This window comes from Hippoglossus hippoglossus, chromosome 12, assembly GCF_009819705.1.
Source record: "Hippoglossus hippoglossus isolate fHipHip1 chromosome 12, fHipHip1.pri, whole genome shotgun sequence".
Classification (NCBI taxonomy): Eukaryota; Metazoa; Chordata; class Actinopteri; order Pleuronectiformes; family Pleuronectidae; genus Hippoglossus; species Hippoglossus hippoglossus.
Genome location: NC_047162.1, coordinates 3,299,033 through 3,442,817, shown reverse-complemented (window position 1 = coordinate 3,442,817; position 143,785 = coordinate 3,299,033). Strand labels below are relative to the sequence as shown.

General features: G+C 41.5%; 7 protein-coding genes across 16 annotated transcripts; 3 read left to right on the top strand and 4 right to left on the bottom strand.

Moving 5' to 3' along the window:
• Positions 1-155: 155 nt before the first annotated feature.
• mzt2b (mitotic spindle organizing protein 2B) lies at positions 156-5,715 on the bottom strand. 5 transcript variants are annotated; one of them, XM_034603232.1, is made up of 5 exons: positions 5,623-5,715; positions 5,223-5,411; positions 4,945-5,105; positions 2,225-2,362; positions 156-921 (listed from the first exon to the last, which is right to left on the bottom strand). In XM_034603232.1, the coding sequence occupies exons 2-5, from the start codon at positions 5,396-5,398 to the stop codon at positions 776-778; spliced, it is 621 nt and encodes a 206-aa protein (XP_034459123.1). In that variant the 5' UTR covers positions 5,399-5,411; positions 5,623-5,715; the 3' UTR covers positions 156-775. The 5 variants fall into 5 exon arrangements, with proteins under 5 accessions (XP_034459123.1, XP_034459122.1, XP_034459120.1 ...); XM_034603231.1 differs by having other exon boundaries at positions 5,223-5,432; positions 5,623-5,707; XM_034603229.1 differs by having other exon boundaries at positions 5,223-5,432; positions 5,518-5,645.
• Positions 5,716-6,281: 566 nt separating this feature from the next.
• On the top strand, positions 6,282-13,790 carry trim23 (tripartite motif containing 23). Its single transcript, XM_034603225.1, has 11 exons — positions 6,282-6,436; positions 7,178-7,340; positions 7,970-8,091; positions 8,167-8,445; positions 8,524-8,706; positions 8,789-9,004; positions 9,842-9,976; positions 10,097-10,226; positions 10,346-10,456; positions 11,861-11,985; positions 12,076-13,790. The coding sequence occupies exons 1-11, from the start codon at positions 6,338-6,340 to the stop codon at positions 12,253-12,255; spliced, it is 1,743 nt and encodes a 580-aa protein (XP_034459116.1). The 5' UTR covers positions 6,282-6,337; the 3' UTR covers positions 12,256-13,790.
• On the bottom strand, positions 12,967-18,969 carry ppwd1 (peptidylprolyl isomerase domain and WD repeat containing 1). The gene is made up of 11 exons (XM_034603224.1): positions 18,592-18,969; positions 18,365-18,467; positions 17,591-17,694; positions 17,279-17,399; positions 16,723-17,170; positions 16,453-16,643; positions 15,926-16,115; positions 15,656-15,837; positions 15,483-15,564; positions 15,205-15,387; positions 12,967-14,108 (listed from the first exon to the last, which is right to left on the bottom strand). The coding sequence occupies exons 1-11, from the start codon at positions 18,722-18,724 to the stop codon at positions 13,965-13,967; spliced, it is 1,881 nt and encodes a 626-aa protein (XP_034459115.1). The 5' UTR covers positions 18,725-18,969; the 3' UTR covers positions 12,967-13,964.
• Positions 18,970-19,208: 239 nt separating this feature from the next.
• cwc27 (CWC27 spliceosome associated cyclophilin) lies at positions 19,209-52,099 on the top strand. The gene is made up of 14 exons (XM_034603226.1): positions 19,209-19,426; positions 19,781-19,877; positions 20,158-20,270; positions 20,405-20,548; positions 20,679-20,777; positions 20,866-20,969; positions 21,086-21,155; positions 22,253-22,332; positions 22,416-22,452; positions 22,570-22,748; positions 37,575-37,678; positions 44,774-44,883; positions 44,991-45,097; positions 51,518-52,099. Exons 1-14 carry the CDS (start codon positions 19,385-19,387, stop codon positions 51,678-51,680), a joined length of 1,449 nt encoding a protein of 482 aa, XP_034459117.1. The 5' UTR covers positions 19,209-19,384; the 3' UTR covers positions 51,681-52,099.
• Positions 52,100-66,177: 14,078 nt separating this feature from the next.
• adamts6 (ADAM metallopeptidase with thrombospondin type 1 motif, 6) lies at positions 66,178-130,358 on the bottom strand. 5 transcript variants are annotated; one of them, XM_034603220.1, is made up of 25 exons: positions 128,681-130,358; positions 127,279-127,695; positions 126,786-127,174; positions 124,687-124,861; positions 123,815-124,038; positions 123,353-123,436; positions 121,153-121,298; positions 117,520-117,563; positions 114,053-114,158; positions 111,334-111,480; positions 104,488-104,629; positions 99,517-99,624; positions 95,964-96,109; positions 94,092-94,155; positions 89,821-89,923; positions 88,448-88,581; positions 84,657-84,780; positions 83,879-83,959; positions 81,374-81,537; positions 78,778-78,916; positions 76,622-76,751; positions 73,979-74,183; positions 73,718-73,894; positions 69,653-69,809; positions 66,178-68,013 (listed from the first exon to the last, which is right to left on the bottom strand). In XM_034603220.1, the coding sequence occupies exons 2-25, from the start codon at positions 127,376-127,378 to the stop codon at positions 67,904-67,906; spliced, it is 3,399 nt and encodes a 1,132-aa protein (XP_034459111.1). In that variant the 5' UTR covers positions 127,379-127,695; positions 128,681-130,358; the 3' UTR covers positions 66,178-67,903. The 5 variants fall into 5 exon arrangements, with proteins under 5 accessions (XP_034459111.1, XP_034459110.1, XP_034459114.1 ...); XM_034603219.1 differs by having other exon boundaries at positions 129,343-130,358; XM_034603223.1 differs by having other exon boundaries at positions 99,517-99,620; positions 104,488-104,567; positions 129,343-130,358.
• A 4,199-nt stretch (positions 130,359-134,557) lies between these two features.
• Positions 134,558-136,593, top strand: plac8.2 (placenta associated 8, tandem duplicate 2). The gene is made up of 5 exons (XM_034603234.1): positions 134,558-134,739; positions 134,954-135,059; positions 135,462-135,586; positions 135,959-136,067; positions 136,192-136,593. Exons 2-4 carry the CDS (start codon positions 134,975-134,977, stop codon positions 136,061-136,063), a joined length of 315 nt encoding a protein of 104 aa, XP_034459125.1. The 5' UTR covers positions 134,558-134,739; positions 134,954-134,974; the 3' UTR covers positions 136,064-136,067; positions 136,192-136,593.
• An 843-nt stretch (positions 136,594-137,436) lies between these two features.
• On the bottom strand, positions 137,437-143,214 carry cops4 (COP9 constitutive photomorphogenic homolog subunit 4 (Arabidopsis)). 2 transcript variants are annotated; one of them, XM_034603228.1, is made up of 10 exons: positions 143,033-143,214; positions 142,185-142,264; positions 141,922-142,073; positions 141,695-141,798; positions 141,451-141,604; positions 140,594-140,744; positions 140,333-140,503; positions 138,731-138,846; positions 138,459-138,543; positions 137,437-138,050 (listed from the first exon to the last, which is right to left on the bottom strand). In XM_034603228.1, the coding sequence occupies exons 1-10, from the start codon at positions 143,104-143,106 to the stop codon at positions 137,917-137,919; spliced, it is 1,221 nt and encodes a 406-aa protein (XP_034459119.1). In that variant the 5' UTR covers positions 143,107-143,214; the 3' UTR covers positions 137,437-137,916. The 2 variants fall into 2 exon arrangements, with proteins under 2 accessions (XP_034459119.1, XP_034459118.1); XM_034603227.1 differs by having other exon boundaries at positions 138,731-138,864; positions 143,033-143,190.
• Positions 143,215-143,785: the final 571 nt, after the last annotated feature.

Below are 143,785 nucleotides of genomic sequence, written 5' to 3'. Positions count from 1 at the left end.
AGTTATTATTCAAAGGTATTTTTCCTCAAAACTTGTCTGGAGTTGATCTTTAAGTGTGTAATAGTATCAGAATTAGAATCTGTTGAGTTATTGAGTTATTCAGGGGGAAAAGCAGGATTGGTGCATCTCTCACAAGTAATAATGTTTAAAAAAGAGACATTCAGAAGGTTTATCATTTATTGGATTTATCAAAGATTTATACTATTATAAAAAGCAGCACATTGAATAACAACATTATGATTTTTCTTTAGGCCTGTTGAATGTTAGAAGGTGACAAAAGGCTTGACTCCCTTACAGTAGCAACAGCTAGAACAATAATGAGTAGGAGACACTCAAGACTTTCTTATTTCTTATTATGTTAGAATTTTAAAGGATGGGTTTACCCAAAATGTTCCATATTTTCTCACTTAACACTATTATCGAGTCGTGCATTTAACATTTTTGAAAGTTTTCAGATATCTCTGGCTCTTCACAGACCTCACTGTGATGAGTTTTCATTGGAACTAGGTTGAACCAGAAAAAAAAAAATGGCACACTGAGATTTCTGGATTAACCAGAGTAATCTGGTGATTATTTCTGAAAATAAAAATGTTTTAATTTCTTAAATTTCTAACAATTCTGTACAGCTCCATTGAATTAAGGCAGAGGCAAATAAACCAGCTTTTTGTGGTAAGGGTAAACCAACCCTTTAAACAGGTTACACAGTAAAAAATAAAGATAAGTTAAACACAAAGAAAAGTATATATTTACAAATGATGTCACATTGACCTGAGTCTCATGTGGAATTTATCTGAGAGGAGGAACTGCTGCTGCCGGAGCTCTTGGTCTTCTGCCCTCTGGTGGCGCTGGGCTGCCGCTGCACTCTCTGGCTGGAGCCCTCTCTGCTCTTCTCGCTGTGGCTCGCTCCAGCTTTACTGCGCACTGCTGACAGGAAGAAAACATATGATGAGATGAAAGATCAGAAGGAGGTGGAGTTATTCTGACTGCAGCCTTATGTTTATTCCAAGCAACATGGCACGTTCAAAAATGTAAAGGACGATGACGAGGAAAACAGATGAGAAAATATGCATTTCACATACGACGTCAGAGAAAATGGTTACAGATTCTTTACCTTCTCTTAACTGCAGCTGAGATATTACTGCACATGTACACTGCACACCTGAACGTAGCATGAACCATGAAGTGACTAGAAAGTGCTTTTCGAAATTATGAACTGTGATGGATGAGTCTGAGGAGAGTTAACGTGGGTCTGTATATATCTTCATTCAATATGTAATGTCAAGAAGGCTTAGTAAAAACTACTACTATTTTAATACAGTAAATACCAAACAGCAACAACCAGACTAAATGGGAAGGCTTTAAGATTTTTTTACAATTTCATATCTGGGGTAAATAATTTTTTTTTCAAAATTCTTGTTCAGTTCAGTAAAGACACAATCACAAAACGTTAGATGATTTGTCTCGAGTGAAATCTCTCATTTCCTTCATCTTCTTCTAGTTTTCCTGTGTGCACCGGCCAACAGAGATAGATTTTTGCTTTTTCTTCTTCAAGCCCCATTATTTATCTTCTTCACTCACACAGACAGACAACTCCACCTCAGTCTGAAAGGACACTTGGCTGCCAAAGAAACATTTAGCAGCCAAGTGTGTCAAAATGTGCTAAAGTCCAAAGAAATTGGAGCACAAAAAGTGCAACTGTCCAACTACTTTTCTGAAATATAAATTCTCCCCAGGAGATTGTTAAATCCAATATATGGTCAAAGTCCAGCTTTCACTGAAAATCAGGCAGTTGAATTATATTTTCCTCAATTATTGTGAAATACGCAGTGAATTAAATTTTTTCTGTTCTGTTCAACATTCATGCAGAGAGACAAATTTTTGAATTTCTAAATCAATAAAGAGTCCCAGAAATAAAAGTTTCTGAAAAGAATCGCATTTGAACCATTAACTGGTATTGGAGGATTTCTTTTCAACTTCCTAGCCACTTTTAAAACAAAAAAATAATGAAATGTGCTAAAATGTTCAGGTTCTGTCAATTCACACACTCGTGCATGTACACACACATGCATACACACATGTTCCACTCTGCATAGTCATGAAATGGGGAAAGCAGTCAAAACACAGAATGAAGTGTCGGCACAAACCCCGACATTTATAATAAGAAAGGAAAAAGGGCAAGCAAGCAGACAGATGGAGGTGAGGGACACAGTGCAGCAGAGGGGACCTTGAGAGTGAGGAGAGCTAGAGTCTTGGGGGCCGTAGACCACAATCTTAGTGTTGACCCTTGTGGCTCTGAGGCCAGACGCTGAGGGGGGAGCGGCAAGAGGCTTAGGGCTCTTTCCAGAGACCAAAGTGTCCTCTTCTTCAGGAAACAAGAGGGACAGAAAGAAAAGGAAAAAAACAGAATTCATGGGGGATAAAAAGGAAATTAGAAAGCAAAGTGATGCGCACACAGTGGTGATCAGCTTATCAGACCTTTTAGTGTATAACCTTGGTCTTCAGTTCACCGCCATTCAAGTGCAAAAGCTCATTATGGGGTGAAGTGAAGAGGGAATTTAGTTAGTGGGGGGGATTAGGCGACGCAGAGTGAAGGACGAGAACCTCTGCTACAGTACGTACAGTGCTTCAGTGGAGGAATGTGAGCGTTTCACATGCTTGAAGAGGGACGGGAGAAGCAGAGAGCGCAGGGAGAATACAAAAGTAAAGTGAAAGGTAAACTTCGTCAGAAAAACAAAACACATTAAAACATTCTGAAAGCTGGGCCCTTTATGTTGCTTTAAAAGGGATCCACACCCGCTGCAGCACATATCCAGTGGTGTTTCAGCCAGTTTGTAGCCTGGTCAGATATGAAATGACAATGGACTGAGAGATTCCAGTTGCTATAGTTTGTATTACGTCAACCGTTATCTGGAACTAAGGCCTTGTTCAGACCTGGTATTAACATCTGTCCTGAGAGATCCAATCACAAACCACAGCGTTAAAGGTTCAGTGTGCAGAACTTAGTGACATCTAGTGGTGAAGTTGCATGTCGCAGCTGTATACGCCTCACCTCACCCTCCCCTTCCTAACATGAAAGAGAACCTGTGGCAGCCTTCAGTTGTCATAAAAACTCAAAAGGTATTTAGTTTGTCCAGTTTGGGCTACTGTAAAAAACATGGCGGCCTCTGTAGAGGGGACCCGGCCCTGATGTACATATAAAGTATTTAAATATAAAGGGCTCATTCTAGGGTGAAGAAAACAACAATTCGTACAAATTAGATAATTACACCCAGGTGAAAACATGACTAGGATTATTTTACTTCCCCGCTCTATATGCGAGTAATAATCTATGAAATCTGTGTTTGCAAAGACCAAATGATAGTTTGAGTTGTTGCAAATGTGTCCCATGTCACAGTGTTTGTATGTGTCTGTGTGTGCAGGGGTGGGGGGGGGGGGGGGCAAGAGAGAGACTCAGAGACAGAGAGGAGTCAGTCCGGGCTGAGTAAATCTCATGCAGCAGTGTAAAGAAAGATTTTACCAAATTAAGAGAAGTGTAAATCACTTTGTGGTGTTTAGTGTTGATATTGTGAACAAGGATACATTTGCTTTCACACCGTGTAAAGAATGTGGCCACATGCATCCCAGACCACCTCTGACTGTGGTCTGAGTGATCGGATCGGAGCACTGACCTTAACCCTGACCACAGCACAGACATTAATACCAGGTCTGAACGGGGTCTAAGATGACATCAATTGATTATTCTATTATTTAATGGGGTGTTCAAGTGCAGTGCATAAACAGTGAGGGTTTAGCCTGGAGCTTCAGAGGCTTGGCCTAGATATGTATGAGTTCTTCAACCAAATGAATGCAAAGGTCCAATTTCCACCATCTCGAGTGCAAGGAAACAATAACATTGAGTTGCAGTTAACAACAGCCATGATGAATTCTGTTCCGTATGGAAGAGTATGAACAATACCAGGCTCCTAGAACTCTAACAGGTTAAAGAGAAAGCAGCCGCCAATAAAGCTTTTAATTAAACCTGTAAAATGGAGCCTCTTGTCTGGGAGAGGGTGTAAATGAGACCTTCAGAGGGAAGGTCTGAAGGTCTCAGTTTGGCTGTGCACCACAACTTATTCACTCATTTGCTCTATAAAAAGTAGTGAACTGATCCAACACCACACTCATAATCATCATTATTTTAGATCTTCATTGGCATTTAACATCTATAAAATGCACTTCAATCAATATTGAGTTATTTTGGACAAAGCCTTTTGAATGTGATGGCGTAGTTTGAACAAAATGGAAAGAATAGGAAACCCTCACATTACTCTGACTGGGAATGTGTTGTTCACACATTAACTTATCACCAGGATGATGGCAGCCCTGCACTCACAGCCTTTCAGCGGTGTTGAATTTTAGCTTTGTAATCAGATATACATCCTACATAATTAGCTGAATTGATTGTGTTGGGACCCAATACTTTAAATGATCTATACATTAATTAGTAATTAAGTCATTGATTTGATATAAGTGCCAATTGTGGTGCGTTAACAGCTTTTCTAACTCGTTGTGATGTCATGTCAGCAGAGCTCTAATCAGGATGAGGCCATATCTGTTTTTGTATTGAGTTTAATGAAAAATAACATCCCCAATCCTTTATCACTATAAATCATGTTTTGTTTCTTTACAAGTGGACGTTTATCAGTAGCTAAGATATTTTTCTGTAATCCCAAAAAGTAGTGTTTCAGCAACCGCCCCCTTTTTACGAGTAGATCTATGACTTAAATGTTCTGATATTGACGCACAGCCCTGGATCAGGACTCTGCAGTTTCCAGCATGAGATGCTTCAACCTGAGCAGAAACCTCATCCGCCACAATACGGACAAAGACCTTCTGGCTTTCTACCTGCGATGCAGCCAGTTAATTGCCACTGCTCCCACCGCTCCCTGCTGTCCAGACACTCACCTCTGGGCTCTGTGGGGGCTGTGGTAATGGTGGTGTGGGAGGCAGCTGAAGTGGACTCTCCGCCGCAGCTGTCGGCCACTCTCTGACCCGCACACATGGCCTTCAGAGTCTGGAAGACCGCTTGAGGAGCCACGTTCATTTTCAACAGTTCCACTATGATCCTGAGAGGACGGGAAGAGGAGCATGAGAAACAGACAGACAGCCTTTTCCCTTCTGTGTATTCCTCCACACACACACACACCACAGTCAGCTTTCCTCGTGGGTACCAGTGCGCTTACTTGAACACCTCTTGGTCGATAGTGAGTCCTGCAGCCTGGGTCAGTTCATACAGCTCCGCTTCCTCAACGCTGAGCACCTTCTTCTTCTTGATGGCATATTTCTGCACGTTGGAGGTGACCACCAGGGCGGGGGAGTCCGGGGCGGAGGGCAGAGTCTGCTGCGGTTGTTGAGACATCAGTGGTGGATGCCTGAGAGCAGAGGACGTGTGGCTGTCCACCGGGTACAGTGAAACACAGGTTTAACGTTGAACACAGTGAGCTGGGCGCCCAGAATGAAAACATGGCAGAGATATATCTCATCCTCCTCAGCGAGTATCATCAATCACACGAGAAAAGACCGGAAACACATTTTAAAAACACAGGGAAAGTTATTTTTAAGTGAAAATGTATAAATACCCACTGAGAGACGTGCGATGAGCTTCCTCTCTGCTGCTGTCTTCTTGATCAGAACAGGGGTGGACGCGCGAAAAATACGTCATAACCATGACCAACCGCGCTGCATTATGGGACTTGTAGTTCGTAATGGTGGTGGGGGGTTCAATGAAGTTGACGTTTTTATTTTTTTAACTCTTTAATTTATCTCTATGGTAACCACAGACTGTGATGGTTACTTATCAAATTAATTTGCTGTTGTTTTCTAAATATTGAATATACAAGCCCTTTAATTTAAAACATAATCAGCACTTTAGACATGTTTTGATTATTCATTGCTCCCTTATTTCTATGACAATTGATTATAAATAATTTAAGCAGATGAATTGACACATTTATTAAATGTTCCTCTTATGTTTATTATGTGTCTGAATACAGGAAGTCAGGTTATTTTAGTATATTTACGTTTTGCTTCTTGTTAGCGTCGACACGACTAGTTTGCATTGCGCATGCGTAATAGAATAAGATAATAGCCCAAATCGCTATTATTTCACTTATAAAACCATCGATATCATACCAAGATACAATAAAATGTCACATACAGTAAATTAAATTGTATTTTTGCGGAATAAACTGAGTGAAATAACGGTATTGTACGGTGATGGGGCTTAAAGAACGACACCGGAAGTCTTTGCGGGATTGTGCTCTTGGCCCTGCTCAGTCCTTTGCGCTGTCGTCCAAGAATGGCCGCTGCCGCAGCAGGAATAAACAAGCAGGGCGCTGTGGCGACGATGGAGCCCTGCACCCGACACGGGAGGGCAGCGCATGGAAGCACGGTCAAGGTTGTAACTCCTTCACTAACGCTCACATCTAGATGGAGGCATGTGGTGGCCATGTTGTTTTATCGTTTAGACTCGAGGGGTCGACGGCAGGCTGCCTTCGTGGCTGCTGGTTTTGGGTGAAGGCTGCTGCGTTGGCGTTGGTGGCGTCGGATACAAAACACTCATCCTCCGTCGATCAGAGCTGTGTTAGTGAACATGTATGACCAGAAGAGCTCTGCGGGTTTCACCACGAGCTGATGTGCGTGCAGTGTCAACCACAGGGCTGCTGTTTAAGGCTGCTAACACAGGTTCATCTGCACTGACTGTGCCTCACCGCAGCTCCTCAGTAACGTGATCGGTTTGAAAAGTCGCTGCTCGGTGTGCGTGCAAGTTACAACCTGCTTCTCTCTGAATAGTCACATGCGATTCTTTTAAAGATCACAGCAGGAGGGTGGCGGGTCGAGGTGACTGCGAAGGTCTCAGACCTGCTGTGATCACATTGATGTCAGTGAATTATCTCACCGTGATCCATCTTTATACAACTCACTGTAGACGAACTGAAGATATTCACCAATCAGCCATCAACCTCAGTGGCTGTCTGTTAATCTCAATGGGTCATTGTAAGGGTTGTGAAATCGGTGCCAGCTATTAAAACACTCCACCCCTCTAATGTCAGAACTGGTTCTAGAGCAGTAGCTGATACAGACACACACGCAGAGGGCTTCTCTGGAATTTAACAATATTGTATGTCTTCATTCCCAGGTGCTGGAGTGTGGCGTGTGTGAGGACGTCTTCTCTCTGCAGGGGGACAAGGTCCCTCGTCTTTTGCTCTGTGGACACACAGTGTGCCACGATTGTCTTACCCGGCTGCCCCTTCATGGCAGAGCGGTCCGCTGCCCCTTCGACAGACAGGTCACGGAGCTGGGTGAGAAAGAGGATCTCCTGTTCCTATAGTAACATGAAAACATATTCATGTCCTGTCTGAAATGCATGCATGCATGACCTTCATACACCTGTCATGTTGAACAGGGTTTAAATATTGAAAAGTTATTATAAATTAGACAGCATTACAGTGATGACATTGACACACCAGACACTGAGCAATACAGGCACAATGCAATGTAAAATGCTTATACATGGAAGTAGAATCTGAGATTGTTTTTCTATCTGGAGAAAGTTCTGAGGATTTTTTTTTGCATCTCTCCATGACTCATCTTCCTATGGAATCTAGCCAGATCCAGAGATCTGCAGGTTTCACATCATTACAGAGTGGGAAGTGCACCATGAACATCTGGCAAAGTTGATTAAAAGGTGTCTAGAGGATCCAAGTTGGATGACAATAATATCTGAGGGTTAAAGCCAGTTCCAAACCATAATAAGGTTTAATGAGACAATTTTGTAAAGGGGTTTATTCAGTTCTTGTTCATGTTTTAATAGATGTGTTATTGCACTGGATTCACACCGGACAAAAGAGCAACTCTGCACAGAGGAAAAGTGCTACATTTCAATTTTTTCCCCCCAATGTCAGTGTTTTAATCTCTTACATCTGTTTAGGGGACTCTGGAGTTTGGGGGCTGAAGAAGAACTTTGCTCTGCTCGAACTCTTGGAGCGGCTCCAGAATGGAGCGTCCAACCAGTCTGGGATGGCGGAGGATGCTCTGAAAGGCATGGGAGAGGTAAGGAAACAGTACTACAGGTGCTGAAAGCTTTGTATATGACACCTTTCATTCACAATTCTTCTTTTCATCTAGTGCATAATACGGTGTGATGAGGACGAGAGCCACACGGCCTCGATGTACTGCACCGTGTGCGCCACCCACCTGTGTGCTGAGTGCTCACAACTCACCCACTCCACCCGCACCCTGGCCAAACACCGCCGGGTGCCGCTGGCGGACAAGCCTCATGAGAAGACCTTGTGCCTACAGCATCAGGTCCACGCCATCGAGTTTGTCTGCCTGGAGGAGCCCTGTCAGACTGGGCCTCTCATGTGCTGTGTGTGTAAGGAGTACGGCAAGCACCAGGGACATAAGGTAGTTAAAAACATGCTCAAAACTAATATTAGATATCCTCACCCGAAGAGACATCCTCATCCCCAGCTTTCCTTTCAGCATGCCGTTCTTGAGAGTGAAGCTAATCAGATCCGTGCATCCATTTTGGACATGGCCCACTGCATCCGCACCTTCACAGACGAGGTGTCCGAGTACTCGAGGAAGCTGGTGGGCATCGTGCAGCTAATAGAAGGTGGCGAGCAGATAGTAGAGGATGGAATTGGCATGGCACACACTGAACATGTAAGACAGAGAGCGGCCTTCTCAAATATGAGCGATTTAGCTTCTTTCCGGTATTTATGTAATTCTCTGCATTTTCCATCAGGTCCCCGGCACAGCAGAAAGTGCACGCTCCTGCGTGCGAGCTTACTTCGCAGACCTCCACGAGACTCTGTGTCGGCAGGAGGAGATGGCGCTGAGCGTGGTGGACGCTCACGTCAGGGAGAGGCTGATCTGGCTGAGGCAGCAGCAGGAGGACATGACCATCCTGCTGTCTCAGGTGTCCACCGCCTGCCTCCACTGTGAGAAAACTCTTCAGCAGGTAGGAAGCACAACAAACTTTTTGTCAGGGCAAGAATTAAGTCTACAGTCTCGGGTTGATGTACAGTAGTGATGCACGAGTCGACCCAGAGACCATGGATTGACCTGCAATACTAGGCTGTGATTACTCCACCTCTTTCTCTCGCTCTCTCCCTCTCAGTCTCTTTTATACACACACATATGCACTAGAGAGTGCAGGTTAAGAATCTACATTTCTGAAATATAAATCATCTATACTTTTCTCTGACTATTACTTAGAATTGGCCAGGGCTCTGGTCAATGGCTGAAATCACTCACTACTCACTGTATGGTGAGGTTGCCATTTTATAGCGCTGTCCTAATGTTTAGTAAGAATTTTATTCCCTATATAGTGGATTCATTGTTTCCCACAATGCATCTGCGCTCATGCTGAATGAAAGAAAACGGCCAACAGGAGACGTCTGAGTAAAAAGCATCAGATGTGACACAATAAGAGGAAGTGGCATCTCCTGTTGTGTTCTCACATCGGCTCTCGGACATTTGGGTTCACACATACAGCCTCTCAGGAGTTCAGTGCATGTCTGAAAGCAGCTATACAGTGTTCATAATATAGTTTACCTACAAGTTTTTTCCTTTACATGTCATGCATAGTATTTGTTTATACATCCCTGCCAACTGTTTTTGGTCATAAAGAAGAGGCTGTCACTAATGACACGGTGGACTTTTTCATCGAAAAGTTGTAAACAGGGATAGAGGGTTGGGTTAGCTTTCATCAGGTGCAGGTAATAAAAAACCTTGACCCCTTCACTCCCTCAGTTCACCTTTAGTCCTGATGTTTGCTCTTTCTTTTCTGTTGCAGGACGACTGCAGAGTTGTGCTGTCAAAGCAGGAGATCAACTGTTTGCTGGAGACACTACAGAAGCAGCAGCACCAGTTCACTGAGCTGGCAGATCACATTCAGCTGGATGCTGGCATCCCTGTCACCTTCACTAAGGTGCATGCCGTCCCCCACTCGAAATCATCCCTGTCCCCATCGATCAGCCAAGAAATCATGTTCAATGTGAGGGGCTTGAATTTGTTCCACTATGTAACAACCTATTCCAAATGTTTCTAGGACAACCGGGTCCACATTGGTCCAAAGATGGAGATCCGTGTTGTGACGCTGGGGCTCGATGGAGCAGGAAAAACCACCATCCTCTTCAAGCTGAAACAAGATGAGTTCATGCAACCCATCCCAACTATCGGTAAGTACATTTGCAGTGTAATGAATATGTATCCGTTCACTTATTTAGAAATGTTGTGTTATTTTTCAGTCGAATCTCCTCAGCATTGTCTAAATCTCTTTATTTCACCCTAATTTAAGGTTTCAATGTAGAGACAGTTGAATATAAGAACTTGAAGTTCACCATCTGGGATGTGGGAGGAAAACACAAGCTCAGACCCCTCTGGAAACACTACTATCTCAACACTCAAGGTACTGGATGCACTTTACGTTCTTTAAACATAAAGTCATATATTGTCTAAATGTTACACAACAAATGTAATATATTCTGCAGCATTGAGAACATGGAAAACAAAGATCCCTGTTGATAGTTGACTCGAGACACATTTTGCTGGAATAAAAATCCACCCTGGCAAAGTGCACTTGATTAAACAGTTTTTGAGCTCAACACGTGTAGTTTTTTATGAACTTCATATATGTCTTTCTTTTCAGTAAGAAAAAATGACCCTTGTGACAGGAAGACACTGTAAATTAGGTCTTGTCTTGGAGCAAAGGCACGAAGTAGGACTGAGCTTACTTAGTCAGCACAGAAATAAAGCAGTGTCGCCGTTTATACAGCGAAATGGAATGCAGCACATGAGTTTTACAGCAAGATTAAAAAATGCAGTTAGAGGATGTACTACCTGGCACATTTCAGTGAGTGATGTCAACATGTCTATTGAGTTGTAGACAGATGGTGCTGCAGCTTCAAACTTCACATTCACAGTGAATTTGAAAATGCACCACCTCAAGCTGTTTTCTATTATACTATGTCTCTGACTGTTATTGTTTGTGATGCTCAAAGATCCCTTTTTCGAGAACTGGGTTCTTTATCAACATTCTTGGTGTCTGTCTCTGTGCTGGCCCTGTTCAGACCTTGTATAGAATCTGTCTCTGATCCCATCACAAGCGAACAGCTCCGAGTTCATCAGTTCACACCAGGCATTAGAATGTGTCTCCTGTGATCAGATGTCACAGGCATGGCATAGAGAGCAGGGGTAAAGTTGTGGTGATGGCAACAAATAATTCAGTGTATGTGGAAAACTGAGAGGTGTAAAAATACTTTACTTCATTTTGAAACGTACAGGTCAGGGGTAAGTCAGCTGAGTAGGCGGTTCCTCACATGTAGCCCAGAACACATTTGCGTTAAAAGAATGTGGCCACATGATCGAATCTCAAAACGTGTCTTCAATGTGTCTTTGGTGTGTTTGACAGCTGAACTTAGCACTGTCCACTTTAGATTGGATCAATGGATACCAGGTCTGAACAGGGTCAGTGCCAATGTTAATGGAGGGGAATTAAGTAGATATTTGAGATATTGCAGAAGATAAGGAACTAATAACTTTGACCTGCTGGTGGCACTAGAGGCAAGGGGAAGTCAGTAAGGTTTTTTTTCTGGGTATCATGAATATTCTTGCACATCACAGCAATCCAAGTCATTAAGATATTTCCGGCAGAACCAATGTGGTGAACTGAGCCACACATACATACTTACGAGTGGCTAAAGATCTTATTTTGGTATATTTTTTAATGTACAAATGGTTTCTACCACTGGATGGTGGTTTAAAAATGTGGTAGCTAATGATGAACCCTAACTTTATGTATGCGCTTGTGCAGCGGTGGTGTTTGTGATCGACAGCTGCCACAGAGACAGACTGATGGAGGCCCACAGCGAGCTCGCCAAACTACTGACAGAGAAGGAGCTGAGGGACGCCTTGTTGCTCATCTTTGCAAACAAGCAGGTAATGGACTTCAGACTCACCACCCCCCCCCATGTGAATGTATCCTTTCTTCTGAGTTGATCCTCAGTTTTTATGATGTTTGTGTTAAAGGATGTTCCCGGCGCTGTCTCAGTGGAGGAGATGACGGAGCTGCTGAGCCTACACAAGCTGTGCTGTGGGAGGAGCTGGCACATCCAGGGCTGCGACGCCCGCAGCGGGATGGGCCTCCACGAGGGTTTGGATTGGCTCTCCAGGCAGCTGGTTGCTGCTGGTGTCCTGGACGTAGCCTAACTGTCAGTCCCCTGCCTCTCCTTACTGACTCTCCCCTAAACGGCCAAACCCCAGCCCCCGAGCTCTCTCCATCAGTTGTATCACGACCTCCGAGCATTAACTTTTAAGACGACACCGTGGCTTTAAGCCTTCTCTCATCATCTTTCCCTCTTTGTTCACCGCTGTGAGCAAAGACAACAAAGATGTTAATACTCTCTTGAGGCTCATTTAATGGGAACACAGAAACTATAAGCTATCTGAAAGCCTGTCCAACCTACATGCACCAGCCTGAGAAATAAACCCAACGGGACAAAAACCTGAGTTAGTACGACAACCTCTTATCCTGCTTCAGTTCTAAGGCAGCTTAGGCACACAGTCTAACACATTGTTACTTTCGCTTTTCTTCGTTCTAACCCTTTTATCGATAGCTAGTTGACTTAGGTCCAGTCAAATGTTAGAAATGCTCCATATCCTGACAGAGTGGAATGTATCTCTGTTCTCTATGTCACATGTTACTCATCATGGCCATCACAGTGCAACAGCAATCTCAACAAAATGCAGAGTCGTCCTTATTATAGTGACAGTATTGATTACTCCTGGGAAATAACAGCACCTCCCCTTTTAGTTAAATCCAGTGTATTTGCAGGTAAGTGAGATGGGACAGAAACGTTCACCAAGGTCATATTGAGCCCAGAGGATCTGCAGCGGCTTCGAAATGACGATCTAATGTTCCGATTTTAGCCGAGCTCTCACTTCACCTCGTCATCTAATGTAAGCAATAGCTGTCAATGTTTCTTGGGTCTTTCAGTTGCGTGTGCAAATTAATCTTTTAAGTGTTTGAACCTATTTAAATGCCACAGCTGGTCTTGAAATGGCGCACCAGTAAGAGTTTTGGTTTGAATGTAGTGTTTACTGTTGCAAGAACAAACTGTTTACTGAACTTATGTTACTTTCGGGGTGGTGGGGGGGGGGGGCCGTGTGAGAAAACCCGTTTTTATGCACCGACTCTGCCTGTTTTGTGGAGGGTCTTGCGCGCAGGATTTGACAGATGCACTTGTCCGCTGCCTCACTGGTTTTCATTTGGAAGCAAATGAAGTCTCTGCTGTTTCTTAGTCGACTCGAGTATTAAACTCGCAGCAAACCAACACGTCTTGTGAAAATATTCCTATTTAAACATCTCACGAGTCCTGATCATGTGTCTGGAGTGCTTAACAAGATGGTACACCCTTTATCTGAAGCCTTCAGGAATGTAATGTGAAACATTAAAACCTAACACTGACACTTGTCTTATTATTGAGGAACCATCATTTGAGTTTTTCATTTAATCTTTATTCATTGCTATGTAATGTTTACTACTTGTACCTATGTATAAAAATACAAATAAAAAAAAAAATGCACGTGTGAAAAGCCTTTCCACATAGTTTGTGAAAACATTTTCATTTGTTTTTGAACTGTAGAAGCACAATGCGCATTAAAACCTTTGTTACCAGTGGACTTAATGATGGCTTTTGTAAATTATTCATAATGTTCTGCTGTAAAATAAACTACTTAACCTTATTTTTCTGGCTGGCAGCTTTTTTCTATCTTTGGCACTGGAATCTGCTTCGTTGTGCAGAAAGGAGACTGGTGACCGACCTCTAAAACATAACATCCTGACTACAATCGCACTGAACGTCTTTAATTAGTCAATCTGGTAAAAAAAAAACATGTACACAAATATGGACGTACAATCACTTGATGGTTATGTTGATGATGCTGATGTCTTCGTATGGTTTGTCGGTCTTGGGGTTAACTTTCACATTGGAGATCCTCTGGACGGCCTCCATGCCTTTTGTACATCTCCCAAACACAGTGTGCTTGTTGTCGAGCCAAGGCTGCGGAACAGAAAACATTTTTTTTTTTTTTTAAATCAGCAGGTATGGAGTCATTGCTGGATTCATCTAGGTGTCAGTTAAAGCTGTATTCAGACAGAGCAGGAGATTGAAGCACAAAATGTGGCAGCTGCGGTGAGCCATGGAAGCAGGGGCACAGCTCGAGACTTCATCCTGGATACATTTATGTTCCAACTTGTGAAAATAAATGTATCAAGGAAGACAAGTTCAATGGATTTTTAAACCTAGTTTATGGAGAAAATGAATGATTAATGACAGTCAGCATTAAGAATGCTCACCGGTTACACCCCTATACACTTGGTCCTGGAGACCTGTTCAGGGTATACCCCACCTCTCAGCCCTAAGATTGGCTCCAGGCCCCCTGCGACCCCCAGATAAGAGGGAGGGTGGATGGTTGAATGGTTCTGTTGCCCATTCATACAACACCCAAGCCGAACAAGATGTCAGTTTGGGATTCTAATTCATTTCTTAATCTTGCTCACACATTGGAGAACACTGGTTCCCAACATTTTGGTCCTGAACTCCACTGGGGCCTGCCAAAGCTTCATGAGGCCCTCTTAAGTTTAAGGGGTGTGAATAAAAAAAAAAAAGATCTTTAACATTTGAGATCTATTTTTAAGTGGGTTAAGTGTTTTGCTGGGTATTAATACAGCAAACAACTGGCATGAAAGAATGGTTGGGTCTATTGCTCATTTCTTACAACATTTTTACAAACTGGTCTGACAATGTTCTGTTTACCCCTGTATTCAGTCTTTATGCTAAGCTAAGCTAACTATCTCCTGGATGTAATGGAATATTTAATGGACAAACATCATCCAACTCCCAGCAAGAAAGCTAATAAGCATGTATCCCAAAATGTGGAACTTCTCCTTTAAAAGATCAACATATTACAGTGCTCTTAAAATAAGAATAAAACACTGGTACATATTAAACTTTAGGTTCTTATGCCACAGTGTTTGATCCAGATGGGAAATGACCTGGTCTTCTTATTTAAACATGTGGCTGACAGCCTGTATAACATCCAGCACATTATGTAAGAGCACGTTGGATGATCTATTGTGAACTACTAACAACTTACAGTGGGTACGACAGTGATGAAAAACTGGGCGCCGTTGGTGCCGGGGCCTCCATTTGCCATACTAAGCGTGTACGGGCGGTCGTGCCTCAGCGTCCCGTGGAACTCGTCCTCAAACTCTCCTCCCCAGATGCTCTCTCCTCCCATGCCTGTGCCTGTGGGGTCTCCTGTCTGAATCATAAAGCCCTGTGCACAAGAGAGACAAAGATTAAGACACAGCAGACAATGCAGAGATTGATATCGGGGTGTGTTTTGCCTGATGAACAGATAAGAAGACATGCCTTGATCACTCTGTGGAATATGTGACCGTTAAAGTAGCTATTCCTGCTGTGAACACAGAAGTTCTCCACTGTTTTTGGGCATCTACAAACAAAAGAGCAAAGTTCTGTTAATAACTGGTACAATGTAAAGATAATTTCCAAATAAAACCATCATGTGCGAGCTGAAAACCTACTCTACTGGGAAGAGCTTGATGTGGATGTCTCCCATGGTGGTGTGGATGATGGCACTGTCAGACACTCTCTTGGGGCCCTCGGCCTGAGTCGCAGCCATAACCTCTTCCTTGGAAGGTTTCTCGTTAAAGATGTCTCGGTCTGAGTCGGCGCCCTTTGTATCCTCCGGTTCTCTTTTGGAGAACTTGAGAAAAAAAGATGCCTTAACATAAATACTAAACAGAAAACCAATAAAGCTTTATGATCTTGAAGTGAATGTCATGTTATCTCACCATGTAAAAGCGGTTCTTCTTGAAGGCTGTGCAGAATATGGTGGGGTCAGGCGTTAAGTTATCTAAGGCAGGATTATCAGACGCCTTCATCTCCACAGTGGGGGCCACCTGCGAGGCCTTTGCGACGCCCTGAAACAAACTCAGCTGGACCACACGAATGTTCTCCAGCTTCCCGAGGATCCGCACACATCTGGGGAACAAGATTCATGAGACTTTACTTCACATTTGACATCCACCAGGTACTTTACAACAAGGTGGTGGAAAAGACAAAGACTGAATTTATTCAACTGTGGTAAAACTCTACTGATAATATACAAAATGCTGACACATCAGAGTATTTCTACTGAACCTACTTTTTTACTCTTAAATCAACACTTTTTACTTTTAAAATCAAATGCCACACATTTAATGAGAATGGCTAATGCTTAGAACATCAACTACCAACTAGATGATGCTATATATCAGAATCTGGAAGGTGAAACAACTTTATGGGGAACGGGGATGCTTTTCATTCTATTACTTCCTACCTGTTGGTTTCCACATTGATGACCTTGATGCCCAGCATGGTCCCGTAGAGCACAAAGTGGCCAGTCTCATCAAAGATGATATTTGTCAACCGGATACCATCCACTTTCTCCAGCTCTCTCTCCGAAGCCATTCGTCGCCCAAACTCCATGTCAGGCAGCTGCTGCCTCATCTGTTGCAACTCTGTGAACATCTAACATACGAAGCATGTGTGATGAACGTGTGAATTCACATCAGTAAAGATTCAAGCTGAAACGTGTGTTAGAGCTCACCGTTAATGATTCATCAAACACCCTCGTCAGTTTTCCTGTCAGAAAACGGAAGATCCGGACTTTCCTGTCAGAGGCAATTGTGGCCATTTTCCTTCCATCAGAAGAAAACGCAAGGCTGGTGGGATAGGTTTTGTGTTTTGCAAATTCATACAAATCTGTGTCTGTTTTGAATTCCCAGTCCACATGTTTGGGGAACTTGAAATCACTTGGAAGGCCGGTCCAGTACTCCAGCATCCCCGCTTTGTCTGCAGAAACGATGACTCTAAATTTGGGATTTAGGCGCATTTGGGACAGCGGCGAGGAATGCATTTTGTCGAAGACATGGAGGCAATCGCTGCCTCCCCGTCCGTCATACACAAAGATCTTCCCTGTGGTTTTTTCCGAGCAGGCCACTGTGGAAATGGCATCTCCGGGATTATAGATCCACTCACACTGACCTGGATGAAAGCTTCCAAGACGAGAGAAAAATCATGTATTAATAAGAAAGAGTTACCACTGTGCCTTCATGTGAACTCATAACACCTGAATTACACTTGTATTTCTAATTTAGACTCACCCCAACTTCAGCATATTGATCATGTCAAAATTGACAACATCAAATACTTTCATGGCCTGATCATCACCGACAGAACAGAAAAGAGCCCCCTCAGAACTGACTGCAATGCACTCCAGGAAACCTGCGGAAAATGTGACGATAATACCACTGCTCATTAGGGCCGGACCATATGACTTCAAAATAAATACCACCATTTCCCCCCCCCCCACTTTTACCTCAATTACAATTAATTCACAAATTATATCACGTCTTTCCTTTTAGCCCATCACCATGTAGATCGTTATAAAAGAGACAGATCCATTCAGTTCATACCGAGATGACTCCGGAAATGTTTGACAAACTCTATTCCCTCGTCCTCTCTCTTCTTCCAGAACTTGACATGGCCGTCCTGGCTGGCTGTGATGATGAAGTCTGTCCTGAAAAGAGAGAGATTAAGAGGGAGTCCTTGTAAATCTCTTTGAGAAAAATGTGTAATTATGGGCTTTATAAATAAAAAAGTGTCTTGACCGCCTTCCTGTATATGTTACTGTGACAATATGGCTACTAACTGATGTATTGAATTTGTCTCTCTGGGCTGTGAATGAGTTTGAGGTGGACTGATTATACAATATAATAATAATAATAATAATAATAATAATAATAAATGATAGTTTTACACCACAGAAAAGTCTGTTCTTGTCAATTTTCCATGTGAGGCAAACAAGCCTGTTGTTTTTATGAGACAATGTATTGGGAACAGGAAATCCGTTTATAATAACAAGAACATAAACACTATTGCATGTAAGCCAGTGATGTGCCCCTCCATGTGTAGATAGTTAATCGCCCAGAGAGAGTCACAGCTACATATAATGGGTAGATCCAGAATATTATGGATGTTATAACATTATGGAAGAGTGTTCCTGCATATTGAACTGATCACTTTTACTTCTGGTGGCTTAAGTACATTTGTTTGGAAGAAAATAACATTTTAAATACAGGGTCTTGACGTGTGAGTACTTTTGGACTGTTGCTTTTACATTTTGAATGAGTAAAGGATCTGAACACTTCTACCACCACAGAGCTAAAGTTGACTGAAGAGTGACTTACTTGGAGCAAACTATGTGCGAGATAACGTCTCTGTGCATGTAGCTCCTCTCATACATGGCAGCGGAAGGCAGGTTGGCCAGGTAGACGCGCTCATATTCCAAAACTGAAAACAAAAAACAAAGATATCCCACAATAGCCGGGGGCTCTGGTTAGCATTCATTAGCTTCGATTAGCGGGAGTCTGATAAGAACGCAAAGTAACCAGATAATAAACCACCACAAACAAACCTTTTCTTTTCTTGGACTTTGTGGCTTCGTTGGGCAGCGGCCCGACCCATTCTTCCTCTTCTCCATTTCCTTCTGCATCCGGACTTTCATCTGCTTTTCGTTTTAAATCCACATTGTTTTCTGACTCCGCCATCGCTTCAGATCGTCAGCGCGGTCCTATCACAGTTACGGTACTTCCGTCCGGACGTACTTCTGAATTCTGTCTTATTGTTGTGAATACCCTCCCTTAATTTCTTCACACAGGTCATTACAGCCCAAAAAATATTTTCACCATTTTACCTTTGGTCATAATGGATTTTAAAAGAAAGTTTGCATCAGAGTTCAGCGGACTGATATGCAGCGGAACACAACTACTTGGCTGTTTCCTAGGGTTTGTTATCGTCGAACACATGGGTCAAACCAACAGTCAATTATAGGGGAGTACGCGATATAGTTTGGGACTTACCTGTTATTAGCACGTTTAAATATCGATTCTCATGTAACAAAATAATTGGATAAAACTAAAACTATATTTAGTTTGTTTTTATGTTTAGATTGTGATTGTTTTAAAGAAACAAAAACGACAAATGTTTGTCATTGTTTTCCTTCCGAGTCCCCCGTTTTCTCAGGAATAAACAATACGCTCACTTCGGTAGCCAACATGGCTGTGGACAGAAAAGTATGAAGTGTGACACTTGTAAACCAAACTAATCCAACAACATTAGCTACCGTGTCATATGTTCAGTGTCTGTGAGAAGCAGCAGAGAACCCACCATTTTCTGGCATCAACGGGAAACGCAGCCGAAGAGACAGAATGAGCAACATTTACATTCAAGAGCCTCCAACGAGCGGGAAGGTGAGCGAGGCTTTTTCATTTTGACTGCAATAGCTGTCTTTAGTGTGTGTTTTTTAAGAAAGGCCTTCAGTAAATATACTTTAACTCTACAGCTCGTTACGCTCAGGACGTCTGGGTTTTTTTTTTTTAAATGTAGCGACGGCCTGCAGTCCTGAAAGCTGGAATTGTAATAAAATCACTGGAACCCTCATTGCATTCACTACAACCAACGTTACTTGTGTCTGATGGGATGTTCGGGTTGTACAGCAGTTGATTTGCCTTGCAGACCACGTGTAGATTCGAAAAATCTAGTCAGGATTTCCTCCTGAATTCACCCACCGACTTCTCTCTCCCTGTGATTTCTTTTTTCCTCAGGTCCTGTTGAAGACCTCAGCGGGTGATATCGACATTGAGCTGTGGTCCAAGGAGGCTCCTAAAGCATGCAGGAACTTTGTGCAACTGTGCATGGAAGGTACAAATGAACTAATGTGTAAATCACTGCCAGACAAATGACTCGCATTTATTTTCTAACATACTGTAAAGCTACAGCAAAATCATTCACCCGGTAAAACCTGCCCTCCCAGTTTGGAGAGGCCAGATTTTATACTAAACATTACTGCACGCATGTCAAGAGTTTTTGCTCTCCAGATTTGTTACATTTCACATTTTCTTTTCAGGAAACTCTTCGGGTATTATGAGGAAACTTTGCAAAAATCGCATGCCTGGAAAATGATAAGCTCTCTGTCCACTAGGTTACTATGATGGAACAATATTCCATAGAGTGGTGCCTGACTTCATCGTTCAAGGTGGAGATCCGACTGGATCAGGGACAGGTGGAGCGTCCATCTATGGTCGGCCATTCAGGGTCAGACTGCTTCTCTACTTCATGTTCTATTTATTATTCTCTATAATAATGTGCAAATCACTCTTAGCACATATTAACTTGCTAATCCTGATGATCAATCACACATCAACCTGTGTCCTTTTTTAAACTTTCAGGATGAATTTCACTCCAGATTGCGCTTCATTCGAAGAGGTCTGGTTGCCATGGCGAATGCCGGGCCTCATGATAATGGCAGTCAGTTCTTCTTCACCTTGGGACGTGCAGATGAGCTCAACAATAAGCATACCATATTTGGCAAGGTAAATCTCAAGAACTAAAGTGATTCACTTAAATGTTTCTGTCCTGAGCAAAATGTAATGCATTTTCAACAGCTTGGTCAGATTCTTGTAAATTATTGATCATCGTTTGTTTTCCCAATTCCAACCACAGGTCACCGGAGACACAGTTTATAATTTGCTCAGATTAACAGAAGTTGAATGTAACCATGATGAAAGACCTCTAAATCCCCATAAAATAAGAACTGCTGAGGTATTTTCTTCTTATTAACTTGCTAACTTCTTACTTTTGAATCTCCGTGTGTGAAACACTGACACACAAAATCGTTTGTCTTTTCCAGGTGCTTCATTCTCCTTTTGACGACATTATACCTCGTGAAACTAAAAAAGGAAAAAAGGAAAAAGACAAAGAGGAGGCAAAGAAGTCACAGTCGAAAGCCACAAAGTGAGTGCTGAGATTTCATCTGTCTTTCGGTCTCTAACAAAATCTTTATGCTGCGGCTGCTTGAACAACAGGCGACAATGCATTATTCTGTTCAAAGAGTATTGTGATGTTTGTAGGAACTTCAGTCTGTTATCCTTTGGAGAGGAAGCTGAAGAGGAAGAGGAGATGGTGAATCAAGTCAGCCAGGTACTGAATTACTAAACTTGTCTGTGTCAGACAATAAATCGTTATCTTCCTCTGCAATTGACATTTATGACAGTTACAACTACAGGGAATGTCTGAGTAATATCATTACTGAGTAAACACTCTGAACATAGTCATTGCTTTGGAAATACCAGTTTTCATCAGTTACTCTAGAAACTGTAACATCTGGGAGCAGCCACACATTTGACAAAAATATTTTTGGACTAGACACATTAAAATCTTATTTAAATTGATTGAATTGTTGTTGGTGCAGAACTTAGGCTGTAAACTCTGCACAATCAAGCACGTAGGTTTTATCCAGTTATTGTAAAGTGTAGTTAATAGTTTGACCTTGGTTTAATAACTCAAAATGGTAACAATGTGAAAAATAGATGAATGGTGATTTAGAAAATCTCCCCAAGGCGAAAATAATCTTTTTAATATAATAGAAACGATCGAAAAGTGTTTGTGTTCATTCCCACTAAGTCATTGGAGATCCTGATTGGTTCATCTCAGTTATTGGCCAATGATGGTGTTGATCTGGTGATAGTGAGATGTGTCAATATCTTGCACAAGACGAATGATTATGTGTCAACCCCATTAGATGAGTCTAGCTGGGAATTGTATTTTATTGTATGATCCATATAAGTAAATAAAATGTCAATCAGACAAGACAAGCCTACTACTTAGACAAACGTAAGGCAAAGGCCACATTGTGTTATCTCTGCTACTCACTAATGGGAATTACAGGTGCTGAAAATAACCCCACCCATTATGAAACCACATTTAAATCCAGAAGATACTGATGTTTATTTCTATCAGCACCAAACTGCCCAAACTCATAGTTATCAGTCCTCTAAATATGGAGTTAAAATGTCAAAAACACGCTCTATCTCACAATGTTAGAGAAAGTGAAATCCACCCCTTTCATTTGTATCCATGCTGAAGTTTATGGGTTCTTTCTTGGCCTGTTTCATATACATCCACCAATTTACATAGTAATGAAACAGCTTTTTTAGGATTTGATGTTGCATTGAAATTCTTTTTTTTCATTCCAAATGTGTAAAAACAAAATCACTTGCTCACCATTGTTTCATCAGACATTAAAGGGAAAAAGCAAAAGCAGCCACGACCTTCTGAAAGATGATCCAAGGCTGAGCTCTGTTCCAGCAGTTGATAAGTATGCACAATCACTAATTAAGTAATAGGTATGTTAGCCTTAATTTGTCCCTAAAACATTACTTTATATTCCTTCTTTTAAAGGAAGAAAAAGAAAGAGACATCTGGAGATACTCCTGAGGTAAGTCAGACAATGCTATTAATGTTAATATCCCTTTAATTTGAAAATGTTAAAATGTCTGGTTTGCCCCACCAGTGTCACTTAAATTTCATTGGGCCTTTTCACGTGTTCTCGCAGACAGATGACGACGAGGCTGAGGATGATGTTGAAGGCGACATGGATGCAGATGAAGAATACGACTCAGATAGGAAAGAGAAGATGAGAGAGCTGGTCAGTAAAAAGCTGAAGAAAGAAAAAGGCACGGAGAAAACAACAGAGCCCAGTGAGGAGGAGCGCGGGAAAAAGACCAGTCGCAGGTAATGACCGCATGATTCTTTACTGTGCTCGAACTCTTAGTCTGAGTCTCTCTGTTACAGGTTTTGACTTCACAAAGAAATATAAACTATGTAAAACAGATGGGATGTTTATTAAATCGTCTATCTGGCCACTGCACTGGCCACACAGCGTCAGCATTGTCATGACGTTGCTCTTGTACTTGTAATGCAGCATAACAACCTGACAGGGGCAGTGTTGAACTGTGTAAATCAGAAGTGAAGAAAAGCACATTGAGAATCTCTCTGCTCTTACATTACAACAATACCCTGAAAATAAGTTCAGAAGAAGAATGTTTTTATGACCAGCAGAGTTTGTGTAATAGATCTACATCAGATGTATTTTGCCTGACCAACAGTCCAAAACCCAAATATGTTCATATATGATGAGAAAAAGCAACCGATTTGAACTGGAACCAGACGGTGTTTGGCATTATCTGCCTGAAAATGTTGAAGAATTAACCCTTTCCAAAGTAGTTGATTTTCCCCTAAATGGTCAATTTTCTCAGCCAATCGTCTCAGCTCCCCACTGAGTACATTTAATAGAGTTCAGATACACTAGAACACATCTAGAAGAGAGGAGAATGATTTGTATAATGTTCAGACAGCAGTAGGGATGAGACACACCAAAAACAATCATTAACGTGTATTAATTACTGCCTCTCTGTGCAGCAAATCCTCCCAGAACAGCCATGTTTTGTCTGCTGGTTTCTTTGATAAGGTCGCGGTTGGATTGATGTGCTTTCTACCATTTTAAAGGGAAAAAAAAGGTCTGATTCAGAGCGCGTGTATCACCTCTAATCTAGTTTGCTGTTCATTAACAGTCACATTGGAGAAGTGTTCGGATTCTATCGAATTAAAAAAACCTCTGATAAATTTGTTGACACAAGTTGGTTGTGTTGATACACACACATTAAAAACTAGAAACCCTGCTCTGCAGATATATGCCTCCGTCAACCAGTGTAGTTTCTGTCTACATAATTTTGATTTGCAGATTCATATAAGGTCACCGTGACCTTTGATCACTGTAATCTGATCAGCTGATCTGAGTTTAGTGACAACTGATCAAAAATTGAAGTAAATCCCTCCAGGTGGTCTTGAGATATCACATTCAAGAGGCCACTGGGACCTTGCCCTTTGACCCTTGACCACCAAAATATTATCAATTAATCCGCGAGTCCAAGTAAACAGGAGTGCCAAATTTGAAAGAATTCCTGATCTAAACAACAACCCCCAGTGGCAGCCATGTTGTGTGATTTAGTTAAGTAGATGTCCGTTAAACTACTTAACTAGACACTGTTTCCTTGATCTACGTAACTAGCCAACCTACAGAACAACTTAATTCGCCAGAGGATACTGGTCAGTGCTCACCAACCTTCAACTGAGAAGACCACAGTCTCATTTGTTAAGATAACAACCCTCAGTAACAGCTCCGACAATAGCTACGCGTTTGACAATCTTAAGTAAAACTTAATGAAGAAGGTGGAGCACTCTCTTTGTTACAAATCCGCTTCCTTTGCCAAAATGGACACTGGGGATGAGCGTGAGGACATATGTGAAACACCAGAGGCAGGTCAGGAGCTGTCTGAGGAAGAGTGCAACAGAGAGCTGGAGATGCCTCAGACCGAGGAAGAGTGCAGCAGAGAGCTGGAGATGCCTCAGACCGAGGAAGAGTACAGCAGAGAGCTGGAGATGCCTCAGACCGAGGAAGAGTGCAACAGAGAGCTGGAGCTGCCTCAGACCGAGGAAGAGTGCAGCAGAGAGCTGGAGATGCCTCAGACCGAGGAAGAGTACAGCAGAGAGCTGGAGATGCCTCAGACCGAGGAAGAGTGCAACAGAGAGCTGGAGCTGCCTCAGACCAGAGAAGAATGCAGCAGAGAGCTGGAGATGCCTCAGACCGAGGAAGAGTGCAACAGAGAGCTGGAGCTGCCTCAGACCAGAGAAGAATGCAGCAGAGAGCTGGAGCTGCCTCAGACCGAGGAAGAGTGCAGCAGTGACAAGGAGTTGGCTCAGTCTGAGGAAGAGAGGGGCATTGTCGTGGAGCTGGCTCAGATCAAGGAAGAGTGCAGCAATGAGGGGAAGCTGCCTCAAACTGAGGGAGGATGCAGCAGAGAGGTAGAGCAGTTGTAGATGATGAAAAACGTGAAGGTGGAGCACGAGACAGAGGAGAGTGAACACACATCGTCAAACAAGTAAACAAAGAACAAGCAGCAGCAGAAGGATATAGGAGACAAAGTCCTCACGGTTTCTACTGAAACCTTTCGATGTCAAGTCGACAATCCTCCTGAATCCACTGGCTGTCGCCGGCACAGATGCATAAAAAAGTGATTTATCAAACCTTAGTTTAAAAAAAGAAGAATTTAAACGTCCAATATGTAACTTCTCTTAGGGTTCTCTTATTCAAAACAATAACAAAGGACCTAGTTTGATGACATTGTGAAGCAGCGTGGGATCATGGGACATGACTCAGGTTTAAGTCATGTTCACTGATAAGTAATATATAAAGTTTTATTCTTTTTACGCAACAACCACTTGAATTTGTGAGGACCAGCAAAAAATTTCCTCACAATGTGCAACAGTGCAGTTTCCGTGTACATATTTCTACATACTGTTTTTCCAGATTTAAGGTAACTGTGACCTTTGACCACTGAAGTGTAATCACTTTACCTTAGTCCAAGTGATAACTGATCAAAAGTTGAAGAAATCCCTCCAAGCAGTCGTGAGATATCCTTCAAGAGGGCAAAAACCTGTTTTTGAGGTCACCATGACCTTGACCTTTGACCATCGAAATGTTATCAGTTCATCTTTGAGTCAAACTGAATTTTGTATACGGACATGCGGACAGACACACCTAAATCGTTAAAAATAACAGCTCATTACAGCTCATCTGTAGTTATTTGGCACATGTTCAACATATAAGAAAATATATTTCTGATGCATTATGCATAGATGGACTGAGAAACCGTTTATCAGATCGTTTTAATCCTTTAGTCTAAAAGAGGTCCCCATAGCAAGGACAACTAATCAATATTTTCTTTATTTAATTAACCAATTATTTGGGTCAAGCTCAACAAATATGGATCCTACATTTCCCATAGTGCAGCTCAGTTGCATATTTCAAGATGACAGCTTCCTTTAAAAACCATCAGCTCTAGCTCGTTATGCACGCTTTCTGTAAAAACAAATATAGGGCTAAAGCCCAAGCAGAGATAACCCCCATGACATCACTATGACATAATCAGGATTATTTTCTCAGACTCCACAAAGCTCCTCCAGAGCCACAGCAGACGTTAAACAACAGTTTTCACAGGCTAAACAGTGCTAAACTCAACTTCCATGTCAGGACAAGTCTTAAGCAGTTCTGTCGTGCAAATTGCAAGTTCACGCCAATCAGCAAAAGCCAATTAATGCATGTTTACATCCACCCTTATTTTATGAATACTAGTTATTTCATCAAGATAGACAGCTGGTGTAACTATTTTACCAGTGTATTTCAGTGTCATTAAACCATTGAGACGATGTAATCAAAAGAACGGCAGTAATATTTTGACAGTGTATAAAGTCGGAAATATGGCATTTCTGTTTATTTCATGTATTTATTAGAGGAAGATTACATCCTCCTCATCACTCCACTGATGGTGTTGCCTGCTGCTACGAATTTTAAATATCTTCAATGGAGCAGAGGCTTCAATAATTATCACGTGCTTTATGTACGTTAGGATTCAAGATCATTACCATTTGCACTTTGCAGTTTTTTTTTCCACCTGAACCAAGTTTACTTTATGCAATATTTTCTTATTTTTTTCTGAATTTCCTGCAATTCCACAACATTATTTTATGGGTAATTTGAAAACGTGCACATAACATTGCATTTCATTTAGCTGATGCATGTATCCAAAGCGACTTACAATAAGTGAATTGGAGGGCTGGGGTGTAAGGTTTAACCATGTCCTGTCCTAAGGGAGCAGAGGAGCAGAGTAGTGTGAGTGAACTTACTGTAGGTAGGTTGAAGACCAGTCGACCTGCTGCATTCTGGATGAGCTGCAGAGGTCGGATGGCACTAGCAGGTAGACCTGCCAGGAGGGAGTTGCAGTAATCTAGGCGTGAGATGACAAGAGCCTGGACCAGAACCTGCGCCGCCTTCTGAGTGAGGAGGGGACGTGTTCTCCTGATGTTGTGCAGCGTGTATCTACACGAGCGGGTTGTTGCAGTAATGTTGGCAGTAAGGGAGAGTTGACTGTCGAGTGTCACACCCAGGTTCCTTCTGGCCTGGGTGGGAGCTACCAGAGAGTTTTCGATGGTGATAGTAAGGTCATGGGTGGGAGAGCCTTTCCCTGGAAGGAAGTGTAGTTGGGTCTTGTCAAGGTGGATGGAAACCCACCTACAATATTGTCACCCCCACCAATGTCTCCACCTCTGATTCTGTCCACTCACTTCCACACATGCACACTCGTATCTCAGTTGTGGCTCACTGGACCAACATCAGTGGACCTGCTATTTGAAACAAGAATGTTGGCACCCAACGCAAATTACTTACTGTGCTGAAGTAGAAGCAAACAGTGGCTCTTTCTGAGGCAGCAGTGTGAGAGAAATGAATGTGAGAGTGGAAGGTGACGGCGTGGGTGATGCAACATTAGTATGAAAATGACCCGAGCAGAACGGAGCTTGTCTTTCATCTCTCTTTGATGCTATGGGTTGGCCAGTTATCTCTGCTTCATATCCTCTTAACATGTAGCCCTCAACACACATCATCATACCCTTCTCTCATTAGTGCTAATGGGATAAGGAGCGGGCCCCCAGTCAGTGTGTGTGAATGTGTGTGTGTGTGTGTATGTGAGAGTGTGTCCTGACTGACAGCCAGCCCAATGCAGGCAGACTGTAGTATATCAAACACAAGCGCAGATTGTTTTGCTACAAGAACTGTAACCCAACACAGTGGTTTGTCTTGGCAGGGAATCAAAGAGCAGGCTGGTAGGTACAGTGTTAGTCCGGGACAAAGGGGGCATTGTTGCAGGGTGAGCTCTGCTCTCCCACTGTTGCTTTGGGCTTTCAGCTGCTCTGTGCACAAGGAGGAACACCAACTGGTAACTCGTCACCTGGGGGGGGAAAAGGATAGAGGATGTTAGAAGCATCCACTTTTCCCAGTTCTGTCACATTAACTTTGCTAATGCAGGACTTTTGTTGTTTGTTCATTCATTTAATTCCTCCCACACTCAGATGTGCAGCATGTAACGTGCATGTGTGAAGGACAGTTCTTTAGTCTGCAGCGTGCTCAGGCCTCATTCAGGGGGAAAAGTTACGATGCTGGCTGCATCTTTCTTTAAGTCAAGGCTGCGGAGACAACCTTGAAATTAGGAGTCTCCTTGAAACCAAAATAGTTATTACATCAGGTCTAAACTGTCTTATGTTGCTATCCAGCAGCCAGATGATATTCCACTGAAATATTCCATGATTGCAAAATGCTTGGACCTAATTACCTTCATGAGCAAGTTGCCAAATGATTGACCGAGAGGATTTTTAGACTTTAAATTTCAGTCACAACTCAATTAGAACAGATCCTGTTTGCAGCGAGTTTGTCTCAGCTCAGCTGTGATGTTTGATGTTGTTGGTAATTCTGGTTAAGCTTTTATGCTCACAGTTTGACTCTTCTTTTATGTTAGTACTGATCAAATCTGGTTTTGCTACGTTTGAAGTAGGCCTCTTTAGGGGGGGGGGTTCCTTTATAAGAGACAGTACTGAATGAAGTCCCAAAAGCAGCGTATGTGGTAGTCGCCACTTTTGTTAAACCCGACGGGGCATGACTGGGGAAGCAAAACGCTTCCATATGGCTGTGGGACACAGTGTGAGCTGCTTCTGCCAGCAGGGCCTGGCTCCCTCTGCTGTCTCCGGTAATCGCTTTTCACTTAGTGCAGACTGAAGATAATGACAGAACTGCACTTCCTGTGAGTTATATCACTTGTTATCACATACTTAGAAATGGTGTATACAGTATATGACAGTAGACTTTAATAGTACAGGTGGAACTTTTCTAAGAGAGGTATTAAAAATCAAGTTGCTGTCACGGTTATCATGCAAATTATGTCCCTTTACGGTACCTCATTGAATGAATAAGGTGTGTGTGTGTGTGTGTGTGTGTGTGACTGAGTGTGTGAGTGTGTGTGAGAGAGAGACAGAATAGGGCTGGGGGATATGTTACAGTATTAATAAGGATATTGAGTTACTTTTTCCACTCCATTAGTTACACCTAAACAATTAAATGATTAATGTATTCCAGTACAATATATTTGACACAAATTCTTAATTCACATAGGACGATGTAATAATTCAACTATATTTTTTTATTGAGGTTTTAGTCGATGGTGGTGGCATTGTACTGGACTGCATTACATTTAAATGTGTTTCAAGGTTCATATGTTTGTAATTGGGTTTGGCAAAATATGGACACACTAATTCAACATCATTGCAAAGTACAACTTAATGAAACAACAACATAATATAATATAGTTAATAAATATGCATCTGAAAGTGTCAGAACTGAACAATACTATAGATGTGAAGGTAAAGAGTTATGGATGAACTGTTTTGTTCACAGGTGTACATAATAAAGTGGCCACTGAACATATATCACTCTATTTGCTCATTTAGGAAATAATCCAAATGATCAAAGCAGTGAACTGCTGTATCTCCCACAGTTACTGATTACACAAGCTATAATGTCCAACTGTGCTTACTAATGATTGTTGTCATTGTGGACTAATCTGCTAATTATGCACGTCATTGGCCCAGAGCCTCTGTTGGCTTAATCAAATCGTTATTAATGTCCCATCATTTGTCGGCAGACATTCCAAAAAACAAATGCATTCAGTTTTCAGTGACAACAGCAGTGAAGTAGACAACGCTCAATCTGGAGAAGTTGCAAGCAGATCAGTTTTTGTAAAAAATGACAAACAATGAATTAATCATAAAAATATATTTGCTGCCTAATAATCTGTCAATCAACAAATAAATTGATTAGTCACTGCACTTCTTCATCTTTCATCTTCTATATTTGGTCTTTGTTCACTTTACAGGGCTTTATTCTATCCTTGTGGACAGTGCAACTCAAATGGGACGTCAGGCTCTAATTATTCGGACCAAGTGGCCGTTTCCGTGATGCCGGTGTCACCGTGTATTAATTGGCTGCACCTGTCTCTCGTCATCGGTCACAACCCAACGCGCTCTTAGACAAAGGTGACGAAGATCAAGAAAGCTTTCGCCGCCACTTTTGTGCAGAAAACTGCTTGAAATAATCCAGTTCTTGGCAGCAGGATTGTGTATGTTTTGGAACCTCCAGGTTTACACATCTCTGGCCCACTGTAGCATGTCTGCCCCATATGGGGCACTTGCTCGCTGGAATGAGTTTCAGACAGCAATGCATGTCTAGGATGTGGGAGTTTGAAAATGAATAAAAAAAACAGCCGAACACTTGGACTCCGATCAAAGTCAGCATTTGACAGTGTGAACGTTTTACTCTTTACTGCTCAAACAAGGGAAAATTATAAAAAATGTACAACTGAATGTAACTGCTGTGAAGAAGAGATACCTTCTATACTGTCCAAGATTGACTTCTATCTTACATCCTGACTAATTAAGAGAGGCTCTACTACATAATTGTGAGGCAGATGAACCAGCCTACCAGAGGAACCTTGGTCCACTGCGTGGGTAATGTGTTGGTCTAGATCACTCTGCAAAGTCATGCAAATTCCTGTGTTGAGGTTGGATTCCTCCACTCCAGCTCACAGTTCTCCTTGGCTTGTGACCAAGCCATGGAGTGCCCCCTGAGGGGAGCTCACCCAGCCATCTTGTTATTCTAGCACATTCATCCACATCACTTGCTCAGTCATTAGACTGGTTTGAGTCCACCATAGCGGGCAGAAGCTGCTGCCATCCTTGAAGTAATATGTGGTACATTTTACTTTCAAATACACACTTCCCTTGTTACAGTCATGCAGTGTCTATATTTTAACTGAAAATAGTTTGATTTAATCAGTTACTACATTTCTCAAAGTCACTCGAAGGCTGGAAAATCAGACTACAGAGAAATCCAAAAAAGGCGAGTACGCCTGTTTTGTGCATTTTGGAAAACGACAGAATCTTTGATGAACCATACAGTCATCACTGTACTATTTTTAAGGTTGTCGAATTCCTGTGTCAGCCTCAGACTCCTGCCAGACACTGGAGTATTAAATGCAAGGCTCTGAATCATGAGAGAGTTCTTGGTCTACTGCCAATCACTTCATATGCTTTCTTTATGAAAAGTTAATCATCCACAGCTCTCTGGGTTTCACTCGTTTTTTTTCGGGAATCAGTGACAGTAGCTGGCAGCCCCCAGGTAGTGCCGGGCCGCAGGGACTGGCAGGGAGTCGCAGAAAGGATTCATTTCAGTCTGTTTATCTGGCAGCTAATGATAACAGCCGAGTCGTTTCATGTTATTTTTTGAAATGATCAGCGGGCTGGATTCATAGATGGTGGAAGTGTCTTCTGGGTGGCTTTCAGAGAAAGGGGGCAGATTGTGAGTCCCAGGCAGAGGGTTCACTCCATGAAATCTTCTTACCTGTCATCCCTCAGATGTTGCTGGACTGGACTGGTTTGCAGTCTTAAATCATTTCTTTTGTGTTAAGGGCAGCTGTGGCTCATGGGTTAGAGCGGTCGTCCATGAAAGTCAGCAGTTCGATGCCAGTCTTCCCCATTCCGCATGCTGAAGTGTCCTTGGGCAAGATACTGAAACCCAAATTGCCTCTTCTCGTAGAGAAAGTGCTGCACATAGGTGCAGTGTGTGTGTGTGTGTGTGTGTGTGTGTGTGTGTGTGTGTGTGTGTGTGTGTGTGTGTGTGTGTGTGTGTGTGTGTGTGTGTGTGTGTGTGTGTGTGTGTGTGTGTGTGTGTGTGTGTGTGTGTGAGAAACTGCACTGTAAAGCGCTTTCAGTGGTCATCAAGACTAGAAAATATGTATAAAATATATAAATACAGACCGTTTACCATTTAAGACCATCCTACATTTTTATTAACCACTAGCTCGTCTCCATCTTGTCATTTTACCAGTTGCAGAATGAAAACTTGAAGTGTGTTAGAGAGTGAAAACCACAGTGATCATTTCTCAGAAAACATCTGTAGAACTGTCCAATCAAAATCAATCACTTATGTAAACAGGATGTCACTGTAGCTCAACATAACTGCCAAAGAAAACAGTTTTATAAGGGAAGTCTGTGCATTTAACAGACTTACTAACTGCTTATCCGTTATAAAAGTTTTTTCTATCTCCAGTTTTTCTATCCTTGTAGATGCATGTACTGTGTGGAGAAATATATGTTTTTTAGTATTTGTCTAGTTTAGAACGAGAAGTAATGGAAATGGTTAGTTTTTCTGCTGTTGGTTTAGTTGAGTCAAGTTACTCCTGGCAGTTCTTGTGTATAAATATTTATCAACAACAAATCTCTATGCAAGAATGAGTGTGTATGGTGCAATGTGCTTTGATTTATTAATGTGTACATGTCCACTAAGTACACACCTATGTTATATAGGCTTTAAGCTTGAATTTGGCCTGGATGAAGTGCAGAAGGGTCGTGTTCAAGATTGGTGAAACCCTGGTGCTGTATATTATTTTCTAATGTTAACCTCGCTCCTTGGTAGCATTAGTCAAGTTTTGCCATTTTTAAATTAACCATTCATCTGACATTAGTTTATTTTTTCTGAATAAAAAATTATACAACATATGAGACAATAACTAACAATAATTTCTCTCACCAGTTAATCCGGCAAATATTCATTTATCAATTGTTTGGTCTATTAAATGTTGGAAAATAGCTGACAGAGTGCCTGTTACAGTTCTCCAGAGCCAAAGGTGACGTCCATATATTGATTATTTTGTGTTAATTGATTCCAATCAGCAGTCTAGAAATCAAAGATGTAACATTTATAATCATTTTAAACAAGTAATCCGCAGCTCTGTCATTTCAGATGCTGGGGCTGGAAAATGGTTGGCCCAATTGATCATGAAATTACTTAAACAATTGAAGGATTATCACAATTAATTATTTAAGTTCTAAAGACAGGCCAACGCAGGAATATGAGGATAGTATAAATAGTACATTTTCAGTCTTTAAATTAGAGCCTGAGTTTATCTTATGACCGATACATCTTGTGTATCTTGTGTTGTTATTTAGAAACGGTGTCACCGTTTTAAAGTTTGTCCATCAGATAGTACTGGTTAATTTTTCAACTTTCAACCTTCTCAGTGCATATCTCTGCAAATCTTTAAAATAACCAAATTCTGAGCTTCTTTATAGAATATTATTTGTTAAAGGTAGGGTTGGTAGGTGGTTACTGAAACCCCAAATCCCAAATAGATAAAGTCATCTAAAAATAGATGGCCGTGGTGTCCGTGGCACTCGCAGGACTGTAATAAACACTACCAATCATCATTATTCAGTCCAAATGAAATGATTGGCTGACGTACTTATCGGTCACTAGCCGATTTTCCTGCCACTGTGCACCCTGCCCTTGCTCTTACTGCACACGAGCAGACTCTTCAAAAGTTGGAAAGACACCCACTACTGAAGCAGAGATGATTGTCAGAAGTTAGCGAGTGACCCACAAGCTGGCTTCTAGTAGCTGACAGGTAGTGTGCATTCATATATTTTGGGGGCGTAGCTTTGACGAGAGGGTTGATGGGAGGGACGTATCACTTGCATTTATTCAAAGTGTATCCTGCTTTTCCAGGATTACCAACCCTAGCTTTAATGTTAAAAAAGTGTGAATGTCATTTCACATTGACAATAATGTTGGTATTATCCTCAAAAATCACTGTCACTGCCTGAACAATTGGAATATATATACTCTGGATTTCAACTAAATGTGATTTATCCAGTTTGGTCAAAGTGTTTGGAAGCAAAATAATTTGCAGTGCTGTGATGTGAGGGTCCTGAGGAATTTTCTGAGCCCCAAGGTGTGTCCTAACAGGTGTTGTTGGGGCTTTTCCTGTCCTCTCTGGCCTCTTTCTCTTTATTGGCAGCGGGGTTGTGGAGCCGATTGTTTGGCCGTTGCCCTGGATACGTCTCTTGTTTTCTGAATGGCGGCATGTCAAGGCAGGCAGAAAATGATCACTCAGTCCAAAGCGTTCCTCTCTGCAGAATATACGTGTGTGTGTATAAAACCTCGCCTCTCAGTCCTGGAGAAGAGGCAGCTCTCTGTTCAAGTAAGAGCCTGGAGTCATACTTGACACAGAGTTAATTTAACACACAGGGCACACAGAAGTCATGCCCAGAAGCCTCCAAGGAGAAGATGAAACAATCAAAACGGTGTGTGTATGCAGTGTACTTTATATAAAGGGGATTGACAACTCAACAACTACAATAGCTTTAAAATTGCTTAGTATTTATTTCAAGTTTTTTCAGAAATTCAGACATGTCAGTTCAGGTCATTTTTGAGATCATAGTTTGTGAGCAGAAATCCAATATTATATAACCACTTACAGCCACCATTGTTTTTTGATAATGCAGTCAGGTTTGGGCCTGATAATTGGAGAGCAAATCTTAACCAGAAAGTTGCATTATACAGGATTTCCACTGTCATAAAAAGCCTAAAATTCAAAATTATGAATTCAATTCAATATCATGAATGTTAGGCCTTAAAGTCTTAGATATGTAAGATATATTATGTTCTAAGTAGGTCTTAATTATTTTACCATTCATTTAATGTCATTTTTTTTTAAAGAGAATTGATCACAGTACACTTGGTTGTGGGAATGAGTAAGGATACCTTCTCTCTCTGTCTGTAGTTCGTGTGATAATGTGGCATTTCGATGGTTATAGTCTAATCAGCTGCTTCACCTTACCTTCAATTATGGGGAAGTGTAAGTAATTTTGGGACTCAGATATTATCAAAATATTATTATATATTTCGTACTTGACATGGGTGTATAATGTTAAAAAGCCTTGAATTTACCTTGTTGAAACCCTGACAATGGGAAGTGTAGGATCCAGCATTTTTTAAGCTTGTACCATGTTAGGAGCTGAAAGTCAGGACATCTCTGCCTCTGCTGATTATTCTTTTATAATGTGACTCACGCCAAATGAATGAAGGTGCAATATACAACTTTTCTCTTAAAGAAATTAGTGTGTACACCCTTTGTTGATGCTGACAAACATGTCTAACTGGTGTTCTCCCAACTGGCTAAGATGTGTAGTATCCTACAGAACAAATTGTTCTTTATAGAGACACATTAAGTCCTTAAAAAGTTTAAGAGATGATGATGACGACATACTCCAAAGAGAGTTGAAGTGCCTTAGGATAACGTTACAGACTCACTGAGCTCCCACCTACAGCAGTATTTACACATTAAAAATAGAAGAGAAAGTGGCCATATGTAGTTAATATGGATGCCAATATTCTGTCTTGAATCAAGGTGTAACAAGTAAAGAAAAAAACCCTGCCAGGCTTCACCTCTTTATCCATGTGATACTGTGAATGACAGTTTGAAGTCTTTGAATTACTATGTTTTTCAGCCCACCTCAGGTTTGTCACATCTGCCTCACATTACCATACTGTATGTAAAAATATGTCTCAGAAAAGAGGAGGTTTGTTGTCATTGCTTCTAGACAGAGCTGAGCAGGAGACTTCCTCACACAGGCCAAGTCTGACCCTGCCAACCACTTTTGCTCTTGGCAGCTCAAGTCTGGATTCAGCTGCAACCTTTTTTTTTTTTCTTCAGGAAAGGAGAGGACTAACAACTGCATGTCTGACTGATTCCTCATGTGTATCTTCAGGAGCAGCGGGGAAGCTAACGAGCAGGAGACATGACATCAAGTCAGCCACAGCTGCTAATATTTGTAAAGGCACTTAGAGTTAAAATGTCACTCAGTTTGATGCCTCCATGCTTGGCCACAGACAACGTCAGATAACATGGGTGTTGGAAAGCTACAAACACGAGAAAGAAAGTTCCAGATAAAAAGAGAGAGATGGATATAAGTGAATGTCAGTCCAGAGGAGCAGATGTAAGAAACAAAGGCAGCCATTGTTTGGTCTGGAGACGCCTCGCATGTTTCTAGGCCAGGGGCCCAGACTGTGCAGCTTACCTGTGCTTTGTGGCTCCGTAAGAGAATGGGACAAAAACAGAGCTGTCAGGCAGTACAAAAATATTATCATTTCCTAACATAACAGATCTGCGCTGCAACTGGCAGTAGGCTCAATCATGTGAAAGGGAACAATAATCAGCATCGCTGGCCTCACTTCAGACTTGCATTTAGCCTTGAATGTGCTGGGCTTCGAGCCAAGAGATGCTACCTTGAATCAAGGAAGCGAAGATGTGCTTTGGCCTCCCCCTGTCATCTAGTTAAAGGTTTTATAAGGGTTTGTAAAGGTTATGGCGCCTGTAATACTTAATGTAGTGCCACTTTGGGAAAGGTATAAAGTTTTTCATTACTGCTGTCACTAACAGCACTTGACGGTTGTGTATTTCAAGTATCACGAGACATTTATGAAGTTAACTGCACACAATTAACTGCAATAACATCCCGAGGCTTCCAAAGGGTTGTGCTCTGCTTTATATTCAGTGTGCATGTGCTTTTGTACAAAGTCACTGGGACTAAAGAATCTGATGATCTGATCCGACCTGAAGACTTGATGTGAAACTCAAACAAGACTTTCAACTGTGTTTAGACCTAGGCAGCAATAATTCATGACTAATAAAATGAATTGAGTTGCAGTACTTTTTGTGTAGAGTGCACAGATTGGGACGGAAAACAAAGGAGCTTGATGTTGGACTTGACTCAGGACTTCACAGCCCAGATTTTGTACTTTCTTCTGACCTCAAAACCTCTGTAACGATTCCAAATGTTTTGTTTGCGAGAAATGTCTAAATAGAGTTGCACTTAGTAGAGCACATACCTCCTCCAAGTCACAGTCATAAAGCTGCACCAAATTCCACACACTCATAGATATCAGTTCCCTTAATTACTATGAGATATTCCCTGGGAAAATGGTGAGAATGTTGTGAAACACCCTATCTCACAATGTTACAAATAATTCCTGGATCCACTCCCTGATCCAGATCCACACCGAAATTAAACGGGTTCATCCCTGACCCATACCACATCCTTTGACCAAGTTTTGTGGAAATCCGTGTAGGTTTTAATCTAATCTTGCTTGTAAACAATCCAAGAAACCAACAAACAGACTGAGGTGAAACATGACTTCGTCTGGGGAGTTAATACATTTTAAACAAGTTTGAAAATTATTTTAAACATTGGAAAAGCATGAAATAAGGTCACGAGAGTAATTATATACAGTATATTACCACCACTGAGTGGCAACATTTTAATAGGTTAGAAATGTCTTCCGCTGTCAGTCATTTCCCTTGTTCTGAGTGAGCAGCGCTACATGGACGATTACTTGTCCCTAAACAAGAAACACATTGACATTTTTCTGACTTGAGTGTGCTCAACCTCAACATCCCTTCTAGCGCTTTCCAGGAGCCTGGAGGAGGTAACAATTATTTTGTTAAGGCTCCATCAAATTCATTAACATGCGTTTTAATGTACATTCTTCATTCTGACACTTACATGCCCACATAATTGGCCATGAGCATTAAATGTAGAGAATCTAAATGTTTCAGAACAATTCATGTTTTTTTTTGGAGATCAGAAACAATCAGGGTATTGTGTGTTTTTTTTAATCATGTATATGCATCTTTTACAGCAGGAGCCTGTTACAGGTGTAAGTCTTTATAACAGTAACAATGTAGATGTTGACCTTAAACCTGACTTCTCTGCTCACAGTGACGATTTACGTAAAGAGTCACGACAGTTGAAGAAGGATCTTCAAGCCATCAAGCAAAGGAAAGAGGAAAGTTTAAAACCGCCAGTCGAGGAAGTCAAGGATGGTATGTGAGCACGATTATTCCCCTGTTTTTACTAATTGATGTGTTTTACTGTTCCCCATTATACTGTGAATTTATCTGTGGTTTGATAATGCACTCGTATACACTTCTCCTAACACAACTAGATGTTTTTAGGATTTTCTTTGACTGCTATAAGTGTGAACCAAGTCTCTAAGAAGGTGGTCTGTGCTACATTCCCTGCTAATGGACACTAAGACAGGCAACCCCTTGATTTTGTCAATTAGTTGCAGACGTCTATTTTTCCCCCCCAAGCGTCTGCATTTTTGTGTTACAGCTCGCAGAAAATTGCGTGGGTGAAGAAATAGTTGAGTGTCCGCTGTAGTTGCACTTTAAACTGTTTGTGTGTTTGTGAGTTTACAGCCTTGGTGAGTGTCATTCCATAAAAATCTGCCCCCCCACCACTATCACCCCCCACAACACTGCAGTATGTCATGATGTCGTCAATCTTTGGATTTTTGCTGTTGCTGAAACACATTTTTTAAAATGACAAAAACCACTTAGGCACAGAGGTCAGCCTGAGGGGGGGGGGGGGGTGTGGGTGTGTGTGTGTGTGTGTGTGTGTGTGTGTGTGTGTGTGTGTGTGTGTGTGTGTGTGTGTGTGTGTGCAACAAACACAATAGTTTTCATGAGCGGAGTTCTGCAGGGACCAGCCAAACTATGGGATTACTACCAGCCAATATTTACTGGAGACCATGACGGGATTTTGTTGCTCAAACATTGTTTTTGTCTCCGTGAACACTGATGGTTTGATGTTTTTCAACACAGACACTGAGTCCGCTCATGGCTCGCTGCTGAATGGCTCAAGATTTTGGTGCTGCTTTTAGGTGAAAGAGCACAAAACAAAATCCTGAGATTAGCTAAGATTCTGTTGGTGTCTCTGACTCGACATGTTGCCCATAGTTATATCTGCACAGATTTAAAAGTTTCTACAAACAACTCAACCGATCGAGTTATAAACTCAAGTGTTGAGGTCGTAGCAGCACCACATAGTTACACCAAGTGGCAAATAGCCTAAGCCCCTCCATTATCTTACAAGGTATTTAGCCTCTGCCAGGGACCTTTGTTTTGGGCTTCAGTGGTAGCTTAGCCACAGGCAGGAGTTTCTTTTTAAGAGTTCCTCATTACATTTCGGTGTTGGAAGCAAAACTTAATTCCATTAGATGTAATTCTTAGATGTCATGGGCCAATGGCCACTGCAGGGGAGACGGATGTCTACTCAGTTGCCATAAATCTCGGATCCCAGCTCAGCCGCAGAAGAACACTGTGGTGAGGGCTCGTTTTATCTCGTCCCTCTGGTGAAGCTGCACAGACACATTAAGGATCACATTGACACTGACGTCCCTAAAAGCTTTACTCATTCTCCTGCTTCCGCTCTGACCGCTTTGTGAAGGTCAACCACTGATCATTTCACTCACATTCCTCTCCATCTGGTCAGTGTAGGTTTGAATTAAAAAGGTTAATTTTCATATTTCCATTTAGATATCAATGATTTACTTTCTAAAATGTCAGAAGATAGAATAGGATGACAATTTCTACTTTAGCCCGAGAGTTATTGAATTGTGTGACAGCAACAACCCAAACTAAAGGTTTTCAGCACTTGAGAAGCTGAAACTAGGGAGTGTGGGGATTTGTTCCTGGGAAAAATTATTTAATCAATTACCAAATTGTTGTCAACTGGTTTTCTTTCCAACCTTTTTTCTAGGTGAAAGAGAAAACTATAGTAGCATCTTAGATTTTCAAAAACATTTTTCTTAACATACTTTATTCTTATAACATACCATATTCCAGTCATTACACCAATCTGCTTCAAATGGTGTAAAACTTACACTGCTTAAAAGTTACAACCACAAACTCAGAATGAGATACTGAACCACTGTTACAGAAGCAAAAATGTGGTAGAAAGGTATTTTTTTGTCTAATCAGTTTTTTTGGTATAAACAATAGGGGATAAGGACTGAAGTTGCACCTCTTCTGTGGAAAACAGTGTAGCTCCACAAGTCTAAACCAGTACTGTGTCAACAGCTGTTGCTGTGATATGTGGATCCTAAAATGCTTTGGACAGATAGAATCAGGAGAGTTACAGCTTTCAAACAATGTATAATTTGTCAAGGTTGTGTGAAGACCGAGTCCGACCCAGACCAAAACACGCTGAAAGAAAGGCTACCGAGGACAAAGGTTCCCACGGTTGGGACAGTGCATTTAAAAAGGTTACATAAAGTTTATAACATAAGTATACAGTATATAAAGCATACATGTATAGTGAAAGATTGCAAGGTCTTTAGCCCATGGAGAAGCGTGTGATTTATTCCACATAAAAATCTTCTTACTTATTCTGTTTTATGTCACTCTATTACACAGGTCCATTTTATTTCACACGGGTTGCCCATCACTCAGGCTAAAGCACCACTAAAGCTAATGTGTGATCTTTTTCTCAGCTGTCTGAAGCCTTGACGCTGCTTTGTGCTTTCTTCACCTGTAACCACACCCAGCAGTGATGTCACAGGGTTCTGGGGTACACCTGTACATCACTGCAGCAAAGTGAGAGGTCAGGATTTTCAAAGAGTACTAGGATTCCCTTGTTATTGTGTTTTAATCCAGTTTATAGCTTAAACAATTAGTTGATTAAAGACCAAGGTCAAAGTCTGAGCCTGTGGGTCCCCCTTCAGACAGAACTTGAAAAGGTTGCCCCCCCACCCCACATCAGTTTTCTTGCCTAGTTTCTCATGCCTTAATTAAATGGTGATGATCTTTTTTGATCTCAACAATTGAGCAGAGGCAGCCTAATATTGCTGTTTGACATAACTTCAGACTGCACCTAAGACATAAAAAAAATATTTTTCTATTGCTTGTTTTAGTTTCTGACTCTGGGAAAGTAGGAAAAATTGTCAAATTCCCCAAAAGTACAATTTAAAAACTACAACTAAAATCTCCAAACTGTCTATTTAACTATATCACACACATTAATGCTATTGTACACAATCTCCTTCTGATAACTAATGTAATACCTAATGTAATAGTAGGCAGCACTCTGCAGTTTCCCACTTTGAAAACCTCTGAATTGGAGTAATTGTTCAAGCAAAAATGCAGAAGCCTTCTCTCGTCCCTGCTCCTTCAATCTGAGGATGAACGTCGAAATGTCAACTTGTGCTATGGAAACCATTGATTGGCAAATTAATTGGTAGTTGTGTTCTCAGCCTGTGGGTACATAAAATAAACATAGAAGAGAAAGTATAGAATCATGATTTTTCTCTGCAATGGTACAATCTTTCTATAGTTGCAATATTATATAATATTACATGTTATATGGTCGACATTCCTGCTTGAGGTCAGTCCATGTCCAATCCCCATCCTTGGATGCAGCCCTCCCCCCTCTCCATATGGCTGGTATGTGCATAACAGTCCTCTTGATTTTGGAGTGCAAGGCAAAGAGTCTCTTCAGAGTTTACCACTGGCTAGAGTACACATTTCATTTCTTTTTTCTTATAACCTTTTTGAATTCTTTTTTCAACCGTCATCACTTCACTTTTCATCACATAAATTACAGCATGTTCTAGTAGTCTGGGTTTCTCTTTCTTGGCATGGCTGCCGGGTACCACAGCCAAAAATAAGAGGGCCATTCTGAAACCACTGTCCATTCTATACCCAACCTAAATTATGTGGCGACAGTCTTTATCCCATTTAGATATTATACAGGTTCTGCTCTGAATGTTTTATTCCACTGGTGCCAGTCATGTTGTTGATCTAGAAGAAATGTTGTGGCAGAGTGGTATTTGAAATGCCAATTACCCCGTGATTAGGTTTAGCTTGTTATTTTGCAATTTCAATATAGCACTTGACAGTTTTTGACAAGTATAGCTATTTCTAATCGGCCACCTCTGAAATATGTCCATAAACGGTCTCCTTTGTTGCATAATTGAAGATGATTTAGTTGGTGTTGACGTGAAAGCACTACCTGACAACGTTTTTTTTATGTTTTTTTGATTGATGATCGCGGTACCGTGCTGCTTTGACTTTTCTGTAAAAGCCGTTGGTTGTTTAAGAGAGAAGGCGACCCTTTTATCCTACGCGAGAGGCTTTGGTCGTGCACAATAGCCGTGGGTTGCTACGACATCAGCAGCTTGATTTGTAGCTCTCTTGAACCCAGGTGACAGGAGAGGGGAGGAATGTAGTTAGAAAGGCCATCAAACCCAAAGATAGTAGTTAGTGACAACAGCTGGAGAGGGTGATGTGTGTTCGCCATGTAGGACCTCGGGGCATCATCAGTCAGCATCCAGCATGTCACAGGCTGCAGCGGAGCAACAGAGTGGGAGAGGGACGGAGGGAGATCACTTGTTGGTCTCATAAATCCCTGGAAAAAGATTTGCCCCACGAGCGGCAGAGCAGACTTCTGTGAGGACACCGAGGGAAGTGGGGAAAGTGTGGAACTCAGATTTCCAGGGCTGCGACTGCTAAGTATTTGGAGTATTCGCAGCCAAAAAGCCCAGAGAAATAAGAGTAATTACATGGTTTTCTGAAATGATAAACACCCCGTGGAACTGAGGCTCTTTGTTTTTTCAGTTACGTTTCTCCTGAGGTGAACTTACTTTTTCCTAAAATACTACTATTTCTACTCAGAAAGCCGTGAGACTTCTGGTAAATAACTTATTATGTAAGTAGAATTTCTCCAACCATGGAAAGGGCCATATATATCAATAAACTTCACATTTTATATTGACATTTTTTGTATTGATGAAAAAAAAAATGTATATATATATATATATATATATATATATATATATATATATATATATATATATATATATATATATATATATATATATATAAGGTGTTACAGAGGTAGCTTAAGAGGAGCCTTTTTTCCCACTTTGCTTTACTTTGGACAGATCCCCTTATTTACAATGTTTAGGCTAAGCTAACTGTCTCCTGGCTGTAGCTTTATATTTAGCACACAAATGTGAGAGCTTTATCTATCATCTCATCTAAAGCTCCAAAACAAATCAAATAAACAGGTTTCCCAAGATCTTGACCTCATCCTTTAATATCCTAGTGTCTGTACTTTTCTGAGCAGCCTAGTGAAAATAGACTTACAGTCTAGAGTCTAATGGTATTACTGATTTAAGTTCATATACTGTATTTGTCTCTAATAGGATTTGTTTAGTCTCTGGTTGGCGAGCCAGACTGTGTAAGCTGAGGTTAGTTTAGGTTTTTCCCTCCAAAAGATTTCTGTGTCTTATGCTTTGTTTTGTGTTGTATTTCGTAATTAGTAGATATTGTAAATCACTGCACTTTTCACAGCCAGGCTCGTGATAAGGGGTTAGGGCAATAATCATACATTGACTGCTCTTACTAAATAACAGTGTTTTCTCTGTTGCATCATTTATTTTGTGCAGCTGAATGTGTCAGAGAATCCAGTCAAGGGGTGGCCTAGTTCGGCCCGAGAGGTGACGCTGTCCCGGGGGGGGGGGGGGGGGGGGTGTTTTTTTTTTTTGTGTTTTTGTGTGAGTGTGTGACATCACATTTTGTTGTGGAAAGAAAGGGCTCCAGCAGACTATGCTCACCGTCTGCCACTCTGTGACTTCACTGCCCGAGTGTCTAAGCTGGGAGATTTACAGACGCACATTAACAGCATGAGACACCAATGTCAGCATGCTGATTGTCTCTCTGCTCAGCCATGATGAGACTTTTTCAGCCACTGCACAGGACGACAGTGCGGTGGGAAATGATTCCTAGCGCTGCCTCCAGTCCTGTGACTTTACTGACTCTGTGTGCATTTGATAAACCACACAGATCAAAGCAACAAAATAGTTTTAGATTGATTGTTTGGCTGAAGAGCTAATCTGTTACCGACTCGTTGTTGGAGCCCTACTTCCTACATCATAATTCTCAAACAAAAATCTTTTTTAAAGACATTCCTTGCACAATTGTGAAAATACCAATCCCCTTCTAATTTTTTCTCAAAGTAGCGTAGTGACTTTCGCTGAATCTTTTCTCAAACCAAGCGAACGAAGTGCACATATGCTCATGCGTCCTGTCTCGGTTGAGGATTAAAGGGGCCTTACCTTGCCCCCTTCCTGACCCCCGATCAGTTGCATAAGGTTTATGTATAAGGTAGCAGCAGTAACGTAGGTCATCTCTGAGTAAGTTAAAGTGAGAGGTTGGGGCATTAGTCCACTACATCTTACTAGGTTACTAGGTTGGGGCATTAGTCCACTACATCTTACTAGGTTACTAGGTTGGGGCATTAGTCCACTACATCTTACTAGGTTACTAGGTTGGGGCATTAGTCCACTACATCTTTGCGAATGTTGGCAGCAGTATGGGTCCATGCAGAGCGTGTCAATCGGAGATCAAGAGGACTTCCCTGTGTTGCCTCATCTTTTCACCTTTCTTATTATCATGTTTTGTCACTTTCACAGCTTGACAAGCTTCACTTCCTTCTGTCTTTTCTCTCTGATCATGTTTTGCCCATTTTTAGCAGCTCATCAGTCAAGAGTTGCACAACATGTGAGGCAGGGGTATTTCTATTTCCAAGAAGTTGTCAACATATTGCATCGGATAATCATCCTGATTCAGTATGTCTTTTTCTAACTATAGATATTATAGTTTCCAGGTCATTTAGGTTTAGGAAGGCTGCATTTCTGTGAGCACAAGATTTCCCCTTTTTAATTTAACAAAATTAAAAAATTGCACATCTAAAAAATATATGGTCAGTAAACTATGGCCGAACTCCCTGCTCCTCGGAAACCATAAATGTGATGAATGACATTATTGGCTTTTTAAATAGTTTTTTTTTAAAACACTGTGTGTATTTATGTATATATATTCCAAATTGTTTGTTAATCAAAAAGTAGATTATTTAGGCAGGACTGTTTGTTGTGGTTTGTCAGAAGGCAACCCCGATTACAAGCTCCCAGATTCTCTGACACAAAGAATCAGCCTGACAATATTCTTGAATGTGAAAAGTCAACAGTATGTGTAAACATAAATTATAAGGACTTGATTTGATATACCTGGCAGTTATGATGAGTTGAGATGAGTTTATCATAACCAGCCGCGATGTCTCCCCTGTCTGTCCAGCGGACACAAAGCCAAGCAGTGAGGCGGTGGCTGAGTACCTGGAGGGAAGAAAGAAGTACGATGATCTCAGGAAACAAAAACCGAAGAAGAGCTCAAACAGAGAGGCAGAGGTAAAAATAACTGAACTTGAAGTCATTTCAACAGACTGATCTGGGATCCTGCTATAGTTGATTTTGCACTGCGAGTTCGAACAGTGTCTGTTGTTTTTGCCCTGCAGACACTGGCCCTGCTCAATCGCTTCAAGACCAAGCTGTCGTCGGCCATCACCGAAGCTCCAGCGGACGTAGACGTGGAGGAGCTGGCAGAAGATGATGACAAAGGATGGTCAGTGAGCCTGATATCGTCTTTTTTCCTTTATTTCATCTATCACTCTTGAGTATGTTGGAACATAATTTGCCTGTTGACAAAGAAAGTGAGACGTGCACAACCCCGACCACAAATTTAAGGCCAGATCTTTCCTGGATGTCTGTCACAGAGAGTGATTAATACAGGAAGTCATTCATCCTCCTTTAGCATCTTAAATATCATTGTTGACACTAGAGCTGAAATATTAGTTTATTAGAGATATGTTGTTGAGAATGTGTCTAAGAAGTTTATTGCTCTACTCAATTTGAATCTTGGTCACAGTTTTATAAAAAGAGATAAATCTACGGGATAGACGCGAGATGTTGTATGTCATGTGTTTGCCAACAGGTTATCAGATGTTTTAGTATCCGTCTTAAAAATCTTCTATTGGTAGAGCCGTGTTTGGACCTGTTTCTGATCGTCACTCTGAGGAGGCAACACTGTATCATTTCTGCTCTAAACATTTTCTGATGATTGCTAATGTTTTGCGTGCCCAGGGCTTGTCGGGCTTTGTAGCTTAAGAAACAAGAAAAAACTAAGAAGAAACTGGTGTCAAAATGGTCACAAAAAAAGAGCCGCAATGTCAATTCATCTTTCAGTCAAATAATCATCTAATCATCAACTCCAATTGTCCAAAATGATTATTATTTGTTTGCTGTATTTCTTAAGTCCTTCAGCTTTACGTGAGTGCAAAACTAAATCACTGCATTAACCTGTTTGAGGTCAGCTGGCATTACTTAAGTACAAATTTACTGCCACAGCCCCAGACCTCCACAGCCCAGCCGAGTCAAAGGAGGAGGTCATGACTCTGAATTGAGATTATTTATTGTACAACAGCTGTGTTTGACATCAGATTTTGATGCTTACTAACGGGTCAGATTTATAGGCACCGTTGTCTGACACTACTTTCCTTTTCAAAGTTGAACACTTCTTACTTGTAATTATTGTAATTTCAGTGCAGGCACATTTTTGGGAGTAGTTTTATGATAAACATGCAGCAAAGAAATGCAGAAACCCCCTGGAGCAAAATACTGCATCACCAAAGAGAGCCGAATAAGATCGCTGTCGTGTAAGCAGCCTCGCTCAACTTTAAATCACTATTCACCGTAGCAAATATTGGTAGCAGAGTCCCGGGTGCTCCTGCAGAGTTCAAGAAGCAGTTTGGCAAACGCATTGTTTTATAGAGGATGAACGTCAAGCGCGACGAGTTGGCACAAAAAAAGCCTTTTTCATCAGCCTCTGCTGGTTTACAGTGTTATTCTATTGATGCACTGGATTGTAAGAGGTTGTGAAAGAAACCCTTTATTTTAATAGTCAGACCACCATAAATGAGACAGTAAACTGGTCACAAAACCTCCTTCTCTGCTGGGACCGATGAACCTGACCTTTTGTCAGATCGGGAGCTCGCACCAGGTTCGGATAAATGTGTGTGAAAGTTCAAGTTGTGTGTGTGTGTGTGTGTGTGTGTGTGTGTGTGTGTGTGTGTGTGTGTGTGTGTGTGTGTGTGTGTGTGTGTGTGTGTGTGTGTGTGTGTGTGTGTGTGTGTGTGTGTGTGTGTGTGTGTGTGTGTGTGTGTGTGTGTGTGTGTGTGTGTGTGTGTGTGTGTGATCAAGGTGGGATTTCACCCCGCAGCCACCAGATTGGCCATCAGGAAATCGGCCCTGACGCTGTGTTTTCCTCTCATATTCTGTTTTTCACCAAAGATCTCAAAGTCTAACTACACGGAGTGAGGGTTTGAAATGAATACCATGTGTTTGAATTTGAGCAAAGTGTCTGTGTGTGAGAGATGTAGAATAACAAAATCTGTAGTTGCTATTAGTCTCGAGAAGCCCCCTTGAAGTCTGTGTGTGGGGGCCCTAATGAATTTGAGAGAAGCCTTGGCTGACGTTTGGAGCCTCCCCTGGTCGTAGTCGCCTCAGTGTGCCCCCCACCACAACCACCACCAGCAGGTATGGTGAGAAGGGAGGGAGGGACAGGGGCAGTAGCATAGCTGTCCTAGAAAAACACCAGTGGGAAGTCTGTGCCACTTTAGGAGCACTGTGAGCAGAATGTGGGTTACAACAGATCAGACATTGGAAGTCAAGTCTGGGCCAGAGGAGGTAAACTATTCCATCTGTGTCTGTGTCTACAAATTTTGCAGCCCCCTCCACCTCCTCCCCTCGGTCTGGGCCATAACACACACACAACCTCATAGGGTTCACAGTCTCAATGCAAAGAGGCCGCCGCGGCTCTCACTATCCCTCCTGCAATCCTTAATCTCCATCACCTACTTGAGTGAAAAAGCCAGAAAAATAAACAGAGGAGCTTCTGTTGCCTTGCATCATGGCAGCACAGAGTGGTTTTGATAAGGCCTAAATCCTGGGTTTCCACATCACGTCTCCGAGCTGTATGGGGCTCAGAGGCTGTGCGGCCGGCGGACTGTCATCACTGAGACTGCTAGACAAATTATCAGAGGCGGCCCGCTCACGCAGCAGGAGTCCACAGGGTCTGCCAGAGTCTAGCCATGACATTCTAGATGAGCTGTCACAACTCCTGCCGATTTCAAATGAACACAGGAGAGAGTGCAGAGAGCGCACGCACACAAACATACTCAAAGTGTGCACTCAGCCAGAGACGGGAGCAGACATACCACATGCTGCACACAGTCGACGAGGCATCAAACCCGAAAGATCTTAAAATACACAATAGAGAAAATACAGTTTCTTGACTTAGGAGAGCCAGTTTCAAATGCATAGTCTAAGTTCTGCACACTCAGACAAATACAGCACAAGGTTGTGTCTTTTTTTCTGTCGCAGATAAGAAAGATGATTAACTTTAAAGAGAATTTTCAAAGGTTGCGACATGTAACAGTATGAGTAAACCCACTGGGACTCATGTACAGTACTTAAGTAAAGTTAGGAGGCTTTCAAAAATACTAGTTGTTATTAGTCAGTTAACTTCATATGAAGTGATGTGAACAGAAAAACCTTTATTAAATTAGTATGTGTTGCAACTGCCCCCTTTAATACAGGACCAGTTCTCCTCCTCAATAATCCCAGACTGACTTCAAGATGTAGAGATCTGGGCTCTTTACCTCAGATCAAACCAGGGCCACTTCTGTGTAGCTGCTTTGCACTGTACTCCAGATTATCTCCTGAAGTTCTCTAGAAGGGCTGTATATGAGAACGCAAATGTCTGAGTGAGAGCCTCCGGATATTCTCTGAAATGTTATATACGTAGAGCTTTTGGTGATAAGGGGTGGTGTCGACGTGCTGTAAGCAAAAACACGCTGCTCCACCCCTCACCTGAACGCTCCGGAGATTTCTGTGTCGTGAACATGACTGAGTGGAAAATCACCTTCTGAGTTGTTCATGAGTGAAAGTCAAACTCGGGAGAGAGTCCGTTGTTTGCAGAGTTTATGTCTGAAAACAATTTCTGACTAAGGCCTTGACTTAACGAGGCCTCAACGATACGAAAGTTGTTGTTTCATCTAAACTGGGTTGAAAAACTTTAAGCAAGACTCCTTGTTCTTCTTGTCTCTGAAAATAGTTCTTTATTACTTAATGACCCATCAATGGTCTGTCAATGACATCCTCAAGGGTCACTCTTCCCTCCAGAAGTCAGTATTCCACTAACTGACGAAGAGGAGAACAGATAAACAATTTAAGGGGTCCCGTGTATGAGTCACGTTGGGGACCCTTTTTCTCTCCCCATTTCCTCTTCCATTATCTTTCGAACAAGGCCCCAAAAATACTTGGAAGAACAACTTGACGCTGTATTCAAACAAGGTTAATTGTTGGGTTTACGCTAGAAAAGAACAAGTATGACATGTTTTCCGACCACATGGGGAATCAGATGTGTTTATGTGGGGTTAACGGCACACATTTTCAGACAGTCTTTGCCCTGACGACCTTCATAATGTTGCACTCGATTGTAGAAAGTGTAGAAAAATGACAGTAGTAGTTATGTCACGAACATAAAAGGAAAGCCAGAGAGAGAACTTCAGACCCTGGCTCCTCTCTCAACTCCGCACAGTGGGCCAATCGCTGTGGTCATGTGGTTTTGAATATTGGATTGTCAGTTTCATGAAGTTACAAAAATGGTCGTAAACCAGTGCATTAGACTAACTGACATTTTGGCAAGATGATGGTGCTAAACGAAAAAAAGTCAGGACATCACCAAAGCGATTACAATTCGCCCTGGCAGGGACTTGAATGTCTGAACCAGATTCTACGGTGACCCGTCAAATACAGATGTTTTATTCTCAACATGTTAAATGCCAACCTGAAGGTGGATTAAGAAGAAGAGCAAAATTAAAATGTTGACCCAATGATGGCGCTAGATGAAAGGTCAGGAATCAACAAAGTCATTAGGCATAATCCTCTGGGCAACATTAACTGTACAAATATTTATGGAATGACGTCCAGTGGTTGTTTAGGTATTTTGGTCTGGACCAAAGCAGCGTACGGAGCGACTGACTCTGCCATGCTGCTTTCATGGCCAAATATTTTCCCCGTCCACAACAATATCCATCACCTTTCACTCGTATCCAATAGTTGATCTTAGACCTGATCGTGGGAGATGTAATCTGTGACGTGGCTGTAAAAAAGGATTCCTAACAATTGATCAGTCACTCCTGCTTTGTTGTTTAGATTTACTGTGAGCATTCATGGAGCAGCTGAAGAGATCCTGTCAGTGGGAGAAACTGTGTTTTATCTGTGAAGTGTCTGACAGTGATATCTCCTGTGAGGAATGTCCTGATTCTTTAATCTCTCTTCGGGGGAACAGAAACTGACTTGGGAAATGAAAGACACATGACCGTCTGTTCTCTTGGGACTCGGGCTTTCACTCAACATTTTTTAACTGCTAAGATGTCTCAGGAGTCTGAGCCTAATACTGTGTTTCCCACTTTTGGTAAGAGGACCCATTCAGCTCCACTTTGCTGCAACTTGAACACCGCTATTAATAAGTCAGTCAATCAAAATCATGTTTTAACCATTTGGTCTGGCTACCCCAGTGTCTTTGAAATCCTACAAGGCTAAAAGTAGTTTTAGTGTACTGATTTATTTCATCATCATAGCCTTTTAGAAGTCATTAAAAGCTGCGCGTATTAATACTTCTTACTATAGATTTTACGACCATATGTTAAAGTTAAAGGGGTCGTAGTGATGAACATAACCTGCCTCTGCAGTTCCTCAGACCTCTACAGAGGGCTTAGCCTCCTTTAGCTCCTTGTTTAGGTTTTCTGGAGTCTCATCAGTCTTATCAGCTTTGTTGTCAGCAGGCAGGAAAAGCTCTGATAAACACTGTACTCCACATTCTCAGCACTAAACTAAACAGCACCAAGTATTCAGGCCAGGCATAAAAAAAATGACAATATGAAGATTAATTTCTTTTATTTCGCATTTCAAGATTTGAGTACAAATGTTGAGAATAACATTTCAAGATTAAATTCAGATTGTTTTATGAATATATCAAACTGCTAACGTTAGGGAATCTGACTGGCTGTACAAAATGCCTTGTGTAGATAAATTGGTGAAATTGTTCATCAGAATTGGTTTTGGTAACAAAGGAAGTCTTTCTGTTTTGGCCCATACAAATGTTGGAAGAGGTGGTCGCATTAATAAAAACTGAAATAGCTGCTAATGAACAAATGCAAATATATCAATGATTAACTTAGTGGTTAATGAACCCAGAGGAGTTGACTCTATTTTCAATATTTTGACTTTATTCACAACATTTAAAATGTATTCTCAAAAAGAAACCTTGCCCTGATTTCATTTTATTTTATTCTCAACCTTTAACTTTGTGGCCAAAATGAAAAAAAGTCTTCCTCATCTCATTTGTTGTCCTTATGCCTGGCCCCAATACTCATCCGTACTAAACAGCAGATGTGGCAAATGTTGTGATTAACCAGATCCGCAAAAGAACCCCTTGTTTCCCTCAGGAGTTGGTGGAGACCAAACCCAGAGCTGAAAGGAGGGTGAATATTGTACCTGTAACCATCAGATAGACACAAGCATTAAAATTAATTATGTGTTTGTTCACGTCTGTTGGATGTGTTTTCATCTCTTTTGAGTTTCGGATTAAATTATTATTTTACTGTTCATTTTTCTTTCTGTTCTTCCCCTTTTGGTTTCCATCTGCAGCTTCCACATTTTCATCTTCTTTGTCATGAACATGATAATGATAATCATTATTTGCTTCTGAAAATATATTACCAGCGATCAGAATTTTATAAATGGTTTCTCAAATCCAAGGTTTTCCCATTTGTCGAGAGTAATGATGAGGAAATCAAAGTGCTCGAAGCAAAAACAAGGGACTAGGTTCTAGGTAAAAGGTACCGAGCAGTGATTTAGTGGATCCTGTCCCGCAGTTCTTTGAACTCTCCCCCCCCCCCCTTCTCTTCGTCTGATTTAGGATGGCCCATGTTTTGCAGTTTGATGAGCAATCCAGAAAAGTCAAGGATGCCGCCATCCAGGACGAGGACACTTTTGAGATCCACGACCCACGCAACCCGGTCAATAAACGAAGGAGAGAGGAGAGCAAGAGGATCTTGAAGGAGAAGAAGGCCAAATGGTGAGGTCACGAGGTCGGAGGTCAGGTCCTGCCCAAGCTGCTCATACAGCACTCTGCTTGTCCGCTTGTCCACCACTTCAAACCTGGCTTTTGTTGAACAGTCTCCTGGCTCCAACATCTGGATTGAGGATACTGACCTGAGCGCATACCATCCCTGTAATCTGTGATGGAAAGGCTTTCTTCACCCGGAACAGCTGCACACAGACAAACGCTCAGTTACTCAACAGGATTAAGACTGTAGTCGCAGTAATGATTAAGGTCGCGACCTGATTTTGTCTAATGTTGTTTACGCCATTCTCCTTCTGTCTATGTCGTCTAAAGCTTAAATGTGAACGTTAGACTTTGTTAGAAAAATAAACAACATTTGTAAGCACCATGTAATGATCTGACTCTATTCAATTCAAATTTTCCCACTTTAGTCTTTATTGCCTTTGTGCATATATTTAAATACACAAAAATGGAAAAGAACAAACCTTAACAAAAAGAAGTACGGTGACATTTTAGAGCCAAAAAGATAAAAGAAGCACCTCATTTTACTTTAGAACATTAGATCAACCCCATCACACCAGAGTTATAACCAGCATCCATTGGGTTCCAGTTCCTCCTGATGCACTAAAACTACCCAACCAGTGTCTTGTGTTAGTCTGAATATTAACCACACATTGTTGACAATTGAGCCAGAAATGTAGCCCAATAAAATTATTAAATGAACCTCAAATTTTCCTAAAGATAAAAAAAATAATCTTTCTTCTATAGGGAGCTCATCAGTTAGGTGAAGTCAAAGTGTAAAATCTAAAATCCAATGACTCCGAAATAAAATGGCAGAAAGTAAATGCAGAGCACTATAGGCAGTTCTTTGGGAGGGATTTCATTTCAGACACAGACACGGTTTCATACGCTGAGATTCTTAATCTCTTACATTGATCTTTCCTATTGCGTTAAACACGTCTTGTCTCATACCGCGAGAAGCAGAGAGTTGCTGTGAGGTTTCAGGGTTTCAGTTTTTCTCAAGGTGAACCAGCAGCACCACTTTTGTTCCCTGTGAATTACATTTTGAAACAAAAACGGTACAAAAGTCTATTTAGAGATAAGTGGGTGTTTGTGCAACTACTTTGTGTTAATAAGTGAGCTTTAGAGATAATGGTAACAGGCCAACCTGTTTCCAGGCTTTAGGCTGAGTTGAACTAACCAGCTGCTGTATTTATATTCAACAAAGTTATGAGAGGTATCAATCTATCCAGCTAACTCTGCCTAAGATGCAAATAGGCACTTTTTCCTCCGTCACATTGAGATCAGATACAAACATGTTTACAGAAATGTTCTGTGAACTCAAGCACTATATCCATTCTCTGATATAGTTGAAAGGAATCTTTTTTACTGCACAGTAACTGAATAGAGATCAACCCCTAATAAATAACATTATTTTGATTCACAAAATCCAAATCATTATCCGGATCCACACCAAATTTCACCTGTTCATTGATATTAGCACTCTGCACATGCCTGATTGTTCTTCATAAAGATGTCTGGATTATTTCTTGAGAAATTCACAAAAAAGGAAGTGAAAAATAAAATCCTGGATCCCTAATCTGTACAGTAGTTTTTGTGTAATCCTACTGTCTAACAAAAAATGAAAAAATGACCTCCTTGGCAGAGGAATCTATTCCTTTCACTCTCGTCGTCACTGAAATCATCATGGCCTTCATTTCCTGCTGAAACACCAAAATATGACACATAACTGATATTCCAATCAAATATTCATCATGCATGGAACAAATAGGAAATAGTGGCTGCACTGTTGTTTCCCCAAACAAGCTATTTCATAGAATATTCTTTAATAAATGCCAGTTTAGTATCGAGTCTCTTGTGGCCCAGGCACCGTCTGACAATGCTTTCAGTCTGCATTGGACTTCTCATGGTTTAAGGGAGCAAATAGGCATTTGTTTTTTCCAAATAAAAAACGTCAAACCATTCCTCTAATTCACCAGAGATCCCCGCATCACTCGCCTGCTTGTTTTTGTCGACAGTATCTGCCACACTGTCGTCCTCATGTCACCACTGGAGCAGTCAGAGCTTAGAACTATTCAAACCAAAGACTCCACCTGCCTGTGGTGGTTTCTGGGGGTAAATGATCTGCCACTGCCATGTGTGAGACCAGGAGCTGTGTTTGGCCCGCACACTATTTTTTTACTGCACTTCTGGGATTATGCTTACATTTTCATTTGGAACAGGAAGGAGAGTTAATTTTACATTATGAGCCCGGCCTGGCTCGAGCTGCTGCAAATCTAAAACAGGTGATCGAACTGACTCGGTGCTGCTGGGTACAGGTCAGGGTGAATTGTGCCACCCACTGATGCATAACTGACAGAAGTACTGAAATGAAAAGGATGGGTTCACATTTCTTTACTTAATCTGCATCAAAATAATCCTCTCATGCCTGTTTGTGCTTGTCGCAGACTTTGGTCTGTTAAAGAACTTCACAAAACTCAAACAGTCTCTAAAACACCACCTGCATGTGTCTTTTTAAAAGCTGACCTGAAGAATGCATCTATATATTTACTATTCATATTTATCCATAATTTACACAATTTGCCTGAATTTATAATCTTCCTCAAGAAAACGTATGTTAGTCTGATCAACTTCAATTTAACTTAAAAAAATAAAGACCTTATAATGCAGACAGATGACTGGATATCATTACAATATTATTGCATGTGTTAAACACAATTTCACTGTATAATATGGATTCATCTAATGATTAGTTTCTTTCATTAATTGACAAATTACTGTATTGTATATTGGGAAAATAATTACAAATGGCAAAATATATATATGTATAATCTTTTACATGAGAAGTGATGTAAACAATTATCAAAGTAGTCAATTTGATGAATCAACTACACAATTCAGCTCAAATATAATATCTAGTTATTTAGTTTGATGCATAGAAAATCTCTATATGTTACATATAATCTCCTTGCGTGTTTAAAGTGTAAAATTTGAATTTGTGAAGAAACCTGTTGTCAGATAGGTTGTGTTTACCCTTGAAATGTGATGTATTAGTACCTCACAGTTATATTTTAGTACAGTACTTGAGTAAATGTACTGAGTTATATTCTACCACTGCACTTTCATTGCAGTTGTTGCAATAAAGAATAATTACAGCAAACAAAGTGTCATGTCACTAAATCTAAATCCTTTAATCTTCAAATATTCATTTTCATGAAGATGTAAAGAATTGCTTTGTCCACTCTGGGACCAGGGTGGTGTAATTCTCCTCCAGCACCAGCAGGAGATCGTTATAACGTTCCCCGGTGTCACTGTGCCCGGCTCGGAGCAGGAAATACCACTGTGTGCCGCTGGTCACGTGTCTGCCAGGGATGAGATGGGATGGTAATAGCATTATCATGCTATTCTTCAACCACCGGCTCCCTCTGCCCTTGTGGCTAAGAGCTAAATATAGACAGCTAATCCTCCCCATCTCATGGAAATTCAACTAACACCTCTTTTGTGACATGGATCATTTTCTCCTCTTGTCTTTCCTCTTGTGAAACCAGAAGTGACGCTACAGCACACGCTTTCAGCTTTTACCTCTTCCTTTTCACACTTCAGGTTTAAATGGTCCCTGGATTTATGTAAGTCATGTGTTGAAATAGGTGTGTGTAAGCACATGCCTGACCCCTGAACTGCGGCCAGGGCCATGAGTCCTCCCTCCACAGCTAATTCCCCCGGGTGTGATGGACGGAGTGTGCAGAAGAGCAGCGCTCGGTAACCTAGCGTGCGTTCATTGGCAGGATATTGATGAGTTCGTGGGATCAAAGAGAAGATGGTTTGGACAGTCACGGCAGATTTTCATGGTTAATGGCGGGTCATTCACACGTCCAAGGACAGAGCAAAGAGTTCATTTGGCTCTGCTGCAGGTGTTCTCAAAGCCCAACAGCTTTTTTCTCTGCTTCGGTTTGAAAGAGGAGGTCTGATTCCATCTTTAAACAACACGAGTACAGAGAAATAGTTATTCTTGAAAATACTGACCATCCTCTCTCTCGGCTGTTTTAATGTAAGTGATGGGAGGACGATTAGGACTGTTTGAATCTGGTTGATCATTAGTCACTTTTACAATTTCAGAAAATAAGCTGTGGCCAGCATTAACACAGACCAAACAAACAGCCCATTCCAAACAGGCAGGTTTCAAATGGCCACTGCACTAGTTTAATAAATGACACAATTACTCCTGATGCATTATGTCAGTTTTTTTTCTTTTTTCTAATCATTGCTTTTTTGTGAAATATCGGAGATTTCTTTCCACTTTTGGCCTCATCGGTGAAATGAAACCCTCTGAAAAGAAAGTTTACAGGGGAAATGTCTCTTTGGTGGAACTGCTAGAACTCATCTGAATCGTGACAAGGAGCTCAGGCTATAAACTGTTAATCTGTCACTGTGCATTGTGTTTTATAAGATTATCGTAAATGACAATTTGAATCTGAACAATAAAGCGAGTTTATTTTTTACTTCTGCCCACCTCTGCCTTGGAAGCCTGTTGGGAAGGGATCTCCTTATGACCTGTGTGGACAGAAGGAAGAATTATTCACTCATTGAACGTACACATGGGGATGTGGCTGCTGTTTTAAGACAGACTTGCTTTAACATAAGCTTCTGCTTTAATACGCTTTACTTGGATACATGATGTGCTAATGTCACTGATCATATTTCACAGCTACTTTATAAGATTTATTTTTCAAACAGGCCAAGTTTCTTCTCCCTGATCACACCGCTCCTTCCCTTTTTTTCCCCGCCACAGACGATGGTTTTCCAAAAGTGCTTCTCGTGATACATCAAGAGAAATCCTGCCTGGGCTCTTGTTGGAAAAGACTCAGATGATAAAGTATTACAATGCGGTTATTGTTCGGCAGTGCTGCTCATGTTGCTGTTAAGTTTGTGGATCTGAGTTTAAGACATACTTAGAGGGTGGGTGCATGTCAGGCAGTGGTGGAGGAAGTACTCAAACTTTTTACTTAAGTAAAATTACAAAAACAGACAAAATGTACTGAAGTAAACATAGAATATACCTCATGAACTTTTCTACTCGAGCAAAAGGAAGTATTTGTATACTTAAAGTACTTGTTGAATGTCGCCTTTTACCTAATGCAACGGTGAACTACATCATTATTGTAGTTATTTCTCTCAGCCTCTTCTGAATCCGATACAGATGTTTGCAGGGGGCGGGGTCTAGTGTCACCTGCCTACTCTGATTGGCTTGTCTCTTTATTGATTACTTTTAAAAATATAACAAAAAATGTGAACAGCATGTAACACAGGGCATTGTAAAAAAGTAGTAGAGATCCCAGATGTTTGCTGATATGTGTGTGTGTGTAGTGGAGTCAACGTAAAAGTACCCCAAAATAAAGTACAGATACATGAAAAATGTACTCTACTTAAGCAAAGTAACTGAGTAAATGTATTTAGTTACATCCCACCACTGACTTCAGGAGCCAGCGAGATGCCAGCCAGTGCTGTGTGATGCAGAAACTGTTGGGACATTGAAGATAATATATTCATTCCTGCACATCTTGCCAAACATGAGGTCCAAGCCAGGCCTGCCCATGAAGTTTCCAATACCACAGCAACTGGACGGGACTCATCAGGAATGAATAGTATTTCTCAGAAACGGAGTGAAACTAGTGTAAACAAGAAATTAAGCCCAGGACTACAACAAAGACCAAGGTTAAACTCAAACAAAACAAACCACAGGAATACAGCACTCTGCCCCAAACTGAAAGAATATTTAGCATTGAGTTACATGGAGGGTAGTTGTTATCGAACCCCCTGGCTGGACTTAATAAAACATTTCCATTTAAGGTCTTGGTGAATTTATTCCATATTGTGAGAGATTATTAGACAAAGAGGTACCATAAGTATAATATTGTGTTTTGGTGAGAGCCCACCAGTGGGTTGCTAGGAGAAACCATGATGTGGTTTGGCTTTAACGTGAATGTTGATTCCAACTAGTTACAGACTACAGCAGTGTTCATGTGGTCATGCTGATTAAAGTAATTATTGTTTCAGTTTGCAGTTGTCACAGGTAGAAATCTGATTATTACTTTTTGATCAGTGATGTTTTGTGTGTGGATGTTGGTCAGATGCACCATGATGGTTTTAGAATACAGCTCAAAGTACTACGGTGGCCAGAGATCTCAAAAACACGTGCAAACTCAGAAAACAACTTTATCAATTTGACAATAAATTTGCTCCAAAAAGTTACAACACATGCAAACACAGAATCGCGCTGCAAATTGCGGAAATGCCAACGGAAATGTTTCCAGGGGACCCCAAAAAGTGATGAACCTGGCTGTAGTCCAATGCTTTGTGAAGTTGTTGAAGACTTCTAATCCTTTTCATTACATCCCGGTGTTGTTTTCACTAAAGCACAGCCTCACAGAGTTGAGAGCATGGTGGCAGTATTATGGTCTTGTTTTTGTGTGCTGCATATTTTATATTTTAGCTCCTGTTCTAGTTCACAACAGGGAAAAGACAAGTCGTAGAAGTTGTTCCTGTCCAGTGTCAGCACAGTGAATTGTTAACCCATTCAGGATCCAACTCATGACAGTGGCCTTCGGAGAAACCCCCTAGTATTCCTGCTGCTGCTGCTGCTGCTGCTGTGAGGAAACCTTCCCATCTTACTCTCCTGAAAGATTCATTTAAATCTGTAAGTTACCCCAAGTTGATAGAAAATAATCACTGTCCCACATGTTTCCCCTTATCAAACTCTCAGATCCTCAAGACCCACATGGAACTTTTTCCAGCCTCCTTGTTTCCACTGCACCTTGGCTGAGCACACTCTACACCTGATAAACGCCGCAGTGCACTCTCTGACCCGCCTCGCAGTTTGTAAATCAACAGGACCCTCCGAATGCGTATCAATGAATTGTTGACGCTTGTGAGTGCAAAGGGCATGTAATCAGAGTCATTATTTTTTCCTGCTGGATCTGAGGTATGTAACCTCACAGCCCTGGGCAGAGAAGATAAAAGGGAGTCGTAGATGGAAAACAAGTGGCTCGCTATCTGCCATTGGCTACCCATAAACAAACAAACTTAGGTCACGTTTGTTTGTGACTCAGCTTTCCTCCATTATCACATTCACTCAACTTGGTTTTCCCCTCCACTTTGTGTCAGTATGAGTTGATGCAGCTCTTTACTTTGTTAGTTTGTCTGTTGAAGTAAAAGCCAGTTTGGGGGGGGGGGGGATGATGACACTTCTAACACGCGACGGATGCAAATATGCAAAAAAACAAACAAAAAGAAAACAAATGTCTCCCGTTAAAAAGCGGTGACACACACGTAGAAGACGCCAACGGAGATAGGTATGTTCAGAGGCAAGAAAAATGGTCGGTACAAGAAGAGACAGAGGTTACCAAAATAAAATAGGAAACACGGAATGAAATGATAATAACTAACTTAGGTAGTCAGGCGAAATGTAACAATAAGAGCCGTCGAAGGTGCCGCGAGGCTTTAAACATGATCACGTGATCTCTGCTGCGGAATGAATATGTCACTTCCTGACTCTATCTCCTACGCCTCCCTTTAGCTTATTGTCTTTGCCTTGTGTCATGTCACATGCACATTTACTTTCCTTTTCTTGATGAACTTTCTAAGAAGGTATATATATATATATATATAATATATTCCTATGTTTCTATGCATCTTCCAGATAGATAGGCAATGGAACACATAAGCCAAAGGCGGTTTATGAGATGGTGATATGTGGTGGTTTTGTGTTTCTTATATGAATTATTATATTAGAATTATATGAAGTGTCGGTGACCATGACGCAGAGCGAGGGCAGTTTTTATGGTAAATTCAATATGCATGCAAAGTCTTGATAAGGCACCCGCAATCATATTTGTTGTCCCTACAAATGTCAATTTATGAAATGACCTGCAGGCAGATCCTTTTGCCTCCGTAGACCCTTTTTCACTGTAAAAAGAGAGCAGAGACGTAACACTATTTAATAAACACACTATAAAACAGGATGACTAATTCCTTCATTGAACAGTTTGTTATGTCAGACCATAAGAACAGTTACAGGCTTCTAACAGAATAGATATCAAATAGGGTCAACGTCACGGGGGACCATCAAGGTCGCTGTCGATCCCTAAATGGGCTCTACCAGATGTCCTCCGTACGGCGAGAGTGAAGGACATGTGGGCTATGAAACAGTGACAGAAGTGGCATTTCAATGTAACTGAACAGAGCCGTGTAGCTTTCTGTGCTCTGACTACAGCCCCATTATCATTTGTCCTCATTAGCCTGCTGTCATTTATTAGTTGAAGGCAGTTGGAACAGAGGAGGCTAAATCACAGCGTAATTCATTCTTGATGGATTTCATAATGCTCTTGAGAGAGGATGTCCTTAAGTATGCTGTGCAAAGAATAGGCTGTTCAGTATCTACCCAAATGATGACACACACACACACACACACACACACACACACACACACACACACACACACACACACACACACACACACACACACACACACACACACACACACACACACACACAATATTATCCAGCCTTATACAACCATGCAAAAGCTCTTGGCTTTTCTCCATTGGCCTAAGTGATTGGCTATTGATTTGTTATACACTTAATCCACTTACCTGCTGCCTTTCCCGCTGGCAGAGGACGGCACAGAAACAAAGCGACGTCTCTTAAAGGTGACCCAGCTACCTGTTGAACCACAACACACTCGGGCCCTGAAGGGTCAATGCCTCGGTATGAACCTCCCCCTGCTAACACCGTATCTGGTGTCAAAGTCAAGATAGCTTTGCATCCGATCATTTTTCTGAAACCAACAATTTAATGTTGGTTGGTAGTTTAATTATATGAAAGCTGCATCTAACTGAATATGAATTAATAAAAGTGAAATTAAAGTGAAAGCGCGTGGAAATGAAAAGGCGGCGATAACAATTCCCATTTCTGCGAATCATCCCTAGTTCACCAGCATTTCTTCTGATTATCGCTTTGTATTTTTCGCTAAAGTACAAATCATTTACCATTTCTGGTTTCTACCAACCTCTAACAATTATTTCCCACAAGTCCCAGACGTTTTCTAGCAGAGAGCAATGACTCGACAAAAGTGGTGAGTCCATGAGCGAGTCGAGGTGTCGAGTTTGATGGATACCACGTAACAATGCCACACTTGTAAATCTTTGTGGGAGTTTTTTATTTACCAGATGTGAAGCAGTTCCACTAAAGCTTTCCCCTTTGAGACAAACTGGCCACTAGCTGCACCACCGTGTTTGCCAGTGACGCTTGGAAAACCCATCAAGAAACCCTGTCCTGTTAAAATGCATAAGGTATGTTTTGGTACGGCATCTGTTTGCACAATCCTGTGTTTGGTTCACGGTGGAGCTCTCGACGCTGGAGGAAAAACATCTTTGAACCAGGCCATGATGCACAGCTCAAGCATTTCTCATCACATCTTTGAAGGTGTGAAGGAAAAAACACATCCTCCCAGTGTGTGTGTGTGTGTGGTGGGGCAGCTCTTGCCCTCTCCTCTGCAGCCAGCACCCTTGTGGGCTTTGATCTTATCCACAGCAGTCCGGTCTGGGTGTCAGCTGTGGGAAAAGGCAGTGGGGCTTAACAGGCCGAAGCCCAGTAGATAGCAGGTGCTGGAGCCTTGACCTTCCCATCCCCAGGCCAGCATTCCTGCCTGTCAGACCCCCCCCCCCCCCCAAGTCCGTGCATGCACTGTCTCCAGCCACACCATCTGGAGCTGTTTGTCCTGCTGCACTGTGTTCAAATTGAAGAGCGTCCAAAACACTTCAAGCACTCATCGATGACACCGCAGTACCACGGCAGCTTTGATTAGGAGCGATAAACCCATAGAGAGCCCTGAGTTATGTTGTTCATTGCTAATCCTCACACCTCCCAGCCAGAGAATAAATGCACAACCAGGCGCTGGCTTTAAGTTTAGAGCTGTGGTATGTCCCCGGGACCACAGCCAAGGGCAATGCCACGGGGTGTCTGGGGTCTCCAACTCAAAAAGTGGAGACAGGTGAAGTCAGATGAAGAGACATTGTATATCAAGTTTTTGGGCTTGACTACATTTCATCAGCCTTTTCATGCATCATAATGATTGTTAGTAATAACTTGCAAATAGTGTGTTCTATCATGCAGGTTGTGGGGGGAGGGGGAGGAGGAGGGGGGTTTAACTACTAACAAGCTCACAGCCAGTAGTTTCCATTTGAAGTGAAGAATCTTGCAGACAAGGAGAAATCTGTTCCCCATCCTCTGCACACCTCTTATCATAAGCAGCCTGTGAGCTCCAAGGCTCAGTGGCCCAATGTACTGGGAAATCACCTTGTCACTTATTTGGTCGAATACACATGGTGCATGTCAGGGAGACTAATATTATCTCCTCGACATGTCAACATTCAGGAATCAGAGAGTCTAACTGTTCCGTCACATTTTCTCCATTTTGTTGTAAACAGTTGTGCTGGCAGTGCCTCACTGTGTAGTGTAGTCTGCAGGGCTGCTCTCAGCAACAATTTTCTTTTGCCAGTTTCAATTCCAATGGATTTCCAATAAATCACCACCATTCTGTTGATTCTCTGGCCGGGAAAAATAACTCGGAACAACATTTCCATTTTAAAGTTGGTGAGTTTTCAAATTTGAAACGCTGACCAAGAGTCATGATGACCTCTGAGCACCAGAGAGTCCAAAACTGAGGAATCTATTCAATCTCACTAACAGACCTTCCTCTGTTGGAGTAAAAACTGCTCCACAACATCATCAACATCGACAAACAAGGATGAGTAACCACACTGTCCCAATAGTAACCAAGCTTACCTAATGAGTTCACTAACTGACCATTGTTTCGTGCAAATGTTTCATGTGAAGCCACCTCAGGGTTTGTGAGGTCATCTACGAAATCCTCCAGCCTGAAGTTCTTTGTCTCTGCAGATTAGGACTAATATAATCTCAGAAACCTACAGATGGCCCGACACATGGGGAGAGAGCTTTATTTCCCCTCTTGAATAACGAACTAAACAAATTACCTGGGGACAATAAAGGAAGTAGAAAGAATCTCTGGAAATATTGTGACTGACTAGCTGTAGCCCAAATAACCCAATTTAGCAGTTAGTTGCCCCGTTCACCAACTCCACCAATGAGTGTAGTCACTATATCACCAAGATTTTGTAACCAGATATGCCACCCGATGAATTTCTGTGTACAACATTGGCACAGTTCCAGAATGAAATGACTTAAGTTATATCTGAAATTAGTCAGGGCGCAGCAGCGTGGACACAACCAACCTTTGCCAAATTTACATCCATCTGCAGCTGCTTTTATCTGGATCATAACATGGAAATACACATCACACGAGCATGGTGCCAGTTGCTGCAGCCAGAGGTGATGAATGCATCATCTTAATTGTCATTTGGCCCAAAATTCCCAGGAGCATTGCATTGTTTTTGCAGGAAAATTGCAATGCAATGAAACAGTGATTGAATATGTGCAGCTTGGTCCGTGCAGCTGCACTGGGGCGGTTCTAACCACCGCTGGAAAACCTCAACAGTTGCAGGAGGGTTAGAATAACCAGCCTGCAATGCTCTCACAATTTAATGATATTATTCAAATCGTAGAACCGGGCCTTTTCTGGTGTGACCAGATTCTAAGACTTACAGCGATACAGAAACAAAGATAAATACCATTAAAGCTGGGATGTGTTGTTTTGAGCGTTTTCCTTTAATTGCCTTATAATCTGGAGGTCTCATGGCCAAATGTGTGAACACAGTATCCTCTGGCGGTGTTAAGTTTCTCAAGAAAAAACTATTGTTTGTGTGTTTAATCTACAATGAGCTATCATCGACGAGTGGGCAAATGTTTCATGTGAGGCGGCCACATCGGGGCTGTCAGTCCATCTGCAGATACGGGATCCCTCGGCCTGAACTCCATCACCTTACTTTTTCCCCTCTCCTTGTCGCCCTCAGCTCTGCAGGTTAGGACTAATGTAATCACAGACCCCTGCAGACGGGCCAGCGCGGGAGACAGAAGCCGGGCCAGACGTACAGGTATTCTAAACTGGTTACATTAGACCAAACAGGCCATCTGTCTCCCTCTGTAATTGGACACTGTGGATTAGAAGGAGACGGCAGCGTTTCCCAGCCAAGTGGGCTAGTTACTGTTTATTTGGAATTAATTACCAAGGAGAGTGGAAACCTCACAGCTCCCTAAGAGTGAATCCAGACACTTGAGGCCGGGATGAGAGGAAGGAGAGCGCCATATCCAGCTCTATGGCAACAAAGCAGGGACAGTTCGGAAAGGTGTTTGACGCCGCTGACGTCTTGTCGTGTTTGAATCTCAGATGATGATGCAGCTGGTGTGTCGGAGATGAAGAAAGGCTTTTAGAGACTTCTCCAATTCGGTCACCCTAAACTAAGGCAGCGAATGAATGGGTTTCTTCAGCAGTGGTAACGGGTATCCTGGTGTGATGCCATTAGCTGCTCTCATGCTGTGGGTGCTTTCCAAGAGTTGAGTGAAAGGACAAGGGTATATATCTCTTAAAGCCTGTGAGAACCGAGCATCTACCCTGGCACCAACCCTTCTCATTTGATCCTCAGAGCGTATTGGGCTTTTTCCTCTCACAGAAATCACGGTGTACATCACCAGAAAAGTTGCACAGACATGTTTTGGTGTGTTTGGACAAGCAGGGAAATGAATGAATCCACTAACTCCGTCTCTTTAAAAGCTGCTCTTTTTATTGTATCTACTTAAAAAAAAAAAATGTTGGTGAAGGGCTGTATCACTGCATTTTTTTCACTATGCTAAGTTTCAGTTTGCATGCAGTGAAATAAATGTACAAGTGAGACAACGCAATAAATTAGCATATAATTTACATTTGAAAAAAAAATTAGTAACAGTGTACCAACATTAATACCGAATATAAAATATACGCAACTAATCACATGATGCTTTTCATTTCTGTTGCACTTTAGGTACAGGTAATAGCAATGTGACATTCAAACATCCAAGTTCACAGCAATGAGTACCAGTTTGATTGATTTCACTTCTCTTTTTCTGGAGGCTCCATATCCCACAGCCAGTAGATGAGTTAGTCCAAGCGATTTCAAAAATGCCTCTCAGCATCCACTGTCCTTTCCCACCTGCCTCACTCGAGGCTCGGCAACCACTGAAATCTGCTCGACGTCGTCATACTGAAAGTGGCCACAAAAAAGTAGCAGCAGCAAAAAAATTAGAAATTAGTTGTTAACAGCTTCGATGAGATCCTGGTCCAGTCCTACATTGTCTCTCAGATTTCTCAGACTCGCACTGTACCCCCACGACAAGTGTGTGATGGAGACGTTTTCATAGGTTGTTCCCTTTCATAACCCCTGCACCAGCAGAAATGTCACCTGGGTAAAGGGATCGGTTACAACTGGGTTGAGTGTCCATTTTGCTGGTAGCACAAACAACAATACGCGGTTAACAATGAAAAATTCCCAGTGTGAGGTATAAACAGATACAAACAAAACAATAACATGACCAGCATTTACCAACAGAGATATTGATAGGATATTATTTCATATTGTTTGGATCCAGCCTCACTTTTAAGCACACTGGAGAGGGTGGAATGGAAGCACCCACTTGATAGCACCAGAAGCCTGGGAAGGCCGTAACCCTCAGAGCAGAGCAGGAAGAAAAGAAGAGGTAAACACAGTACTCCATGGAATAAAAAAAAAAAAAAAGTAAAAAAAGGGTGGGGGGGGGGGGGGTGTGAAGCACCACTGAGTTGGCTGTTTTTGTCTTTTTTGCCGATGATGAGAGAAAAGGGAAAGACGATGAGGAGGTAACTTTATCTGGAGCGGGTGTCTGCAGCCTGGATACGTGGTCTGGCAACATCTCCGCAATTAATCTGATGGGTGAGTATATTTAGCACTGGCCCCTTTTTTAAAGGAATAGTCAGCTTATTTACTTTTTTGCAGAGTTAGATGAGAAGACCATTACCACTCTCGTGTGTGGACCCTGAAAGTAAAGCAGCAGCGACTTTAGCTGGAAGACTGGAAACATCGAGCCTGGCAGCACATAAAGACACAAAGAAGCTTCTGGCCTATCATCAGTCTGACGTTCTAATTTACACTACATGCTTGAACTGTACAGTTGATCTCTGACAAATCCACCCACACCAACAATGGGAGGGATCTGACTGCACATGTGGTTCTTGTTTTTTATCATGTCCAGGTAACCCAAGTACCTTCACGTATTCAAGGTGGGTAGTGAACATCTCTCTACTTCCATTTCTGGCAGGCTCGAGATGATCACACTTTCTGTCACTATCACTGGACATTGTACGTTTGAGCTGGGCTGTAAAGTCATGTTTGGTGTAACAGCCGCATGGGCTGCTGCAACTTCTGCGTTCATCACATGACGCACTGTGGCCTATTGCAGTTGTGAAATGGTGACTACGTTTTTTCGCAAATCCCCTGAAAGGTCTTTTGTTATTTTCAAAATTTGATCTGTTTGGTTTAAAAGAAGTCTTTTGGAGACATATAATTAAATAATTTTTTCGGCCAATTCATATGTGAGGAGCAGTAGCCAGCACACTGAACAAGCAAATGAACCTCAGTGAACTGAATCATGGAAGTCACCGACAGAATCGGCAGCTCATGACATCCACTCACCAGTGACACACAGTGCATGTTACTGCCTTGTTACTGACAGACATCGAAAGCCACATAAAAGCATATAATGTGATAACGCATTGTTGGCTGCTGAGCTATTAATAAACTGTATGTATAATAAACTTATACACGGTGCTGGTCTCGGATAGTTTTGCGCTAAATTTGCTTGAACTTGCGCTTCCTTCCCTTTCAGGCTACATTGCACAAAGGGGATATTTCTTAACCTTTAGACCGAGCCAGGCTTCACTTTTAGCGCACAGACATGAGAGTGGTATCGATCTTCTCCTCCAACTCAGGGCAAGAGGGCAAAAAAGCAAACATTTTCCAAACTATCCCTTTCACTCTTATCAGCGCTGAAACCGTGACAATCACATGACCAAACAAAACATCTGATCCAAAAACCCTCCAGCCTGAAGATATATAGGAAATAGTGACTGCACTGTGATCCCAGCAAACAAGCTGCTTCATAGCATGTGCTCCTTCAAAATGAATCCTTCAATAGTGAACTGAAAGCTCCTCAATGGGATGTTTAGTAAAGGCCAGTTTGGTAACAGTGTTTCATGCGGCCCAGGCACCGTCTGACAATATCTTCATACTACTGTGGACTGACACTGGGTGAACTTTGATTTGAGTAACTAAGGCACCCGACCGGGGAAATAAAAAGATGGAATAAAAGCTCACCTATAACCACTTGGTATTTTCTGGTCCAGGATAAACATTATATATAATATACAAATCCTTACACTATATAAGGGTTTAACATATCTTACAGTATGTAATATTTTCATTCCAGCACAGAGACATTGAAATTCAATCACATTACATTCCCTTCCATGACAGTAGGCTACTATCTGACAAAAACATGATCAGAGGACAATATCTCAGCTCTGTTTGGAATTGTACAATAAATATACAGTACACCGATGGGGTTTCTCTGTCGTATTTGAGCGGTAAATTGTAAATAATAGTATTTACACGAAAAAGTGCACCGAAGCCAAAAGTCTGCCTGCCAATAGCACCATCACAGTCGTCCCAAAGACACGAGTCTGACACTTTCAACTCCCGTCCCCCTCTTCTGGTGAGGGGTCCTCCCCCTCCGTCTGTCCGTGTCCGGGGTACATCCTGTGTGAGCGATGTGTCCAGCACTTTGGATTCATAGAAACAACAAACACGGAGGAAGACTAACAATGATATCAATAATTATTATTATAATAAAAATAACATCACCAACAAATAATCTTCTAAGTTCCACTTCACAGAAGTGAAAAAAAAAAAAAGTTTGTGTCAGCGTTATGAGCTGAGCAGTGGTTTGGATTCCACCATGATGGAGGGCAGGAGGGTCAGGTGTGGTAGACAGGGATGTCCTTACTTCTCTCCACCTCGTTCACCAGCAGCTCTCTTTGTCCATCTTCCACTGGTCCAGAGTTTTATTTTCCAGTCTGCCCTGTTTTCTTCTCCTCTCCCTTTCAGTGCTGTGTCCGCCTCCCTCCACCTTTGTTCCTGCCTTTCTCTCTGTCTACGCCTCGCTCTTGTGCTCCGAGGGTCAGTGTCCCTGGCAGGTCTTGCAGCACATCTGTCTGAAGTACGCTCGGCTGCAGAACTTGAACTTCAGCACCAGCGGGCAGTAGGCCACTTTGTTTACATCTTTGCATTCTGGGGAGAGAGAGTAAATGAGAAGTGGGTTAATTTATTGTTTTAAGATTTTAAGAGGTGAACTGCTTCTAGCCCCAGTTGTGCCTCCTATGTCATTGCACATTTATCTCTGACAGGTTGTGTTTTGTTGTGTTGTTTTGCATGTGGCTGTTGCAAATGGATGCACCCTCTAATTTAACTAGATGACGCTGATCTTGCGTTGGCACACCTCAGAAGATCTGGTGCTCTGGAGGTATTTCTAGAAATGAATGAATGTTAAAAACACCACAAAAGAAACAAAAAGGCAGAGGATGATATGGCAGAATATTACTTATTAGTTAACAATGAATTTAAACGTTTCAGTATTTCACAGCAAAAGTGTACATGGTGATGATTCCTCATTAAATAAACATGACCTGGAAGGGTTGGTTAAATAAAAATGATTAATTTATGCACCTAACTTTAAGTGTTGCTGCTGAACTGGACCGTAGCCAGTTTACTGCAGGTCTGACGTTGCTGACTGAAACTCCACAAAACACCATTTAAAGACCAAAACTGTCAGAACAAACACGTAGTTCAGAGGTTTGTAATGTCTCCTGACATCCTGCAATCGAAAACATTCGACGACTAAAACTGCCAACAGCTGCCAAGACCTGTTTTTAGAGGACACTGCATTAAAAGTCCAGCAGATACTCGTCTGTAGCATAAACTCATGTTTCTTTGTAACATTTTGTTTTTAAGTAAAACTTCACTGCACAACAGAGAATCAGGTGCTCAAGGTAATACACGAGAGGTACAAACTTGGTCTAACCTGCTACATCAGTGCTGGTGCATCTCCCTCAGGCCTTAACATAATAAAACTATACTTGGACGCGGAGGCTGAAGCTGAGACAGATCCTGGCCTCGTTCACAAACTGGGCTTCCTGCCATCCCCACCATGCACACTCAAATACACACACAAACTGCTCGCTGGATGCCGGACAGGCAGTGCTCTAAATGCCTTATCACGATCAGAGTGTCTTCCCTTATTAGGCTTTGGCCCCTGCCTCCACAGAGCCAAATGAAACGAGACATTGCCTCACTGCTGTCCGTAAAGGAACAATTAGCCTACAGCTAATCCCATTAGCCAGCCTGTAAACGCTGCTCACGTTTTCCATTCAGCCTAATCGAAAGGCCCTTCTTTATGCATCTGAATAGCCATCCATCATGTGTAAGTGTATATGGAGGGTTGAGCTGTTTCGCTTTGACCAGGAGCCAACCTCACTGGAAAGATTAATGTAGCTGGCAAAGTGTAGAAGAGTGTGTCATCCAAGTGTGTTTAGGTCATAGTAGAACAGTGAAGATGAAGATAGAGACAGTTTATAACCTTTCCAGTCGGGGCTTTGCACATATTGTACAATGGGTATTCACATAAACCATCTGCCTTCGCATTCGAAGGGAGCTGCAGGTTTAAACAGAGACCTGCGTCTGTTTGGTGACCACACACTTTCTTCTTGGCTGTGATGAAAAACTGCAAGCCGACAGCTCGTCACACAGACGCGTCGAGCCAGAGCTATTAGAATGTGATGGCAGGCTCACACATGTGCTTGCTGTACAGCACAGTGCACTGCAGCACAGTACAGTACAGCATAGTACAGTGCAGAACAGTACGTAATCTTACCGTCGCCATTGGCAATGGGGGTGGCATCACACTTGCTCTCACACTGCTGCATGGTGGTGGGCCGGAGTGACTCTGCGCACTCGTTCGATGGCTGCCCGGTGTACGACAGACACTGCACTGTCCTCATCTGCTGGCCCAGGCCGCACTGCGCCGAACACTGCAACAGAAAAACGCCAGAGTAAGACTCATTGCATATGCAGGAGAGAATTCGTCAGCAGAACGTAACAAGGTTAAGTGAGAACCATCTTTCCTCTGTGAGAACTGGGCAGAGTCGGAGCCCCCCTGCACCCAGACACACTTTCAGTCAGTCTGAGTGATCCCTGCACATAACACTTCACGACAATCAACCAATCATCAGCAAGTACACAGCTAGAGTCCCTTTCTTTTTCATAAAGAAATAGCTCCCCAACTCAGAGTAACCAGGTCAACAGCATCCTTACAAGTTTTCTCTGTGCACAAAAAGACACCCTTTTATGTCTGTGCGATATGAGTGGACCAGAATATTACCTCTTGTTTCTCCTTAGAGAAAGAGGAGCTTCTACCAACACGCATAGCAGACATTTTCTTTATTCTCGTAATATGTTTTGTCTTTAATGTGAATTCTCATTATGGTATCCCCAAACATTCTGGTTGTATTTCTTTTTCCTCCACCGACCCATCCAGTATCCATATCACTTCTACATTGAGGACTGCAGGGTACTGGAGTCAATCCCAGCTGACGGGCGAGAGGCTGGGTAAACCCTGGAAAGGTTGCCCTTCTTTTTCCACATGTATTTTAATTTGAAATCCAATTTTTGATTTGTACTTATTTGCTTTTGTATAATTTATTCATTATCCTTTGTTACAATTTTTAACAGATGCATGGACAGTCAACATTTCAAGGTCTTATGACACTGACTAGATTATTTGTTTATTGCTGGTGGATAATAAAGCGCTATGGTGTGGAGTCCCCATAATTTGTGGCCTTTCTGAATGTAAACAGGAAGTATAATGTTGCTATGGAATCACTGAGTTATGCTGTAGGCTGCAACTTAAATCCCCCAACCCCCTTTTCCCCTATATTTGGCAAATTGGCACCAATAAAAGTTTGGCGATTGAGTAGTAGTAGTAGTTCCAGTTTGTAATGCATCTATGGCTGTACAGAGAGATATCACTGGATGACTGAAGAGAATTTTGTGTGTTGATTCTTTGGCAAGTTCTGGAGTTATAGAACATATCTTTTCTATGATTTCAAAATAGATATGGCTGTTTATTTGAGGAATGATTTTCCCAGGTAATGTCAGTCACACTAACCCTAACCCTACACATAGGGTTAGCCACCCTAACCCTATGTGTATCATGTCTGTGTGATCAGATTGAGTTGTGACTCAATAATCAAAATATTGCATTAATACGGCATTCAAGGGTTCTAAAGAAGCTTCATCCCCTCCATGAGCAGCAACTGCTGAAACTACTGCTGTTGTTGCTGACCACGTAGGTGATCCATATCTGCCAAAGAAGCAAACAAATGGACAAAAAAGCACAAAAAGTGTGTGTGTGTGTGAGTGTGTGACACAGCTCAAAGGACGGTAAAGAACACACTGAAGTTGCAATGCTTAGCAATTGTTCTGGGCCTTTCTGTGTGGTGTTTGCATGAAGTTTGCAGCGTCCTCCCACAATCTAAAGACATGCAGGTTAGGTTTATTAGAGACCCTACATTGCCCACAGTGACTGTGAGGGTGAATGTTTGTATGTCTCTGTATCCTCGCTCCGCAGGTCTGTGGTGATCCTGGCTGCAGCTTTCTTTCTGAAACTGTAAAAGTGACCTGCAGTAATTGAGCTTAGACAAGTAAAAACCTGCTGCAGGACTCAGTCCACAGAACCCCGATGCTGCACCACCGCTGCTTCACAAAGAGCTTTTCATCTGTTTATACAAAGTTCTGTGAAGCTCGACTCGGCACGCAGAACCCTGAGCTGGAGAATCAGTTGTTGTTGCTGTGGTCGTGAACGCGCTGTGGTTGAGATCGACAACGTCACTGATGAGTCCCAGCCGCTGCTGCTTCAGAGCACTGATCGCCTGTTCTTTCAAAGTCTATTAATATTGAATATCTTGCATGTCCAAATCACATTAATTCAACACTGCACCTCGTTGGGCAGTGTCGCCCATCGGTTTCACCTTGTCAAGTGTGAAACCGACAAGGTGAACGCTTCTTGAGACATGTGTTCCACATACAAACAGAGTTTTCTGGAATTAGTAGATTAGATAGACTTAACACTTAATTGTGCTTGTTTTTAAATTGTCGTCCCTATATCATTTCCCCGTCTTTTCATGCTGCTATATTCTGTCAGGTGCTCCTTCAACATATCGTCCATGTTGGCTTGATTCCCTCAGAGGAGACTCCGTTTGATGGACTCATCTTGACAGCACAACTAAGAGAGAAAATGTTTTCTGAAAGCTGTTGTACTGAATCCAAAATGTGCACCTGCATGCCTTTTGTCTGACTCCTATCGATGTGCCAGTCGTCATAAAAACTTAAGATTGATTATATGGGTGGCCATTAAACTCTTTTGCAATGGAATAAAAAAAAAGAAACAAAGACAGACTATGAAAACAACTGCAGGAGGTGCCAGCACACATTTGGCAGAACAAAAGTCTCAAATAAAGTGGATCTCCTAATAATTAATCTACTTTGGGAGCACTGAGAAATAACACACCTGTCAGCCATCGCTATGTGTGTGCCCACGTTGGAGTGTGGGATGTGAACCCAACCATCAACAAACCGCCGCCTCCCGCTGACGAGAGAACTACCAGGCTTTCTGTCACCTTTGCTGATCCTCTCTGGCTGCCTCAGATCAGTGAGCCCGCATGTCATCCCTTCCCAATTAGAGAGTCTTTATTAGGGCCCGCTGCCAGCCATGACAGATGGTGTACGTCAATGGCGTGACTTAAGTGGGATTTGAACTGGTTTTGGCCTGAGAGACCAGGCTTTCTGTAACTGGCAACAACCTCCTCTTTCTGATGCTTCAGGGCCGTCCAGCGAGGGCGAAGCTTGTAATTACAGCCAAAAACAAAAAGAAGAAGAAGAAGAAGAAGAGGTGGATACAGGGGGAGAGGGTTTCACACACACACACACACACACATACACACACTCTCCACACACCTCTGCAGTGCATGAGAAAGTGCTGCGTAAGAGCAGACTCCAGCTGTTGCTCTACGAGGCGTTAGTGTTGGCTCGGCATGGCGAGGAGCCCGGTCTTTGATGGACCACGCTGAGGTTATCAGTCAGCTCGGCTTTGTTTATGACTGTTATTGGCACTGATTGAATTGTAAAAGTGTCTTATTGATGTTTGCGAACGCACATGTGGCCGTTATGAGGAGAAGCCAAGGGAGTGCTGCGACCCAGACTGCCTGACTCTTGACCTCTGACCTGAACAACACAGCGCTGACACCATGACATCTCTTCCACTGCAGTATTAGTCATCCGCCCCAACCGTCCTCTAAACATCAGAGCGCACTGTTTAAAAATTCCACTTTTACACTAAATTATTAACAAATTCTGCAAAATAACAAGCCATACTTTTTGTAGATACAACTTTTCCCTGACGCACGTTTTTCTGGCGTCCTCTTGCTAACATGAGTCAGCTGTGTTATAAAGTTCAACAGCTTTTGCTGAGCGCTCTAAGCCATGTCAGGGTGAACCCGAGAACGCTACTCCTCGGTCTTCCCCTAAATCGTGTTCCTGGAAGTGATAGAGAGGCCTGGTCCGAGGCAGAGATAAACTTCAAACAGCCAGGAGTATATTACTGCCACTGATCACACACTCCAGGCCTATTGGAGCACTTGGACTCCAACACACAAACACAGCCTCTATGCACACACACACGTCACAGGCCTGCTTACAACCCCCCCCCCAACCTCTCTGTGTCACCCTGGTGTAAATTATATTAACCATTGACTGACACATGGAATATATCTGTGCGTCTTTTAAACATTCAAGCTATCCTTTTAAAGGATTAACCAGCGTACGGTTGTTTGGGAAGATCACTAAAATCTGTTCTGTGACCTGAAGGAGGTTGCTGTCCTACCTGTCCCCATTCCCCAGGGATCCAGCGAGGAGGAGGACATCGTCCCAAACTGCAGCGGATTCGAACTGGAGGTTTGTTGTGGCTCGGGCAGTGGGCGGGCGGGAAGGTCTTTGTCAAATCGCTGCTCTTGCACAAGGCGATGCGGTGCTTATAGCCGGGCCCACATTTAGGTGTGCACTAAAGAGAGAGGAAGAGTTGTAAGAAGAAGAAGAGGGTCTACACAGCACAATGAGGCCAAAGGGTTTCAGAATATCGTCTTACCTCGGACCAATCCAGCGTGACCCACTTAGGAGGGCACGACTGGTTGTTGCAGGACTCTTGCTCGATGGGCCTGTGAGTCAGACAGTGGGTGTCCTCCAGCGTCTCCTCCTCGGCAGGCCCGATCTTCCTGATACACAGGACTGTCCTCGTCCTTATCCCGCCATCGCACGTCTTCCCACACTCCGACCAGTCGCCAATAAACCACCTGAAGGACGGAAACATGACGTCAAACAGACGAACCAAAGATAACAGCTCAGTCTTAAAACTGTAATAGGAGTTTTTCAGTGTTGTTATTCCAGTGTGTCACTGTTCACAACCCATGGTTACTTCATTGCAAGAAGGGTTTTGATCATTTAGGAAAAAGTGTAGAATCACATTTAATAACTCTTAAACTCGAGGCTAGATTTCCAAAAGGATATCAGTCCTCAGTACTTTTTGGTGCCAACTGAAATAGTATCAGTCCAGTATAAAAAAACGGGGGATGAATCTTCCGAAAATACATTTTTATACCTCTCAAAGTTAGAAACTGAAATTAAAATATTGGATCTGCACTAATAACAGTAACCAGGGCCCCAAATACCCAGATGACCCCTAAGGATCTACTTTATGTCGATTATATTGGACAAACTAAACACCTTTTGAGTTTTTATGACAACCAAAGGCTACCACAGGTTCTCTTTCATGTTTGGAAGGGGAGGTTGAGGTGAGGGGTATTCAGCTCAACATGCAACTTCACCACTAGATGTCACTAAATTCTACACGCTGAACCTTTAAGTTGAACACTTTTAAATGACTCTGATGAATGTTAACTCTTGTGACCTGGCAGACACGTCACCACCGTGTTGCTGACTACGCTCGAGTGTCACGTGTTGGGCCATGCCAGCCCGCTGAGCTTCTGACCTCCACAAAATTAGACCTGGTGTTGTTCAATCTCCCGTCCACATATTTCAGAATTAATATCATAAACCTGCCCAGACAACGGCCTTCCAAACACATGCAGCCTGTAAGATATTACATCATCTGGAAGAATGTATACAGAATTAACAACGTGTTCAAACATCTGTTTGCTTTCATTACTCCAGCCCATAAAACTCGGGCTATTCTAAAACAATCGTGTTTACATGGTCGGCTTTTGTCGGCCTTTCCTGGGGCTGCATAAGAGCGTCGGCCTCCCTGACAGGCACAAATGCCATGTGTGCAGTGTAACTCAACACACACGTGCACCTCCACAGTATTCAAGTATTAATCACAACAAATGAGATTGCACAAGTCTGCAACCACTGGATACAGATGTGGAAATATATAACATGTAGACTGCAGTGTGATTGGAGGAAAACTAATGACCACTTACACAGTGGATTTACGATACCATCAGTTGCTTTGGCCGACGCCCAGAAGAAAGACACCAACGCTCACTCTCATACACAAATAATCATTAGATAATCTGAAACTAATTAACGAGATGTATTGAATCACTCTCTCCCTCCAGACGTGATTGAAGTGAGTCTGGCCGCGCTTCCAGCTCCAGCGCGGGGTTTACGGACATTTGGCCACCGAACACGAGTTCATATTCCACCTGTATACGTGTATATTACCCCTCCAGGATCGGTAAAGACGCCAAAACAATCAAACACAGGTGGTCATTTTCAAGGCTCTTATTTTTGGCACGAGGCAAACACTGAAAATAGTTAACATATGCAGTTATAAATCACTGCCCTTTTATTTTATTATTTTCTCCCAAACACGTTTTTCCAACAGGGCTCATTGAAGTTGAATCAATATCAGCAATAACATTAATTTAAAGCTGCAAGACTCCATATTTGAATACGAACAATGGATCAAATGTCCATGTGTAATGTGACAGGTGTTCGCTGGGAGTGACAAACCAACAGAGCGTTATCACTCGACGCAGTATTCCTCAGTGGTACGTCGCATTTTAGCATCTCTTAGCTCTTTGTTTTGGTTTTACAGCCTCAGACTTCACTGTTTTGGTTTAGTCTCACTGCTGTCAGCAGCCTTTTGTATTCTTTCAAATACAAAAGTACACAACTAAGCAGGAGAGGAGGTCTTGGATCAAATTGATAACTGATTAATTCAATATAAAAAAAAACTGATGATTCAAGTCTTTCATAATGCCAACAATCCTCTGTTTCTCAAATCTAAGGAGTTTCCTGTTTTTAATGTAATTGTAACTTTAACAGATTTTGGACTTTACGCCACCAGCCGGACAAAACAAGCGATCTGAAGACTGTTTTTGTAAGCGGCTGTGGCTCAGGAGTTATGGCGGGTGGTCCACTAACCAGACGGTCGACGGTTTGATCCCCATCCTCCCCATTCCGCTTGCCGAAGTTGCTGAGCCCTAAATTACAGCTGATGGCTGTGCTGGCAGTGTGTGAGTGTTGCATGATAGAGAAAGTGCTGCACATAGATGCACTGAATGAATGGATGTGAATGGGTGAATGGCAAAACTGTACAGTGAAGAGCTTTGAGTCGTCATCAAGACGAGAAAAGTTCTACATAAATACAGAGCATTTACCATTTTACCTCATTTCTGACACTTTACAAACAACCGAGACGATTAATTAATCAACTACAAAAGCTGTGAGATGATACTGGCAACATTTAAGGTTAAGTGAAACATACTCTGGGGGACACGGCTCAGTGTTGCAGTCCCTCTGGTTCTCCGGAGGTTTGCTGTCTTGGTCACAGTAGCTGTTCTGCACCACCGAGTTGTCGTCCAGCCTCTTACACACCACTTCCTGCTTCTGGGAGCCTGCAGGGAGGGAAGAGACTGATCAATAAGGCAGCAGAGGGCTCAGCTGATCTCGCACATTAAATCACCTCAGAAACATGGAAGCCGGCCGTCGTGTCGAGCGCTGTGTTTGAGCGGACATGGTATCACTTTCAGTCTGTAGCAAATCCAGACATGTAAATTCCTGATTCTTTGCAGGATATCTTGGCAAATCACTTTTACAGAGCAGAGAGCTCTTTACTTTGGCTTCTAATGGAGAGAGCGAGGGCTACTGTATCTGTGTCACAACTCCCACTGTGTGTGTGTGTGTGTGTGTGTGTGTGTGTGTGTGTGTGTGTGTGTGTGTGTGTGTGTGTGTATGCCATAGCAACTCAGAAAGGGTCTGTTTGGACCCTCGTGGGACATATCCCACAGCAGACTTGTCTAGCAGCTGTAATGAGATATGGATGCGTGTGTGTGTGTGCGTAGTATAGAAAATATACCCATCTGTTCTTCCAGTGAAATACAGTTTGGAGAAATAGTGCGAACCATGGGGTAAAGCAGTTTCAGTTGTAAGGCTGTCAAAAGGTGTTTTTCATAGATTTTATTAGTGCAGTGATATATTAAGCAACACTCCATGATTAGCTGAGCTTGCTGTATTGAATGGGAGCATGATTAAATTACATTTTACAGATTTAAAGCTCTGTGCGATCAGAGACACACAGTAGACACAAATTAGATCATTTGGATCAACAATGCAAAGGCATGTTTATGACGCTGGAAGGCCATGTGTGCTTCCTCGCCTAAGGAATAGCTTCAAACGTCTGCTCCGGACTTGGAAATCCTTCCTCAGAAAAACCCACATGCTTATTCAGTCATGCTTTTACAAAATATTACAAACCCATCCAGGCCACGCTTGACAACTGGGAAGAAACACTGTTTATTGTTACATGAAACCCATTGCTTTTGGGCTAAAAGGTTTGGTTTAGTCATTCTTGAGGCCATGGTCAGCATTTCAGTGCGGTTTCAGATTTTGAATGTTTGACTTTGGAGGACAAGCGTTCTGGAAGAGTGGCCATATCTGTGTGCAGCTCTGGTAAACCAGAAGCTATGCAGAGCAGCTCATTCACAGAAATTACACCATATTCATTACTCTGGATAAAATATGGAAAATATACATATTGAATTTATTAGAGGGCTGAATCTCCAGGCTATAAAGTAATGATTTTGGAAACCCCTCTCAAATTATGATACTGGGTTTCAACACACTGCTCTTCAGCATTTGTGGAATTATTGGTTGGGGGAGATTTACAGAATGACACACACACACACACACACACACACACACACACACACACACACACACACACACACACACACACACACACACACACACACACACGAGATGTGAAGTATTAAATATTTTAGAAGGTTAGAAATATTCAAAAAGACTTTAAACACACACAGCATGTTAGGGCATTCAACACCAAAATGCTTGGAGTGCTATTTTTCAAAAGGCAACTGGCCACCGGAGCTCAGCAGAAGGTCGACACTGAGAAGACAGTATCCTTCCCTCGTAGAAAAATAAACTTTGATAATGAAAACTTACACAACAGTTTTAGAAAATCAGTGTTTATGAAGAAAAAAGTCATATTGTATGACATGTAACTGGCGGCTAGACCGCACTCTGCTTAAAATAATCTGTATAACGTTGGAATTGATTAAAAGATAAATAACAAACTATGTAACATGAGAATAAAATGCAGTAAGTGGAATGTTTCTGTGTTTGGCACCTGGCAGAGCTAAAGAAAGTAGCTGTTATTTAATCAAGAGTAGTTTAAGGCATGAGAGATCTTTGGAAAAATGAGCTGCAACAGTAGAGGTTTTGCTTTTGACAAAGTGCATTTCCATGCACCTGTTTAATGCACAGTTTCAATAAAATGCATAAGAAAATAGGAGTTGAAAATTAAATCTAAATGTCACAAAAAAAAGATTTTCCACTAGGCTGAAACCGGGGAAAAAAGAGTAAATCGATAAAAGCAAAATGCAAGTTGCAGTGCCGACTCACCTCCAGCGCAGGTAGCCGAGCATTCAGACCAGGGCAGGTGGTGCCAGGAGAAGCCCACCTCATTGTCGCCACTTCCTGTGCGCTGGATGGGCACGTTGAACTTGTAGCGTATTCCCATGTTCTGCTCCTGAAGGAGGACCTGAAATAAGGAGAAACGCAAAAAAGAACAGGTGAGGACAGAGAAGGAGAAATAGTCTGGTTGAGACAGGAATGAATTAATAGTAAAATATCTATGTTTGGTATGACAACATAAAAAGTTATTAAATCAGGTATTTGTGTGCATTCCTACAGAGCTGAGTTGAATTGCTAAAGCTGCATCCGATGTGTTTGTTTGGATTTTGCTTTTTTGCTACAAGGACAGAGCCAAAATCTGCAAACACAACACTGACTTATTATTAGACAGTTGTTATGACTGGAGTGTAATGTTTAGAGTTGTGTTTGACACCAGACCAATGTCCAATCCAATGAGTTCATTCTTTTTTGGTGGAACCAGCTGAAGAGACTGTTGTGTTCTGTAAAACCAAAACAATGAGGTGAGCGATGCTAAGAATATCTGTGGAGGAGAGAGGAAGTACAGAATCAGGTGTTAATCCCCTGTGGGTTTCTCACTATGAGTGAGCCCTTTCACATTACACATATTAATGTGATGCATTGTTAACATACAAATATTGATCACTGTAACTTTAAATGCAGTTTGCACAGTCCGGATCAGTGGGCCCCTGTTGGGCTTGTATTAGTCTGCTGGATGCAGAAACTGAGGAAGTGAGGCACAGCTTTGAAAGCCACAAAGAAATCGCTAGTGGTGGAGTGGCCGGTCTATTCCAAACCGTGCTGTGTGGTCTGGTATTTCCAGCATTCATTACAAGGCAGAAACCACCCGCGCATCACAGCCAGAAAAGGCTCAGTTGTCTCGCATCAACACGCAAATACGTCACGAAACCCATTACAAAAATAGGTGTATCTATGGTTCTTAACATGCACGTGCAAACTGTACAACAACACACAGTAGACACTCACAAAGCCAAGTGACACTGCATTTGTGCTCAGCAAAATCGGCATATGAATAGCTTCCAACCCCAAACCGCTGGCTGTGGGTGATCTAAGGTTAGCACCCGATTAGACTGATGCAGAGCAACATAAAACAGCATGAAGTGTACATCAGGACTGCCTAACACATATCAATGCAGAGCCGCAAACTGAGGAGTCACTTAAGGTTTCCCAATTTACAGAAGTCGTGAAGACTGTGTCGTGGGTCTCAGGTGAGAGTGACACCAAGCCAAAACAGTGGTTTCATGTTTTTCCACTGACGGTTAGATGTGAGGAAATAGGTTTTAAAATATTCAAAGTTAAGCAAACATTTGTTTCTGCCAACATGTTAAATATGAATAGAACTGTTTTTTACACCAGCGTGCCTTAAAGCGAGAAGTAAGCTATATGTGCTTAAACAATGAAAACATCAAATCACTGAGCTTCACATTCAGTTGTGTGCGTCGCTGACAGTGAGCAAAGAATGGAGCATCACGTTAGTTCATGCAGGACACGCAGCCATGTGCTCAGCTGTCATAAGCTGTCAGCTTCTGATAGGTTTATGGGTGCTCGTCAGTCGCCCACCAATCACAGCCCATTCTCTCAACAAAGAGGTCCCTTTAAATACGACCCCTCCTCACTGATCCCTGCTCAGCTACACTACCACTCATGCTCTGCTGCTAGCAATTACCTCCACCACCCCAGCCTCCACCTTTTTGCACCAAGTCCAAAATGGTCTCGGTAAATGGTATTTATCTTGCCTGCTTACGCCCACCAGGTTTTTTTTTTGCACATGTTCCCTGTTTTATCTTAGCATGCTGCTTGGCTAATTCAGGGAACATCCAAAGAATGGAGCCATCCGCGCCAAGCACAACTGTATTCCCATTTGTGCAATAAATGGTTAAATCATGACAAAGTGTTCCTGGCTGAACTAAACATTATGTTTTGGAGAAACCTGATTAAGAACTCAGGTCCCAAAAGGAGATCATGGTTCGCTTTTCTAACTACGATGCAATATTGTTTGTCCAACATCTACACACCTAGGAAACATAGAAACCTGGGTAGTTGTAGTGTGGTATTTAGAGTCAGCTGCCATGCCAAAGCTATGCCAACATCAAGTATCCAGGAGACCCGTGTATCTCTACAGCCGGTTTCACACATGAACTCCGGAGAATGTCCGCACAATTGGGTCCGGACTTTCTCTGGAGTTTGCCTTTCACACACAAACAAAGGAGCAGGAGATTCTCAGCTCAGACGTGTTCCCAACAACACAGAAACCTCAGCAGGATTCAGGTGAGGGGGGGAAGAGGAAGCAAAGGCATTATGTAGCGTATTAATTCAGCTGCGGAGATCACGTGTTTTTGTTTACAGCACATCGACACCGGCGGTGCTGGTAGGAGAAACTCCAGAGTAATGTCAGTGCAGAATAGTGCCAAATAGTGTCCGGAGATTATCGGGAGTTCGGCGCAATTCTGAAAGCAGCTCAAGTTAAAGAACACTGAGGAAAATTTTAAAGAAAAGAAGAAGAAGTCGGAATTTACAGTGAGGGAAATAATAAATGTTGTATTACCATGACGACCAGGATTTCAGTGGTAGCTCCCAGCGCCTCTAAAGACTCCGGTTCGTCAGAAGGTCTCTTATAGTGGAAAGCCGTCCCGGCGATGTCGAACTTCCTCGGCCAGTCGATGGTCCACGCTCCATTGATGTAATAATCATCCCCTTCAGATTTCAAAGCTGGGTGATCACAGGAAGAAAGAAACACTGTAAAAAGGCTGGAATCAAAAGCAGACAGGAACGGTAGCTGAGGCAACAGGTGAAGACAATCATTGGGTATGATGTCATTGCCGTCGTTCGTCTTCATCACCATCATCATCATTTTCAGCCTCCCTGAAGCCACTGACAACTTTCTATCCCTCGACAGACTGAGCAGAGACACGCTGTATAATGAAGACATTCACGTGCACCGACACGTACAATACGTCTAATTTAGGGAGAGAAAGAAAACACACTTCAGGTGAAAGCCTGGACGAACCTCATGAATACCACTCTGTCTGGTTGTCAAAACAAAAGTTGGTCTCCAAGCACAACAGATCTGAAAATATCCACATTTCCCTGCATTGAAAGGGGGCCAAATTGGGGAGAAATGATCCGAGCGCTCTCTGGCTCGAGCTCTCCAGACTCCCCTGCTGTATTTAAGTGAATGAGATGGGCAACAGTTTACTCGTCTTTAACGCATCACAGCCTTCTCGATAAATGAATTATCGGCACATCTGGCTCAGATAGTGAGCATTGTGATTTTATTATTTGGAACCGTGGAGTTAACACAAGTCTTCACAGGACGTGTACTGTGTTTTGCAACGTTTCACTTGGTTTTTGCTTTCACAAAATACAAAACATAAAAAAATAAAAATAAAAAAAAAAACCTGACCTAAATAGCAAGGACTCAGACAATGCTACAAAAGAAAAACATTATCTTTATCACCTTGGTCACAGATGATATTCATAACAAAGTTACAAATTGCTTGGAAGGGAAAATCAAGTCCAACACAATAGCCAAAATTTCACTCTTTAAACTTTGATATATAGAAATCATATCCTCCATAATCCTGGTGGACCAGGCAGCTGTCACCACGGCCCTATAAATCTGATGCAGCTCTCCGGTTCAAAGTGTAATTTAAGCCCTCCATCAACACCATCCGCTATAAATTCAACACGCTGTCACATGTCTTTCTCTGGCTAATGAAAAGACACAGAACTGGCCTAATTTAATCTGCTCGTTTGATTGTTTTGGTTTTGAAGCTGCCAGTGTTGCAAATAGTCTTTGTTTAGTCTGGAACAGAATGGGTGAGTTTGATGCCAAGACCATCATCACACATGCAAAGATTTAGTTTTCTGTTTTTGTTTTTTTGTTGTTTTTTGCAACAGACTGTGTTATTGCTTCACATTAGGCAGCGGGAGAATAAATGATGGCACTTTCTAATTTTCTCTTGACAAGGAAATCCCTGGAAATGTGGTTGACACAGAACGGAACAGATAATATGAAACAGCTTGATGTTGCAAATTGCCAATTCATAACACTGCAGTGTTTGCAGTGTCTGCTGAGACTGACGGATAAATGATGAAACAAGAATAAGTGTCTACAAAGTTGAACGCAGTGGTGAATTGAGCTTATTGCAGATTTAAAGGGGGTATGATGTGTTCAATATTCACAAACTTAGTTTCGAGCTAGCTAATAAGCGATATTTAGAGCTATCTTAAGTTTTGCAGATGCAGTATTTGGACACAAATAAAGATAGACAACTATCCTGAGGGAAAATAAGGATGTCCGCATTGGATTTGATACCAATCTATTCAATAGTTGTGGAGACATTTCACTTAATGAAGGCACAAAGTGTAAAATCAAATTTCTGTATACCACTGTCTAAAAATCCATCAAGTAGATGTTGAGATATTTTACTGGAGAGAATATTTTGACCTGTTAATGGCACTTGAGAAAATGTAAAGGGCCAAATTAAGTCATTAGTAAATGTCTGTACCAAATTTCATGCTAATCTGTCCTAAACAAGTTGAGATTTTTACTGGAAAGCAAAATTGTCAACTTTGCCATTGTATTGGAAGACAGGTTATTAGGTCGGCAAAATCATCCTCTGATGGCCATGAATGTTTGTACCGATAGTTGTAAAGACATTTTGCTTAAAGCCGCAAGTGTCAACCTCATGTTGGTGCTTGACAAAAGGTTGTGGGTTCATCAAAATCATTAGGATTCACCCTCTGGAGAGCATGAATATCTTTACAAAATGTCATTAAATTCAGTCGACAAACAACTCACTAAAATACAGAAATATTAACCTGCTGGTGGTTCTACACTAGATTTCAGGGGATCATCAAAGAGGGATTCATCCTCTGGGGGCCATGAATGTTTGTACAAAATCCCATACAATCATTTCAGCCTGGACCAAAGTGGGTAACACACCAGCATCAACATTCTTAAATCCCCAGCACTGGTAGGACTTATTTATATAAAGTATCAGCATAATCACTTATATGATTTAATGATTCTGAGGCCATTACTTACCGATATAATTCTTGGACATGGCAACTTCTTTAATCTCGATATGAACTGATCCTTTTGGGATCTGAACCACCTCCATGTAGCCTGGAAGAGAAGGACACTTCATTTACGTGTTGTTTCTCCCACACAAACCCAAATCCTAATTTCCACGTGACATATTAAACATCAGAGGAGACAGAAAGTCACATATCCTTTTAGGTTGGAGCATCTATAGAATAAATTCCAAATCACCGAAAAAGGACAAAGAAGGAGGACAAAACAATCCCCTCCTTTTTTTTCCGCACACACATGCACACACACAGTATTTTTAGATGGTTTACTAGCCATACCATAGAAGGAGAAATATGTTTTCTCTCTCCTTGGCCCCTATAGACGATCTCAGGCTACAGCCAACACCAAGCTCCTATACTTCTAATTTCTTCACTCGATGAAATGAAATGGGGGAAATATTATGTTTTGATCTTTATTCTGACAACCTAATTCTAAATAGCCAAAAACATATGCTCTGTTGGTGAGTGACAAGGTGAAAGGTGAAAAAGGCACTTTTCCAAAAAAGATTATCTTCCTGGCTCCTGGGATGTGTTGGATTTTGGGCAAAAGCTGTTTTACCAAGAAGAGCGGTGAGTTATTTAGTTTCCTTTACAGACATCCTTGGTTTGTCACATGTGGTCATCAAACCTAAACACACCCTCTGCTGCTCTGAAAGCGGCTGGAGCTGAGGTGAAAGAACATATTAGCCCCTCATCCTAAGACAGCACGTCTGGAGTCAGGTATGTTTTACCTCCTCTGGGTAAAGACTCGTTGAAGAGTCCCTCTGTGGCCTCGCAGGTGCTGCCATCCCCTCCACACACACGGCACCGATCTTCTTTAGCATCAGATCCCAGGATGTTGTCGCAGCCCACGTGCTTGAGAGAGACAGGGAGCGTTGTGTTAATTGCAGACTGGACGATGGATTCAGGAATCTTTAGGTCAGATTTCAGAGCAGAGGCTTCAATACATTTTTTCAAAACTTTTTTCAGTTTCAATATGGAGTAAACAGATAAAATATAAAATAATACATTACGAAATACTGAGCCAATACTGCAAAAAGGAAATACTCCCTGGAGCAACAAATATATATTGATCCACAGCTAGAAATAGTCCCCTGCAAAGGCACCCAGCTGTTTTGAAAAATTGTTTATATCAAAATATATATTTATGGCCTTTAAACATGCAACTATTCAGGGATAGACACATTGTTGTTGTTATTTTTAATGGTATTTGCTGATAGTAGAAAAAATGTCCTTATCCTTACTATAACTACACTTATACATCTGTAATCACTTATTACCTCGCAGGTTTTCACATGTAGGTTATAAGAGCGCTCATAAAAGATGATGGACTCAAAGTGTTGAAACTCGCCCATCCAACAGATATAAACTTGTTGACTTCAAATAAATTTTAATACGGAGGCCGTATGCAGTCTATTAAATATTCATCTGGGCTAACTTTGTAGGGATTGCTTCATCACTGCTCGATGGGAACTTCAGTAGATTCTGATTGAAGGCAACAACCGTGTTTCTGTTATTTTCCTATTTAAAATGCTGCAACAGCAACAATATGTGGACTTATCAGAGTATCCTTAATATGGTATTTCACAACAAAGCTAATATGCACTAATGTATGAGAATGTGTGAATGCAGGACATGTAACCTATAGTGAACTGCTCCCTGTGTAATATATTAACAATTCTTAAATCATTTTGTGTCTTTAAAGTATTTTTGCACTGTTTCTTTGTCTGTGTACAAAATATGTATCCAGTTTAAACTACCATGAACAATTCAATCACCCTGCCCCTTGACATAACATTGGAGTAAAACAAAGACAAAAAAGAAAAAAACTATAGAAAATACAACTGATATATGTATTTCACACTTATCTATTATATACATTTTTATTTTAGTGAGTATTAATAGTGAGTTTAACAGATATTAAATTGTTCACTGTTGTCAGATGCTGGCAAATCACCGTCATTTTGCATTTTGCATCAGTCACACAGTGAGCAACACACTGCATTGTGGGATTGTCAGCAAAAAGAACCGTGGAGACTCCTTTTTGATTGTGGGAATTGTGAGAGGCAGACATGCTGTGTATCAGACATATCATCGCTGCAACATTTAGTTGATTAACCAAAGAGTTGATCAACAGAAAACTTAATCAACAATTCAATTAAGCCATTTTCTGAGCTAAAGTTGCAGCTTCTCCAGAGATTTCATGGACCAAACAACTAATCAATTGTCTGAGAAAACAGTTGAAGATTAATCATTGATGAAAATTGCAACTAGCTGCATCTCTCCACTATACAGAGCAGTGAGTGACTGTACCAGACACAGCTCCAGTCTTTAAACTGTGTGATAACAGCTTCGTCAACCTAATGCTGTGTGACAATACAACTGGGAGGATCACTGCTGTCACTGACATCTCCACTCCTCCTTTGGACCTCCCAGGTTCTTTCTGTTCTCTATCACTATCTCTCCTCTCTCTCCCTGTGTGATTTGAAGTCTTTCTCTCTCCTCTTTCTCTCTCTCTCTCTCTCTCCTCTCTTTCGCTTTCTGTCTTTCTCTTTCTCTCTTTCTGTCTCTCCAGCACATGTGCAGGACCTTCGCAGTTTTTAGTGTTTCTGACATCTTTCCAAGCAGACAGTGTTCCAGAGATTTATCATGTGGCAGTGAACCCAGAGAGCCAGCCCCTGAAATAAAACGACATGCTGGTTTCAGACTGGAAATAAACCTGCTATGTGCCTTTGGTAGGGAATATTCCACCACTCAGAGTTCTCTTCCCATTAAAACACACATCATGTTGTGTTTTTATATTAGAATCAGAGTAATGTTGTGGGCACAGGCGCAAGAGTTTCACGCCAAACAGGAATCAAATTGTACGGTCAGGTGGAAGTCAAAGCAAATACTTAAAGTGAGGCACCAAAAAGTTATTTCAGCTGCATCTCAGAAAATCCACGAAAAACCTTATTTCTCCACACACACACACACACACACACACACACACACACACTGTACAAAGTGATTTATGCTCATGAAAACAAAGACAGCACCAGCTGCCAAATCCTTTTGATAAAATACTCTTTTGCCTTGTTATTAAATCACTCTTTTCCAAATAAATATAAAATAGTTATTCAATAAAAACAATGATTTTTGTGTTTTATTTATCACAAAACAATCCTGGTCGCGGCTGCAGAGCCCTGATAAGAGTCAAAATGAGCAATGCCAGTCATTGGATCACAATCAGCCACAATCAGCAGCTCAAAGTCTGATTGTTCCTCGCAGGAGAATGGTGCGGGTTTTTTTGCGGCCATGTTTATGCAGTCACTATCTCCCAAACTTGAGGCACAGAGGCTGAGGAAACTCTTGCTAGGCCAGCTAGCATAGAAATGAAATGTCACTCCAACTTTAACTCAACACAATATCAGTCACAAACATTCACAATAGGCCGACGAAGATGATGTCATACTGTGTCGTGGCAGTAGACGCATAATGTTTCTTTATTACATCCGACATACATTTCACATCCAAGTCAATCATAGTATTGGATTTAGTTTGGAGAATTACTGGCATCAACTTTTCATTTCATATTCTACACATCTGCCTCATTTGCCCTCATTTCACAGGATTGACCAGATCTAGAAATAACACGTTCTATTTAAGGAGACATTATCCTTTAATCCAGTGGTTTTCAAACCTTTGCAGTTCAAAGATCCATTAACTGACACAAACTAGACCACAGGCCCCATTTGACTTTGGGGTTTAGATGTTTTATTTCAGGAAGTGTATGAAATTCAGGACCGAAATAGTCGTACATTCTCTCAGTGTGTTACTTATGGGTGAAGTTATGGAGAAAATAAATGATTCCCATTTTGCCACAGAACCCCTGGAACCCCTCAAGGACACTTAGCGGTCCCTTGACCCCACTATGATAACCCCTGCTTTAATCAATGAGATAGAAACTACAATAAAATAAGTATCAGCCCTTGAACAACAAACTATGAATACAGAATTACAACATGAAAGTTCATTCTAGTCCGTGGCTGGAAACAATTTGTCTCAAGGTCCACTTTCCAGATTTCTCTAAAGCTTTACTCTGTATCAGTTTTTGACCTGGGAATGGAACCTTGGTCACGTGATGTCCATCATAACTATGTCTACTGAACAAGACTGGGACATGCGATAGAAGGCCCTACTGTAATAGGCTGAAGAAAGAAGAGTTCATCATTGTCCAACCTCAGTTTTATTTCCAAAGCTCCGGGTATTTCTTATATCAGATATAAAAACATTGTACTCATCAAAGTAAATTCTCAGTTTGGGGAAAGTGGCTACATCACTCATAATCAGACGGGCTGCCGGTCTGTAAACTAACTATTAATTACAACAGAATTGCTTTTGTTTTCTCTTAAAAATACACTTGGCTAACCTGGACGTCTCTTTACAACCCGTCCACTTCATCTGATCAATTCCCCATTAGATCTATATTAATGGTGCTCCGGTGGTCTGATATCTCGGCAACAAGGCACTGCTCCCTTACCTTACACTCTCCATTGATGCAAATGTTCAGAGAGTCAGCCTGACATCTGGTGCCATCTATGACTGCAGGAGTGCGCTCGGTGTAGAAGTTGTATCCCTCTGCCAGGCAGTTCAGAGCGCAGGGCTTCACACCACCTGGGTTACACAGAATACACAGACAGAGCTCACAGTTATCGACAGTTCAGTCTGCACTCATACAACACAAAAAAACAGACAACACAGCACAAACCTTAATAGAACCTATTATGCGACAAGACACTCGTCTCGTCCCTGGACTTGCAGCCAGCTCTGGGATCTCCTTTCAACTTGTCGACAATAATAATCATGTGGACTAAAGACGGCGGTGCTCAGATCTAAACCCGCAGATATGACGTCACTGTAACACTGACACCATCAGAGACGGGACTGGCTGCCAGCAACAATTACACTAACATCCACGCGCAGGTTATCCACTGTTTGTACATGACAGCTCCCAGCCCGCAGAGAGCTGTGAGTCAGGAGGTGATGGATTTGACAAAACAGACCCTAGTGATAAAAGAGATGTAATTTAAGCTTTTCCATCTGAGAAGGAAAATAAAAGCCATGTTTGCATGTTTCAAACTCTTATCACTTTTTCTTTGAGCTATCTGTGTTTTTAGTTAAGTGGATATTTTCCATGATCTGCAGACATCAAGGGGAGAACTTAGGGGGAGAACAAGGCCTGCACTCCTTCACTGCTGCCAATAGCTGTGATAGTACAATTGCATTTCCACCCATTCTGGCTCAGCCAGATAAGTGCTGATCCAGAATAGACCAAAGAATGAGCTCCAGCTCTTGTCCTGGGAGATTCATGACATGAGTTGTGTCAGGACATTGATATCTGTCCAAGATTTAAAATCTTCCAGGCTGGGCCAGCAGCAGATTTGACCAGAGAGGCTCTTCAATCATGGCACAGTGAAGTGGAATCTCAAGAATTCTTTACTCATCAGAGACACCTTCTCTCTGTCAGTGTGAACTGGGTACACACGCAGGTCATGCGTGGCACAAAAAGAATGACAGGGAAGCTTTACAGCGCGGCACTAAGAAACATAGAGATTGAACACAACAACCTTCTCACGAGCACAAACTTGTAACATAACTGTTTATAAAGCGGCTATAATGAGGCTATTGCACCCAACAAAGTAGTTCACTCATTAGTTGTTACAAACTATGTATAACCACAAAAACTGTTAAGTTTCAGGTAGCAGAGTGAAATGGTATAAAGCTGATTTGGGACCAGCCAGAACCAGTCTAAATTGCACAACTTTTAATGTTACACCCTGATTTTGTTAAGTTCCAAACTAAGCTTAACACACAAACTTATCAAAAGATTTACAAATTGCTGTCATGACTCACCTCCAGTGTAAGGCTTCCAGTTGTAATACTTCCCACGGAAAGGCAGGCTGTCGAAATCGGCACACTGCTTCTCTCGGAAGTCACGGGATCCTGCAGCACACGCCTACAGAAGGAAAAAGAGTGAACATTTTATCATTATTCTGCCTATTTATGACTAATCAGTACATTTGACATTAACACTAACATTTTGAAAGCCTATGCTGCTGCTCCAAGCACAGAAATACTTTTTTCGTTTCCATACAATACAAAAATCTATGAACAGACACTAATTTTGTTGAGTCATCTACCAACAACAGTCAATTAGCTTCAAACCCTCAAGGAGATTCATGCTAAGATACTAAGAATATATTTTTACATTCAAAGACAGACTAAGACTGTCAGAGTGGCCTCTTTACTTTTTATTCACCAACTATCTTTTTTTACCAATCTTGGATCATCATACACACATTATGAAGAGTTCGTTATTTGTATTATCTTTTCCTCCTGGAAGTTGCCTGGAAACAGTGTTGTTGTTTTCTTCTGCTGTTATGGCCATAAAAAAGATTTTCATAAAAAAAAAACAATCGAAGTAACAAAAGGGAAAAGAAACTTGCCTAAGTTGATCCATCACATTGAACATCAATCATGCATCAAAGTGAGCCAAAGTTGTGAGTGAGCATTATTGTTGCAGAGTAAACAAATGAGGAAGGTTTGTTCTGGTGGATTACACAGCTCAAAATGGTTTAAAGACTCGGCCAATTCCATTTTATTATCATACACCAATTACCAAAACCCCATAAATGCCTCAAACTAAATGAAAAACACGTAAATATGTGGAGTATGTGTTAAAGAATGGTCTGAAGAAAATGTATGCTATTTGTGTTAACCCTGCAATCACACTGGTAAGGCCCTTTAAAATCTTTACATGCAGGCGAGCATGCTGTTACCATTTGAGTAAGTGAATTATCTGCCGAGACCTCTTCTTTATTCTGGGAGGCTTTTATTTGTATAGACAAGACTGTTACTAACAAATGCACAAAAGATGCCACAAGATGTCACATTTTATTGTCGGACGCTAGAACAGACTTGTTCCTTGGAATCCCTAATTGAGAGCAGTGTGTTTTGCATTTGGAGAGATTGCTTTGTTTTCATGTGTGAATTTATGATGGATAATGAAGCACTTCTTTGGCTGGGTAATTAGAAACATAAACCCAGCCAGAGGAGGGAGAAGCCCAGCACAGTGCAGGCTGGTGCAGAGCTGGTTCTGGCTCGGATTGCGGACTGATTTATCTGGGATGGGACTTCACTATGTGGATGTTGCTCCAGTAAGAGGGGGTAAAAAAAAGTGGAAAGAAGCATTTTATTGGTGTGAAAAGGTCCTTAGAAACCCCCAAACACTCTCCCCCAGGACAAATAAAAGCTCTCAGGTCAAAGCTGTATTTCACATGCTGAAAGTGTTCCACACTGGAGCAGGCCACAGGGAGGCTGGGCCACTTTCATTACCACTCGAGTGTTTTGCCAATATGGCAGCTTTAAACTTGCACATCAAACATGCAGAATGAGTCAGAAGAGACAAAATAATATTATTACAAGTGTGTGTTGAAATGACAATGCACAGCCAAATGATATTTGCATGTGCTAACACGTGCCTATGGGAAGGAACAATTTAAAATCACATTATCGGGGGCCGCAAGTGAGAATTGTTTTCTTTTTCAATTAACCTGCTATTGTAACATAGAGTCCACAGAAAAGAGGTCTGCACATTTAAACGTGTAGAACCAGAGCATGTTTGGTGTTTCTTCTTCATAAATGATTTAAATGATTCATAGATGGTCAAAATGTTCATTGCCGTTGATTGATCACATATTAAATGTGACAACACCAGCCTGCGATCGCTCATCCTCAGACTCTATGAGGAGCTTTTGTTACAAACTGAAATACTATTGGAAGCAGTTCATGGTGCCCAGAGGATGAATCTTGATATCTTTGGTAAGCCTCTGATATTTTTCCCCTAGCGGCCCTTTAACTTATCCTGTAATTATCACTTGATGGACAAAAACAACAATTTGAGGAGATATTAATGGTTCCCACATGATGAATACTAATAATACAGGTCATCTTGTGACTTTCATTTGCTATTTTCATTGAAATGTCTTGATAAATGGAATTTGGCACAGGCATTCACATCCACCACAGTATTTCTTGTGATGATTATGGTAATACATTAACTTGCATCATTATCAGGTCAAAACTTAAATTTGTCAATGACCAAGTGTCTGCAAAACTAAACACTAATGACAAATACAGCCTCACAGAGCCTGTAATGTGGCTGTAGACTCGTAGTCTTAAATCATTCGTCTTTCAAGTCCTTCAACTCCATGGCAGTACGACACTAACCTTATGGATAGCCGATTAGAAAATGATCCTTCCATAACTCTGATGTGGAGCATTATGTTAATGGAGCAGCCTTTTGATGTAGAGCAACTTTCGTCAGAGCAAACACAGGAAGGAAGGGAGGCACCATCAACAAATAATATCTGATGGTAATAGTGATGAGAGGGAAAATAGCTGGTATATTAACATCAAAATATATGTGTGTAAGAGATAGTATGTGTCATTGTATTTATATCTTGTGCTCACACACACACACGCACACACACACACACACACACACACACACACACACACACACACACACACACACACACACACACACACACACACACACACACACACACACACACACACACACACACACAAACACACACACACAAACACACACACACACACACTTCCCTGGACAAGGTGTGGTCAGTGTGATGAAATAGCGGTTTGGGTTGTTGTTTGTTTTCCAAAGAAAACACTCAGTGCTTGGTCTCAGCTGTTATTTTTAAGACTTGTGGTTAAATGTCCACCAGGACCCTAACTATTTCCATTTTCACCTAGTGAAAAAAAAAGGCCACCTAGAAATAGTTGAACTGAGATCTCAACTTGCAGCCATGTTAAATATTTGTTTAAAGCATTGCTCCAGACCTCAAAAAAGGTCTGTGAATTGCTTTTCATGAAATGCACTCTGAAATGGCCATCATCGTTGACTCAAGTGAAATGTCACAAATAATATATGAATTATAAAGTGACAAAGAGACGAATAAGCCCAGAGTCACCAGGGGAATATAGAATCACAGCCTTGTACATTTTTATCATCATCCATCCTGCGTTCCAGGAAGAAAGCGTGTCAGACAGCTTAAAGGTGACTCGATGCTGCGAGCTGATCTCTGCGCTCCTTGTAGAGCCATTCCTAGGATAACATGTTCTGCAGGAGAAACGCGGAGCAGCAGAGAGGAGGTGCAGCAGTCATGCTGTGACAGGCCAAATCCATCCCGACACAGAATGCCTCAACAGACCGACTACCTCAGTCCCTTTACAAACCAGAGCCACTCCATGTTTTCTGTTCATTCCATATCCATATCTTTAACTTCTGGTTGCTATGAATGACTATTATAAAAACAAGGAAGAGGACACAACTTCATATTTTTTAACAGGTCATAAGGCCACTGACTTTAAGTCCATTAAAAAGTTCTTAGGCACAAAGTTTCATTCAACATTAAGTGATTTACTACCTTACTGGGTGCTTTAGCAGTATATTGGCTGGATTTTTTCTGTTGTGAAATCTTTTAATGGGAACTAATGCTCACATACAGGTTATAAAGTTGTTTATATTTTTTATCTTCACAAGCAATCAATAGGCCAGATGATTTATATATATATAGCAGGTGATGCAATGAGAAGACCAAACCGTTTCATTTCTGTTCGGGGTTACGCAGTCTACACGGTCTATGATGGATAAAGCCGTTGGCTGCGTGGTCTGGGTCTTTCGAACGATGCAACCCCTGAATTGAGGCACAGCTAATGTGACAAATTCTCACTTCCGTTGAAAAAATTATGGAGTCAGAGCTTGTCCTTGTTGCTGAAAGGTACAAGGTCAATAAGGTAGGGTAGCCCATATGCAGTCTGAGTGGCAAAACCCAGGGCAAAAGTAAACTGTGTGTGACACAGTGACTGGTTGTCTTGCCACTCACTGCTGCTCATTACGCTCATTGTTGTGAGTGCACAGTAATAATTGAACACATCTAAGATTTGGAACATGGCAGTTGGACAATAAGAACAATGTTTAGAGAGGGTTTGGTGAGAATATCAATCTGAAACTATAAGTGATATGAAGCCCTTTAAGTTGTACTCTTTCCTCTAAAAACCAAGCAGACAGCGTAGAGGAAAGAAATTAAGAAACTCACGTCAGTGTTACAGGATCTGTAGCGTTTCCTCTCTCCAAGGCAGTACTTGCCTCCCCCAGACGGACTGAGAGACACAGGAGAATTGAATGAGCAGGGGATTGAAAAGTGAGACGACATTTTCAACACATTCACATCGAGCACCATAAATGCTCAAATCACAAATGAATTCTCCACAGAAACAGTCTTCGGGACGCTGTGAATGTGTTAGGAAAGGTTTAGTGACGGGAGGTCATGAAACAGGCCTAAAACAAAACCTCCTGCCAGAAGTCTGTCTGCATTTGCTTCTTTGCTGAGCATCTGTGCCAATGATTCATTCATGAAATCCAAGCTGTCCTAAGAGCTTTTAAGTGTGACATGACATTTAGATTTGGGAGGGAGACTCAAGTGTGTAACCTCAGAACGATTCTCTACTCGGTCCCTTTCCCCGTCCACTCTTCACTTCACATCTACTGCGTTTATGAGTTGTTCTGCTCTTATCGTCTCTTCCCTTCTTCTCATCTTCATTAGCCTCCCTTTCCTCCACTTCACTGCAAAACAACTCTTGAGACCGGCTCTGTAATGAATGAGTTAACGGCTGGTATGACTGTGTTTTCTCTCTCACCCTCCTCTTTGCACTGATGCCTGAGCCGTGGCGATCACCTTACACAGGTGTTCCACATTATGCCGGTGCCTTCTCCTCTTTCCTGTCTCTCTCCCCCCCTTTTCCCCTTCCGTCTGGTTCACCCTGGCTCTTTCTTGTGTCTTCCCATGACGTGTTTGACGTAATATCTAGCTTCCAAAACAGTGGAATGCAAACACTGAAGACGGATAAAGATCCCAGACGTCTCGCTGCCAGATGAAGATGCATTGGACAATGACTTGTCTGGTGAGGACACACAGGAGGCCTTTAAACACAACCACGCAATAATGTACTGTGGAGAGAGAGTTGTGTCTTTAAGTCCATCTAATGCTAACAGACCGTCCAGTCCCCAAAACCACCAAATCGTGGATAAAAACTGAAGCCCTGCACTTGTGTCTTTATATACTAATATGTACTAATATGGCATAACATTTGTCTTTGAAGTGATTTCAGGTTAATAAGACTGATGTAGAATTATGTTTGGGGATGTGCTTGCCTTGATTGAAAGTGTAAGACATTCTAACACACTGGTCCCCCCTTACTTTCCACACTTTAAATCCACAGAGGCTTTCTCCCCTTCTCTCAAGTGTGGGTTTTATATCTTTGGTAAATGAAGAAGCAAATTCAGCTCTTTTAATCACAGCTATTATGTCTTTCTTGGATTTGACAGCTGCACCTCGTTCTACTCAAAGCAAACACATATGTACCTCATAACTTTGGCTTGACTCAGCATGTAAATGCTAATAGCACGTTAAATCTCCACTCATTTGCCAAGAATCTCTTGAGTGACTAACTTTAAATCCGCTTTCAAGTACAGAACAATCACATACATGATGGGATCTTTGAAGCCTTATTTGAAAGACTGTGTCTTGCCTGGTGCTTGTGGATCAGAGCGCATCAAGAAACACATATATGAAATTGTGCGTCATTACAGGCTATTTTGATGGGTCGTATGTTGAATTAAATGCTTCGTCAATATAAAAAACTTTGAGACAATAAAAGGTTGATGTTTAAGAACAAGTCTTCACTTTGAGCTATCAAGAAAAGCTATCAAGGCAAGGAAGTAAACATATACCCTTGTAAATGTTTCATTACCAATTTGCTTCTAATTATCTGTACTAGTATCTTTACTACCACTCAGACGCACACACAACCACACAGCATACACATGTGCACACACACACAAACACACACCTGTAGGCAGGACCTGGATGTGTGTGTTCAGCTTGCTGTGGCTTACTTTGCCTACTTACGCTGGGCTGTCACAGTGCCTCATGGAGGAGGATACACCGCCCCCACAGGTCCTGCTGCACTCCCCCCAAATGGACCAGGGGCCCCAGCCTCCGTCCACACTCTGAGGCCAGGTACCGAACCCAACACACTCCCCCTGGTAGCACCACTGGCCGGGTGGGAACAGCAAAACACACACAGAGACGGGGTAAAGTTTGGTTATTGTGCAGAGGGGTTGAATCTTCAACAACAAAAACACAGAGACACTAAACACTGTTTAGAGACTTCAGCTAAGACTCACAAAAACATGCAACTTATCACCACACAGAAAAGTGTCAGTCTTACAGTTTTCCATGAGCTCACAATAAATGTATGTGCGACTGCCTACAGTGAAATGCAGAATATACATACTTCCTTCAATAACACCTTCTCTCTCCCTCCATTTCAAAACACACTCTAAGAGGAACTTGTGATTACACTATTACCCACCCTATTATTACAATTCCGCATTAGTCCTGTTATTTCCTACCTATCATTTTCCATTTTGTTATTGCCGTCCTGGTTTCCTCCTTGTTGAGCATCATTGTTGTACAGTTTATCTGACTCAATTAGGTTGCGTCCTGCGTATTAATAAAGGATTAGTTGTTTTTTTATTTCCTTTCTTTCCAAGAGTTAAATATGAATAGTGATATCAATGTTATTATAAAGCTAATATTAATACAGGATCCCAATCTTCTGTTTAAAACTTAAATTCAATGTTATTATATAACTTATATTAATACAGTATCACAATCTTCTGTTAAAACTTAAATTCATGACAAATAGCTTTACTTTACTTTGACAAATATGACCAGTAATTTTGCCTAATGTTAGTTAATGCTACAAAACTCCAGGTAAATATTGATTTAATGATTCTTCTCCAGTTGTGCTGGTGTTACAAGAGGTGTCATTCAATAATTGAATGTTTTTAGGCCTAGGTGAGCCGGCTGATAGCTGCTGGCTTAGCTTAAAAGCTGTAAGCAGGACGTAAACAACAACCTGCTTCTGTCCGAAGTTCATAAACACAAACACTGTGTCTAAAGCTGACTTATTTAACAAATCAAATGAAAATGTTTAATCTTTAATTTGTATTTGTTTGAATGTAAAAACAAAAAAAAAGTGTAGTTTTAAGACAGAATTATGGGTTTGAACTGTTCCTCTGTGAGCAACACACGTTTCGCTATTTCCCTGAAGTTTTTTCAACTAAACTATTAATTGAGAAAATAATCAGATTAATTGATAATGAAGAAAATCATGCCTTTATGCTAATATGTGTGATACATTGTTACTTTTACAAGATCATAAGTGTCTGAGCAGTGAAAAGAAATTAAGACATTTCTGGACACAGTGACATATTTCTTTGACTCGTATCATTTTCTAAGCTTTTAATAATGTTCTTATAATTCACCTGCACATGTTCCTTCCTTAACCATTATGATACCGAAGCTTAATTAACATCATCATACTGATCAAGCATGTTTTCTTGTTCTCTTGTGTAGTGTTTCCAGTGTAGTGTGGCGTGGTTTCAGAGGTAGGTGAGGGATTGAAAGCCCTGTCCAGCGTGTCAGTAGTGATTTAAGCCTCCTGCTAAGCTGTCCAGAGATCCAGAGGGAAGAGGGGATCAGAGACAGCCCTTTGTCTCTCCAACTGTGTCAGTAGGTTAAGAACCCAGAGAGACGGGGACAGTCAAGGTGAGGGCTACGTTGGGCCACTGTCCTCTTTCACAATTACTCATTCACATCCTGAGACGCTATGTAAACAAGATTAGCTGTGGGAGAGAGGAGAGAGGACACGCAGAGATGGGAAGAAGGGCGGAGGGAGCAGGACACAGAAGGAAGGAAGATGAAGTCTGCTTTCTGAAACAACCTTGGAGTATATCTGTGTGAGTCTATGTGAACACAGTAAAAACACAAAAAAACTCTCCATTGGTCAGTTTCTGCCTCTCTCCCACCTCCTGCTACCCCTCCCCCATTCTCTGCCCCCCTCTCTCCCTGCTCCTGTTGGAAGGGCCTCTCTCCATTACACGCTGGGTGAGAAATGGCTGACATTCATATTCCTTTGAAGCTGCCCCCGGCAGGGGCAGACAGGGTATGCCACCGGCTCTCCTAAAGCTGCTCCAAAAGCTGTTCCAAAGCCCCCCAGGCTCAACCTGGGGCCCCCTGTGTTGTCCAGGACCCTGTCCGTGGGCCCCGACCCTCAAAGGCTCCACTGAGCTAATGGTAATCACGGGTGACAGCTCGTGACACTCTCCTATTCTTCCCTTTTAGACCTCGGACCATCCAGTGACAATGGCTGCCATAATCCGTGTTAAAACTGTCTCTCTAACCTGGCTGGCATCAACAGCGGGCTGATGACCTAAAGCTTGGCCTGCTTGCGTGTGTGTGTGTGTGTGTTTGGTAGCACCCACTGCATGAGTGCACACGCAGGGAACGGTACACCCTTCCCAGAGCGGAACAGATGCAAGCTGAGCCAGTGAGGTACCACTAACTGAGGCTAATTGCCTCACTTAGAGCAGAGTAGCAGAGTGCTCATTTCACATCACCAGGTACGGCACTATCTGAAGCTTAAAGGGTCGCTCCACCCAAATGACAAATACACTTCTTGTGGTATTAAGTCATGCTGATAGTTAAGGTTTTTTTAATTATTTCAAAACTCTAAGATTTCTGCCTCTGTTAAAAATGTTGGTAATTTCATTTGTTGTGTTAAATAATTAACTCAAATCATTAAGATGAGTCAACAACATCTGATCAAGTCCCAGTTACTCAGAGCTAGTTAGACGGAGCTTTCAAGGGAAATTCATCCAAACTATTTCTTGGGTAGAAAGTTCTGCCACTGAAAAGTATTCACAGTGAGGTGTGTGCATATCTAGAGTAAAGGCCTGAATGTTGGGAAAAGGCATTTGAGAACAGGAGTCTCAAAAGTCTCAACAGAAGTGTGCTGTTCACATAATAAAAACAAACTTTAAAATACTAATTAGATATAATAAGTTAAAATGTCTAGCCATAAAACATGAATATACTAATATAATTATACATCAAAGTGAGTTGTGTAGTGCTTAGCAGACTAACACAATAGATCAGAGGTGTGCGTTTGAATGTCAGCTGGCTTATTAACTTCTCCCTCCTCCTCCTGATCTAACAAGGCTTTTTTTCCAGTTAATTTTCATCATTTAATCCAAGACACATCAACATAGTCCATGGTGACATCTTCTTCTTCTTCTTCATCAATCAAAACCCCCAAAACATCAAAGTTTTAAATCATTGGAGACTAAGAAAGTGAGCAAGTACTCACATCTGGAACCAGAACAGAAGCTTGAGCATCCGACATTTATTCTTGATTAAATAACTTTGACAATTAATTGATGATCAAACTCGTTGGGGATCAATACTCTGTTGATCCTCTTGAAATGCTATTGACAGGAAAAAGTTCTCCATTGTGTTTGGGTGAAGGAGGAAAGAGTGAAGGATATATCAGAACCCCACCCGACGAGTTTTTCTGGTAAAACTTTAAACATCTGACAAGGATTTGATGACTTACCCCTTTCTCGATGCTGCCAGTCTGGCACAGAGTCCCCTCTGCAGCCGGGATACTGTTTGTTACACAGCGGTTGCTTTTGCTAAGGCACCAGAGCTCTCTACACACTTCCTAGGAAAGAAGGCAAAAGCAAGTTGATCAGAATAAATCAATTCAGCAGACTGGAGGGTAGATTGCTGAATCAGGGTGAGAAAGATTTATCAGTAGCCTTAGGGGATTTTCCTCTCTGTTTTTTTCTCTGATCCAACAGCTAAGAGACAAACAAAAAAACAACACCACAAACAGCGTGGAAATTTATCTACACAACTCCAGATCAAATCAGAGGACGAGAGGAGTCGATGAGACCACATCAACACTGCTGAGAGGCAACTAACTGCCAGAGCCCATGTGCTTTGGATCATAGTGCATCTTGAGCAATATGCCAGGGGTCACTAGGTGCTCTTAATGTTCTCTTATGAGAAATGAAGAGTCAGCTGGATCAACACCATGACTAACGTTTGCTCACGTTCACCTCAGGACCACACGGGACCGTGACATCAGTTCAAGAAATCCCATCTCTCCTGCTTAGGGGAAATCAAGAGTGAGCAATAGGCCTCCCAAGTCTTAGATAAAGACGAGTTGTAGGCCGAACAAATATCTTTAGTATTACTGAGTGGTCTGAATAAACATCATATCTCTGTCTTCTCCTGCTCACCCCTCAGTCTAGGACGTAAGGAGAATCCATTTAGATTACTGAAGGAATGGTGTGCGTGTGTGTGTGTGTGTGTGTGTGGGAAGATAGCACTAAGTTGCCCCCAAATAAATAAAACCATAAAGTGAACACATGTTACAAGGACAGCTCTGCACAACCTTGCATTAGATTTCCCATTAAACTGAACTGGGTTCCCTCGTGTCTCCACTTCAAAGGCTTTTACAGGACAATTGTGTGCGGCAGAAGAGCAGGCCCATGAAAAAGAGTTATGATCCCACGCATAGATTCTGACCCCCAGGGTCAGTAAATATGCCACGGCCCTGCAGCTCCCTGAGCCTATCCAGATTAAATAAAGCAGCAAACTGCCACTCTCTGGTTGCAGTGACTCCACTCTGCCAGCTGGTTTCAATAACCTGACCCACTGCTCCATTCACTATCTGGGCCCAGCTAAAAGGTCAGCAGCCAGGGCCTTAACGAACATGGATACGGGCCTGATTGATTTACGCAAAGAGAGAACAAGCTGGAGATAAAAAAAAAAGGGCAAAGGCAGTCAGTAAGAACTTTGCTAATATAGCCATCAACGGTTGTTTATTTTTCATACCTTCAGCTTGCTCGGGTTTGAAAAGCACACACACAGCTTTGTCTGGAAGCTTTGAGCACATGCAGGCTTATAGTCAAACTGAGAAGTGGGAAGAAGTCACTAAAAAACAAATTATTGCTATAAATTACACTAATTTCCTCTGTTGATGTCTGTGTTACTCTGTTCACCTCTGACTCAGTCTCGTGCTGTGATTCAAAGTCTGTGATACCCCTGGGGTTTAAGGATCTTTAAAGTCTCTGAATTTATAGGAATCTTTGACGGCTTCATGGGCCATATTCAGTGAAATATGGCTTGTTATATTGTTCTGCATGAGTGGTTCCCAACATCTTATACTAATGTTCCCTAAATATAAAACAGTTTATATTGAGGTTTGATTTCCGAACGGAGTGGTTTATTTTCCTTCTTAGATTGTTTGATTTGATTTGATACTGATTTGACAACTGTATATATAGACGTTTGAGTCGGTCCCAAATTATGCCACAGCTCTGCAACAGGTGATCCTCAGCAGTGTCAGACGCAATGAAATGAACATTGTAGCATCCAAAACTGCTCATGTGGTGTCATCTAAGTGTCCGTAAGCCACGACATTCATATTTGACTCGAAAATATGTCATTTTCACCATGTTTAAAGCCTAAAAGTCCACCAGAAGTGGCTAAGCTAGCTGACGTTAGCATTTCCGACATTGGAAGATATCAGTGAACTATCCCTTTAATGTGTGAAAGGTAAACTCTGGAGAAAGTCCGGACCCAATTCTGCGACCATCCTCCGGAGTTTATGTCTGAAAACGTCTGCGGAGCTATGAACTGAATTAGCAGCAAACTAACATGCTCACCACAATGATATGAACAAGATTTTATTAGTTTAATGTTTGTCATGTTCGCCATATTAGCTTAGTATATTAGCAAGCATGCTAACATTTGCTAATAAGCACCTAACACAAAGTACAGCTGAGGTTGATGGGAGTGGCATTAGTTTTGCAGGTATCTGGTCACAAATGTAAGTGCTAGACAAAGGGAAATTGTAGCCAAAAGAAAAGTCGGCAGATAACCCAAATTATTACGTATGTATCTTAAGAGAACATGAGTGTTTGTACCAAATTTCATAGAAATCCATCCATCAACCCAATACATCCAATATAGTAGTAGATATTTCAATCTGGAACACAGTGGGGGACCGGTCAACATGTAGACATTATCATCCCTACAATCCTGCAGCCTGCACAAACACACACAATGACACATGCATGATCACAAATGGTGTAATGCAATCCTAAATTATGGAAAAAACACTAACTTCCAAAAACACAACCACTCAGATTCACTGGTTGTGTTAGTCAGCCGCTATTACTTGATCCTTGGGATTCTAAATCATACTCGATTCATGAGAACTTCTAAAATGTTCTAAAACTAATTTGGAAAACCCGCAAGATGCTACAAAAATAGCACAAGCTGCCCCAATAATTAATTCTTCACTAAATTGTCCACCCTGTCCTGAGGATGAATAAATATGATGTAGATTAGTGACCAGAACATCAGTTTGTTCTGGTTAAAAACCTTACAAATCATTTTCTTATTTTTCAGCCTGAAGCCATAGGAATTGTAGCTTGAGCAACATGTTTTTTAAGAGAAATATTAAAAGGACATTATGACTGTTTGACATTATTTACAGATATATTAGAGATAAACTTTGATTTGTTCAGGCTAAACTTCTCTGCCTTTCCCATCACTGTTCCTCTGTATTCTCCGGAGTCCACAACAGTTAGAAAATAAACAAAATACTCATCTTAATGTGGAAAAGTTCAACAGGTTATGGCTGAGTGTTAGATATAGAAACCAGACTATTCCATTCATTCCCGTAAGCAGTCGCAGAGGGCATCTCTTTCACAGATGGCTGTATGAAACAGATCTGATTGTCAGATGAAAACCTCCAATCTAGCCCCATTGAATCATTGCTGGAATCCAATCCACTCATAAATCTCATAAATGTGTGTCTTTCATGCTGATCTAAAACCACAATTATGAGCTTATGAGCCAAAATGACATGGCTTGATTTGAGGCCTGTTATAATCTGCTGTCAGATACTTCTTTCAATGAAATGAAATAACTACATGATCTCAGCTAATCACTGCCCCCCCCCCCACCTTTTTTTTTTCCATCATGTGTGCAAATATTTATGTCGAGCAAAACAATGTCGCGTTATTGTTCATTAAATTGGATGTGGATTTCTGCAACCGCTCATTTTACCATGTGGTTGCTGCTTGTCTTTCACTGCCCGTTTAACTTTTATGTATCAAGGTTTCCTCATTATCCAGGCAAGAGGGTGAATCATTAACATCACAGGACAAAAAATTTGAAAACTCAGACAAGGGTCGTGTAGACTTTTATCCATCATCTCTCTCTCTCTATAGGAAGTTTAGGGACTAAAAAGAAAAAAAGGTGATGTGTGAAAAGACAACTCCAAACCAGCTCTATTTGTCAGACAATGATAAAACAATTACCCTCCTCACCTTTGACCTCCCTGTAATCTCAATTAGGAGACATAAACTTGAAGAAAAACTGTTATTATTAGCTGCACATCACTCACATCTTCAAATACGAAGCAAGATAATCTCATTCCTTTGATACCTGTGCTCTCTTTGTCCCAAATTTAAAAGCTCTGTACCTCAATGTACTGAACTAAGTAGTTTATTATCATACATTTATCAGGAACAGTTTTATAATTGATTAATTATATGTGATTTTCAAGCAAAAGTGTCAAAAAATTTCCTGCAGCCTCTCTTTCTCCCCCAATTCCTTTTGTTTTCCTGCCTCCTGCATCGCACCATATTTATAATCTCTCACTTAACTTTCATTCAGTTGTATAATATCCAAGAAGGGCATAACACAATCTGCTCTCTGTATCTGGATTTGCTTCTGTCAAAAATATATTCAGATTAATGCAGAGGGTTAAGTTCCAGGTGAATGTAAAATCATTCTGCAATGTCATTGATCAATAATTAATAATAAACTCTGTGGAATTACGTAAAATGAAAAAGGAAGCTATTAACAAGACAACACTTCAACTGCTCAGTTTCCCATTCACTGTGAGGTGGTTCATCCTGCACAGCCAAACAAATATGGTGAAAACTGCTGACAAGAATTTGATGATGAAGCACGATGAATTTTAAAATATTAAACGTATAGTATATAGAGTATGTATACCGTTGGCTACCTCTGATTATTATGATCTGAATCTTAGCTGATATCATAGAGGTAAGGGACACCTTCTTTCAGGGATTTCTAGGGCTGCAACTGGCAATTATGATTACATTTTAATTTGAAAGTTAATTTTTCAATTACATTATTTTGGCTATAGGAAACATGGTAATTGTAAATTTCCATGTCAAAAAAAGTCGTCAAAGTCTGATCAACAGTGCATAATCAAATGATACTGTTTTTTTAATCACATGAGACAATTTAGATTGGACCCTATGAGCATTATGTATTCATATTTGTTCATGAGCCTATACTGGTGTTAAAGTGAACTCCAGTCCAGTGTGGGTGTTTCAGCAGATCAACCTTGAGATATCTTTGTCGACATCATCCTATGTGAACTTGTTAAACACATAAGAGGAGTCGCTTTGGCTCAGTGAGAAGAGAACACGTGATCAGTAGAGTGGCGTGAAAGATGCTGGTTTCTTACCCCATACTTGCACTGGCGGGAGGAAGTCCCGTACTGGAAGCGACACTGCTCGTCTGCATCGTACACCTGCCCCGGGGCCACTGTTGGGTACAGGAAGTCTCGTTTCAGAGGTTCATTGTCCAGACACGTCCCCCGACCTGAGCTGTCAAAAAAACAAACCTATAATAGGATTGTTTCTTACACAAAGGAACCTTTCTATACCAATAAAGTCCCCCCCCCCCCCCCTGCCTCTTCTCTATTAGACCATGGCAGGTGCTGTTTGACTCATTTAATTTTACCACCAAACTACCACTGTAGGAAGCTTGTCAAAGATTGAAAATGACATGTAATTCATGTTGATATTACACATCAACACCTGCTAATCAAAGGGAGGGTTGAAGCACAAGCCGAGACATTTTACCGGAGGCGAAGGGGGAAGGCTGTCGGCCGACCCGCCTGTCTTAAAGCACAAACTCTCTCTGATTACATGGCTCTGCGCGCGTGTGTCACTGGTTGCGCTGGATCCACGGAGGAGCCAATAAAATGACAGAGCAGGGAAAGAAGGAGAAGAGTCTGGAGTGAGCTATGGGTCATATGTCCAGGGCCTAGGATAATGTTTAGTCTGTTTTGTCAGATAGAAATATGTGCACTCACAAAGAACTCTCAGAAGAAAAAAAACCACACGCACACACACACACACACACACACACACACACACACACACACACACACACACACACACACACACACACACACACACACACACACACCAGTTTTGTATTCTAGCAGAAAAAATAGTTATGTGTCTTTGGTGTGTCTGTTTATTTTGGGTTAAGATGCTGAGCATGTTTGACTCTCTGTGTTGCTGTATGGATGCTTTTCTCATCCCATCGCTGAGGGCCAACACACGGCTCACAGATTATAATTCTCTGTTATTCTTTTGACCCTGTCACCTTTTCTGTGTAGGAGACTGAAATCATACGATAAGACAAGATCCAATAAACAAACACAGATGTATTTCATTTCAAGCTCATCTCTACTTCTCCCTGAGTCAGAGGATTCACTCAAGGCAAAAATATTACTACAACTATTTACTATAACACTGTGCTATTTTCCAGCTGTGGCAGCTGCAACATGCAGTGGAATTCTTCCCATCCCTCGAAAGGAAAAGTGGGCTTGGTGACAACAATAACGCAGAGCTGGGCTTTGTGATTGAGCAGACCGAGACTTGGGCCCAGATTACAAGAGAGGAGACGATTGAGGACTGAAACTAAGAGAACTTTAAACAGATGGTTCACCCAAATCCCCCAAAATATCTCCTTATCTCACTTAGCTTTAGTGATATGCAGACTAGTTCTTCGTTTATGTTTTCATCTTTGAGTTATTTGTCAAGTCATGTCTCATTTGCATTACTTGCATGTCTTGTAATTTGAGATATATTGTGATATTTGTTCAAATTGTCATTTAAAAACGTTGTATTGTGAGTAGTAGAAAAATGTATTTCAGAGTAAGTTGCAGTTTAGATTGATTGGAAGTGTGTCAAACAAAAGTAATCTAACTATTTAGTCTGATGTCATCAGCATAACATTTTATAATTTTAGATACTGTGCTCTGGAAAGTTCTGTATATATGTATCACAAACTGTATATAAAGATGGACGACGCATCTCCACTTCCACTAGAAAAGATAAGAGCGCGGCCATCTTGCCCATTTGGAGCCAGAGTCTGCACAATTGTGATCAGGGCATTGAGCCGCATTATCTAGATCCTGCCGATACACGCACTCGACCAATCATAAGTCAGTCTCAGCTGTCAATAATGACATTTTTTCCATCATCAAATAACTAATTAAAACCAGACTTAAGAAAAATTTACATTTGACATTTTTGTTTGGTCCATGTCCCATCAACTAACATTGTGGAGGTGGGATTTATGATACTGTAGCCAGCCACCAGGTGGCGAATGAGAAGCTTTGGCTTCACTTTTGGAGGGCCATCATGTTCATCTTTATATCCAGTCCATGTTACATAACATTACATTATTATTAAACAGCATTCCTAAAAGGTAATAGCAAGTTAGTTAGCTTTGTCATTTACCTACGTCACATTTACCTAGCGTTTGTAGCCTATGTGCAAATATTTAGTGACAGCTAAACTTTTTTATGTACTTTTTTAATTTAGTGATGTGTCAGTCTCTTATTAAACACTTACATCATACAAAAGCAAAGTGTTATAGCTGCAGCAACAGTCTTCTGGTAAACAGCATGCATCCTTTACCTATGGAACTTTTTTGAATATTTTTCATTGTTAAGTGATGAACTGCACTGTCTATCAAATATGTTCTCTAGGACAATATTGTCCTAAATAAATCAAGACATCTGGAACATGCTGTTTGTTTTCTTTACAGAGCAGCACATGCAAAAAATGCATTTTAAGCAAAACGTAAATGCTCCAGACTGAGAGGAGCAAACCTTTTCTCCCTTCCTTTTTTCTTTCGTTCTCTTGTCTTCCTCTCTCCATCCACTGATCTCAGTTACTGAATGGAATAATCCTATTTCTTGGCTCTTGTTCCTCGGAGGACCCTCTCATCACAGAGAGAGCCTCTGAGGCCCCCAGACTCCCTTTGCACTGAGGGCAAGCCTCACTATTTATTGGTTTGGAGAGAGACAAAATAGTCAAAGTTTAAACATAGGGGCTATTATTTGACACTGTCGCAAAGGCTTCCTGTCTGGTGGATTCAGCCAACTTCATTATGCTGAGCGGAAATATCCTTTAATATGCAGGAGCATGCGCGTCCTTCGGACTCTGACACCGGTCATTCATGTAGATATTAACCGTCCCGCTTGGATCCAACCAACGATGACACAGCAGCATGATTAAATCCGACTGACCTAATAATTATCATAAGGCACAAGTCACCCAAGTCTATTATCGACAGAGCACATGGTCTTAGTGAGTTTAATAACCCCTAAACCGCCTGCCTTTTAACGTTTATTGCAAACTGGCATGCAGACCTGAGAGAATAAACTGTGAGTGAACTGTGAGTGCATTCATTAACCATTACTAAAAAACCCAAACAAAGCAGCACATATTGCTCGAGCAAGATGGTGAATCTAGGCCAACACCACAGCCAAAGTTGTTTACTTGGCAAAGAGAAGCATGAGCGATATCCAAAACCCTGATTGAGGGAGAGAAAGGGAGGATAATTGGAGTTTACAGACAGAACCCTTTTGTAAGAAACATAAAAGCTTAAGGCAATAAAACCCGAATGAAAAGACAAAACTCAAGCAACAGGGTGATACAAACGGAGGTATAATAAACAAAGCAAAGGGAGATGCTGCTCTGAGACGCAGTGAAACAACTTTGTGTCCTTTTCCTTGGAGCACAGCCTCGGTCGTCCTCAGAGACTTGAGCCAGAAATGGACAGGAACCCGACGGAGCGGCAGAGAAGCGGCTCTTTGTGTCCCAGCTGGAAGCTGGCATATAATACTGTCATCTCTGTCACAAGTGCTGTTCACTAACCCTCCTTTAACAGCTTTCAGCCGGAAACATCATCTGACAACCGCAGCCGCTGTTATCCGCTTTCTTGGAGGGCCTTGCTAACTAAACACGAATGCACAAACACACACACACACACACACAGAGACACACCGCAGACTTGCAACACATCCCATCAATACTTCACCACAGGGTTGTGTATTATTAGGATTTGCAAGCAGCATTCAGGTCTTAGTGATGAGCGATCAAGCTAAACTGTGGCGAGAAAGGTCCTCTACGCAAAGACTGAAAAGGAAAGATTTCTGTGTTCAGTGTTTCTGGGTCTGTGACAAAAAATTGAGATAATTGGAACCCTGCCTGGTTCTTCTTTGCAGGGGTAAGCTTAAATATATGGGCTCTATTATCAAGAGGACAATAAAAGACAAGACTAAAAGGGAATAATGTGCTCTGCATGTTTCTACCAAGGGCAAATCAGAGGAAGCCAGATACATGTAAGTCTTTATACATGAGCATCCATATTAGCACAGCAGGGTAATGGCTTTAGAGGAGTGGACTGGATGTCCCTGTTCCCAGCTCCTGAGGTAAGACTCTCTGACACTGGATTGTGACCTCTGACCTCATTTGTCAGGCAGGTAACAGTCCAGACAAAACCGTAAAACCTGTTAACATCACTGTCTCTCTCAGAATTATGATCCTTCAGATTTCAAATCAGGATCAAATAAAACCTTATTTTTGATACTATTTATGGTCAGCTTTTCATTTCTAAACTAGACTTTCACTGTACTTAAATTCAGTAACTACCTCTCTTACTTGGTAGTTATTGCAAATAGGCATGCATCGATATTTCATCGATATCGTCTCTGAGTGTTTTATTGTGAAGCAGCCACAGGAACTTTGCGTTGACAGCAGCAGCTTCACAAAAAAAGATGTGGTCATATTCTGCATTTTTCAACTGCATATCAGTTTTAAATCTTGCAGGGGGTCAGACTGCGGTTGCAATTATTTTTGAATGACATCTGCATTAAAACAATGTGATTTTGTTTGGGTGCACTGTAAACGGACACATCAGCTGCTCCTCTGTTCGCAGACAAAGACGCTGCTGAAGGAGCATTTGCTGTAATATTGAACTGGGTGTCCTAACATCAACCAGGACTGAAATCTAGAGGATTACAACTTAAACCACACCTGTTATAGCATAAAAATCCGATTTAAGTAGAACTTCCTTTCAGACAGTGATGTTGCCAATGTTTTTAAGTCAGCAGCAGTGTCCTGGCATGAACCTTCAGCTGTTTCCCTCTCTATAGGATCCTGTTCAACTTCACTTGGAAGTAGTCTGCTCTTTTAAAGGCAATTGCACCAGCCACCACACACAGACCTGACAGTATGTTCAAATTTATAAGTTGATTTGAAATTAGCATCCATTTGGAGACATATTTCTGGACACCAAGTCCAGTTTTCACACTGCTTGTAGCTCTGTTTTGTTCTCCGTCAATTCCTTAGGGGAATATTTGTCTCTTTAACTGCTAAGTCCACTCTTATTTTCACTAGTAAGTTTTTAGCGCTGAACCACTGGGCTTATCAGAGCCTTTTTTCCACTTTAACAGCTGCCTGATAGAATCAACACAGATGAGAGCAGTTAGGCTGAATCAAAACAGTAAAGTTGCAAAAAATAAAACAATGAGGTAAGACACTAAAAAACTCAAACCCGAGGAATTGGATTATGTGTGTTTCTCACTACAAGTGAGAAACACATTATACACGCCAATTTCATCCATTGTTAATACAAAAATATTGATTAGATCACCTCAAATGACACCGTGACTCACTCGGAGCTGTGTCTGGCATGTTTTTCCAATTTCTGCTGAACAACTTGGTTCTGTCCGCTAGTTCCACTGAGTCAGCGTGGCTCTTTGCAGCAGTTTACAGCCATCGTGCCATTGCTGCGAGCAAGCCATTTCAGAGAGCTGCTGAGGAATCCTTGACCTCATTCTCTGATAGTTAAAGTAGAATAGCATGCTTCTCATTTGAGAGAACAATCCTGACCACTTTCTGATTGTTATTCCCAAACAATGAAGCCGTTTCCCAGCAGTGGCTGAGCCCTCTCAGGAAAAAAGTATAATGCACTTTTATAATTCACTTTTCAGCTCGGTCTGTGGAGCAATGTCCGTCTTCACTCAACAGCCACCAGCCGTCCCCAATGTGGGAGCAAAAAGAGAGTTGTTTGAGACCAGGCTGTTGGGATTCAGGGATACTGTCCTGGAGAAAATGGATTACCATAATTAGTGGAGAAGAAAGAGTGAATTTAATTTGTATTAATTATTTCTTTCTTTCCTCTCTCCACTTGAAATTAGCTGTGAAAACCCAATTAATGCTGCTCATTCAGACAAGGCAGTTTCAACCCATGATGGTTAAAGGTAAGAAATTTGAGTTCAAACAAACCTCTTTCTACCAAATTAGCTCAGGTTCTTCAACCAGTTCTCTTCAGGATTCTTGAAGTCATAGTGCTACCCAATGAAACAGTCCATGTTTCCAACAGTATTGTGCAGAACCAATGAAAATCAAGGATGCATTGAAATCAACATGGGTGTTGCAAAGTGTACAATGAAAGTCAACTAAATGGTAATTGTAATGCCTTCCTCAATGTCTCCGTCTCCACCCTCTCTTTCCCTCTGATGGTTCACAACATCTGGTTGGTAAAAATTTGCAAACTGGCACAGAACCGGCTCCATGTTGGTGTAAAGGCGTAGGGGTATCAGTCCTACCATCGTCACAGTATCATCACATCCTTCATATCCTAGACTCTGGAGGCCTTCGAACTCTGCACCAAAACGTTTTTTATCATTCCAGACTGACAGGACTCATTCTACTGAAATGTCACAGTGTTACTCTCCTGTTTATTTGTGTGCTCCAATGTGTTGTCGTCTTTGACCTATCCACTAAACAGTGGGGCAGCGGTTGAGGGCAGCTGGCCAACACGTCACCACCAAGGACCACACGAGCTCTAACATCACCCGCCTTGTGGTGCAGGGATGCATGGGTGGAAAGCACCCAGTTATCATACACGGCCACAAGGAGGTCTGGCAGGAGTCTTAGTGATGACATGGATGTGAATAAGTGGGGAAGGACTTTCATATAAGGCAGGCTAGCGGGTCACCACAAGGGCCCGCCAGTGGCAGGCGGGTTGTGAAGCGAGACGGCTGCAGGCTGCACCTTTTTCTGTACTCCACACACACACACACACACACACACACACACACACACACACACACACACACACACACACACACACACACACACACACACACACACACACGGAGGCAAACCCAAACACACTCAGACAGTCCCACTGGGAACAACCATCATCCACTTACTCGAGAAAGCTGGTGATGTAGTCTTTGCTGCAGGCAGACCAGGAGAAAGGGTTGGTGTTGGCTGTTATGTGAGCGGCCATCAGCTTGGCTGTCTCGTGGCCTTTGGTACCGCAGGAATTGCCGATGCCATCATGGTTCATCCCAAAACTGAAACACACAAAATAAATGGAATTAATGTCTTTGGCAGTTTACTGCTCAGTTTAGATGGAATGACATTGGAAAGTCCAGCATGCTAACTGGAGGATGTCTCCCTCACTGGCCCTGGCTGTCATGTTCGAGCTCTGTGGCACTGAAACAGCTGTGTGGAGGAGAGCCAGGGGTCAAGGGTCAAACTCTGTCTGGAGCTCGGCAGGAACGAAAAAGTTCTAATCACCACTCTGATGCCTGCTTGTCAATCACCGTCCTGCAGGTCTGAGCAGGCCGTGAGGTGGGAGTCGACACCAACTGGAGCGGGGATGGGGATGGGGTGAGGAGGGGAGGGGAGGGGGGGTCCTTTTAGATCAGTGGCTTCACCAGAGAAAGAGAGAGAAAGACCCAAAAACCCAAACACCTCCCAACCCTGTGGTCTGTTATGAAAGCTCCTCAAGAATTTATTTCACACTGAGGGCTGAAAATAAATCATTTTAACAATTCATTAAAAAAAAAAAAGCTTATCTGTCTGGATATCATTTGAGAGAAAATCTCAAGTTTCAGCAGGATGTCAAAGCTTACTTTTCCTTGCAGTCCAGGAGCACAAATCAGGTCTAATGTATATAACAAACCCAACCACATCGCACAGTCTGAACCTGTTTTTCTAAGGCTGGCGTTTATGACATTTTACCCTACTCTGGAAATAAATCAGCCGAGTTGAAACCCCACTGCAGTGTGTTTTTTTTATACATCCTCTAGAAGCAGAGACTATTTTTACAACTGCCCCACAACAGAAGCAGACATGAGACATAATAAAGGAAATCGCCATCTTGCTGAACTCTCTCGAGAGGGATATGTAGACTAATACATCATCATTATTTTGCTTTATATTCAGGAAGAAAGAGCCAGAGGTATGTAGACACTGACATTTACATGAGGAAATATGTGGAGATACAGTTCAAGTCGTCTGCTGGGGGAAAGAAGGGGCTACATGCAGGTCTGGCGAGCCCAAGTAGTCAGCTATGTTTGTTTAAGAGCAATTATTAGAGCGCACAGTCGTGAAAGCGATAAAAGGTTTTACAAGGATCTGAAGCAAAAGAAGGAATCTCATTGGTAGTAGTGTGGACACAGGTCCAATGTGTTGGACTCCAGTCAGTATCGAGTCATGAATCTGATGAATGTGGACTCCACTTGTCAAAATCAAAAAAGGCTCACAATTTGAATTTGAACTTTACCAGCAGTGCCTTGTGATTTCACTTGGACTTCTGTTTTTTTTTTTGACTTGGAATGACTTGATGTCCCACACTGTGAGGCTACACCACGTAAAAGCGGTGTCTGAGCTCATTATTAAGCAGGCATGTTAACTGAGTTCACTGTCTTCGTCTAGTGCGTTAACTTGCTAATGTTTGCTTATAAGTACCAAACAATTAGGAATGATGGGAATAGCGTTAGTTTCATCCTGAGCGGGGACACAAATGTGAATCTCCTGGACTAAACGTCAGGAGACAACCAAAGTCATTGGGATTCATGCGAAGTTGAAGACAAAACAATTGGATTCAAGCAGGAACATCTGTGTAATCCTTTCCTGAATGTGTCGTAATATTTTTTTCTGTTCTGCTCGTTCCAAGTCGAATTCACCATTCTCGCTTAACTAAAATGCGACATTTGATAACTCACACAATCATTTGATAAAGTTGCCCTAAAAGGTTGCCTGTTCGTTCTGTTTGTGTGAAGGTGGCATCCGTAACTAGAGCAAACACCAGAACTTTGCATCACAGAGCTTCAAGGCCTGTTGTCAGAAATTGGCAGTGTCGCATATGTAGTCATGTAATCGTATTAGGGGACCAGTGACAATGATGATCTGAGCAGGGCTGACAGAAATAAGGACAAGTAGTGAATTTTATGGTCGGAGAGTAAAGACCCCGGGGCTGCTGCTGCTGAACTGAACTGCCTGTTCCTAAACATCTGAAACTATGCCAGTAAAGAAAATACCAATCTGAAGGAAGGAAGAAAAGACAAAAGACAAAACACCAAACGTCTCAGTAAACTGGAAAGCCATGACGATGACAATACGGTGAACAGAATAACAATATTCAATAGGTTGAGCCGTCAACTATTTTCAGATTTAGTCAAATAATCATTGAGTTTATACAATGTCGGAAAATAGAAAAAATGGCCATGACATTTCCAAATTACCCAAGAAGACATATTCAGTTTACTGTTATACAAGACTAAGAAAACATGGAATTATTCATATTTGAGAACCAGGGAATTCAGTGAAATTTTGTGAAATCGATTAAGCTTATTTATCAAAATTGTCGCAGCTCTAACCATGTTTAAACTTCAAATTCACTAATTACAGCATTATATTTGTCCAAGTGTTTCTCCTCATAGAGAAAGCAGATTATCTGTGCATGGCCGTGCATTTTTTAAGAGAAAATGTTTAACACGTGAAATTCAGTGAATGTGAGGATGAGTGCTTCTTGCTCAAAACCCATTTGCTTTGTCCCACCTCTTCCATTTGGATCATAAAAGTAAGGTCAAATTGGATATTTTATATTGGGATCTCTTAAAAAGTCTTAAAACTCACTTGTGGCCAATCTCGTGCGCAATGGTGAAAGCGGAACTGAGGCCGATGTCTTCATTGATGCTGCAGCTCCTCTCCGGCTCACACATTCCAGCCACTGAGGCCAAGCCTGTCAACAAAACACACACACACACATGCCAGACAAACACACAAACACAGGGTGAGGACGTAGCATTCTTAGGAGGCATAGTCATAAAATTGGGATTCCACACATATGATCGACTTGTTTACAGCAGTGCTGAAAGACAATCTGCTGCTATACATTCACTTTGGGGGTGTTGGAGAGTTGAGTTAAGCATCATCGGCTAGACAGTTTTTTTTTTTTTTCATTATTTCTTGCAAACTACAGAGACTGCAGTAAAATGTCTAGACAAGGGCTAGATTTATACTTTTCAATTCACGGTAACAAGGGATCACCAAAACGCGAGCCAAGGAAGGGAACATAAGAACCCCCTCACCAACACCGTGCCCCAACAGAAAGCTGTCAGAAAATATACATGTTTTCCTCATTTTTCAGAAGTGGGGTAAGAGAACGAGGGAGAGGGGGAGAGAGAGAAAGGGAGAGGAGAAGGTGTTTTAAAGTTAAAACCTCTTCCCAATCCAGGTGTCGCAAGTCCTTTTTCTCCTAATGCCTGACAGGTCAGATAGGGAGACAGGAGGCAATCCTTCACAGATTACATCTACAGGTGACTGGAGAGTGGATCATATGACAGCCCAAAGCAGGTGTGTGTGTGTGTGTGTGTGTGTGTGTCTGTTTGTGTGCATCTGTTCGCATGTGTGTCATAGGAGGATGTGTGTAACTGTGGGAAGGAAAGAGCATTTCAATTTTTTTGTTTCCACGTAGTAATATTTTTCATTATTTTCAGGCTGAGGACACTAGAAGACACATAAAATGTAAAAAACCTAAAAGGTCAGTGCACAGTATAGGAAACAAAAAACTCTCACTTAACTCTTAACTCTAAACATTCTAATAATTCATTTGAATTTCCATCTAATTTGAATATTAGGAACTGGTTGCATCGGGATTAACAGCCGGTCGAGCTGATCTCTAGTCTGGTGTTATTAAAGCAGGAGAGCTGGATTTCAACAAATTCAAGTTCAACAAATACTGATTTAGCCGAATCAGCACCAGGTAAAGCTCTTTGTATTTCGCATCATGCCAAAGTTAAAATCTGGTTTCCATGGCAACATTTCCACACTGTGATGTGTTTTTAGGTCATCTAGTGATGATTGGTTTGCCAGAGCTGAAGAGGAGAGCAACTATTCTCATGGAGTGGGCAACAGCAACTAGGAGTGCGGTGGAAAGACGCCGGTATTGTTAAACAAAGTTTCCTTGTTGGACATAAGAAAGGGGATGAGGGCAGACGCAGATTTCACCTTGGTGCTCCTGGACAAGTTGGCATTTGTAAAATATCTAAATCAGCAGTTGTTACATTTACTCTACCCCGAATTCTCAGTTTTCGAAACTGCAGCTTTGCACACCACTAATGAGATAACACAATTAAAATCAGACCGGTGCATGGAACATGATTGAACTTACTGTCCCCACTTTTTAATTGAAGAGGATGAGGCAGATAACAATAACAGTAGAGAAATAAAAGTTATGTTGTTTAACCAGTCCCCCATTGGTATAAGTAGGGCAGATACAATTATATAAACACCTGTCAAAACCCAAGCCAAAAAAAACAAAATGGTAAACCGCTTATAACGATGGGACTAATAGCTGTATAGTTGTATTACATTGTAATTGTATTAATGTGTTTCATACACAGGCAGCTGAAGGTCTGCTTTGTAATAAATTCAAACTCTCACTTTGTGATGCATGAACTCAGTTCTGCAACTTCCAGTCAGAGGCCAAATGAGCGCTGCGATTTCTTTGCAAAGTGTGATATGGATAAACTTGACGAACCATCCCATTTGCACTACAGTGAGCAAAGACATGAATCATGTTTGGCTGGTCAGCGTCCCTGTATAGTTTGCATGAACTCTGGCTCCCTGTTAAAGTGGCATGGCTTTTGTATCCTCTTTGCTAAGAGGCTAAACAAGAATAGACTCGCAAATCAGGAGGCCACTGAAACCATTACTGCAGGGAAAGAGGGAGCCTGGAGGTGAAGAAAGGAGGAGGAAAGGGAGGGTGGCTACTCTACGATTAGTTTAAGAATGTGTGTGTTAGAGAGTGAAGTGTGTGTGTGTGTGTGTGTGTGTGTGTGTGTGTGTGTGTGTGTGTGTGTGTGTGTGTGTGTGTGTGTGTGTGTGTGTGTGTGTGTGTGTGTGTGTGTGTGTGTGTGTGTGTGTGTGTGACTATGTGCACGCGCAAAGCATTGGGTGAGCGCACACACACACATTGCAAGGGTCTTTTTTTCTTAACTGGACTGTGCATTATCTCCAGCCCCGTGATTACTCGCCGACCTTAAAGGCCAGCGATCTGACCTGGGAGCATGATCCCCGAGAGGAGAGGGAGGAGAGGAGGGGAGGAGAGGAGGGGTGGGGTCAGGGTGGTGGTGGTGAGACTACGAGGAAGCCAAGCAGATGCCAGGGCAATTAAAGCGACCGGGGAATGTGACGAATGCGGTCAATCTGTCAAACCACCCCTGAAGTCACAATATTACCTTCAAGATATACTGTGGTGCCTGCAGGGCCTTTACAAAGATAAGATGTGGAGAGTGGAAGGCCTGGGTGGGTGGGAGGTTTGAGATGGGGTGGCGTGGGGGAGTTGAAGAAGAGAGGGAGAGAGATGGGTGTGTGTGTGTGTGTGTGTGTGTGTGTGTGTGTGTGTGTGTGTGTGTGTGTGTGTGTGTGTGCCATTGCCTGCTGTCCTTTTTCCACCCCCATAACCTCCACAACCAGCATATCACCAACTCTACCTCCCTCCTGCATACTCTCACACTCCCTATAATTGTCCTTTTCCCCTTCCATTTTCCTTTCAACTCCTCCTCTTCTTCTTTCCCTTCTCCTCCTTCTGTCACTACTCTCCTCTTTAGCCACCTGCCACCCCCCCACTCCACCCTAAGTCTCATGCCTGGCCTGTCCAACACATACCTTTCTCTTTCTCTTCCTCAGCCCCAGTGGAAGTGTAAACACCTCAGACCAACTGAGGCTGGAGGCAGAGGAAAGAGAGAGAGACAGACAGGTTTTATAAATTGGAGGCCATGCAAGGAGGTGACCACGGCTGTCCGGGATCAGCACTCCTGGCCTCAACCAACAGAGGAGAGCCACCGAGGAGCTATAATAACCCAAGTGAAAACATCCCTCTGGTTCTGTCTGGTGTTCTCCTAAAGGGAGACTGCAAAGGCTGCCGAATAAGGTTTGTCTGAGGACACGCTGAAGGTGAAAATGAAAACCTCTCCAGAGGGGGAAAAGAAAAAGAATGAGCTCCTACACCAGATAATCATATAGTATAAGATTACCTATTTGGCAGGAAAACACATGTTAAAACAGTGTATAGAAACGTTGCTCTTCAGTCCACTCACCTAAGGTTCCGCAGGGTTTGTTCTTGTAGGTGCAGATGTCATATCTGAAAAAAAAGGGAAAGAACAGAAACAATTTCATTAACTCTACATTTTTTATGTGTACAGTATTTTCTTCCACTGGCACTTTGCCGCTCATTCTTTCCATGTTTAATCACAGTCTGACCAGATATAATCTCAACCTTTAGCATAACAATAGCATGTAATGAAAGCTGTGAAAACACCTGGTTCGCTCCTTCCATAGCATGAGCCTTTGGCAAAATGTCACAGGGCTAACACAGCAAATGTCAACGAGAATAAAGTGAAAAGCTTCGGTCATGCCGTGTCCCAACTGCTAACTCCCGTAACTCACACACAGGTAATCCAATAGAGCCGAGGGGGAAAACAAGGCCTGAACACAGTGGGCCACATCATACATTTAAAATGAAAGATCCAATCATTCCTAAAGCTTTTAATCTATTAAAAACAAGGGCACAGCAGATTTAATTTCATTCTCCCTCCTCGCGCTCCTGCTTGCCATAAACTCCTCTTCCTTCCTTCCTTGCTTTCCCTCGGTGTCGCTCCCTCCTTCACATCGGATCAGCGAGGTACAACCATGACCTCGTTCAGGACATCTATTTGTTTTGATGTATTTCCATAGTTTCCCCTTGTGATGGGACACATTCCAAATAAGGCAGAATGGTAACACAAACTATCAAAGAAGCAATAGGGGTAGAGCGGGTCGTCCACTAACCAGAAGTTCAGTGGTTCATTCCCCCGGCTCCCCCATCCCATGTGCTGGTGTGTCCTTGGACAAGAAACTAAACCCCCAATTGCCCCTGTTGTCTGTGCCGGCAGTGTGTGAATGACATGTGATGGAGAAAGTGCTGCATTTAGATGCCCTGTTGAATGGATGAATGGCAAAACTGTGATCTAAAGCTCTTTAAGTGGTCATCAAGACCGGAAAAGTGCTACAATAATACAGACAATCTGCCATTTACTGCTGAGTGTTGAGAAAGATTAAGTTTAGTGTGTCCTGCTGGTCCGTCTCTACAGGGGAGCGGCACTGATGGAGCAGTAGTAGACGTAGAATATAGTGATACTAAATGCAGGAAAAATGTCCACCTCTGTGAATCTAACTAGACCATGAAGGCCTCAGTAAGTAATGATTAGCATGTGTGTAATGAGGACCTGTGGATACATAATTAGAATACACTTCACTAGAAGTATGCAAATAGTGATCCACAGTTCATCCACATAAAGCAAATATATTTTCTCCTGGCAACAGCTTTCCCTTCATATTTTACATCAGTGCTTTTACTTTATTCTTCACAAATCTATCCATACACTCTACCAGTAGATAGCAAGTGAAACATTGCTATCTATCCAACACAAAAGATACATGCTCTTACATGTGTCGCACGTTCCCAAATTAGTATTCACAATAGTATAATCTTATGCCTTGAATCGGAGGCTGCAAACAATTATTTTCATTATCAATTATTCCAGTGAATATTTATAAAGTCATAAAGTGCTTTTTCTTTAAACCCAATGTGGCATGTCTTGTTTTTGTCTCACCGAAAAGTGACATGTTTTCGAATGACAAATAAAATGAATCTTTAACTAAGTTTATATTTAATCCAGTGTTGAATAAAGAAATTCTGTCACAGTTTCAGCTCATTACTAAAAGTCCTCTGAGGTGAACGCTGCAAGCATCCGCCATCTTTAAATCTAAACCTTTGTAAACGCATTCCTAGAAGGAATGTCAGACTGCTCCTCCAGACATGGTGGTTAATAGAAGCTTCCTGGTGTCGACCATCGGCTATTTATACTATCTCCAGTGTTAGCATCACTGAGCCCAGCTGGGGCCTCCTCCCCACAGCTTATTATCTCATTATCTCTCGCCTACGCTTTGCCTTGGTTTCACGGTTCACCAATGCTATATTTACTGAAAGGTTACCGATGTCCCACCATATTGGAACTGACCCAAAGCACTGAGGTGAATCAGGGGTGTGGCTACCCATCAGCATAGAAAGTAACTGCAGTGTTGATGTGCGCCATCTACAGGCAAAAAAGATTCTACAAATTTAAAGTCTATGCCACCTGCAGGCAATGGGGAAAATTGCAGTTTGGGAAATTTCAAACTGAAATTTTTGACTTGATGATTGCACTAGATTAAGGGTTATGAGCTATTACAAAACAGGTCATCACTTAAGTTATAAGGCGTCATTGTCTGGTCCACAAATATCTACATAAAATTTCAAAAATATCTACAGAACATGTTAGCTCATTTGTTTTTGGCCTTGGCTTTTATCCTTATAGCACCTAGCATAACGTTTTAGCCAGTTGAGCTTCGGACAATTTAATCCTTTCAATATCTTTGGCTGTGAAGCACAAATCTTGTATTTTTCAGCCTCACTACTCACATCACATAAGTTGCTTCTTCTATTAACAATCAAGCTCTGACAAACCAATTTTCCAGAGTTGTCGGAGAACAAAACGGAGTTGAAAGCTACAGAGTTAATCCTAAACTTAAATTTGTTAGGTCTCCATGTTAGGTCTCCATTGAGATGATATTGTTGGTCTGTCTCTGCTAAGTGTAGATATAGGCTATTATTGCTAGCACCTTAGCTACAACAAGGTTTTAAGGTGCTGTAAGTGGCGACATTGACATGTGTACATCTGTTGCTGCTGCTGTTACTTTCTTCTCGTTATGGGTGGTGCAGGTTGGCATGTGTAGACCTGGTCTGACAATTACCAAATTACCCTTTGTGGAGAATATGGCTGCTAAATATGGATGAGTAAGCTACAAAACAGTTCCAAGAGGTGTTTGGCATCTTTAAGCGATGAGAATAGGACCATGTTATATCATGTCCTACAGAAGAACTAGAAACAATTACAGCCCCTGAGATAAATCCCATGACTGTTGTCTGTAGACACCACTAAGCTACTAAGTCTTTACTGCTGGTTCTTACGGAACGACGCTAAAACCAATAATAAAAACGTGAGCCAAAGCAGCTGGAGAAAATCAACTGACAGACAACAAGCATGAGCACACTAATGATAGAAAGGCTGTTTTGTGCGAAGCCTACGGAGTCAAACATCTTGGCTTTAGCCCATGTCAATCACAGAACGCCATCCTCTCTTTAAACAAAACCAGTGGGGGGAATGTACTCTTCAGTTGCTAGGTTATGTAGCCAAAACAGTTCTGGCAACAATGAAGCCTATTCCAGGTAATGACAGAGTTTTGCTGTTTTATGGTAACACCCTTAACATAAATTGCAGCGTGACAGGTAGAGCGAGTCTGAAACAGCACATTTTATTTTCAGAACTGAGGTGTTTATTCCCATCGGCTTTAACGGTTACAGGTTGAGAGGGTGTGCACAAGAACTGGACTTTTGGAGGTTTGACTGCCGTACCTGCTGGCCACCTCTATTAGCAAACACACACATGACTACACTCTGAAGCTGAACCGTGACTGCACAGCTTTTATGAGCCAACAGTACAGAAAACAACCTGCAACCTATTTGCTCAAAATTAGGAAATTAGCGCTACTTCCAATGAAAGTAGCAGCCGAAAGAACAACTCAGCAGCATCATTATACCGGCATGTGAGGAAAATGTAGTCCATATCCCGTAGATGAGAGTCTACACTTACCGGGTGATTAGGACAGCGTTGTCATGATGAGCCATCCCATTTTCAGGAATACTGTTGCCGTCGCCGTGATGAGACAAGATGGACTTCTGCCACTTACAGAAACTGTCCAGAGACTTGTCAGCATGGTGGTTAATCTCCAGGTTAGGCTGCAAATTCAACACAAGCAGCACATGCAACCGTGTTACAATAACTACAATAATATCAAACCTTTACAGTCTCTTCCAGTGCATTACAATATCACATCATAGGATAATGTCATGTCTTACTACGTCAAAACACATTGTGTCATGTCTCATGGGGTGTTGTGTTATGTCCTTTAAACTGTATTGTGTTGTGTTGTGTTGTCACATTTCATTATGTGATTTCCTTTTGTGCGTGTTGTATTGAATCATATAGAATTGTGTCATATTGTATTCAGTGTGTGAAAGAAAGCAATGAATGGTGTTGTGTCATATAATTTACTGACGTTATTCTGTTGCATCGTGTGCCATGCCATGTCTTATCGTGTCTTATCATATTGTATCATACTATGTCATATTCGATTGTATTGTATCTTGACATAGCGTGTAGAGTCGGGCTGTATCATTTTGGATATTATTTAACTGTGTCATGTTGTCATGTTGAATCGTATCATGTCAGGAGCAGATCCAGGGGTGGGGCCAGGGGGGCAATGACCTGAAATCTGATTGACCCCCTGAGGTGCCCCTGTCCTGTCAGTTGTTTGTTTTTACTAGTCACTTACTAACAATAATAACAATTAATATGACAATTTGTATATCCCTTATAGTAAGGTTATCTTGTGTGCGTTGTATTGCATTGCATTGCATTGTGCTCATCACGTTGTGCTACATGATGTCATATCATGTAGTGTCAGGTTGTATAATTTTGTGTCGTGTTATAACATGTTTTATCCTATTCTGTTGTATCATGTCATATCATTTCATATTGTTTCCTATAATAATTCATATCACTCTAAAGTACTAAATACCCCAAAACTTGAAAAGATATTTTTCATGGAGAACACTTGTGGACTGATTGACAGCAGTTGTGATACAGCATTTCTAGGCAAACATTTATCAAAGCATATGGCATGGTGGTGTCACATAGCTGAGCGACCCTAGTTCAGTTTTCAATCACAGGCAGGGACCTTTATTCCATGTCACATCCGTCTCTCTCTCCTCATTCTCTGTCCGTCACAATCGTCTACTGTCCAATAAAGGTAACATCGAAGACAAAGTGACACTGAACTATCATGTGTTGACAACGCTGACAACACTTGAACCACTCCAGCCGCCTGAGGGGAACGGTTGTGTGTGTGTGTAATTCTGGATGAATTATTTGAAGGAGGACTGAACTGGGATCAGAGGGAGGTTGGAGAACAAGTTTTTGGCACAGTATAAACTTTTTTGTGTTTGATTTACGCCTATATTCAGTACTGGTAGAGGTAAAACCTTTTATAGCAGGAGAGAAGATACTCTATTTTAAGATTAGCTGAAATTTTATAAAAAGCAGAAGTGGAAAGTAGGAAAAGAACTGGGGACGTTGTAGTGGAGTCTGCAAAATGAATCTCCTTATGTACTAGTTTTAATTATATGAATCCATTACAAGATGAAGATGTGCTGAATTCAGCTTGCAGCTCAACGGCCAATCAGTGATTCACTTCCACCATAATATGTTTTGAGGCTGTATTTTCTATTGAGCTCATCCCAAACCAGGACTGACAGACGAGCCGTCCTTGTGGATCAAAGTGCGGCTCCGCTTAACATGAAAACTGGATTTTTGGACCTGATGCTACATAAGGAGCCTCTACGACCCCCTTCTGAATAAAACAGATGCTAGGACACTGTTTCTCCCATCACACATACATACACATGTACAGTGCATGTCAAAAATCCTCAGTCAATGCTCCCTGAGGGAAGATGCTTAAGCACATCTTTTATCTTAAGCGGTGGCCATATGGTGAATAGTCTCTCCTCTCTCCCCTTCAGCCACAGCAATCACATAAAATACTGCAGCTCAGTCACGCCAGACGTATCAGTTATATACTCATTACACGTGAGGTTACAGACGCTATAAAAAAAAGGCTTGCGGTAATAACTGTGGTAATACTGCATGGACAGCTCAAAGTTAGGCAAATTAATAAATGAAACTGTGACACAGAGAAGGGTTCAGGAGGAAAAGGTGATTTTTTTTTTCTTACCTGATCTTCAGTCAGAACAATCAGCCGGGTCACAATGATGTTCACAACATTTCCTAGACTGGCATCACGGTAAAGTTTGGCAACCTGACCTCCAGAAAAGAAGAAAAGACACAAAGTCAGACAAATTGTGTCCATATGTCACAACATCCAATCTGCCTTCATGAAGTACTTTCCGTGGCCACACTAGTACAGTAATCAGCAAATATTTTGATAATTGAATAATTGTTTGAGCCATTATTAAGCAAAACTGCATAATATTTGCTGGTTCTATCCTCTCCAATGTGAGAATTTGTTGTGCATGTTGTTACACTGAATGTTCGTCAGACAAAACAAGACATTTGAAGCCCTCACACTGGGCTGTTTGGTGACATTTTCCAAACAATCAAACAATTAATCAGATAATCTAAAATTAACAGATAAATAAGACAGGACAACATGACCAAAAAGTAGGATCAAACTTACAATATTCATTACAGACAAGATGTAGTGCTCAATGTCTTTGCGTCCATGGTAACCGACCATCATTTTATCAGCGACCACTAGCGTCTCCACAAAGCGCTCGGTGCTGACAGAGCGTCTCCGTCTGCGAGTGCTGTTCGAGCGCTCGCTGTCGGTTTGGGGAACAGGGGACGAGTGGACAGGGGAAGTTGCGTTATGCTGGCAAGGTGCACTGCTTTCAATGAGGTCTGTGGACGACAGGGAGACAACGACAGGTTATTGTAAATAATGAAACAACAATTTACACCAAAATCATGATGCATCATCTTTGTGAGAGAGCTAGGTTGTGTGTGGTTGATGCACATAGGGAATCTGCCCCTTTGAACCTTGCGGCTAAAGCCTTTTGCTTTATGACCCAGATGCTCTGGGAAAAAGCTATAGGGTGGTACATGTTAGGGCATGTTAGCTTCCTGGCGATGACAGCCTTTGCTGTTTCTTATAAGACCTTGGCCCAAATACCTAAATATCCACCTGGTTCTTTTTCCAATTCGTCATATCTCAGCAGTCAGAGTATTTGGGGGCACTGGGTTGTCTATATTTCAAAATCTGAACATGATTATTGGCTCTATAAATAGGATTTGTGCTTCAGTAAAAGTCAGAGCCAAGTACTCTTTATGCAGTGAAGGGCTTTTTTATGAAAGCTGGAGGGAGACTTTCTCTAACAGGTTGAAAGGTGTCCAGGCCAGCAGCAACTATAGCACACAAGAGGCCCGGTCATGTCTACCAGAACCTGGGCCTAGAACCAAACCAGCACTTCCTCTAACCTGCTATGTATAGTTCTTCCTTTACGTCAGTTCCACCCACACAGAGTCCAACCCAGATGGAGGTTCACCAACCTGAAATGCCACAGCTGAACTCCTGGCTATGCTCTTGCGGTGAGGGAATGGCAGACATTTTATAAATAACATGTTGCTGTGCTTCTTCCAGGTTCCATTCGCTGGAGGTGGTGGAGGATATGTTCTTTAATGGCTCTATTAAATACTGTTCTTCCTCTGTTGTTATAACACCATGCTTGGAAAGAAAACCAATGAAAGAAACAGGTTACAAACACAAGCAAACATCAGCACTGAAGTGAATGCATATATCTAAACAATGCAGGGGGGAAAAAAACTTACATGTTTAGTAGTTGTTATTTTGTACTTTCTATTAAAAGGAAACCAACAATTTTACACATGAAGTTCAGTTGTGTGTGTTCAGACAGACTGCGAAGCAAACTTTAGATTCGATGTGATGCATACAAACAGCAAAGTGAAAGCTAAAGTTACGAGTTCTGTTCCAAAAATCAAATTTTATAGCTACGCTAATAACTAAAATATAACTAGGGCTTAATGCTGTAAAGGTAAGACTGCATACATACAACTATGAGAGTTGAAAAGATGAGTTCATAAGAGTGTTGTCGAGTTGTATGAATAAAAATGACTATGATGAAATCATTAAATCTGCTGTAGTGAAGATTTATCTGAAAATTAAATCCCAACAACTCACATTTGACGCTGAGCTCAGCAGATAGCTCACAGGCTACTGATAGCTAGCTACTGCTAGCAGGCTATTGTTGGCTAGTAGCTAGTGAGGTGAAAACAGCCTTTGCCTTCAGACCCTCAAGAGTTGTAAAAAAGTTCCTCTGGATAAATATAAATTATACATTTAAATATACTATTATACATTTCCGTAACTCTGACAACTTAAGCTGAGATAACCCTGATGACATCATCACAATAAACCATCAGAATAATCTTGGGTCCGGAGATGTCATCTCTTTACAGCAATCTGACACTAAAAGTTGTGGCCATGATGTTTGACATGTGTACGTACATGACAAATGCTATTAAGTTGCATTTTGTGAAATGTAGGATACATCATTGTTTAAGTAAGACTGATAGTTGGGGATGAACATCTCTTTTGCCATTCCTTATGTATTGTGTCTGCTGCATGACTCAAAGTGTTATATAGCTGGAGTACCCCTTCGAATAATAAGTTTGTACACAACAATAGTTTGATTTTGTAAAACCCACAATGACAGCAATAAACCCCACATCACACTAGCAAACAGAAACATATTAGAGTTTTTAATAGTGAGTGATGTCAAGATCCCAAACTGTGCAGATCGCTGATTACATTAAAGTGCAGACACATTTTTGTCCATTTTTGGTGCTCTTACAAAAAAGGGCAAACACTAATTCAATTTATGATACTCGGTGTGGGTCTTGCCAACACATTTGGCTTCACGTTTTCTCCACATGATTACATTTGACAATAAGAAGCAGGGCCCTTTTTTTCCTTCTTTAGAGTTATCCTGAAGCAGGGAGGGATAGCGGCTATTAAAATTTCTTCCAATTCCTTGATTAGCAAAGAGAAGCTGGAAAGTCACACAGTCTGAGGATAAAAGCCCGAGGACTAAACGCTAAGACAGGATAATTAGACGCCTTGTTAGTGGTGTTCAGTTTAGTTTTTGAAAAGACGCTTCGAAATGAGGTAATATGCATGGGTTAGACACGTTATTTTACAGATCACAAAAAGGATCAACTCAAGAAATGTGAGCTGAACTACTGAGGCTTTTAAAATTAGAGCCTCAAGAGTGATATTCAATGGAGAGATTGGAGAGAAAAGCCCTGATGCAGAACACTCACGGATAAGCGTGATGATGTGATTTCTCTACATGAGCATCACCTTGCTCTGAGCTGCCTGCAGACTCGGTGTGCCAAGTGGAAAGAGGCCAAGATCGTGTTAAGCAAACTACAATTGGTCTAATCCTTTGGCCGTGCCTCTGAAAGATTGGCTGACATGAGAGCAGCACAAGCTAGGTATATATTCTGACATTAGTATTAGTAGGGGTTTGTTTGAGGTAAGTAGCCTGAACTCTTTGTGGCACCAGGGGCTGTTAGAGAGTGTGAGCTGATCACATTTAATAATAATTCCAACACCACATTGTACTCACCAGGCCCTTGCAGTTGCTGAGTGCCACTCTGGTCGTACTGTGCTGATTTTGCAAGAATCCCACATAGTGACAGTTATCTACCATGTTATGACGCCACTCCAGCCCTTCTTTGCCCCAATACTCCACTGTAAAATGTTTCGACACCAGGTGGGGGTTGAGTGTCAGGTTTAAGTGAAAGTGCTTTCCGTAGGCCGACAGTCTGTAGAACAGCCGGGACTCTGGAGGGTCCGGGTCCAACGCCGGCACTGGCCCCATTATGGGGTCCACGGCCCCCCGTCTCCGTCGGCCCGGCCGGTGGTGCTTCACAGTGTAGCTCAGGAACTCTCCATTTTCATCCACCCGCACCGGGACAGTCAGCTGGAAGTGCTGCAGGTTGGACAGGAACTCCTCTTTTACAGGAGAAAAGGAAAAGAAAGAATAGAGACGAGAAGATGTTGTGATAATGAACATACAGATACAATAAAATCGTCCCGTCCACCTGTCTGCATCATACCTTGAGAGTTGTGCGAAAGTCTGTTGACGCTTTGAAATTCAGAAGCAGCCATCACCACCAGGCTCAGTGTCCAAGTCAGCGTCTTCCACAAAATTTCCATAATTCAGGGAAAGATGTGACATGGGGTGGGGGTAGAGGGTGCTACAAACGGGTTAAAAGCACACGGTCGGTCCGATGCCACACCATAACAAGTCCATGGTTTATCTCCTTCACTTAAAAGTTCTCGTTGTGCTCGAGGGCTCATCCGAGTCTCAGATTTCTCCTGAAGGCGAGCACTTCCACATCCCACTGGCCTCTGGATTCATGTCAGCAGCTCGTAGAAAACACCGTAATCCATCAGACACAGTGACTCTCAGGTGTAGCACCAAACAGGAAGCTCTATATTGGGAACTTGTCTTGACCAATCCATCTGCATTCCTGTGAAGAAAATCAATCAGAGGTTAAATGATCTTCTCTCTCTCTTGGAATTATCGCTCACTCATTTTCAGATTGATGTCTGTTGTGGAGCTGAGACCAGCAGTTGATTTGTCGATTTGTCGATCAACAGAAAATTCACTGGAACCTATCAAAATATTGTATTGATCTATATTGTCCAGCAAAATGACAACAATTCACTGGTTTCAGCTTTTCAAAATTCAGGCTTTGCTGCTTTCTCTGTGTGTGAAACATGTAAAACATTATTGTAAATGTAATACTGGTTTTTGATGATGATCTAATTGGCATTTCCCACTCTTTTCTTAACTTTTATGGACCAAATGTTTAATCAATTAATCAACACATAATTGGCAGATGACTCAGTAATGAAAATTAGGCATATATCTAATATTTATCTTCATTATCGATTAACCCAGGAATCATTTTGTCAAAAACAAAATCCACAAAATCCTGAAAAAAGCATGCCAATTAGCCCAAAATGACATCTTGTAAGTGTTTTTTTAATCTGACCAAGACCCAGAGACCCAAATATGTTTCATTTACAATGTAACAAACCAAAAAGTATCGTAAAATGTATTTTCTGTTGGTCAACTGGTTGATTAATCAACTGATCATTGCAGCTTTAAGGAAACAGTCACAGCTGTAGTCTGTTGTCAATGAATGAAAATCTCTCACAAAGTTCATCATCATTGAGTTGCAGTTCCTCAGTCAACACCTCTTTTAAATCCAACATGAAATGTGTCACTTCAAGAACAAACGACCAGATTCTGGGGACTTTTCTGCAAAGCGACTCTTCCCTATCAATTCAAACATCGATCACTAGGAGATGACAGGTTCATGGCCAGAGACCTGTATGTGATAAAAAAAAAAGCAAGTTTCACTGAAGCGAAACAACCACACCATAGGAGAAGCATAAATCTGACCAGTCGACACGATCCTAATCTGTGCAGGTTGTGGTTTTACTCACTGACGCGTCTCACGGCAGCATGCGCCAACGGCACCAGTATAAACAGACGTCAGCGGTTCCGGGCGATAGAGGGATGGTGGCCGGCGAAAAGTGGACGGATGACAGCCAGACAGCCTTTTTGGAAAGCAGCAGTCTTTGTTGAGACCTACATGTTGAGCTGTGCGCGGAGCTGCGGCGCTCCAGACACACCAGACAGACAGCGCTACCTACTTGGCCACTCTGACCCAGACAGTTGGCCGCTGGCCCGTGTGCATTGCACCGGTGCCTCCTCGAACACAACCTCCGAGAAGCGCCTGCGGATCACAAACCGACCGCGGGGTTGTCGCAGAAAGGCGTGAACCTCCCTTTGTCGGGAAGTTTGGGGTTTCTAGTTGGTAAAGTTTGAGCAGCCCAGACGCGGACTGACTTGCAGACCTGCAACGGTGCAAAACTGACACCCTGCAGCTGGAGAGACCGTGCGTAAATGTCTCCAAAAGTACACCAACACTGACACTGCATGCAAAGGAACTCTATGAGCGGGTCAACTGGTTGGCAAACAATGTCCGCTTCCCTGAGAGGATTTAAACGCTCACACGAATCTGCCTGCCGACTAGAACGAAAAGTGCCCGGAAAGAGACCGTCCTACTCTGAACAGACGGGGAGCGTAATGGGAGAAATGTTACCATGCTCATCTTCATAGTGTCAGCTCCGGTCCAACTGTGCAGGGGGAGAGCTCAGGACACAAAGACTGGGACGTTTCCGCAAACAGACAGACCTCCTCAGCTCCTCTCATCTCCTCCTGGACTCTGCCATCCTCTGTGATTCTCCCTCTCAGTCCAGCAGCAGCAGCAGCAGCAGCAGCAGCAGCAGCAGTATCTCTCACCACACACTGTCCCACACACACACACACACACACACACACACAGACACACACACAAAGTCAGCCTTTCAAAGTGTTGGATCTCCTCCAGGGTCTATTTCCAGCCCATCAGTCGTCTATATAATCTAGACTTTGTGTTCTTGCTGCTGCTGGTGGTTGTTGTGCTGCTGCTGTTGGCACAGATTGGCTTAAAAAGTTAGTTGAGGTTGCGGAGGGTGTTGTGCCACAGTCTCTCAGCGCGCAGCAGCGGACCTGCCTCGGGGAGACGTGCATGCAAACACCAGCACAAGTTGGCTCGGAGCTGCTCCTCCTCACTACATCTGCACAGACCGGGTGTCCCAGTCCAGGACGGCTTCAAATTGGCAGCTTTTTTTTTTCTTTTTTTTTTTTTGCGGCTGGGCTGGGGGGGTGGGGGTGGGTGGGGGGTGGGGGGGTTGACGTCAGTGCAGATGTGCCTCTCTCCCATCAGCTGTGCGCATGTCTATCTGTGCTGCCCTGAAATAACACTTCAACCTCAGCGCTGGAAGAAAATAACCCTACACGAGGAGAGGGGGGTTTAACATTCAGATCATTAAGGCTACCTGATTACTTGAGTTAAAGTGGCAATGTACATTAGTACATTATAAAACTTTATAAATACACAGTATATTAACATTATACATAGTATATATGATGATATAGAAAAGTACAAAGACATATATTTGCAACACTCTCAGAGGTGGGAGGTAGCTGAGTACCAATGACTGCAACTGATTACCTATTACAATTTGAAGTACTTGAAGTTGAGTACTGCACTTGTACTTGAGTAGGCTAACTTTATACTTCTGGTCCACAACATATTTAACTTTTTTACTCCCCGACATTTGTTCAACAGTTGTGTGATTGCTGCTACTTCAGACAAAAGTTAAAGTTTGTTCATAATTAACATAATAAATATGTTGACTGGTCATCAATCAAAGAACCCAACTGTGTCTATTGATTTTGAGAGAGTCAGGTATCTCTTAGTTCAACAATTTTGTATGTGTTTAAAAAATAATTGGAGGCTTAGACTATAAATGCTAGTTTAACAATAATGTATCAGCAATAATAATCTACTGAGATAGAGAGTTACTTTAACTACATACTACATACTTTGTGGTATAATTACTTAAGCAGTGGATCTGAATACATCTTCTATATAAAAAATAGTCCATAGCAAATATAACTCTTACATTCAAAATGTAAATTAAGTTAGAGTACTGAAGTATTGATGATAGACATAAGTATTGACATATGTATGTTCAATTTCGAGGTACTTGTACATTACCTGAGTATTTTAGAGCTTTGCTACTTTCTACATGTACTCCATTACACTTTAGTTACCTGTCAGATAAAGACTTTCCATGTCAGACATATGATGATCTCATATGATTCACTGTTAATTAAATTTGGCTCCATCTTGACAGTATTTAATGCTGCTCACATTTACTGCATCAACAATTTTTTTTATCAAGTAATGTAGTTTGGCATCTGTACTCTACTTGAGTATTTCTCATTTTTGCTATTTGTATGTGTACTCCACTTCAATTTAGAGGGAAGTTTTAACTTTTTACTCAACTATATGACACCAAGTCAAGAATATCAAACCAGCACCCTGTTTCACCTGCAGCGGTGGAGGCAGTATTCAGATTTATTTCTTTTTAGTAATACCAAAGTGTAAAAATACTGCCTTCAAAGTAAAAGTCCTGTACTGAAAATGTTGCTCAAGTAAAAGTACATAAGATTCATAAAAATCTCCCCTATGAACGATATTGTAAGATGAGAATATTATTACTGATGAGTTCATCACTTTATTGTTTTAGCTGGTGAAAGTCAAGCTAATTCTAACAATTATATACACTGTTGGGTACTAAAATCTCTAATAATGCATTTTACATTCTAAGATAATTATGCTGTAAATGTATCATGCTGAATGTAAAATGTTATTTGTTTCTAGAGTAAGTAATAGTTGCTGTGAATACAAAAATAAGGCAGTGCAGTACAAAGTAGAATATTTCCCTCTGAACTGCAGTGGAGTATCAGGTATGAAGTATTAGGCAAGTATTTATATTTAAGTGCATAAGTACACTGCCTAAGTGAATGCACTTTGTTATATTGCATAAGAAAACATTAAAATCCATCCAGATGGATTTTGCATAGTGACGTATGCATTAATATAGAAAGTCAAGGGTACGACTGAGAGTAAGTTTGATTTTGTCTCAAAGGTCATCTGTGTCTTTTCACCCCATGCACCATTTCCACACTTATTTACTTTATATGAACCTATTTATTTAGACTGCGACTATTTTGAGATGCGTATCATCTGTTTTGAGTTTACTTGAGACTCTAAAATCCCAATCAGTGTGTAGTTTGGGTCCTTGTCAAATGCAGATGACTATCTCTTATTTCCGGTTTCACCAAAGAGACATTTCACCTCTAAACTTCTCATCACAATGATCGCCTCAAGCCCACATGCAGAGATAAACATCACGGGGAAAAAAGATTAAAAAAATGGAAGTAAAAATCAAAGTGAAGGGAAACAACTCATAAACTTTTGATTTTTCCACTCCCTTTAATCATCTCACGACCCCTCAGACTTATCTGGTGACCCTGTGGAGGGGCCTGACCCCTATGATGACAACCACTGTACTAAACTGTCTAACTGTATAAAACAAGCTCCACCTCAGCAGCTACAACAGTAAAAGCTGCTGAAGAATGAATGCATCAGTATTAAGAATCCTCTGATGACACACGGTATAAGAATAATTAGTAAAAGCCCAGACTTCTGCAGAATGAGTACTTTTACTTTAGATACTATGAGTACATTTAGCTAATCTTTTATGTAAATAGAATTGTAAATGCACGAACCTTACTTGAAATAGAGTATTCTTGATGAGAATACTTCCTCCACCATTGTAGGAAAAAGCAGAGGCAAGTTAAAGTGAATTACATTTTTAATAAAGTGAAAGTGAATAAGTAAGCACCTGTAGCACTTGTGCAGAATGCCCTCTGTCTGTTGAACTATTATATTATTGGTTTGTCATTACTGATGCATTAACATATAAGTGATACTTTACTTTCTTGTAGTTGGTCGAGGAAGCAGTCATTTTAATTATCTATGGCATCACGTTTTGTAAAGGGATCACAGGTTCGGTTTGCAATACCTTGATCTGAAAAGTAACTCAAGCCGTCAGATAAATGTAATGGAGTTAGATATAAAGCAGCATGACATAGAAATACTCAAGTAAATTGCATCTACCTCAAAACTGAACCTTGAGTAAATGCACTTCCCACCACTGGTAAACAGTAATATCCTGCAGTTTAAATCTGGTGAACAGTGATAAGAGTGACAGAGAATGATCACCCAGCAACCACAAATATCAACAAGGAACAATATCAGGGGGAAATAACCTATTCTGACATTTGTTTGGCACGAACTTTGAATTTAATTAATGAAAACTGATGTCATGCTAAAAACAACGATACTACACAGGTTTGACTGACATCGACTGTGTTGTATCTTGAAATAATCAATTAAATCAACGTATCAGGCTTCTCAGAATACACACATTTGTTGGCAATAAGGCCTCGGGTTTGAAAGTGTGGTGTCTGAAACAGTGGATACGTTCCCTCTGGGGAAATGTAGTTTGAAGGGTCTGCTGTAGCGCAGGCTAATGGCAACCCCGTGCATTTCAGTGTAATTTAGCCCTCGTCTATCTTTAGTCTGTCGGAAATTGAAAATCATGCCTATTCCTGAGCTGCAGTTACAGCTGCTCATTATGTAGGAGCCTGTATCATTACAGTCAGGCCCTCATTACTGTGCTCCTCCTGCACAGCCCGAGTGGGTGGCAGCCAGATGGTGGGAAGCAGCGCCACCGTGTGTCTGAAAGGAGCACAGCAAGGGGTTTGAAATGTGGAAAGTTTAATAATAATGATTTGAGTTTGTTTTTAAAAGAAAACCACGCTCAATCACTAAATTGCATTCAACTCTAAAACAGTGTGCCATGCTCTTTCAGAGAGAATTTCAATCCAGGTCACTCGCAGGGTTTTTCTGCTGCTGTAAATCAGGTCACGGTGTGTCGGTCATATAAACTTCACTACTCTGAACATTTGAACAACAGAACACAGTAAAACAATCACAGTGTCACCTTCGTTCAGCAGTGGACAGAGTATCAGCACTATGTAGAGATACTGTTGTATTATGATTAAAAGTACGGAAGTACTATCAGTAATACTAAATATCCATACAGTCAAGGTTATATTGTTATATATTATACCACATTAATATGTAAACAGCCTTTTAATGTCGTGGTTAGCACGGATGGAGATGACTAGCTATTCTTTATAGAGGCTTCTGTTTTGTGGCTTCATTTACTGTGTTGAACTGCACCAGTATCGTATTTATATTAGTATTTATATTGAATAGAAATATTCAAGTAATGAACAAGTACCTCACAATTGTACTTAAGTGTAGTTTACGTTCATCGTTTCCTTCTCTCTTCACACATGAGAAAAAGAGGTTTTTAAAAAGTCCCTTTATTACAACAGATTACAGAAGAAATTGTACTTTCTCTATTCTTGTTGTTCTGGGTTTGTACCCTCATGGTTGAATGCACGTATTGTAAGTTGCTTTGGATAAAAGCGTCAGCTAAATGAAATGTAATGTAATGTAATGTAATGTAATTAAACTGGAAATGTGACGTGTCGAAATATCTGCTGTATTTAAAAATAATTTAATATGATATTCTTTGCTAAAAAGCTTAGCTTATTTTTTCTGAAATGGATCCCTACGTGAAAAATATATCATCATACAAAAGCAATCAACAAAAAAATGATGACAATATTAATATAATTGCTGATGCAATAGACACATTTAATAACCAATCCATGTAACTTCTGCATTTTCAGAAAACAGAAGTACTTGTATTTACAGTAAACATTTCCCTAAAGTTCAACCAGGATTGAAGCTGGCTGAGGTGTGTTTATTGCCGTATGTTTTCTGGGCTTGGTGTGGGTGGGTGTATTAAGGGGACTTCCTTTGCCTGCAATATCTCTGCCCTATAAACCAGTAAAGCCTAGTTAGTCACTTACTTTGACTGGTTATAAAGACTCACACTCCCTCGTCTGTTGTCCAGGAGCCTCCGCTGTCAGCTTCACCTACCTCCACCTCTCCAACCATCTGGTAAGATTTACCTTGTAACGACAGCCTGGCTGAGAATCCCAAATGGATTTACCCTCCTGCATGTCCCTTTCCCGTATTGTTTCATGTTCAAAAGAGGTGTAATTTATAGTTATCTTTGCTGGGGGAAGAAACACAAGTAATGACCACAAAACAGGCCACAGCTCTTCGGCATTAGGCTCAAGATCAGTGATAACGAACCCTTTTCTTCCCACAGAGAGACGTTTTTATCCCGATCATGGCTGTGACCAACCAACCAGGCATGTTCCAGCCCTCTGACTTCCAGACCGGCGTGTGTGATTTCTGCGACGACTGTAAAACCTGTAAGCATTCAGCAGTATGACGAGGGTTAGGACTGTACTCCACTCTACACAGCCCACTTGTGCTCCAGTCAAGAACAAAGGGAAAAGAGCTTCAAGTGGCACATAACGCTGCATTCAGGATCTTGCACAAGCTACATGTTCCAGAGATGATGCTGCCTGTCATGCTATGTTGAGGAATTGTATATATTAATGTGTGTGTTGATAAACTGACTTAAAAATGTAGATACGGGCCTGAACTGAGACGGTATAAGGAAACATTGGAACAGATCCTTTGTAATCACATGGTTTTATTTCATTGTTCTGTGTTTGGTTATTTTAGTTTTTTTTTTATATGCTGATGGAAACTATGTGTCCGAAATAAAGCTAAAGTAAGCAGGACATTTGTTTTTGCTCTTGCCACAGGCATCTGTGGTCTGTGTTGCTACATGTGCCTGGGCTTCTCCATCGCCAGTGACATGAACGAGTGCTGCTGCTGCGGTCTGGGGATGCCCATCCGCAGCGTCTACAGGACCAAATACAACATCAGAGTAAGTGCAAACTAATAAAGTAATAGTAATAAAAAAACAAAACAGAACTGTTCCCTACACCAGTAATAACCTAACTAATAACCTAATAAGTATTAGATTCTTGCCACGACTTCTTGTGGGGATCCTGACAAAAAACTAAAAAAGTATTCCAAAGTACATATATGTGTATACACATAGGGAACGACATGATTTAGCCTTAGAGAAAAAAAAGTGTATGATTGCTTAAGTTTATATAGCTGGAGACACATGTACTAAAGGTTGGGCGTCAACCCAACCCCACTCAACAGATACTCCTCACCTGCTGTAACCGTGTAAAACACTGATAATCACATCAGGGCTGCACCCTCTCTCACCAACTCTCTGTGTTTCTAGGGTTCAATGTGTACCGACTTCATGATGTCGTGGCTTTGTCCGGTCTGTGTTACCTGCCAGCTGAAGAGAGACATTGACCGCAGAAAGGAACAAGGCATTTTCTGAACGGGTGAGCATCTTGGAGCCAAAACACCCCCACACATGCAGCGTTTACCACCTCATGATGAATTGCTATGTTACATTTAGTTTTATGTAGCAGTTGGAAAATCACGAGTTTCCTTTGTGTCTTCTAGATGCTGAGAAGTCGAGAATCTGCTTGGCCGCCGTGTTGCTGATTCAGCCCGCTCTGTGTCTGATGCAGTTGTTGATTAAATGCTATACTGCATGTTATGCAGGTAATTTACTCTTTGTGACTTTTTTAGTATGATCTATAATCCTCTGAGGTCATTGACTGTCACATTCTCCAGCGAGTTAATCATTAGCTGGCACCTCGATGGTGGAGAAGAAGCTTCATAATCTACAGTTACAATAAAGTCTAAATATCTATGTTGTCCTGAGCAGTCGACTGTATGAGAAGATTGCTGTTGACTTCAATTGTGCAGAATTACCATGAAGCTTTTCCTTTTAATTTCACATGGGGCTGGTTGTTCCTTGTTTTGGTTCCTGTATTGTCCAATGCTGCGTGATTAAATTGTAGTTTCCAGATTTGGTTCTCTTTTTTCACTGGGGAAAACTTTCTTTAACTAACCACACTTTCATAAATTCTTAGTTTTGGTGTCTGGAACTTAATAATTATGAAATTATGATTGTTATTATTTACAGCTACCACAAAATATTCTCAATTTGTGCAGTAATGCTTATTGTAAATTTAAGTTCTGATTTTAGTCAGGGACATCTAATTAAAATATCAAATGAATCAAGTTTGAACTTGATGTAGAAAAAGGAACTTCCATGAAATAGTTCTCTAAAGGTTTTGTCGTTACAGTTTAACCAAATCTGTTCTGCTTTTGTGAAGTGAATGTTTACAAATGTAATTAGGAATATTCAGAATATCAAAATACCTACAAATGGGTAAAATTATAACTCAGCAGGTTTGATATTATTATTATAAAGAAAACTGCAGCCCACTGGGTGCAACAGTAAAGAGCTTTTTAAAATCTGAATTTAACAGAAAAGTTGTGTATGAAATGTAACAAACCAACTCACACTTTTCAACGTGTCTAACTTCAACCTTGATGGTAAAACCTGTTTGTGGATTCTGATGGAATCACTAACCCCAATAAGTGTGCCTGAAAGTGTGTCCAAAAGATAAACTCACAAAGTGCATTTCATGACTTTGTCGTGCAAGTGTTGAATTTAAATTGTGTAGCATTTCAAATAATTGTTACTGATGTAGAAAATTAACTACAATGACATAAGGAGCTGTACATGTGAACATAACAGTCAGCAACCGGACCTGATTTGTTTTTCTCAAAGTTGTTTCACTTCTCATCAAAGTCTTCTTCTGTTCTGAAGAACTTAAATGACACAACTGAACAATTTCTCTCAGCTTTGAATTTAATTCTTTGTGCTGTAATTTCATGAGGGTGGACCGAGAAGTGTCCTTGAGTACAGATGAACATTGCTGTTTCATTATATTAAGTTAAAAAAACAATGTTTTCAACACAAAAGCTTAAACAGACAGACTGTTTGTATATTTTCACATCTTTTTGACCCTATGACATGAAAAGTATTTAATGAATCATATCCAAAGTCAAAGACAAAAGTTATATAATACCTCTCCTGTGAATACAACTATTGCAATTACACATCTGAAGTATTGAGAAACATTGAACTATTATCCCAGTGGGCAAAGTTAATAAAACAGTGCTCTCTGAAAATTTTGCAAAAAGAGAAAACCAGAGGGTTCTGTGTTGGTGGTGACGTCAAGTGGTGACGTTGTTGAGCAGGCAGATGGAACTTTGGAGCAGGCTGAGGGAGGGATTATCTTCTCTTTTTTTAGGGCAGGATGGGAATGTTTACTGGGTCATCTGGTTTTCCAAAGCCTGTGCAGCCCACTCTGGAGCAACTTGACGGATCTTTTCTAAGAGGTTGTTGACTTGGAAACACAGAGACTGGATCTGTTTGTCCCAGGTAGGAAGAGGTTCACGGGCTGAAAAAAAAAAAAAAAGGGAAACATTAGGGAATCAAACATATTTCCAATTCATGTTTCACACTACACAGATTTACGTGTGAATGACTGCTTTAGCTGCCCTATCACTACAATGCCCTGGTTGATGAACTGGGAATGAGTTTTATGTTGTTTAATAACACTCGTGTTTGAAAAGGCTGCTCCCTACTGGCCACAGATAGACATACATCTGGTTAGTTTATTGACTCAAATAACCACACTATAAACAAGATATTTACAAAATCAAATGAAAACATAAAAAAGATTATTGTATCGTCATAAACACGTGTTAAATACTAAATGTGTTGGAATTTATTGGATTGTAACGGGAAATAAATTTTTTTTAAAATCACTTTGAAATGTAAAAACAGAGCAGCTGTCATTACTCACTCTCAAAGTGTACGATGCCGTCTATCTGGTCGATGAAGCCGTTCATGCGTCCTTCGGTGATCATTTGGGAGGCAATCTTCTCAGCCTAAAGACAAAAACAGAACAATATAATCTCCACATATAACATGGAAAACAAACAGCAACACAAGTTATGTGTGTCACGCAAAAGAATATTTATTACCAGCAGGATTAGTTTTTATTTTGGAACCAACTTGTTTAGTTAAGATGATTTTATCGATTTTGTTTATCTGCTCATCTAATCCGTGTCTCACCTTTGCTGGGGGGATTTCCAACAATGCTCCTAGTTCTTCAAAAGTGATGTTGTTGTAGAGTTTACTTGCGGACAGGAGGTTGTGTTCGATCACAGCACGGTCCAGGATGCTGGAGCCTGAAGAAGTGAGAACACCTTAAAAAGCCATGTGACATTATATGTTTTCTTTATCTGTTTCAGATACATTTTGCAATTTACAAACAAAGAAACACAAGTGTGCCTCAAACATTTGAACATACTGGGGGGAATCATGCAAACGATGGCAAAGTCTAAGTGTGGCAAATTCTGTATTCTACTGGGAGAATGGTGTGGAGCCAATATAAAGACACTGACAATTCACTGCCCATTAAAGGGAGGCTCCGTGAACTCTGGTTGCACATTAAGGACTCCACATCAGTGTCAATTTTTCCACACACATTCCTACTGATGTGGAACTGAGACTAGTGTTTACTGGACTCTCCACTTTAGTGATGTTCCACCATTAGCAGGGCTTTAGAAAGAAGCTTTAAGATCCAACAGTCCCTACATTTAAATTCACTAGATCCAGATTGTTTTTTGAATCTGCATCAAATTGCACACTCATAAATATCACTCCCTATACACGTCATCATTTCCCATCAAGATCCATGAATTATTCTCAATATTATAAAACGCCCTATCTCAAAATGATAGAAAGATTACTGTATCGTATGTATGTAGTTCTCCCCTGACCCAATGTGATTGACAATTATGAGAATTAATGATATTGACTAATATGAGAATTTCTATCTTTATATAATTTTTGGTCATTTTGCCTAGCCCCATCTACCACTTATTCTAGTTATGTCCATTTTAACATGAATTTTAACATTTAAATTTTCCTTCCCATGTGCTTCATCTTGGACCAGCTAGCCCCAGTTAACTATGACAATGTAAATGCTGAAGTCTTCGTAATTCAAATATTATGTGAGGTTTGTTTCTGACCTTAAATTGTATTAAAAGTTTTAGAGAAGAACAGTCTTTCATATTACTAACATTATCCTAATCTGAACGTTGGAACCAGTTGGAATGTGGCATCCGGCTGGCTACAGTAAACAGGCAGGAGGGTTTTGATGAAAAATACGTGCTTTAATCTCTGCTGCTTGTGCCAGCTCACAAGAAAAACTTGACTTTGCCATGTCGTGTTTACTCTCCCCAAATGTCCTCGCATGCTACTAATCAAGATACAGTCATATAGATTGTGCTGTTTTACAAAAGTATTTACAAAGTTCACATATATTAGAAGTAAATAGTATATACACAACTCACAAGCTACATACAGCTAATACATGTAACCTGTGATAGATGAGGGATTTCTTTTTTTGCTGATTTAAGTTACTAAAATAAGCATCTTGATATTTATACATCCACAGCATTCATGCATAAAATATGACACAAAAATGATCTCCTACAAGCTGCAATAAACTGGATTAATGGCTCTTCATTCACTGTTAGTGTCTACACTGTCCAAGACAACGTTACACAGCAGCAGCAGCAATCATGCAATTAGCTCAAGTGTAGTTAGCCCTAGTGATTACAAGCAACTCTGTGTGGATGTGTGAAGATATTCATATCGCTCACTCACCATCTGCTGTGGTGGCCTTCTGGTGAGGCATCAGCATTGCGGCAAACTCCTGGAGCTGGTTTCCTCGGATGATCCGGTCCAGATACATCTTCTCCAGGATACCATAGGCAGCCAGCTGTTGACATCGCTCGTCCTTGAAGAGAGTAGCCAACATACGGGAACGCTGCTGGCCTACAAGGAAGGAGGATGTACAATAGTTTTTGTATGGGTGACATCCTATTTTTAAATACATGAATCTACGCACATTAGTCTAAGTGGTACCTGCAGAGGCCAGTATAGTGCAGTTGAGAGCATGTTTCAATGCTTCTAGACGTTCACTCTCGTGTACAATTGACTTATAGGACAGCTCGTTGTATCTTTGTGCAGCTTCAATGAACTTCCTCCTGAAGTCTAGGACTCTTGCATAGCACACCTAAGAACCAAAACAGTGTGAAGAGTTGATCTTAATGACAACAGGCTTCGTTTACTGCAATGTCCTCATAAAAGGTGCTTTCAACTGTGGGCAGCAGCAACAACAGATACAGTTTGGCCCCGTTCTGAACTGGTATTAACATCCGTCCTGAGAGATGCGATCACAAGTGGAAAGCGCCAAGTTCTTCTGTTCACACCTGGCATCACAATACGTCCTGAATGTGTCTCCTATGAGCACTTATGTTCAGATCTCACATCCTCGCTCTATACGCAAAAAAAAATCATAAGCAACATTTCTGTCACATAATATCAAATATTGTTGTTTTTACCCTGTCTTATTATACAGATGTGTAAGTTGCAAATGCATCTGTATGTGTGTTGGCGCGAGAAAGAGACAGATAGAGAGCAGAGTCAGGAGAGGCTAAGTGTATCAATGAGATTCTACTATGAAGACAGACCAATTTCAGAAGCATATATCAATCATTATGTGGTTTTCAGTGTAGATATTGTGGCGTTGACCACAAACATACTAACATATGGGCACTGAGATGAATCTGAATGTGGTCTGAGTGATCAAGAGGCATTGAGGATGTATTTGGGGGCTTTCAGACCTATACTTAGCGCTGACCACTTCACTCAGGACAGATGTTAATACCAGGTCTTAACGGGGTCAATGTGACCCTGAATTCACTGAAGCGATTGTGTACCTTATAGTGTATCTGCAGCTGTTCATTAGAGGACTCATTCTGAAGTAATGAGGCTCTGTTGATGTAGGCCTCAGCCTGCACTGGATCGTCATCTTCCAAGTAGAGACGGGCAATTTTCAAGTACGTATCCAACTTATAGTCAACATTGTATTGCCTAAAGTGAGAGACAAAGAAGTTAGTTAAAGACATGGGATCGTCAAACACATTCAATTCCAAGAAATAAATCTGCCGCTAGCTTACTTACTTCTGTCCTGTTTCCAGGGGAATACCAACTAAAACCTGGGCAGCGTTCCTCCAGTCTCCTTCCTTTTCATAAATGGTTGCTAAGTGCTGTCTGATTGAAGCTACCTGAGGACATGTATGAACATAATTTAATGATACATTTGAATTACTTCCACTGATGTCTAACCGACTGAATGATTGATGGCAACATTCTCACTGGGGCTGTGAAAGAGAGATAGAGGTATTCACCTGCTCCTCAAAGGAGATGACCCTCGGCTGAATCTTTTCCAAAGTAAAGTGATACACTGCTTTAGCCGTGACATCTGGCAGGTTGGGCAGATGTGTGCAGAAATCTGTGAGCAGTTGTCTCGAGATGACAAGACTGACATTTTCATTGACCACTGTAATAGAAAGGTACAGACTTTACTGTAAGAAATCCGGTTTCTGCAAATGCACTATCCATGCTGAAGAAAGCGTGATCAAATTGAAGAATAAAAAAAGGCACAGCATACTTGCTTCAACAAAGGCCTTCAAGGATTCCAGCTGATCTGCATCTGTAAAGTTAATGGCCCTCTCCAGTATTTGTCGATATCTACAAAAGATTTCACAGGTTAGAAACAAACTTTTTGACCAAAGCATTTCCATTTTAAAAGACTGACACCGTAAACATGTGATTAAAACACATATCCACACACTTCAGTCTAAAAAATCCTTCAGAAAAATGTATTTGTAATATTATAATGGGGGGAAAAATAAAGTACAGACAGTGAAGCAGCAGCATAGGTGTTGAATCAGTACAGACAGTATCTATACCTGTTCATTATTTGATTTCTTTTCACTCTATGATATAATAATTATCTAGTTATTTGTCCTCAGCCCCACGACATGAATACACATACACATACATAAACACAACACTAAGCTAAACAACAAAACACATTTATTACATCAGACATCACAAACTAAATACCACAATGACAACACAAGTTAAAGAGATGTGGTGACTGGCTCCAAGTCAGACTCCTCATGTATGTGGTTGCTGTTTAGCCTCGGCTGTGTAGCTACAGACCAGTAGCTTATAGATGCTAATGTGCTTAAATGTAACAGAGACACCAACGGCAGATTGTGCGTCATGGGAGTTTAACGGAAACTTTGCGCAACAACGTGATTTGACGCACATTAACGGTTTGAGTCAGTAAATCCAACGTTAGCCTGTCTGCAAGGCTAATGCAGCTAGCTAGCGTTAGCCTAGCTTAGTGTGCCACAGCTATCTCGCTGCTACACACTGCGTCGTTACTCTCTGGTTTTTAAAACAGGCGTGTGGTCGGGAACACGCCGCTGTGTAACCGGTGCTACGTACTTGGCAGCGAGGTCTTTGTGGGATCCGGTTGAATTCATCAGCTGTGCAAGCTCCTGCCTCACTTCGGTCGCCATTGTCGCCTGCGAAGTGTCAACAAGCGGCGGCTTCCTCCGCCAAGAGGGGAGCGAGTCAGGGCGCAGCGCTGGATCGGTCCTCCGGCCGTTAGAGGGCGCCTGAAGCAACCACCCAGGAGGAGGAACGGTTAGTTCACCTTCAACCCCTCACAATGAACGGCAGCACTTAATAAGAAACCGAGAACAAATAATACCGAGGACAAAAAAGTGCAGTGAGTAGTAAATAAGTGGTTAAATAAATGAGCCAAGTTGCTTGTTACATCAAATCATAGAAACAAAATCAGTAGCAACGTTGAAATTTATTAAAAATGTACTTACAATTTAATTAAACTAACAAATAATAATGATAATAATATGAATTCTTATTATAGTTGTTATCATTATTATTGATTGATTAGTTGAGTGGGAGAATTTATTTCCACTCACCAATCAATCAACTATATAAAGAATTGATTAAACAGTCCTCAGAGTAATGGCAACAGTTGGTTGGTTGGTTACAGTTCTGTTATAATGGAATAATAATACTTTTTTAAATTACTTGACACATGCAGAGAAAATGGCACCAGTTTGATTAAACACCACTTTACAAGACAGAAGAATAACAGAAACTGAAAAACTAGATTTCCCTGTACAAGACGAGAACCATAACAATGGAAATCAAAGTTGATTCTTTACTTCA

Excerpts from the sequence above, each read along its gene's own strand:
- mzt2b (XM_034603229.1), bottom strand. Across the intron at positions 2,363-4,944 it reads AGCCCCCACAGAGCCCAGAG|AAGAGGACACTTTGGTCTCT; the intron begins GTGAGTGTCTGG and ends TGTTTCCTGAAG. Across the intron at positions 922-2,224 it reads TAGCTCTCCTCACTCTCAAG|TGCGCAGTAAAGCTGGAGCG; the intron begins GTCCCCTCTGCT and ends TCCTGTCAGCAG.
- trim23 (XM_034603225.1), top strand. The coding sequence starts at position 6,338 with ATGGCCGCTGCCGCAGCAGGAATAAACAAGCAGGGCGCTGTGGCGACG. Across the intron at positions 10,227-10,345 it reads GCAACCCATCCCAACTATCG|GTTTCAATGTAGAGACAGTT; the intron begins GTAAGTACATTT and ends CCCTAATTTAAG. Across the intron at positions 10,457-11,860 it reads CTACTATCTCAACACTCAAG|CGGTGGTGTTTGTGATCGAC; the intron begins GTACTGGATGCA and ends GCGCTTGTGCAG.
- ppwd1 (XM_034603224.1), bottom strand. The coding sequence starts at position 18,724 with ATGGCGGAGTCAGAAAACAATGTGGATTTAAAACGAAAAGCAGATGAA. Across the intron at positions 18,468-18,591 it reads AAAGTCCAAGAAAAGAAAAG|TTTTGGAATATGAGCGCGTC; the intron begins GTTTGTTTGTGG and ends TTTTGTTTTCAG. Across the intron at positions 16,116-16,452 it reads ATCAATGTGGAAACCAACAG|ATGTGTGCGGATCCTCGGGA; the intron begins GTAGGAAGTAAT and ends CTTGTTCCCCAG.
- cwc27 (XM_034603226.1), top strand. The coding sequence starts at position 19,385 with ATGAGCAACATTTACATTCAAGAGCCTCCAACGAGCGGGAAG. Across the intron at positions 37,679-44,773 it reads AGTCGAGGAAGTCAAGGATG|CGGACACAAAGCCAAGCAGT; the intron begins GTATGTGAGCAC and ends CTGTCTGTCCAG. Across the intron at positions 44,884-44,990 it reads GCTCAAACAGAGAGGCAGAG|ACACTGGCCCTGCTCAATCG; the intron begins GTAAAAATAACT and ends TTTGCCCTGCAG.
- adamts6 (XM_034603220.1), bottom strand. The coding sequence starts at position 127,378 with ATGGAAATTTTGTGGAAGACGCTGACTTGGACACTGAGCCTGGTGGTG. Across the intron at positions 127,175-127,278 it reads ACTTTCGCACAACTCTCAAG|AGGAGTTCCTGTCCAACCTG; the intron begins GTATGATGCAGA and ends CTCCTGTAAAAG. Across the intron at positions 68,014-69,652 it reads CCCCATTGCCAATGGCGACG|AATGCAAAGATGTAAACAAA; the intron begins GTAAGATTACGT and ends CTCTCTCCCCAG.
- plac8.2 (XM_034603234.1), top strand. The coding sequence starts at position 134,975 with ATGGCTGTGACCAACCAACCAGGCATGTTCCAGCCCTCTGACTTCCAG. Across the intron at positions 135,060-135,461 it reads CTGCGACGACTGTAAAACCT|GCATCTGTGGTCTGTGTTGC; the intron begins GTAAGCATTCAG and ends CTCTTGCCACAG. Across the intron at positions 135,587-135,958 it reads GGACCAAATACAACATCAGA|GGTTCAATGTGTACCGACTT; the intron begins GTAAGTGCAAAC and ends CTGTGTTTCTAG.
- cops4 (XM_034603227.1), bottom strand. The coding sequence starts at position 143,106 with ATGGCGACCGAAGTGAGGCAGGAGCTTGCACAGCTGATGAATTCAACC. Across the intron at positions 142,265-143,032 it reads CACAAAGACCTCGCTGCCAA|ATATCGACAAATACTGGAGA; the intron begins GTACGTAGCACC and ends AATCTTTTGTAG. Across the intron at positions 140,745-141,450 it reads AGCTGCAGATACACTATAAG|GTGTGCTATGCAAGAGTCCT; the intron begins GTACACAATCGC and ends TTTGGTTCTTAG.